At 41.8% G+C, this 144179-nt stretch overlaps 1 protein-coding gene across 2 annotated transcripts; it reads left to right on the top strand.

Moving 5' to 3' along the window:
• Positions 1-51256: 51256 nt before the first annotated feature.
• IBTK (inhibitor of Bruton tyrosine kinase) lies at positions 51257-140763 on the top strand. 2 transcript variants are annotated; one of them, XM_065401047.1, is made up of 30 exons: positions 51257-51580; positions 53630-53726; positions 55103-55227; positions 55766-55876; positions 57494-57664; positions 59667-59784; positions 62762-62942; positions 66235-66358; positions 72024-72201; positions 74197-74371; positions 75586-76191; positions 77599-77685; positions 81955-82037; positions 82139-82176; positions 83902-83998; positions 84660-84761; positions 85745-85862; positions 87445-87505; positions 89108-89235; positions 97816-97928; positions 98677-98780; positions 99601-99764; positions 107147-107239; positions 111145-111303; positions 117445-117597; positions 129954-129972; positions 133697-133706; positions 139113-139155; positions 139272-139404; positions 140638-140763. In XM_065401047.1, the coding sequence occupies exons 1-30, from the start codon at positions 51257-51259 to the stop codon at positions 140761-140763; spliced, it is 4041 nt and encodes a 1346-aa protein (XP_065257119.1). The 2 variants fall into 2 exon arrangements, with proteins under 2 accessions (XP_065257119.1, XP_065257118.1); XM_065401046.1 differs by having other exon boundaries at positions 98632-98780.
• The last annotated feature ends 3416 nt before the right edge of the window (positions 140764-144179 follow it).

The following is a 144179-nucleotide window of genomic DNA, read 5'->3' as shown; positions in this document are numbered from 1 at the left end:
ACCTCAAGTGCATACCACCTCACATAAGTTATGCATAGCACTGACCCTTAGTTTTCTATGCTTTAGTGGAAGGTCAACATAATGATATATTAGTATAAAATGTAGCTACACTAGTGGGAACATCATAAAGGCTCCTTTGTGCTGCTATGTAGCTGAGCCCAGAAGCAAGATAACACTAAGATGAGAATTCTGTAGTAAGGGAAATCAATAGAATGTAAAAATAGTTTTTCACAGGTCAGCTCATTAAGGATGCTACTTAGACAACATGGAACAACTGGCTCCCATTATTTTATTCACTTTAATTTTTTCAGAAGCTGCATCAAATTTGCTTAATTAGCATTGGCATGAAAAATGGTCTCGGACATACTTTGCTAATACGCTCTACAAAAATAGAGCCATGTGAGCAAAGAAACAACACCTGGCAAATATACCATTTTATCTCCTTCAGACTTCAACTCCCACTGACTTCACCTGGAATTGCTGGTGTTCAGCACCTCTGAAAATTGAGTCCGAGTTAAAAACTCAGCGAGGTCTCCATATTTGGCTCTGAGTTCAGATACAGACAGGGCTTAAATTTTCATACACTATTTCCCAGAGACCCTCATTTCTTGCGGGAAAATAAGTGAGAGGCTCTAGGAAATAGTGTATGAGAATTTTCAGCCCCACAGATTTGAAAATATTTACTGGAGCTGTGCTCTGGGCAGCTCCAGCAGAATTTAAGCCCTGGATATGGAACATTTTGTTGGCCTTGGGAGGAGTGCTATGATTGTGAGTCTGTCATTGCATCTGGTACTATAACTTATTTTGCCTTCTGCCCCACATGGCCTGCAGCCCATGTGATATGCTTGCTCACATGTAGCAACACTGAACTGCAGTGTGCATCCAGTAACCTTCTTTTAACCCCAGGTGGGTGTCTGCACATGTCTTTTTAACTGTATCTATTGTGAAATCTGACACACGGCATTTACAATATATTTCGTCTTTTGTTATCACTTTAATCTGTGAAATTTTTTTAACCTAACCTTCCTCTGTGCTCTTTTTGATGACAGGGAGAATAGAATCTTAATTCCCACCTTCCCCCCATGTTCACATTTTGATGATCAAAGCAGCTGGAGTTCAGTTAATATGGTGATCTGAGATGGAACTTTCTGACTGTACTAGTGATTTTTAAATACTTTACTAATTATATCTTTCTCTGGAAAACATTCCATGGCTCAGTTTAATATCCATTTGTGGTTAGAGCAGGATGATAATGGCTTTCCAGAGCTACTGCTAATAAGACTGGAGTCAAATTGTTGCTGTTGGTCATGTAATAGACTAAGACGACTGGTATTTCTAGTATCATCTACTCTTGTCCACAAGAATGAATGAATGAAGTGGGCAGATATTTGCTGACTTACTGAAAATCTGAACCTACCCTGGTTTTTGGTAGGAGATATTACCAATCTGACTGAAACAGCCCACTAGATAACTAGGTTTCAGAGTGGTAGCCGTGTTAGTCGGTATCAGCAAAAACAACGAGGAGCCCTTGTGGCACCTTAGAGACTAACAAATTTATTTGGGCAGTAGGATACCAAAGGAGGAAAAAATCACTTTTGTAGTGGTAATGAGAGTGGCCCATTTCAAGCAGTTGACAAGAAGGTGTGAGTAACAGTAGGGGGAAATTAGTGGGCCACTCTCATTACCACTACAAAAGTGATTTTTCCTCCCTTGGTATCCTACTGTTAATTGAATTGTCTCAGTAGACTGACCTCCCACTTGATATGGCAACTCCCATCTTTTCATGTGCTGTGTATTTATACCTGCTACTATATTTTTCACTCCGTGCATCTGATGAAGTGGGTTCTAGCCCACGAAAGCTTATGCCCAAATATATTTGTTAGTCTTTAAGGTGCTACAAGAATTCCTCGTTGTTTTTGTAGTAGAACAGTCACCTCCTCCAGACAATCTACTGTACTTAGTTCAACCCATCAAGACTCCTCCTCAGCAAATGTCCATGAAAAATATGGATTTTGTAATGTGTCTGGAAAGTCATAAATTGCAGCTCTAGTGGACCAAATTATCATCGTTGCGAATTCCAAAGAGACATCGTTTCCTTGGAAATAGAGCACAAAATGGAGCAAGTTCCGCAAGAAAAGACCTTTCATGGAGAACACTCTGATAGCTCCCTCTTAAACCTCCACTGAGGGTCTCCTCCATCTCAAAGATGACTGCTTCTTAGTGGTGGCTCAGGGATCTATATGTAAAATGAGTATGTTTGTAAAGCATTTGGGGCTCATTCTGAACTTAAAAGGCCTCAATAAAAGGAATTTATTATTACCACTATAGTGTACTGTGTGTTCACTTAAAAAAAAAAAAAAAAAGTGCAGAGATGTAACCACAAGTTCTACCATAAAGCACCGCAGCAGTAAAAGTTATTGATAATGTACATTTGGTAGGTGATTTTTAAGATTTTAAGGCCCTCATATTTCAAGAATAACACTTCCAAAGTGACACCAACAAGTATTTTGCTGGTGACATTTAATCTACTGAGTAGCCTTGGAGAAACTTTGGGACAGGAAAACAAGTGTCTCAACACTGTCATCTAGTGGCAAAAAAGATAAGCTGTACAAATGTATACAGCGGCCAGCAAGAGCCTTTCTAATATTTTGCAGGATCGCATTGCCAGCTGCCCAATGAATCCCTTTAACTGCTGATTATTGACTACTCCATGAATCCATTCTTTCTAGAAAGCTTCCCTGTTGATGCCATTTTGTGACTTGTAGAAAGATTCCACTGAGAACAGATTGGAAAGTGCTTAATTCTATTAACACTCTTCACAGAAAGCGGTGAGATCAGAGGCCGTGCTCACTGCTCTGAAAGAATCCGATGCCTTCCTTGGGCCAGCTGCTAAGAAGGCTCTGCTCTTTGCACTCACAAAGCAAGGTTTTATTAACCCTTGAGGATGATAGTTCCTGTGAAGTGCAGCTGTTGAGGGAGACTGTGGTCTCCAAGAGGGAATTGTGCACTTAGGTAGCCTGGACCAATGCCATGCAGGGCCTTAAAAATTAGCAAGAATATGAAGTTGACTTTGTGTTCTAGGGGAACCAGTATTGTGAAGGGAACACAAGGTAATGTACTTTCATTCAGCACCACGAATAGGAAAATGTCTATCAACGTAAAATTTCAATAAAGACAGGGAAAAATGGTTAAAGTTTTTTATTTCTCTTCCTTCCCCCTTCCCCCCACCCCGTGGTTTTCCAACTAGTTCTAGCTTTGCTGAGAGATGGGCTACTGTGTTCTGGATTAATGTTACCTCTTTTTAAGATCAAAGCACTCATTCCCAAATATAGTGGGTTACAATAATCTATTTCCAACTCATCATCTGACATTATGGGTTGCAGGCCAGCTGCAGATGGAAGAATGCATTTTAGAGAGCATATCTATTCCAGTGCCCAGTGCCCACTGCCCAGCTTGCAGTGAGGAGTCCAGAAGGAATCCGAGCCTCTTTGAGGGCAGGTGTTTAAGAGAGGGTGATGCAGTGGTGGTGGCTATAGCTCCATAATATTTTCTTATTTCCATAAACATTTTACTTGGGCTCATCTTAAGTATGCTGCCTTCCATGCTTCCAGGTGCTGCTCTCAGCCAAGAACTAGGACAACTTGATGATACTATTAGCGTGGAATAGAGAGCTAGGTGATTGCCTTATTGATAGCATTTGAGTCCATGATGCCCTATAGACATATACACCGGACTCTCGCTAGAATGCGGGATTTGGGATCCATGCGCGTTAACGCGGTGACCGTGTTAAAATGAATTGCAATTAAAGTAATTACATTTGGGATCCATGGCCGCGACCGCATTATATGCGAATTCACGCTATATAGAGGCGCGTTCTAGTGAGGGTCTGGTATACCATATACTAGTCTGCAGGTCCATTATAACTCCCTTCTTTATTTGTTTACAACTCTGCAAAATTCACCTTTTGGAGCTGAAACATTCCATGCTTGATGTCAGCTCAGAAGTGAATTGTTCTGAAAATGTGAAGATAGTCCATCCAGCTGCTTCTACATTATGGGAAAACCAATAGCTCAAAAATGGCAAAATAAAAACCTGCCAAGTTGACACGGGACTAGCTCTTCATTGTGAAGAGACTCTGCTACTTTGGAGAAAACATTTTAAAATAATATAAACCAGAAGTCTTTCAAAACTGCTAAGTAGGCATCTGCTAGGATTTTGGTGAAGTTTATTAAATCCCTGGTTCTGTTTGTTATTACATCATAAAAGGGATACAGACTATCTATTTTAGGGTATATTCCCTGCCTAGGCCTAGCTGGCAGGCAGAAGGGGCTAACTGTTCATCGGTGGCTGAGACAGTTTGCTTAAAGGAGATTACAGATGTAATCCTTTCCCCCCAAAGCACCTTTCAAATCAGCAAGAGCTGAAGAATGCTGGCAAACATTTTATTTTATTATTGATCTCATTAAACAATATAATGTTTTGGTATTTCAAATGTTAATGGTTTCCTTGATATGTAGTTAATACTTATGAATGTCTGAAGACACTATTGATTCATTTTGCTGTAGTTAGCAGTGTAGATAAATGTTAAAGGAAAGTATTGCATTTTAATAGGTACTGATCCTACAAATGCTGATTTATGTGAACTGAATAAGACTACTCAAATACATAATGTTTGTCAAGAGTATGTAGAATGAAGGGGCGGAGTTTGCATGTTTGAGTTTATTACTATTATGTTTGAAAATAAAATAGTTAAAAACAAAATTATATTGAGTAAACTACTCCATTCACACCTTGATCTTTTTCTGTTTCTCCAATGTTGCCCAGGATACTTCAGTCTTGCAAATTAACATGCACAAACTGTAACTCATGGACATTAACTGTGAGCTGTAGTTCCTCTGTACCAAGATTTTAATAGGAACAAATCTTGCATAAGAATTTAACAGATCACACCAAGCAGTGTTCTATCTTCATTATTTTATGAGTCTGGTGGTAATGGTCATTATTGTACCACAACATTATATAACAGACATCAGATTTGAAAGGAAATTATTTCAGATCATTTCAAGCAGAGGTCTTGCTGTTTTCACAAGAAGTAGGTAAGAAGAATCTTGTTTTGGGTGCAACCCTGGCTGATTATCAATATTTCTGATACATGTCATCCTAATGCAATTTTTTGGTGATAAAGTCTATCTAGAAGATTCTCATTTAGGGACTTAACTACAAAGTGATTAGTGTTTCAACAGAGTTCCCAAAAATGAGTGGTGTTAGCCAGTACCTATACATATAGAGAAGTCAAAAGCTCTAACCTACCAAAACATTCCTTCAAAACTGGGACTATTGTATCAAAAATTGGAAATCAGCTCAATCAATAAAAAATATGCATACTCTTAGTGGATCCAGAATAAACCAAACAATGATAATTCAACTGTGACTAGTAGTTAGTCAACCTAATTCAGTTTCAACATGCTTTCAATGTCAAAATAAAATGCAGTAGATATTTTAGTAGAGAAATTTGCAGAGCTCCTGACTATCTTTAAGAGCTGTGACCTTTTTAAGGTGACCTTCCTTCTGTGGTGATGAGTCATGGAAAAATGCACTCTGTATTTGCAAAGTAAAATGGCAATCCACAGCTACGCCTTCTGGATTTTAGTCTTCATTCCCCCTGAAAAATCAGACAAGTGATGAGAAAATTAGTATATGTGGATGGTTGTGCAGTCAAAATTAGAACAGATATGGAGGAAAAACAGCTGGTTTTGGAAACAGCTCTTGAAAATGGGACCACATCTATCTATAGCATTGCACCAAAGTTGCTACAGTTAAAGTTGAGAAGGGACTTCTATCAAATTTCCTTTTTTATTAACCAGACATATCTTTTTCAGCAAAAATATTTCAGCTGGAACATGCTATCTGTGGTATTAGTCTCAGGTGTGTGAGGTTTGTTTTGTTTGGGCATTGGTAGGTTTTTTTGTGTTTGGTTCCCCCTCCCCCCCCCCCCCCCCCCCCGCCTTTCTTGGGTTGGCTGGTTTTGAGTTACAGGAAAGGATAAAGGTACGGTTTTCAGTTTAATGAGTTTTCAACAATTTGGCAGGACTTTGTTTTTAAAACTTTAGGAAAAGCACTGCTAATACCATTTATTTTACGAGGCTGTGAAGTTAGAGCTGAAATTTTACCTAACAATATTTATTGTATTTATTTATGATAGTCTTTCATCCACAGGTCGCAAAGCACTTTAGAAAACAATCATCATCCCCATTTAGGAAATAGGGAAACTGAGGCACAGAGTGATTAAGCAACTTGCCAAAAGTCAGACAATGCATCAGTGGCAGGGCTGAGAATAGTACACAGCTCTCCTGAGTCATAGTCCCATGCTGAACACACTTGCCCATCAGCTGCCAACTTTACTGAAGCAAACTACAGTAACAGGGAAAAGCATGTATCAGGTCAGATATTGAAGAGAGAAACGGCAAGGTTTTTTCTGAAGAATCAGGCAGCTACGTCTGAGAACAGTTTATTTGGTGTAGTGTAGTGCTACAGCTTGAGTGTCAGAGGAGCTGTTCATAGATTTAGGACCATAAATGGCCCTTCAAGAAGGGTGTGTTTGCTTATTGCTGAGATTCTATTCTATTTAGGTTCTTATCCTACACTTATACAGATGGAATCTGAACTAACATAACTGAGCCCCAAGAAGGAAGCAAGGTGAGACCAGAAGGGGATCTGACCAGAGGTGAAGTGAGACTTTAGGATTAGGCCATATAGTGAGGCCCATTATGGTGGTGTTCCATATCAGCAAGAGGAGTGCTACATATTCTATGCCATTTTATGTAGGCAATAACCTAAGAGATCTTATATTAAAAGTTCCCTGTAAGAAATCCTGCAGTTTTCTGACACTGCACATCCAAAGTTTCCTGGCTGTCAACCTATTTTGACAGCATATCAATTAAAGAGCTTTTGGCTATAATTTCCATAATATTTGCCTAATCTGGGCCCAAAATGGTTCAAAATGATTGAAATATATTGAAATAGTTAGTGAAAACATTATACACTTATACATAATACATGGGTGAAAACATGTTTAAAAGGCTCTTTGAGTGTATATGAAATTGTTAGAAAGGCCAGAAGTCTGGTCCGTCTAGTCCATATTATATATCTAATTTTCCTCATTGGGCATGCAAACAGATAATGCGCAATAATCGACCATATCTCTATTTTGGTAAAATTACTGGGGCAAAACATTACCCCAGCCTCTAATTTATCTATCATCAGCAATACTCATGGTTCAGTATAGCTATTAATGTGCTCCATTTTGACTCCAGGCAAACTATTTGGATGATAAATGCATGGTATTTTAATTTAATTTCTTCCTAAATATTCATAGTTGCATGTGGTTTCATGGCAAACAGCCTATTTTCCTTAGTGGCAGCACTGTATAAAAAGTACATAAAATCTTTACATCTTAAAGGGAGGTTTTGATGTCTCGAAGGATGATACATTTAATTTCAAACAAAACAAGGACAGGGTCGTAACACAATAAAAGGTGCTTGTACTTGGCACCACCACATTTTCCTAGGAATAACAATTAATATTTATAGGATATTTCAAGCACAGCAATTAACATTGTCAACCATATAGATTTTCAAGAAGTAACTTCATTGGTTTCTCCTAGACCTTTTTACTTTTCAGCCTCCAGTGTGCAAATGGGAAACTTAACCCAGTACTGAGCCAGCCACTTGCAGCACATAAAAAGAGACGTTAGTAAAGTTTGGAGGCTTTGGATTTGACCAGTTAACACGTGTATTCATACAGAACCAATATGGCCATGCTCAGTGATGGTGACTAAGATCAGGAAATCAATCATCTAACAGTCGCAAGAATTCCACTTTTATAACTGGTTTACATTGTTACATGCATCTAGCCTCAATCAAGGAGTCCACTCAAACATTTACATGTCAGGTGGTTTAAATACCATGAATGTGCTCAAGCATGGTTGGATTTGCATGTTGATAATAGATACATTGCTGAATCATTTCAACAGCACCTGCCAGGAGAATTTGATGACGTCCCTAATGATGCAGGGTTCCACCGCAACTGCTGTAGGTGTTTTATAGACAAAAAGTGTAGAGACAGTACAAGAAAACGCTGTGCTCAGCAGTCAATATTACAGGGGAAACAGGATGATGGACAGTCTACCTCTTCCAGCACCAGTTCCACACCTTTGCCTAGCTCCAGGAAGACACTTCAATCAAAATATGGCCTCCATGTGTGTGCATCAGGGTCAGTCCTTCCTGTCATCTGCATCATATGCAAGAAAAGGAAGCTGTACATCACTGTGCCCCATAAACACAAGAAGGATCAATGAGTCCAGGCAGAAACCATAGATACAGGAAAGTTAAAGAGTTGCAGAGTTGAGAGGCTCAGAGCATGCTCATTCACATACAAGGTCAAGACCGTGTGGCAGTTGCAGTCCGTATCATAAAACGTGTTAGAGACTACACATGATTTTTGACATAGTCCGCAGATAAGGATAAGCCTACTTGTGCTGAGCAGCTGTACAGCAACGCCTACACAATTTTCTGCTATCATCCACCAGGTGCTCATTGTAGAGGTTTCAGATAAGAGGAATTACCCAGATTTTCATTGAGCTTCTAAACAAGCATGAAGTCTTGATGCTTCAAATTACAGGTAAGAGAGACATTGTATAGGCAGACTTTTTCATAATCATTTAGGAACAGTCATGGTAGAGACAACTGGAAATTTAAACATCACAGCATTTTCTAACCTTTAAGTTTGTAGTAAATTTTGAATACAATAGTAAAATATAAATTTAAAACACAGTAGCAAGACTCTTGCCTTACGACTATAATCAATGTCCCTGTGGAGAACCTATTTTTAGAAATCATGCATGGTTTTTATATTAGAGTTGACAGACTGAAATATCATCTGAAACGTGACTTTCCCTCAGCTCTCCTTTCATACCTCACTCTGCAAGAATGTTAGTGAGATGATGTATGTTGACAAACTGTCAACACGTATGCTTATTAATAGATTTCATTATCAATCAGAGCCAGGAACAGATACAGGCATAGGTGCTGGAACTAGGGGTGCAGGGGATGCTGCTGCACCCCATGGCTTGAAGTGGTTCCCATCATATACAGGGTTTACAGGTTGGTTCAATGGCTCTCAGCACCCCACTGTACAAATTGTTCCAGCACTCCTGGGTACAGGGACAGCTCTGAGCAAAGAGGAGCAAATTCATTCTCTGACACAAGCTGATCTGCCATCCGATAGATCAACAGTAAGTACACCAGCTCATGATGTGAAGTCAGTTAGCACTCTGTACAATGCCACACTGATCATCAAGAGCACATTGGATGACAGTCCTGGAATGAGTTGTTCCTGGCCACCAACATCAGTTGACTTAAATGTGGATACTGCAAAGTTTATTTTGCCAGTTGAACTTTACAAGTTGGTCTGGATTATTCGAGCATCAGAGGCAAGATGCTTCTGGTGAGCTATGTTGATCTTCCAGATGAGGTGGACTTTAAACTCATATAGCTTTGCTAAGACATTGTTTACCTTGTGTCCAGTGAAAACAGACACCCAAATCTCTTTGCCTTGGATTGACAGTTAGACACTTGACAGGATCTCAAGTGGTTTCCCTGCTAAATAAACTGGGACATTGTGTGTCTTGGAATGCAGTAATTAGCCATTGCACAAGCCTTACTCTGCTGAGGTTCCACTGGGCTTTGCAAAGAAGGCTCCAACAATTCTAGTCTGGGGACAATATTGATTTTTTGGAGAAGAGACTCTATCTGCGCATGGCACCATCTCCCATACAAATGGAATAATGCTGCAGAGACACATCACAGAATCAACCCCAAGATCAGGGAGAGTGCCACTGCCAAAAGGAATGTGTTCTCTTAAAGCACCCTTTAGTTTTGCGGTAGATCGGTACAATCAAAACAAGAGGCAAGGTCCACAAAACCTGAGTCATGATGCACATACCCCATTAGAGGCTGACAGGTATAGATCAAAGTTGGAACCAGCACTGAGAACTGAACTGGCACACATTTTTATGAAGGCTCTCAATGCTGACTCATGTACACTTCCTGGCTGGGACATATTTACATACTGCTCTTCAACGTGATTGTATTCTTGAAGTCATCTATCCAATACCTTACAGTCATTGAGATATCACCAACAGAGATGTCTACTGTCTACACTATTCTGAAACAAATTATTGATATAGCTGATGATGTTGAAATTAAGCATCTAGTCTTGGTCTTTTGACCGAGAAATATATGCTAAGGCACAACAAATCTGATGGAAGGATGATGACTACACAAAGTGTTTGATAGTACAGTTCGGTGAATTCCATACCTGCATGTCATTTCTTGGTGTCCTTGTCAAAAGACGTTGGATACAGGACTTTGCAGAAGTTGTTGCACAAGGATCAATAAATGATATTCTGAGTGATTACCATTATCATCACAGCATGAGAGCACACACACCTCTGTATGAAAGCATGCAGCATTTGTCATTCCAGACTTTCCTTAAATCATTGCTACTGGACAAAGCAGATGAGTACCTATCTACACCAACACAGCAAGTGTTCAAATTACCAGGCTACTATAATGAAGCACTCCCTTGTTAAAAGGATGAATGCTCCTTCCACTGTTGGCCATGGATGGCATTTAGAAAACAAGGATGACACGAAGTCCGGTACCGGATAGTATGTTGCAGGTAGTGCATTGTGCCAGCAAGCATCAAACAGGGAGGCGTTCCTGTCTTGCTGCTGGGCTTCCCTGTACAGACTTGTGTACGTGTCAGAAGTGCAAGAACCTAGACAAAATCACTGCTGAACCTGTCATTCACAATGATGTGTCTGACGAGAGTGACTGAGTAGGATGCTATGACTGTCAGACTGCGTAATAAAAGTGTATTCTACATAGGGAATAACCACTACGGTGCCAACAGCAATATACATAATTCAAAATGAACACTAGATTTGAATAAGAAAATAAAATTTTGATTTATATCAATAATTATACCAATTCATAACAATCTAGATAAACTGTCACTTATAAAGATTTGAGAAATAAATGTCAGATATAAAGGGATTCCAGTAAAAAGGTTTGTGTTACACTTTTTTCAGGGCTGTTGCTGAGGAAAATATACTGGTTGCCAAGGAAAATAATAAGTTAGGTATCTACATAGAAAAATGCATCATGCATTAAATATATCATGTGATGTAATTAGGCTGGTTTACAAACACTTCTTCTGAGGGTAAATAGTAACATGGTTCAGTCTACGGGGAAAGGCAAGAAAAACAAATTATGATGAGGGGGTAATACCGTCACCCATACTTACTACTAAAAAATAGACATAGTAATTTATTGCACATTAGCTGTCAGAGTGGTGATTGTAGAAAATATTGATGCATAAAACACTCCAGTAAGCAAGATTTTTTTTATTCTTTAACAAATTTTATCATCCATAAATCCATAATCCATAAATACTAAAAATTGTCACCCAGATTGGCTATTTTTTCTTGTGTATGACTAAGTTCCTCAATCCATTCAGTCTTGCCTTTAATATACTTCCATATACATTTCAATCATTTTCAGCCAATTTGGGCCATTACAAAGCAAATACTAATGAAGTTATGGACAAGAACCCTTTATCAGTATGGTGTCAAAGTTGGTAACTTTGGATGTGCTGTGACAGAAAACTGCAGTTTCTTGTGGAGAACTTTTACTACAAGGACTCTCAAGTTACTGGTTTACTCCAGGGGAATGATGCGCCACTGTGCATGTGCAGCATTCATGTTCCCCACAGATTCCTCCCTCCCCCACAAAAAATAGATTCTGCCAGGTAGGCACTGCAGTTACACTGTTCACCCACCAGTGACTGCTGTGGCACCACAAGAGAGGGCAGCTGGCTCTGGCTGGAGTAGCGCGCTGTGGAGAGAGAGAGGGCAGTGCCCTATCCGTGGGGCCAGGTGAGGAGGCATGGTATATGGGGGGGGGGACAGAGTGGGGCACATAGGGCTGCTGGGGGATCACAGACTGGGGTTCAGAAGGGCTAGTGGGGGGGACAGACTGGAGTGAGGTCACAGGAATTAGGGGGATGACATCATTGAGCCAAGGGCTGAATGGGGGTGCAGGGCCACAGGGAGGGGGGGGGTGGCTGAGTGGGGATTGCTGAGACACTTGGAGATGGGGGCAGATGTGCCTGACTGAATGGGAGAGGCTAGGGGTCAGCCAGAGTCTGCATGGGGGAGGCTGCCCAACTCCCTAACAACCCCTTCCCTCCAAAAAACTGTTCCATACTTCTCCCACTCACACCCAACAACCCTCCAGGTTCACTCCCAGACTCCTTCCCAGCAATTCTTTTCCTTTCCCTCAGGTCCTGCAGGAAATATGGTTCTGTATTGTAGTTTAAATGAATAATAACTCAAAATTCTGTATTAATATGTCTAGTAAGGAATCTGTTTGTCAAAAAACATTTCCTGAATCTTTTTTTGTTGCCTGTATTGTTAGAGACATACTTGCTGACAGGTATTTTGAAATAAATTACTAAAATAATTGAAACTGGTGTGATTATATTGTCTTATTTTGACAAATAAAATATGCAGAATTTTAAATTTTTTGGTGCAGAATTCCCCCAGGAGTACTGGTTATATAAATCTGCAGAGAGAAAGTAGTGCCCCTGTTGCTGGAACAAAACTCATTTTCTAAGCACAATAATGGGCTTTGTATATGGCCTATGTGAGAGTGAATTCTGTGAGCTGGCTCTGGGTTCCTTCGCTTCCCTCTTTCTGACAGGATGATGACCAATCACCGTCCAGGATTTTCCCACTCTCTAGGTCTTCCTTCTTTGCTTTTTTGGTTTGATTTCTGCCTCGTTCAGAGAGCAACACATAAGAGGGTGACCTCCATGGCCATTTTTGATACCATTTGTCTCTCAACCAGAGAAGGCTAAAGAAAAAGGGAGATGGGGGATGGGGAACCCCAAACAAACACAACTGTGCCTTTGGCAGTAGCATTTTCCTGCAGGGGCCTTAAGCATTATTTTTCTGTTCTCACAGGGGGCGGGGAGAGGTCCCAGACGATTGGAAAAAGGCAAATATAGTGCCCATCTTTAAAAAAGGGAAGAAGGAGAATCTGGGGAACTACAGGTCAGCCTCACCTCAGTCTCTGGAAAATTCATGGAGTAGGTCCTCAAGGAATCCATTTTGAAGCACTTGGAGGAGAGGAAGGTGATCAAGAACAGTCAACATGGATTCACCAAAGGCAAGTCATGCCTGACAAACCTGATTGCCTTCTATGATGAGATAACTGGCTCTGTGGTTATGGGGAAAGCGGTGGATGTGATATTTCTTGACTTTAGCAAAGCTTTTGATATGGTCTCCCACTGTATTCTTGCCAGCAAGTTAAAGAAGTATGGATTGGATGAATGAACTATAAGAAGGATAGAAAGCTGGCTAGATCGTCGGGCTCAATGGCTCGATGTCTAGTTGGCAGCCGGTATCAAGCAGAGTGCCTCAGGGGTTGGTCCTGGGGCCGATTTTGTTCAACATCTTCATTAATGATCTGGATGATGGTATGGATTGCACCCTCAGCAAGTTCGTGGATGACACTAAACTGGGAGGAGAGGTAGATACACTGGAGGTTATGGATAGGGTCCAGAGTAACCTAGACATATTGGAGGATTGGACCAAAAGAAATCTAATGAAGTTCAACAAGGACAAGTGCAGAATCCTCCACTTAGGACGGATGAATCCCATGCACTTCTACAGGCTTGGGACTGACTGGCTAAGCGGCAGTTCTGCAGAAAACGACCTGGGGATTACAGTGGAGGAAAAGCTGGATATGAGTCAACAGTGTGCCATTGTTGCCAAGAAGGCTAATAGCATATTGGGCTGCATTAGTAGGGAGCACTGCCAGGAGATCAAGAGAAGTGATTATTCCCCTCTATTCGGCACTGGTGAGGCCACATTTGGAGTATTGCATCCAGTTTTGGGCCCCTCGCTACAGAAAGGGTGTGGACAAATTGGAGAGAGTACAACAGAGGGCAACGTAAATGATTAGGGGGCTGGGGCACATGACTTACGAGGAGAGGCTGAGGGAATGGGGCTTATTTAATCTGCAGAAGAGAGGAGTGAGGGGGGATTTGATAGCAGCCTTCAACTACTTGAATGGGGGTTCCAAAGAGGATGGAGCTCGGCTGTTCTCAGTGGTGGCAGATGACAGAACAAGAAGCAGTGGTCTCAAGTTGCAGTGGGGGAGGTCTAGGTTGGATATTAGGAAAAACTATTTCACTAGGAGGATGGTGAAGCACTGGAATGGGTTACCTAAGGAGGTGGTGGAATCTCCATCCTTAGAGGTTTTTAAGGTCTGGCTTGGCAAAGCCCTGGCTGGGATGATTTAGTTGGGGTTGGTCCTGCTTTGAGAAGGGAGTTGGACTAGATGACCTCCTGAGGTCCCAACCCTAATCTTCTATGATTTTATGATTCTAAAGAACCTCCACTACCTCAGTGGAAAGAGGCACAGGCTGAAGCAATTTCTGGGACAGTCACAGACAAAACCAGCCTACTCATCTTCCCTAAAAGGTGTAGAGAAGCTCACCTAAAAGATCAGTGCTCTCCCTGAAGCAGCAGCAGAGCAAGGCAATGACTTTAGGTGGTCTCTAGGGCTGTGAAAGACTAAGTCAGCCCACCTGGCTTGTGTGAAGGGGAGATAAGATCATCCATGGGGAAACACTTTTTCCACCCTTCTCCTTACCACATGAAGTGCTTGAATGAATTAGTGAGTCATTACTAGCTGCTAAATCTTAACAGGAGGTTTTAATCTCTCCTCTGATGTTATCTAAAATCCTTTGTGGTTTACTCTCATGTTTTATCCACTGTTTTCAGCCACTTATTTGGTTGAATGCAGATCCTTTTTCGTAGTAAAAGGATCTCTCAATTGCTGGCACCACCCTTATGGTCTTGAATTTTCATGACAGCTCTGGTGGGCCAAGGATCAGAATAGGAAGAAGGATAGGATCCGTCCCCCCACCCCAACTCAGAATCTGAGGGTCAAACCCCACTATTAGAGCTGGTCAGAACATTTTAATCAAAGATTTATTTCAATAAAATATGCTGTTTTGACAAAACGTATCAATTTCCACAAAAAATATGTTGGAAAGGTGGGGAGTGGGGGCAGATCAGAGACCTCCTAGACTTCTCCTGATGCCAGTCATGTTTTGAGATATTATATTTTTTTAATAAATTTGCTTGGGGATTGAATATACTCCAAAATGACTTTGGGGAATAAGCAGTTCTCCTCACCTAGAGGGAGTCCACAGTTATGCCTTCCCTAGTGTGATGGGGCAAGGCCAGATAGATATAGGAAAGTAGTGAGGAAGAGGTATGTTAGTCCCAGGCTAAACAAATCCCTGGTACCATGGTAACCAAATGGCAGTTGTTCCAGGTTAATCAAGACACCTGGGGCCAATTAAGATCCTTCTAGAAAGCAGTGGAGATAGCTAGGTTGATTGGGACACCTGAAGCCAACCAAGGGCTGGCTGGAACTAATTAAAAGCCTCCCAGTTAGTCAGTGAGGCACGCGTGTCAGGAGCTGTAGGAAGAAGTTGTGCTGCTGGAGAAACTGGGCAGTACAAACCCTATCAGGCACAAGGAAGCAGGCCCTGAGGTAAGGGTGAAGTAGATATTGAGGAAGTGAGGGGCTGCTGTGCGGAAGTGGCCCAGGGAATTGTACTTGTCCTGTTTCAAAAGGTCAGCTACCAATAACTGCTACTGCTAGGGTCCCTGGACTGGAGCCTGGAGTAGAGGGTGGGTCTGGGCTCCCCCGCTTCCCTCCATGATTAATCACAGAGACTGTCAGACAACAGAGACTGTGTGATGGACGATTGCTTCTTCCCATCTCCCTTGCTGGCTTATGATGAAAATGGTTCAGTAGGCTGTGACCCTTGCCTCTAGAGAGAAGGGCTACATGGCGGGTCACAGTAAGCCTCTGAGGCTAGCGTAAATCTGCCTGGAAGTGCGGGACCCACTGAGACAAGGTTGGAGCTTTGTCACACTAGAAAGGACAGACATCCCTATAGAGTTCACAATCAGCTTAAAGGTTCCTCTCAGCAGGAAAACAGGATGCCATGCTGTTCTCAGCAGCTGTCTAACCATCTTATATGTACTGGTCAGCTATTTGCTGGCTGTCTAAGTTAAAATATAAGGTTTTCTTTTCCTTCCTAAACCTAATCCTAGCCAGAGTTCTTTTGATCAGTTGCCTGAGCAATATTTCCCAGGACTCCCACAGGCTTTCTGCTACCATCCTCAGCTCCTGTCTAGTGACTTGTTGAGCATTATGAATTTAGCCTGAAAGGGTAGGTGTCTTGTCCTAGTAATCTCTCTTCTCTTCATATGGGTGTGACAGTGCTGCCCGTGGGAGCCAGCTGAGGTCACTCAATTAGGGTGAACTGCAAACCAAACGGGGCAGACAAACCCCAAACGCTGGTGGATATTCCAATACTTAGATTTACCAAGCCAGCACAAAACAGCTTCTATAGTACCTCACTGGTCACTTAGAAGTCCAAACCACACAGTTCCCTTGAAGTACCCAGCCTCAAGCTTCCATCCAGACACACCTGTCAGATATGATGATGATTACTGAGAATCTTATCTCATCATATAAAAGAAAAGGTTCTTCCAATCCCAAAGGATCAGCCACATCCAATTATAACTTAGATCTTACCCAAAATACATGCTTACAGTCAATTCTTATTAATTAAGCTAAAATTTATTAAAAAAGAAAAGAGAGAGTGTTGGTTAAAAGATCAATATACATACAGATTTGAATTCAATTCTTGAGGTTCAGATACATATGAGAGATGAGTTTGTAGTTGACAAAAGTCCTTTTAGATATAGTCCATAGGTTATAGTCCAATGTCCATATTCAGGGTGACTCCAGTCAGTGACTGGGGATCTCAATCCTTGTGGCTTAAGGTTTCCCCCTCTTGAAACCCAAAGCAGATCTGAGATGAAGTAGGATTATGTCCCAGGATTCTTATACATTTCCAGCAGCCTTTCTGCCTGAGAAAACAATAGGCCTAACTCTCCTTCTTCCAAACATCTTGGCAATTAGCACAGTATAATTTATTCATTAAATAGTTCAGATACAGGTTACCACAACCTTCAAAGAGACATATAGACAATAATACTATTTCACTCACATATCATTATAAATGTTAATATTCCTTTTTGATCTTTGAATTAAAGTTATAGCAATAGACAAGACTTGTTTGCTTACATCACAAGACCTGAGCAAACATCTACCCTTGAGATCTCTAACAATGCAGACTTGCATTTCAAAGCTCTATTCATTTACCTATCTTCCTAGCCAGTCTCTAAAGTTCACCCATGGGTCAGGTCAGTCAGTGAGGTTAATTAACTCTTTCTGGCCCTGTCATCTTTCAATGAGTTTATAGCCTGGAGTAGAGGGTGGGCCTGGGTTTTCCCCCCTCCCCTAACCCCCCCCCCCCCGCTCCATGATTAATCAGATACTGTGAGACAACAGAGATTGTGTGATGGAGGGTTGCTTCTTCCCATCTCCCTTGCTGGTTTATGATGAAAATGGTTCAGTAGGCTGTGACCCTTGCCTCTAGAGAGAAGGGCTACATGGCGGGTCAAGTGAGCCTCTGAGGCTAGCGTAAATCTGCCTGGAAGTGCGGGACCCACTGAGACAAGGTTGGAGCTTTGTCACACTAGAAAGGACAGACATCCCTATAGAGTTCACAATCCGCTTAAAGGTTCCCCTCAGCAGGAAAACAGGATGCCATGCTGTTCTCCGCAGCTGTCTAGCCATCTTATATGTACTGGTCAGCTATTTGCTGTCTGTCTAAGTTAAAATATGAGGTTTCTGTTCCTTCCTAGACATTTTTTTTTAAACCTAATCCTAGCCAGAGTTCTTTTGATCAGTTGCCTGAGCGATATTTCCCAGGACTCCCACAGGCTTTCTGCTACCATCCTCAGCTCCTGTCTAGTGACTTGTTGAGCATTATGAATTTAGCCTGAAAGGGTAGGTGTTTTGTCCTAGTAATCTCTCTTCTCTTCATATGGAATAGGTCTTAGGGAAAAACCTTGGATTCAACCTTATATGACTTGCCTGGAAACAAATCTGTCTTCCTGTGTTGGCTTCCAAGAAAAGAGGGAACAGTTACTCCTTTGCAGTCAGGAGGTTCCTTCCCCAGTATCAGGGTTACTCCAGTTTTAGGGAATGTGTGTAACAGTAGCCATTGAAATCAGTGGATCCTGGCCCTTGTCATGTGACAGGAGTATTAACATCTTTACTCTTTTTATTTTGTATCCCAGGAGTAAGAAAAAGCCTTCCTTCTCAGCCCTGAAGTAGGGGACTATGCACCTTCCCCCCATTATGGACTTGCCTTGGGGAAGGAGGATTTATTTAACCCTAATGGGAAGCCATCGCCTTGGATTCCTGGATCCCTTCCCATGGTCTTTCAAGGGTATTCTCATTTGCTTCAGATCTTCTCTTCGCACATCAGAAAAGGCCTTTTTCTGCAAATTGTCTGACTCCTCTAGGAATTGAGGATCATGATCCTGGATCAAGGTGAACACCTTTTTTTTTTTTTTTTTTTTTTTTGAGGAGGGGGGGCTCCAGGTTCACTGTGGCCCCAAAGAAGGAGGCATGAGACCCTCTGATGTGCGAAGACACATTCTAGCTATATATATATATTAGGTACTTATACGGCCCCATTGCTGTAGTATCTGAGTGCTTCAAAATCTTTAAAATATTTATTCTGACAACACCCCTGTGAGGTAGGGAAGCACGGATTCCCATTTTACAGATGGAGAACAGTCGCTGTTCTGTGCCTCAGTGTGATTTGCCCATGGTCACACAAGAAGTTTATGGTGAAGCAGGAAATTGAACCTGGATCTCCAAAGTACCAGGCCAGTGCCCTAACCTCTCCTAAGGAAATCTCAGATTCAAAATGGAATCTCTGATCCATTGTGATAATTACTCCTGGGGGAATTCAGCACCACTACACATGTGCAGAATTCATGTACCCCACAGATTCTATCCCCCACCCCCTGCCTGCAGAAAGTTTTACATAAATTTCCTCAGTCTATGGGTTGTTGTGCTTTCTGAAGGCTAATCCATCCTCATACAATCAGGGGGGGAAAAGGCAGTGTCTATGTATCTAATACCTAAGGTGGATGGAAATCATATTTTTGTTTTTTTCAGTAACACTTCTCATTCTGGTTCAATTCAGCTGCACAGTGGACTGGCTGAGCTGATCCAAATTCTTCCAAGGAAGGGGCCCCTAAAGGAAAAAGTCTTTGAGCAGATCCCCAAAAACTGGGAATCCCTGTTGTAGAGCTGTTCACAACAAAATTCAGTGGCAGGTGCTCCATTTATTTATTTGGGGCATGTATTCGTACTTTGCTGTGTTGGCAGTTGCCACTCCATAGAACTTTCTGTTGGACTGTGCATTTCTTCCCCTCCCGTTAATAGGAGGGTCCTAAAGAACTCTGCTCTAATTGCCCCAGACAGGCTAAGTTGGCCAATGACTTGGAGTAAACATCCCCTTGCCATTGCAGCGAGACTTACTTTAGCAGGGTGCAGAAATGTTCCCAGACTCTCTAAGACTCTTAGTAGTTTATGATGGGAGTACTTCTGAAGCCCACACAGAAAAAAAGAATACTGCTTTTGCTTGCTCTTGGGAGTGGGGGTGCAATTTTTCCCCATATGATGTAGGGTGTGTGTTTAGTGTTTTTTCCTTCAGCTAGATGGGGCAGAATCCTAGCTACCACACCCTTCTCGTAAAATGTCTTTGACAAAGGCCTACCTCCCTTAGTCAGTGCACTAAGTGGTGTACTCTCAGACCAGGAACAGTTTTAAAACTGGAATGTTATTAAACTTGGTATAAATGTAACCCTTCTGCCTGTCAGAGTTAGCAGCAACAAGGGCCGGGTTCAGTATCTAGGGGTTCTGTTCCAATAACACTATGCAAAACTAGCTCGAGCCCTCACCCAGTGACCTGAGACAATTACATACCACCCCCCTGGGCACCTCTAAGAGGCAATACTTCCCCTCTCGCAAGCACAGAGCCTGGGTGTAGCAAAAGCCTTTTAATAAAGGAGGGAAACAATGCGACATTATGTTGGGGAAACACCACAAACAGGATTCATAACACAAGCCATGAGCAAAAGACCCACCCCCAAGTAAGTTTGGCAGTGTCCTTCCCCTCAGGGTCTTAAGTTCAGCAACCCAAAAGTCACCCCTCCCACAGTTTCTGCCCTTGGTCAGTGCAGCTCCCAGAGTTCAGAAGTTCATCTGCAGAGTTTACCTCCCAGCCTTAGTGGAAGTAGGGAGAGGTATGGGAGGCATCGTACATGCTCCGCTGCTCGAGTTGACGGCCGATTGCCACACCTCTCCATGGGATTCTGCTGCAGTCTTCACTGCCAGCTGCGCCTCTCCACCAGCCATCCTGCTGGCTGCTCTTCTCCGCTAGCTGTCCTGCTAGCTGCTCAACAACTTGTCTTCAGGCCACCCCTGCCACTTAACACAGCTGTGTCCCTTGCCTAGCGAGTGCAACTTAGTTGAGGGCGAGTCCTTCTGTCATAAAATGCCAAGTACAATTCTACGGTCCTTGATTCACATAACCAGGATAACAACACTTTATTACTCCTGCCCCAATAACAAAGAGACTGGGGATCCCACAGCAGCCAAAGTGACCATTTAGGCAAGCAGTCCATCATGCTAGGCAGGGTGGGTGTGCCCATGCAAACGAGATCAGCCCCGAAGTCCTTTTCCACAGCTCACAACCAGATGTCAGGGTAGAGCTCATTCTGACTCTTACATAAAGAACAAACAACTTACACAAGCACACTTGCTGCTCAGTGCTTTCAGAGCACATACAACTCTGCGGTTGCAACCAAGCCTATCCCTTCAGACCTTCAAGTCTTAAAGGGACAGGGGCAAAGGTAAATCTAACCCCAACATTTCCTTATGAGTGCTACAAAAGCACCTTCTGATAGAAGGGATGGAGGAGATTGCACTGTGTGGTGATTCCTTGTGTCACATTTCCCCAAGGGGGGAGGGATAGCTCAGTGGTTTGAGCATTGGCCTGCTAAACCCAGGATTGTGAGTTCAATCCTTGAGGGGACCACTTAGGGATCTGGGGCAAAAATCAGTACTTGGTCCTGCTAGTGAAGGCAGGGGGCTGGACTCAATGACTTTTCAAGGTCCCTTCCAGTTCTAGGAGATAGGATATCTCCATTATTTTAAGTATTTAAGACTTTTATCAGCCCTCCAATTAGTTCTCTAGTGGCACTGAGGAGACTGAACATGAGCCCCAGGTTGTATGACTATGCCTCTGAGCCCCTCTGCTTGTCAGAGTTGTGGATCCTCACCGTGCAGGTTAGTTTCTAGGTAATGTTGATGTTGGCTAGGAAAATGTGTGTGAGAGAGTGAGCTCTGTACACTGTCCTGTAATCTTCCATACTTGGTGTGTGGTGACATAGTGACAGGTGTGAAGGCCCAGCTTGCCCAGGACACATCCCTTCTGAGTTTCTGCCCCAAACCTTAACCAGAAAGGGAAGAACACACCTTGGACATCAGAAGGTCCCTCATGCTGTAATTAGACAAACTGGAAATCTTCAGGGAAACAGAATCTCTTCCTTTCTCTTCCTGGATAACCAGGAAAGGCCTCAGGAATCTAACATATCATGACTGTAGAAGGCTTATAAGTCCAGGGAGGTTCCCAGTCCTGTGGGACTGCTCTGTGAGGGACACAGATTGAGAACTAGAGCCAAGTAGCTCTCAAATACTACTAAATTACCTTTGCCCTCAGAGTTCCTGATCCAGTTGCAAATGTGAAAGAATAATCAGCTTTGTATGCTTTTTCTGTGTTTTATTACAAATTAATAAACACGCAAACTTAAAAATCAAACTTCTTACTAAGGCTAACATTTTTTTTATAAACTTTTACTAAATAATACAATTATCAAATGAAGATTACAACTGGAATTGAGTCAAACCAATGAATTAACAATTATATTGAATTAAATCACCAATGAATCATGTTATCAAAGTGCTACAGCCAATGATCAAATCAAGTCATAACATTAATTTAGCACAGGGTCAGTTCTTACAAATGCTAACCCTGGAAGTTTACGGCGGCATTATTTCCTTCTCAGCTATTAAGGTACTATCTAGACTCATACAAAGTTACTGTTCACTGAGTGACATACAGTTAGCTTTCTCCCCAATCTAATTCCTCTACCCTTGAAAGAGAGTGGTCAGCAACTCCTAATTTCCCCTTTTTAGGGCAAAGTAGTTATGGTAACACACTTTTAAAACCCAGGGTGACGCAATGTGATTTTTTTTAAGGTAAGATTTGCTTAGAATTTGGGTGGGGAAACCATTAATGGCACCATCCTAATGTGAATTTATACAACTGTGCTCTCTTAAACACTTATTCACACCTTAAAAGTTTTAGCGAAAAATAATAATAATAGAGGGTGTCCCCACCCAATAACAAAATAGGGAAAAGAGGAAATGTTGCTCTTTAAAAAGAAAGGCAAGATTCACTCTTTAGCATTAATGTTCTTTGGAATCACATGGCATCAGAGTCAGGACTGCAATCCAGGGAACCAGGCAATGTAGTCTCTGGTCGGTATCTCATGCTAGCTAGTGGATTTCTTCTGGCCACTTGACTGGTCAGGCTGGCATAGCTTGTAGTCTCCTATGATCAGGGCTCCTGGGAGCAAGATAATAACCTTTATGTGGTGCTTCTGTTAAGTGTTGGTGTTTTTTGTGCTCTGTGTTTTGTGCAAATCCACCAACATACTAATGTCGCTAATTGGCCACTGGTCGTTGTTTTACCGGCCTCCTAGTGAAAGTAGCAATGGTTATACTTCCTCAAACTGCCATTTCCAGGATCAAAAAACAGTTGGGCCAGTCCTCCGAATATACTAACTTAATGTAGAAGGGCTATCCAGGGAAAGAGTGGATTACCTCTCGAAGACCCTCAAGACCATCACATTGACATTGTGGCCCTCCAAGAAACACATGTGAAAGAAGAAGATAAAGCTGCCAGACATAAAATCTATGGCTATACCAAAATCGCTACTGTCAACCATCCAAAACATGGGCTAGCAGTGTACATGCAAAATGGATTAGAGGATGTGGAAGTTTTGGAGGAATCATCGACCAGTGGAAGAGAGATCAACATGGTTAGAATTAGGGACATCATTATAATAAACATACAAGCAACCTAACATCATGTGGCCTGATCCCATCTTCCCTTCCCTTCCTCATCCAGCCATCTACATAGGTGACTTTAACAGCCATCATGAAGACTGGAGATACTGCTCAAATGACAGTCGGGGAGCAGATCATGGAATGGACCTCCCTTGAAGATCTCCACCTGCTCTATGATCCGAAGTAATCTGGATCTTTTTGGTCTTCGAGGTGGATAACGGATCAAAACCCTGACCTGTGTTTTGTGACCCATAATAGTGCAGGTGTCCCACTGGCCACAACAAGAACCATCCTGAGTCACTTTCCACATAGCCAACATCGCCCAATCATCCTCCAGATTTGCCTGGACGTTCCTCTTCTGCAGTCTGTGCCAAAGCCGTGTTGGAATTTCCATAAGGCTGACTGGCCCGCCTACACTTCAGAAACAGAATCTCGGATCCCACAGTTCAAACTGATACCTGGAAACTTTGGTCATTTTACAAACATCGTAAAATAGATCGCTAAAAAGTACATCCCGTGTGGTCACCAGAAGGCTTTCACCCCCTGCTGGACAAAAGAATCAGAGTCTCTCCTGAGGGAATATGAAAAAAGCGTCAACCCAGATAAAGCCATTGCGCTGCTTGAGTCCTTGAATTTGGCATGCCTAGAAAGGTGGAAAGAGACCATTGAAAGCCTTGATTTCACCCATTTAAGCCTTTAGGCATGGGCTCTTTTGTGGCAACTTGGAGGATCCCAGCCAGTAACGCAATGCTCAGCAAAGGTGACAGCAAATACTGTTGCCTCTCATCTTCTTTCTAACAGCAAGACGCCAACAGACAAGATCACACATCAGGAGGTCCAGCGGGAACTCCGCAGAAACCTTCAACAAAGCCTGGAGGAATCCCCACTCTCTTCCCCATATTCTGTCGAAGATCAATATTGCGCTGTTGGAAACCGAAAGCTGCAGGGGTTGATGGCATTCCTCCAGAGTTTCTCAAGAATCTGGGGAGATGGGAATGGGAATGGCTGTCGGCATTTTTTACTGCCATGCATAGAACTGGAGAAGTGCCAGCAAGCTGGTGACAGGCAACAGTGGTTGCCCTACTGAAGCCTGGGAATCTCCCAGAGAACACACCCAGCTACCACCCCATCTCTCTCCTCTCAACCACCAGCAAGCTCATGGAACAGGTGCTGCTCCACCATCTGTCTGATATTATTGAAGACATCCTCCCAGGGAAGCAGGAAGGATTTCGCCAGAAGAGGAACTGCTGTGACCAAGTAGCTTCAATTACCAGTCACATTGAGGCAGGATTCCAACGTAAGTTGAAAACAGTAATCGTTCTTGTTGATCTCTCCTCAGCATACAACACTGGAGACAGGACCTCCTCCTCAAGGTTTCCCACGTCATTCACTGCCGGTGAATGATCTGCCTCTTGGTGGCAATGACTGGGGACCTCTGCTTTATGGTACACCGTAATGGCCAGATCAGTAGACCAAGAACTCTAACTCGGGCATCCCTCAGGGCTCTGTCCTGGCCCCAATACTTTTTTAATCTATACACCGCGGATATGCCAGCGATGGAGTCAAGGAAATTCATGTATGCAGATAATATTGCCCTAGCTGTTCTCCATACCATCAGCTGCACGCTAACACGAGATCTTAGCACAATGGCTGATTATTTCCAATGCTGGAAATTTAGGCCTAATCCAAAAGAACCCATGGTAACTGTTTTCCATCTGAACAATAAAATGGCTAATGCTAAACTTGATGTGCAGTTCTGCGGTGAGAGCGTCAGCCACAAAGCTAATCCAAAGTATCTTGGTATTACACTGGACCGGAGTTTGACTTTTCGACAACACCTCGAACACCCACAATAAGGTCAGGTCTCATGTCGTGCTTATTAGAAAATTGGCCGGAACATCATGGGGCTCCAGTCCAGGAACCTTATGAACCGCAACGATGGCTTTGGTATATTCTGCAGCTGAATATTGTGCACCAGTGTGGTCTCATAGCAGTCACAGTAAACTCCTTGACACTCAACTCAATAATGCTATGCGCATAGTGTTGGGGACGCTTAAATCTACTCCAGTTGACTGGTTCCCAGTCCTATCATACATCCAGCCTCCACAGATTAGAAGAGCTGCTCAGACATCTCACTTTCTTAATCATGTCAATGCAAATACGAGGATCCCACTGCACTATGACCTGCAGAATCCGCCAAAGACAAGATTAAAATCCCGCAACCCTCTATGGAACTGTATCTAGATCCTTAAACCCAATTTTGATGCTGAGGCTCAATGGAGAGTCACATGGAGCACTTCAACTACTCAAAACAAACAGCTGTTGATCCTATTGAGGAACCACCAGGTTTTGATTTATGTTGGAAAGACTGGTGCAGATTGAATCGCATCAAGACATCTCATAGGAGATCTGGACAAACCTTCTTTAAATGGAAAATGAGGCAAACACCTGCATGCGACTGTGGTCACCAGACACAAATGATAGAGCACATCATATCTGAATGTCCCCTTCGTTCTTTCACCAGGGGCCTGAAGGACATTCACCAGCTCACTGCTGCAGCAATGCACTGGCTATCAAACTTGGATATAAATTTGTAGCTGTTGCTACCTACCCAAGCCAGACAAAAGAAGAAAAATCAGGGCTCCTAAGTACTGTGATAATACAAGTAGTATGTTTTGTGAAGCTGTCACTAGATGTTCCCTGCACTTTCACTAAGTGCAAGGCTTCTGTGAGAAGCTGTCCTTTCAGAGGGGAGTGGTGTCAGTCAGAGATTCCTGTTGCCCTCCTTTTGCTCACCAGCTCTCTCTTTTTTTAGTTCAGCTTCACATCTCTTATTCTCAGTTTTTGTTTTCTCTATACACATGGGTGATGATGGCTTTGGCATTCGGGGAGGCTGGCCTGAGTGCCAGAAGCTCCATTGGTGCCTGGATCATGGCCCTGCCCTGTGCTCCGCCACCACTTGGCCTCCTTCCCCTGAGGCCTTGCCCATGCTCTGTCCCAGGCCTCGCTCACACTATGCCCCCTCCCCCAAGGCTCCCCCGCCTGCTGAGTATCTCCTCTCCTCCACCCCCACTTCCCCATGACCCCCTCACCCACCACTTGCTGAGTCCCTCCTCTCCTCCACCCTCTCTCCCCCAAGTCCATCAACCCCCCTCCCTTGACACTTGCTGAGTCCCTCCTCCACGCTCCTCCCCAGAGACTCACCATCCTCCCAAGTCCCTCACCACCCACCGGATCTTTCCACCCACCTCCCTCAAGACCCTGCTGCTTGCTAAGTCCCTCCTCTCCTCCACCCTGTCCCCTGAGTCCCTCCATCCTCCCCCCCCCCGGGGCAGGGGGCTCAAGGGGGGTGGAGGGACTCAGTGAGTGGTGGACATTGGGGACCTTGGGGGGTGGAATGGAGGAAAGGAGGGGGTCGGGACTCGTCAAGCAGGAAGGCCTGGGCAAGTAGGGGTAGAGGAGGGGAGGGAGTTGGGACTTGGCATGTGGCAGGGGCCCCGGTGAGGGGCGGAGCAAGGATGAGAAGAAGCAGAGCATGCGTGGGGCCATGGGAGAAAAGTGGGAGGGGGCTTCAGGGGCAGAGTGCAGGCAGGGCCACCACAGCCCACTCTCAAGACGGTGGGTCTGTGGCTATGCTGCAGGGTAGGCTTTGCTGCCCCTGGCCTATTATACCTGCCGCCTATGTCTATATGGAACTCAATAACCTGTTTCATTGGCTAAGAGGGGAGGTTTGTTAGAATAAAAGAGAGAGATTCTCTATAGAGGGGGGAGGCATTTTACTAATACAGGAAGATTTCTGTGGAACATGTGACCATCGTATAAGTAAACTGTAGATTTTATTTTATTAATACTTTTTTTTTGTGTGTTTGGGGTTTTTTGCATTGGCCAAGTACAAGTGTTGTTTTGCAGAGGATTGCTGGTGTTACAGCGATTCTTCCTCTATCTCTTTTGCAATGTGAGCTTCAAATTATTTCATCTGGCTCTTGCTCTTTTGAAGACCATAAAACAAAATGATCAGCTAGATTCATGAGCTATTTGTTTAGTTTTAGCAGAAGGCAAGGCTACAGTTGATTAACTTTGCTCTCAGCAGAGAATATTACTGCTGCCAATAAGAATTATTACTTAAGGCTCCTGAGAACACTGATAATAATTAGGCCAGCAAAAATGCATAAACAGAAATATGAGAGAAGAAATCAGACACCTATTGCAGCTAAAAGTAGGGTTGCCAACTTTCTAATTCCAGAAAACCAAACACCCTTGCCCTGCCTGCTGCCCTGCCCCTTCCCTAAGGCCCCACCCTGTCTCTTCCCGAGACCCCACCCTCTGCTCACTCCATCCCCCCTTCCTCTGTCACTTGCTCTCCCCCATCCTCGTTCACGTGCTCATTTTAACTGCAAGGCCCAAACAGTCATATTTATTGTTTTGACAGATGTATTATGCAAACTTCAGGCTTTATTTGTTACAGGACGCTAGAGCTGGCAGCAAAATAGTCAAAAAGGGTAATTTTAAAAAAAATGAAATTTCACAAAGGTTTTCATGATTCTTTCCCTCCCCCTTCCTATTTTTCATAACTCGTTCCATGTTTTTTGTTCACTAAATTTATTGTAATTTTATGTGTGGAATTAGGACCACATGTTATCACAGCTGCAATGGGTCCATTAAAGGCCCACTCCTGAAGCCTAAATACAAATCCATAGAGCACAACCACAGAAATGCACACCTGTCCAGACACCTATATAATTAAATCTGTAGAAACTGACTCCCACACCTACATGCAGATACACATGTATATTCATGTGTACACATCTAGCATGCACTAACACATATACTTCCACATTATTTATTATTACAATTTGTTGTTTAGTGCCTAAGATCAGGGCTCCAGGATAGTAGGTGCTGGACATACACATAAAAAGAGAGTCTGCAACAAAGAGTTTATAATGTAGCTAGACAAAGGTGGGGAGAAATGTATGATACATTGGCTCTTCTGCAATTACTAGTCAACAACATTCACTTTTAAAGAAATAATACATATCTTTTAGAGTTCCCTTCTCTTGTTATGAAATGAATACACACATGTTTTATGTCATCAATTTTTTTGTGCGCAAGCCAGTAAAAGGAATAAAGAGTTAGGTTTCAAATTTTATTCACACAGGTATACACACATGTGGCACCTCCCTCCAGAAAGATACACAGTCTCTTACACAAATACAATGCATGCATGCACACACTTGCCTACACAGAGACACTTTTTCATACACTTTTCCAGGGGCTGCCTAAATCACCCAGCCAGGAAGGGAGGCGGATGGGCTGGAGGGGAAAAGATGGGAGGTGGGGGTGGAGGAGAGAGGATGGGGAGGGAAAGAGACCAAGGACGAGGGCAGCGTGGGGCTGAGAGGGGAAGTGGAGAAGAGGGTGTGGGGGATGGTTGGGGATGAGGGGGTGGCAGAAGGCTACAGGTGTATGAGGATGTGGGGGGAACAGGAGTGTATAGGGACATAATGGGAGTGCAGCAGTGTATGGAGGTGAATGGGGTGTAGGGCTGTGCGGGGTGAGGGACATGGGGCTGGTGGCTCTGGGAGGTGGAGAGGATGGGTGTGAGAGTGCTGAAAGGGGTACAGGGCTGGGATGGGTAGGTGTGTGGGGCAGGATGGGATGGGGGAGGGATGCAATGAGGGGAATAGGGGTGAGGGGGGTTGGGATGGGGAGGGATGCAATGATGGGATGAGGTACAGGGGGTGGGACGGTGAGGAATGCAGTGAGGGGGATGGGAGTGCAGGGGGGTTGGATGCAGTAATGGGGGATGGGGATGCAGGGGGGTTGGGATGGGGAGGGATGCAATGGTTGGGGGATGGGCGTGCAGGCCCCATTTCCAGCACTCAGAGATGGGGATAAACATACCTCCAACTCCTGGGTGCCGGTGATGGGGCAACAAACTGAAGTTCGCCGCAGCTCTACCACAGCCACACAAGGAGCGTGAGGAGAAGAGGGCCGGGCAACAGCGGGAGAGGCGCGTGTCACACGACCCCTCAACAGCCGCCTGCTGAGCGCTTGAGTAGCGCTAATTCCTCCTTCCCTGCCCTGACCCAGCCAATGGGACCTGCGCCTGAGGGTGGGGGGGCGGGGCAGCACATGGACACACACACACACACACCGCGGCAGCCCCTAAGGCTAGGAGCCGGACATGCTGGCTGCTTCTTGACCCAGGATCCGCGTGGTCTGCAGCGTGGCGGCTAGCAGGGAGCCTGCCAGCCCTGCTGTGGTGCTGTGTGAACCGGACATTTAATGGCCTGGTCAGCAGTGCTGACCGGAGCCGCCAGGATCTCTTTTGGACCAGGTGTTCCAGTCCAAAACAGGACACCTGGTCACCCTAACTAAAAGGGAAAAAATTACTTTCACTTGTTTGAGATATAGACCAGGGCTGATGCTAAGAGTGGGTGAGCAGGGTGGTCACTTGGGTACCAAGTTCCAGGAGGTGCTGCCATTATGTTTTTTGGGGTTTTGTTGTTGTTGTTGCTGTGCTCTGATTGGGCAGAGGTACCCCAAATGGTAGGGCTGTTCCTGATGTTGACTGAACCTTTCAATTAGGAATTGATAAAGTAATTGTCATTACTTTTTCCTACATTCATTTCAGAAACTTGTTATGAGACTGTCCCAATAATGACAAAATTAAAGGACAATTTTTTTCTCACCTTAAGTCAGGTGGCTTAGCCCTCTTCTTTCATTTTTATCTCCTCCTCCTCCCTAAATTTGATCTAGCCTATAGGCTGCAGAACTATACCTCAGTGCTGTTCTAAACTATTGGTGGCTGTGGCCCTTGTGTACAGCTTTAGATAGCTAGAATGCTGCAACACTCGAGCCATGTCCTCAATCTGCTCCTCTTCCACACGCCTCGAGGGAGGATGGAAGAAGAGGCAGCCACACTGGCACTGTGCCATTTGGGAAGTCTTCATTTGACAGATGCACCAGATTTATGGCCCCTTTGTATTGGCAGATGGGTGCAAAGGGATTATGAACGTGAGAGAGAAATTGGCCCAATATTAGCGAGAGAAGCTGTTCAATATCTACCTTTCCTTCATGGGCAAGAATCTGTTAGATGTGACTGTTCAGAGACAGAGCAGTGTAAATGTGGAAATGTTTGAAAAGAAGCTGGTATATAGGGGATATTTTCACTCTCTGATATAAGCAGGTACACAGTAATACTAAATCACATGGCACTTGTAGTTTACTGGATAGATGATGTCTTTGACAGTATGCAATATATAAATAAAACATTTGTTTTAATTCTTTATGTGTTTTTAGTCATCTGATCAAATGCTCAGCTTTCATTCCAGTTTTTAATAAAAACAATCAGGGTGAAAAAAAATTCAAAGAGTCTAACACATCATCTCATTCTCTGTCAATTAAGGGTGGGTAAAGAGCAAGTTTTTAGTCTTTTGTGATGACACACAAAACTAATATCCTACTTGATGCTCCTATTGTAAAAAAAACCCAAGGATCATAAAGGAGCAGTAAAAATGTTTTTCTTCGGTTGTTTGGCTTTAAGTACTAAAAATTCCTTATGCATGGATATACACACAATAGTGGGTGAGAGTCTGGCTGTGCCTCTAAGGGTATGTCTACATTGTAATTAAAAACCCATGGCTACCCCAGGTCAGGTTCACAGGGCTTGAGCTAAGGGGCTGTTTAATTGTGGTGTAGATATTTTGGCTCAGGCCCGAGCCCTGGGATCCTATCAGGAGCGCGATCCTGAACGTCTATACCACAATTAAACAGCCCCTGAGCGCAAGTCAGCTGACCTGGGCCAGCCATGGGTGTCTAATTGCAGTGTAGATCTACACCAAGTATGGTATCACAGAACTCGCAGCTTGAGGGGAGAGTGGAGGCTATGGTAGCTTTAATTCATACTTGTGCCTTCCTGAGCCTTATTTTTTTCAGTAGTTGGAGATGTCCCCAGCATATTTAGACAGCCCCGGCGGACCACTCTAAGTTGTGGCAGCCTTCCCAGACTTCCCAATGGCCCACCAGTGCTGCCAGGAATCTCAATGGCACTGTGCTATGGCCACACCCTGTAGGCCAGGGCTTGTGATAGGATCCTCAGGAGGCAGATTTATAGCTACCTTCTACAGTGAGGCATAAAAGAGCCAAAGGGCAAATGAGGATCTCACCCAATAATTTTATAAGCATAACTCAAATGTGTTGGATCTTCAACCTCCCCTTACTAACTTGCAGACTCTATGTTGTGAGCTATTGTGCAGGTCCTCCAGCATTTGAAGATTTTTGCTGTCATGGAGATTTCAAAATATTATCTTGTGAGTGAAAGTCTTCTGCTAAAATGTTCCCTCTGCCTCCCTCCATCGCTTTCCAGATGTTATTTGCACCCTAAATCAATATTTTGACACTTATCCTCCCAGGTCATATGAAAAAGACCCAGACTCTACAGTCTTGTCATGGTCACCCCCATCTGTGCATGCACACACAAATAAACTTTGAAAGCTAATTAAACCTCTCTGAACTGAATTTTCTCCCCAGATGGATGATAAATACACTGGTTTCCTCAGCCTGAAGATTCTCTTTTTTCAGCTTTGTGGGGAAGGGAGTATCCTTAAGAGTTTAAATTACAGAATTGGTGCAGAAAGAAAAGATCATCAGGGGAGAGAATTTTTTTCCTATGAGATAATTTAAAAAACGTGGATTATAAAACTCAGAGTATTGAGAAGAAAGTGCCCCACATACGTATCAAACTGAAAAAAGCAGTTCATCTGCTCCAACCTAGCAGACTTATTACTAACGTCAAATACGAATCTGTACATAGAGTGCTGTTTGGAATGTCCAATTAAAGTGACAGTAGGGTGACTTATTGGCTTTTCCTCTCCATTGTTTATCATTCTTTCTCAAAGGCTTAAAAATAATCTTTTTTTTTCCATACCAATTATGTCCTTTTCCATTTGAAAAACAGTGATTTACACACACAGCTCAAATTAACCTGTTTCAGCCGTTTCTGTTTTGTAACAAGTACTGATGTATCACCTTATCACATCAAAATCTCTCTGAACCAAACTATATCATCCCAGTTTTGGAACAGTATTCATTAGTTAACTCTTTTGCAAAGAAAGCATAAAACATGGGGCTTTTGTGAGAAACCTATAAACTAGAGGCAATTAAAGTAAGTCTCTAACAATCACAGTAGTACCTTTTCATTAAAAGATTCTAACAATTGTAAATGAGATAAAACTTCTGCATGTAAACAAACTGCCACTAGCTTGTTTGCTGCCACGTCTAGATCCTGAGGCTCCTAAAACATATCCTAGCAAGGTCTGAGGTACTTCTTGGTCTAGCTTTTCATCTGGTCTGCTCAGTGCATGGTCTTTATATTCTTTTTCCTTTTTGTTATCCCTTACTACAGTGTAACATGCTGTATACTGGGCTGTGAGCAAGTACTGAGGATTCAGTCCAGCTCTTCAAAGAACTGACATGTTTTTTCCTTCTACGTATTACTATTATCCCAAGTCTTACTGTACTCATCCTTAGCTTAAATTGCTTGATCTTTTCACAGCACTACTTGCCTCTCCAAGTGATGACTATCTCAGCTAGTCACTTGAATTCCTCATCATACAAAAAAGAATTGCTTATGATTGAGTTCAGCTGCGCTTTGATCTCCTCATGATGGTCATCAGTGTTCACAGGCCAGCTGCCAACACACCCATAGGAAGGCCACCTCTGAGAAATGTTATTGACTGAAGCAAAAGAAGTTGATCACTGGGAAAACAGTATAAAAATGAACTCCACAGAGTGTGCATGATTTATACGGGTAAATGACTTCTGGCAAACTTGACCTTTGTGCAATGGAGTACAGAAGGCAGACCACATGGGCATAGGCGCCGACTCCGTGGGTGCTCCTGGGCTGGAGCACCCACGGGGAAAAATTAGTGGGTGCTCCGCACCCACTGGCAGCCAAGCTCCCCTCACCCCCTGCCCCACCTCCTCCTCCTCCTCCCCTGAGTGCGCGCGTCCCCGCTCCTTCGCCTACCTCCCAGCGCTTCCTGCCGTCACCAAACAGCTGTTTGGCAGTGTTAGCATGCTCCGGGAGGGAGGGGGAGGAGCGGGAACATGGCGCACTCAGGGGAGGAGGCGGGGAAGAGGAGGAGCCGGGTCAGGGATTTGGGGAAGGAGTTGGAATAGGGGCAGGGAGGAGGTGGGGACTTTGGGGAAGGGGTTGAATGGGGGTGGGGCAGGGGTCGGAAGGGGTGGAGCAGGGGCGGGGCCTCATGGAAGGGGTGGGGTAGGGGCTGGGCTGGGGGTAGAGGGGGGGGTCGAGCACCCATGGGAAAGTGGGGAAGTCGGCGCCTATGCACACAGGCCACGTTAGCAGGGTCAGATAACACAGTGGTAAAAATCCTTGTGCTCCACAACAGCTTCCACCACTGGTAGCGTTGGTAGAGTTGCAAGTGTCAGGTTACCTATACAAATAATATAACACCCCACCCTGGAGTTTATGTGTGAGCTATTGTTTAGGTGATTAACATCTTCAAAAGCAATTAGCAAGGTTAGATGACAACACAATTGTAAAAACACATGCACCCTGTTTGTTTACACTTTAGCTGCTACTGTTAGTAGCACTGGTGCAGAAAAATGCTTATAGGTTTTCCTAGTGTTCACAAAGATTTTAAAAGGAGCAATGCACATACAACATTGAAAATAAAAAGCTAAATATAGAGGAGACTGCAAAAGGAAAAGCTTAGTGCTTTAAAAAATGATAAAAGGCATATCAATCTGGGTGAAATTTAATGGCCTGTGATGTAGAGGAGGTCAGACTAGATAATCTAATGGTTAAGGCTAAGATTTAGTCATGGGTATTTTTAGTAAAAGTCATGGACAGGTCACGGGCAATAAAAAAAAATTCACAGCTCATGACCTGTCCATGACTTTTACTATATAAATACCCCTGACTAAAACTTAGCAGCTCCTGGCAGTGGATGGCTAGCCCCTGCACTGGCCGCAAGACTACCCAGCCATCCTCTGCTCCAAAGCCCTGGGGACTGCTGCTCAAGCAGCGGCTGGTGCGGCTGGCCCTGGGGACTGCTCCAGCAGTGGGCTGTGCAGCTGGCTAGGGGGTGCCCCAGCAGCTGACCCTGGGGCCAGCTGCTTTGGCGGCCCTGGGATTAGCCTCACCAGCCACTGCAGCTGCCAAAGTCACAGAATCCATGACTTCCGTGACAGAATTGCAGCCTTACTAATGGTCCCTTCTAGCCTTCAATTCTGTATCTATGAAATTCTATCAAATGAGGTCTGGGGCCACATACCTGCTTATGTGGCCTGCTTCTAAATACTCTGCATCAATAGACTGGACTGAAAAACATATGAGCCATTTTCAATTGTCCCTGTTACTCATGCAATCACACTGACATCCTTTCACAAATGTTGTTTGAGAGCAGCATTTGGTGCTGAGTCTTTAGGTCACAAAACTTAATAGTCAGGAGCAAGGTCACTCAAACTGTGCCTAGATGAGATGGTATGTTGGGTTCTGCAGTCTCCAGGGTCTTTGCACTTCTTTATTAAAGATAAGAGAGCCATAACTGTGTTCAATATATGACTACGAGTTATCCACAACACCCTTTCCATCTCCTGCCTCTTACAGTTTTACTGGGGGATTGTGGAGCACTTCTACATTATGATATGAATGCTAGTCTAAATTTGGACTATTTTTTGGTATAAGAACTTGAGGGACTGCAAGGGCTCTATTTTCCATTTCTTTAAGGGATGGAATTTTCTGCCGAACAAGTTAGAGGGACATGTGACCAGGGGTTGTTGCAGAAGTTTGGGGTCCTGGAAGTCCCCCCAAGTTTGTACAAGCTGGAGTATGGCAAATGTTTTGATAAAATGCTCCAGTTTAAAACTGGCCCCTGGTCTGAGAATGTAACATCGGCATGTCTGGCAAGAACATTCATGGACTATGAAACTCCATCCTATGGCACCTGGTACCAGTGTTGTATATCCCAGTGTATGCCATGGTGCCCGTGTTGTACAGACACTGGCATTGCCTTCAAACATCATCACAATACGTTGTGATTTGCTGTGTTGCCAACTCATGATTTTTTCCTGAGTGACAGGATTTTAGCGGGGGCTGGAGCAAGTCTCGCAATGAGAAGCTCCAGTTCTCTAGCAACTTTGACCCTGAGTGCCTGCCCCACTTGCCTGCCTCCTGAGCTGAACAACTGCTGGCACAGCTCTCTCTCCCCCTCCATTCACCAATGCAAAGCTATTGGGGGGGGGGGGGAAGGGGAGAGCTAAAGAGCCCAGGCAGTTCAGGGCCCCTACACCCTTCCAGTAAGCAACATGCACAGGATGGTACCTATGTGTCTTCCCCTGCGCAGCATCGAGGCTGGGAAGGGACAGAAGAGCCCCTGGAGCTCTTCCGCCCCCCCCCAATCTGGAATGGGGAGAAGGGACTTCACCGTAGCCCACCCCAGGCTCGGAAAAGGGGGGGATGAAGAGCCCCTGGAGGAGCAGAGGTGTGGGGGGCTGAACTGCTGTACAGAACAGATTTGGGGAGAGAATTAACTGCTGGGCAGGATGGGCAGATGTGGGAGTGAGTGCTCCTACATCAGGGACCAAGATCATCTTAGCACTAAATCTGGGACAGCGGGCAACACGAACTGCCCCACACCGACCCTGGGCATGCCGCCCACTTCCTGGATCCCAACAGGACCAACCCTGGGCATGGGCAGAGTGGGAGGTCAACAGTGGGAGCCAGAACAAAACTCCAATAGCTTCAAACAAACAAAACCCAACAAATCTCTTTTTCTGAGGTGTGGGGGGAAGGGCAATGCACTGCTTCTCCTCCCTTACATTAAAGCGGGCTCTCCCGGGAGCGGGGTGGCATCTCCCTGTCCCTAGAAAAGTCCTGCCCTGGCACCTGCAGCAATGAACCCTGTGTGTGCTACTTACGGTGTACTGAGTATGTTCAGTACATCTGAGCATGCTCAGTACATCTGCTGAAGCCACTGCCCTTCACCCTGCCCTTATACCCATAGGATTCTGCTGACTGCTTTTGACAGGGATTAAAAAGGGGCAAAGGGGGTGAATCGGAGCAGGGGGGTGGCCGGGGTCTGAGCAGGGGGTGGAAATTGACTGGTCGGGGGGGGGGTCAAGCAGCTGGAGGCAGCAAGCAGGATTAGGAGAGAGGCTAAAGGGCAAATTCAGGGCTGGGGGGGAGGAGCAGGAGTTAAGCTCGTGGTGAGGCACTGGCAGGCAGAGGGTGACAAGGGCAAAACCCCACACAGACAGCGGGTAACAGTTACCCCAGTGTGAATGAGAGACCAGTGCTTGCAAAAAGGGGGGGGGGCAGAGGGGCTTTTTTATTTCCCCTCTCACAGACAGCACCTCTCAGCATCGGCTTCCCAGGGCTGGGTTCTTAAAGGCACATGCATCCCAATACCTAGTCAATGCATCTCCTCTTTGTCTGATCTAACCTACTGAGGCTATGTCTACACTACAAAGTTCAAAGTGCTGTTGCGGGTGCCTGGTAATCCACCTTGACGAGGGGATTAGCTCCGAGCACTGGGAACCGAGCCTGTCCACACTAGCGCTTTAAAGCGCTCAAACTTGCTGCGCTAAGGGTGTGTGTGTGATTTTTCACACCCCTGAGCCAGCAAGTTAGAGCGCTTTAACTTGCCAGTGTAGATAATCCTTGAGACTTAATTCAGTGAAACATTTTACATATGGCCCCTCAGAAACAAAGAATCCCTTATCACTGTATCTGAATGCATAGAGTCTCTGAGCAGTTTCCCAAGTTGTCTTATCTGCTGCTGGGATTCCCTGAATTTTTAATTCTAATTTTTTCTTCTCATTTTTAGAGCAGATGTTTATTCTGTTGGATCATCTGACTTCCACTCTGACTGAATTTCTGGCCTATTGTCAAAACTTGGTTTTGAGTCAATCCACCAATGGTGTAAATATTGGTGGTCAGACCAATAGTCCACCTAATCTAGTATCCTGTCTTGTGACAGTGGCCAATGCCAGGTGCTTCTAAGGGAATGATCAGACCAGCCAATGACTCATTGAACCATCCCATTGTCCACTCCTAGCATCTGGCAGTCCAAGAATGTTTTAGGGACATGCAGAGCATGGGCCTGCATCCCTGATTATCTTGGCTAATAGCCAATCTACTTATCCTGAGGGACTGATCTAATTCTTTGTTCAACCCATTCATAGTTTTTCCTTTTAATATAATGAACACACATCTATAACCCCAAGATAATATGAAGATATACCTACCTCATAGAACTGGAAGGGACCCTGTAAGGTCATCAAGTCCAGCCCCCTGCCTTCACTAGCAGGACCAAGTACTAATTTTGCCCCAGATCCCTAAGTGGCCCCCTCAAGGATTGTGAATTTATAACCCTGTGTTTAGCAGGCCAATGCTCAAACCACTGAGCTATCCCTCCTCCAAAGCCTTTATAACCCCAAGAATTCTAAAATCATAAGTTATACACCCTTGAGTCAAGAAATTTTAATAAATAAATGATATTTGTTTTGTGCCTCTTTGTTCCTGAGCCTGTAGGGGACAGTAAGCCAGTTCCAATGCCTTGAGCCTAAACACCTGAATGCTGCTTGGGGCAGCCAAAACCCTGGAGCCGGCCCTGGTGGTTGTGTCAATGGGATCAAACTTCTTATAATGCATTGTTAACCATCCACTGAACTAAGTTAATGAGGTTACAGCAGGGTTTTGCAAAATGGAGTAAGCATTTTAAAATGGGGCTTTAGTTACAATATGGAATCTTATTAAAACAAGTGTAATCAACAATTTAAAATGTTGGGTGGCAAACTGGAGTTACAATGTTAGAACAGTGAAGTTTGGTTTGTTCATTTGATACAAAATAAAGTCATATTAATAATAGTAATTAAAGAAAATAAACAATTTCATTCTTCAGCTCTACATTGACCTGCAAATGACCCTTCAATCCAGAGGTATTGAATGGGTCACACTTTATGTAATTGTCTCAAGGCTATATAATTTTTTTGAAACAATCTGAGCTGGTGGTTTCAGCATCCAATAGAACATACCACACATTACAATTAACATTAAACTTATCAGAATAATGAAAAGAATAATTGGGGGCCCATCCTTTAAGAATATCATACCAATGATGCGTTATAATTTGTTCTGCTTGTGCAGATACTCTTTATATTTCAGATCCCTGATGTAAAATAGCCAAACTGCGTGTCTGAACCTGGGCCTGTGTGATTTCAGTCAGTTGGATAATTTGGTTATTTTTCTTCATTAGTTTGTACAGACTTGTCCAATTGACCCACAAAGAAATGTTAAAGTTTAGAATATTACTGGTATCCAGTGCGTTAGTTCTTTTATCCTCATGAATTGGGAAGTAATAGGTTAAAGTGGGAGTTTTTAACATAGTTTATATTACACATACATTGCTCTACTGGTGGTTCTTGCCACAAAAGCTCCTCTAATCCAATGGCACTGTAGCGAGGTCGAGACTCACCAGCGCAGCGCCTCCTGCTGGTCGTCTCGGGAATTAGCTCTCCAGTGTACAGAGCGCCTCCTACTGGCCAGTGTCTCGCCTGCCACTGGCACCCGTGTCCCTGCCGGACCCCGTGCCCTTTACCTTGGGGTGCTGCCCCCGCAGTAACCCCTTATTCTGGGTTTCCCCTCCCAGGGGAACTCCCAACCCTCTAAACCCACCTTGCCTCAGTGGCTACTGCCAGTCATCATCTAGCCCCCGCTCACTGGGGCAGACTGCAGTGTAATGGTCACTCATCATTGGCAAGGGGTTAGGACCTGCTGCCATTGTAGCTGATTCCTACAGATAGCAGTCTAACATACCGATGGTGTGAGAAACTGCGGCCTGTAGGAATTAGCTTCATCACATTGCAGTGTTACAGGCAGCACATCCCTAGTATAGTTAGCAATTTCATACACGTGTGTGTGAAAATGCTATCTGTAGGACAGTGCTACCCACAACAGCGAAAGGTCCAACTTTGCTAAAAAAAAGCCCATCTGATGTAGCTGATTCCTACAGATAGCAGTCTCACATATCAGTGGTGTGAGAAACTGCTGCCTGTAGGAATTAACTTCTTCACATTGCAGTGTTACCGGCAGCACATCCCTATAGTTTGCAGTTTCATACACAAGTAAATGTGTGTATGAAACTGCAATCTGTAGGACCGTGCTACTCGCAGCAGCGACAGGTCCAACTTTGCTAAAAAAGGTATTTCAAGCAGTCTCACATGTAAAACACAACCCGATAGTGTTCTTTAACAGTCTAACAAGCCTACAAGCAGTAGATGTGCTATATCTTGCCTTTAGTAAGGCTTTTGATACTGTCTCCCATGACCTTCTCATAAACAAATTATGGAAATGAAACCTAGAGGACATAACGATAAATAAGATGGGCATAACAAGTGGGGTTCTCCAGGGATCAGTTCTGGATATGTTTCTATTCAAAAGCTTAATGATTGAGATAATGGCATTGGATTGAGATAATGGCATAGAAATAAGATAACAGTTTTCAAGCAAGCATGTACAAATAAAGTAGGAACTATTCAAAAATCTTAATGATTGAGATCATGGCATATAAATATAACAGTTTTCAAGCATGTACAAATAAAGTAGCATCTTTTTACACAAGCTGTTTCTTACAATCTATAGGTATCACTAACTGCTACAGATAGCAAATTTCTGCACGTAGCAATTTCACATATATTATAGTGCAAGAAACTGCTACCTGTAGGCATTTGCTACATCAGGTAGCAGTTGAATACACTAGCAGCTTCTAACAATCTATGAGTACCGGAAAGTGCTACCGGTAGCACATTCCTACGAGGAGCACAGCAAGGGAGGGCAAAGCGCGCTGCCCAGTATTCCGGGCTCTGCACCGCCGCGCCCAACCCAGCCCTGTACAGCCACGCGCACCCAGCCCTGTCCGCGGTGCCCGCCCCCTAACCCCGCGTGCCAGTCACTCCTGGCTCCCGGCTCGAAGGCGCTGGCCAGAGCGGTGGCTACCGTCAGCCAATCGGCGTGCGGGATACACAGCGCTCCCGCCAATCCCGTGCGCTCTTGTTCCGGTGTGAGCACTCAGCAGCCGTTCCCTGTCCTGCCCCCGGCCCTGGGTTGTAGCCGTGGCCGCCGCCGTCGCTCCGCACGGGCGGACTGAGCCACCTGGCAGCCTGGCCCTGAGTGGGAGTCACTGAGGATGAGTCTCCGCGCCTCGCAGCGCGCGTCCCGCCGACCCTGTCCGAGCCCTTTCATCTAGCGACTGGTGAGGAGGAGCAGAGTCCTGCCGATGTGTCGGGCGGGTGGGCGGCGGGGACCGGTTCCCGGGGCGGGGGGACAGAGAACAAGGCGAGAGACAGACAGACAGAGCGGGAGAGACAGCCAGTGGGCGGAGCTGGCCGGGAGGCGGAGAGGGGCCCGAGGGGAAAGGGACGCGAACTCTCCCAGGAGACAGAGTCATAGGCGGGTGTGAGGGGACGAGACTCGGGGATAGAGTCACGGAGGAGGAGGGGAGGACGGACAGACAGGCGGGGGCGCCGCACAGCTGCGAAGGAGAGCAGGGCGAGCTCTCCCCTGTCAAACCCCCTCGCCACAGGAGCCTGAGTGAGGACGTGTATGCACCGTGTCCCAGACACGTACCCCTGCCTGCCACTGACGCTTTGAAACCCCTTAAAGCGACCACAGGAGGGATCTGGGCAGCTGTCCTTATCCCGACAGACAGACAGCCTTGAAAGTCCTCTTTCTTTCATGGGCTCTCGCGTTATTTATTCTAGACCTTTTGGCAGTGGCCTCCAGTGATGTTGGCTTCAAACGGTGTACAGAAATATTCTTGGCGAAGTACCAAAGTGATGAAACTTTTAATAGAGTTCAAAGAACCGGTGACCTTTCTGGGTTGTCCTGGTGCTCTACCACCTTTTCTTTAGTTTGGTCTCACTCCTCTTTCCACTGAGGAGATTGGCATAGCTGCCAGTCTTGATACAAATCACCCACCTTTTAAATAATAAATAATGCATTTCAGATAAAAGTTTCCTAATAACAGATATTTGGCAGCGCGTGTACTGAATTTAATAGATTCATAGATTCTAGGACTGGAAGGGACCTCGAGAGGTCATCGAGTCCAGTCCCCTGCCCGCATGGCAGGACCAAATATTGTCTAGACCATCCCTGATAGACATTTATCTAACCTACTCTTAAATATCTCCAGAGATGGAGATTCCACAACCTCCCTAGGCAATTTATTTTTGAAATGCACACTTTAAGTGGTAAATCCACCAAATAATTTTAAATTCAATGAAATGTTGAAAAAAGTATTGTTGGTTCACCAGAATATATTATAAAGTGTGAACATTGTTTGACACACAGAGCTAAATCAAGGATCCAGCACATGGTTCCAGTAAATGAGGGGAGAGGGGGAAGTTGTAGTGCGTGTATGTGTTTGAATACACAATATTAAGTCTGAATAATTTTGACCATTTCCAAATGCACCACGTGCAACATTCCTTTTTATATTTAAAAGGCTTCAGCATCTGTATTTTATTAGTTCTGACAAATGGATTCAATTTGTGTAAAATGGAGTCATTTCAAGATACTTTGGTAAAGTCAATTAAATAATTGTGCTCCATTTTGATGTTTTATTTTGTTATGAATTAAGTACAGACCTTTCTCTTTACGGTATTCATTAACAGTGATGAGATTAACAGCGTGACTAATGAACATTGAACAAGTGGGCTAGAGCTGCTGGATTTCCTTCCCTCCTCCTCCCTCCCTTCTGCAGCAGTAAAGATAGAGGAAGGAGAAGTTATGTCAAATGAGTTGCATGGTGCCAAAAACTAATTGCAGCATGTTATCCTGGTGTTTGTGTTTGGGTTATGATTTATTTATATGTGATAGCTTTGAGTTAGAACAGCTCTATATCATGATAAAAATGTTCCAATGTAATGTCAGGACACGCACTGTGATTTTTTTTTTTTATTATTTTTTTGTGTGCCTGTTTGCAACTCTGTTCACTTACAAATGGGCTCTCTAATTTTTTCCCAGATTTGGTGTCATTTTTTGAGGAAGTTTCAATAGCTACATGTGTAATGTTCATGTTACTTGACGTTTGAACAACCACTTATACCACCCTAAAGAGACCCGGCAGGACAACGCTTCTGTGTAATGAAGCAGTTTTGATGGCAATCATACTACTATAATATGGAAGACAATTTTAAAGATTATGCAAACATTTTTTAATATTAAAAATTGGCTAAACATTAAGACCTTTTCTTTGGACCAGAGAGTATCAAGATATGTATTGTGTTCATTCTGAAATAATTTTATTTGAGCTTGAATTATTCACTGGAATAATTATTACTTTGGAAAGAGTTTACAATTATAGTGAAATACTAGAAAATGTTTTGAGAACTAAAACCTAGCTAAATTAAATAATAATAATAATTAGAATTTTAGAAGTCTAAGACACTTAAATAAAAAAGCAAATTTATGGGAGTCTGGACTCATGAAGAATGAGATTTAGGTCTGGGTCTTGATCCCTTGTTCCTTAGGTTGGTAGGGATTTGGAACATTGCAGAGGCTATCAAGGAGAAAAGCAACATGCTGCTGTTCCTTTCCTTGGGGCTAGATGTTTTGCCTCTACAGCACGCCCAGTGTTTGCCAAAATAAGAGATAAAAATTAAACTACAGAATAATTAGATGCCAAAGTGAATGAATGTAATACGTTTCATTAGTGTCTAGCCCAAAGTGTAATGATCTTAATCTTTAGTATATTGAAATGTTTCTGTAAAAAGCAACAGAGGGTCCTGTGGTACCTTTAAGACTAACAGAGGTATTGGAGCATAAGCTTTTGTGGGTGAATGCCCACTTCATCAGACGCAAGTAATGGAAATGTCCAGAGGCAGGTATAAATCAGTATGGAGATAACGAGGTTAGTTCAATTAGGGAGGGTGAGGTGCTCTGCTAGCAGTTGAGGTGTGAACACCAAGGGAGGAGAAACTGCTTCTGTAGTTGGATAGCCATTCACAATCTTGGTTTAATCCTGATCTGATGGTGTCAAATTTGCAAATGAACTGGAGCTCAGCAGTTTCTCTGTGGAGTCTGGTCCTGAAGTTTTTTTGCTGTAAGATGGCTACCTTAACATCTGCTATTGTGTGGCCAGGGAGGTTGAAGTGTTCTCCTACAGGTTTTTGTGTATTGCCATTCTTGATATCTGACTTGTGTCCATTTATCCTCTTGCGTAGTGACTGTCCTGTTTGGCCAATGTACATAGCAGAGGGGCATTGCTGGCACATGATGGCATATATAACATTGGTGGACGTGCAGGTGAATGAGCTTGTGATGTTGTAGCTGATCTGGTTAGGTCCTGTGATGGTGTTGCTGGTGTAGATATGTGGGCAGAGTTGGCATCGAGGTTTGTTGCATGGGTTGGTTCCTGAGTTAGAGTTGTTATGGTGCGGTGCGTGGTTGCTGGTGAGAATATGCTTAAGGTTGGCGGGTTGTCTGTGGGCGAGGACTGGCCTGCCTCCCAAGGTCTGTGAAAGTGAGGGATCATTGTCCAGGATGGGTTGTAGATCACTGATGATGCGTTGGAGAGGTTTAAGCTGAGGACTGTAGGTGATGGCCAGTGGAGTTCTGTTGGTTTCTTTTTTGGGCCTGTCTTGTAGCAGGAGGCTTCTGGGTACACGTCTGGCTCTGTTGATTTGTTTCTTTATTTCCTTGTGTGGGTATCGTAGTTTTGAGAATGCTTGGTGAAGATCTTGTAGGTGTTGGTCTCTGTCTGAGGGGTTGGAGCAGATGCGGTTGTACCTCAGTGCTTGGCTGTAGACGATGGATCGTGTGGTCTGTCCGGGGTGGAAGCTGGAGGCATGAAGGTAGGCGTAGCGGTTGGTGGGTTTTCGGTATAGGGTGGTGTTAACATGGCCATCGCTTATTTGTACTGTGGTGTCTAGGAAGTGGACCTCCCGTGTAGATTGGTCCAGGCTGAGGTTGATGATGGGGTGGAAGCTGTTGAAATCATGGTGGAATTCTTCCAGGGTCTCCTTCCCATGGGTCCAGATGATGATGATGTCATCAATGTAGCGTAGGTAGAGGAGGGGCGTGAGTAGACGAGAGCTGAGGAAGCGTTGTTCCAGGTCAGCCATAAAAATGTTGGCATATTGTGGGGCCATGCGGGTGCCCATGGCGGTGCCACTGGTCTGGAAGTATATATACACAAGTCAGATATCAGGAATGGCAATACACAAAAACCTGTAGGAGAACACTTCAACCTCCCTGGCCACACAATAGCAGATGTTAAGGTAGCCATCTTACAGCAAAAAAACTTCAGGACCAGACTCCAAAGAGAAACTGCTGAGCTCCAGTTCATTTGCAAATTTGACACCATCAGATCAGGATTAAACAAAGACTGTGAATGGCTATCCAACTACAGAAGCAGTTTCTCCTCCCTTGGTGTTCACACCTCAACTGCTAGCAGAGCACCTCACCCTCCCTGATTGAACTAACCTCGTTATCTCCATACTGATTTATACTTGCCTCTGGACATTTCCATTACTTGCGTCTGATGAAGTGGGCATTCACCCATGAAAGCTTATGCTCCAATACCTCTGTTAGTCTTAAAGGTGCCACAGGACCCTCCCTTGCTTTTTACAGATTCAGACTAACACGGCTACCCCTCTGATACTTGAAATGTTTCTGCCATCTTCCAAATTATAACAGGTATGCTTTCTATCCAAATTGCTTCAACTTTTTCTTCCTTCTCTAATGTTAAATTATAAATGACTTTCAACACTTTGCATGAACAGAAAGAATTTGAAGAGATACTGTTTATCTATATGTAAGTTATTCATATTTTCTTTAATCATGACAACTCTTAGGTTAGTTCTGAAAGTCATCTTGAATGTCAGACCTGAAGAAGAGCGCTCTGAAAGCTTGTCTATTTCACCAACAGAAGTTGGTCCAATAAAAGCTATTACCTCACCCACCTTGTCTCTGTAATATTCTGGGACTAACAGAGCTACAACAATACTGCAAACAGAGCTTCAAACCTCATTTTCTGTTCAAGAATTTTAGTGCATTCGTTGAAATATTGTTTTAAATGTTTCATCTATGTACTGTGTGTCTTGTTAGATGCCCTGCAGATCATAAATGATACTGTAACTTGTGCCTAACATAAAACAGGACTTGAAATATTTACCTGACACTGCTACCCCAAGAACTAAATTGTCTAGCTAATCTCTCTCTCACTCTCTCTTGTTTTTTTTAAACATATAGTGCTCATTGCTGTGTTATTTAAGCACTTATTAGCTAGGGTGAAAAATAATTGTGCCACAGTGCTCCCAAAACTATCTCCCTGCAATTCAAGAGAACAAAAGTTTGGTGATATTTGTAATATTGTCAATCACTTTTCTGATTAATACACTCTCATGGTTTTATGCTTTCTTGCTTCACTTCACATGGTCCTTTCTTTTCTTGCGTGATTTCCGGTATTTGTTTTAACCTACTTACCTCTCTCCTTCGTACTCTGCATTGTGTTCTCTACGTTCTCCCTAACTTTCTGTCTTTCTCTTCCTAATCTCCCCTCAAATCTTTCTCTCTTAATATCATATTCTGTTTAATTTATCCCATCAGTCCCTACCCCTCTCTCTCCTGCACATGCAGCCACCCCTTTTCCTTGTCACAGATTCTTTACACGCTGCATATTAATATAGATTAATTTTGTGAATACCTTTGGGGTTAAATTGCTTAAAGGCTGCTTTAAATTTACATTAAATTGTTACACAAGATTTAATTTATTGATTATATTTAGATAATATTTGACCTTTGATTAGAGCTCTTTGTGGTGAAAAATTGCCTTTAATATGTAAAGATAGTGAAGAGAGAGAACAGGAAAAAATTCTGAGTAATGATAACCATGGCCTTGATCTTGCAAACACATACATAACTTTGCTCACTTGAGCAGTCTCACTGTTACCTACTTTGAAAAGTGACAAGCAAAAATGGACCAGACTTTCTATGTGCGATGCTAATAAAGAACTGAGTCAATTGTTGGCTGCAACTCCAGCAATTTTAGTCATCTTTTCCTCTACCCAAAAAGTTCTGATGACATACAGAAGTCTGCATTTCAGGAGAAGGAATTGAGGTTGGGAGAATGCGCACCCTTTAGTGTGTCTGATGAAAGATGGTGAATGACCGTGCTTGTGTGCTGCCTGATTCACAAGGCTTTGAAGTAGTCCCACATACATGTTGCCATTAGGCAACTCCTGAGGGGCAATAGTTGTAAGATCTCTCTTCTTCACATGGGCTGCTGCGGAGTCTAGTGAGAGGATCTGTGCTCCTGGGAAAAGCCAGTGATATTTAAGGCCAGGTCTACACTACCAACCTATGTCGCTCAGGGGTGTGAACAGTCCACACCCCTGAGTGACATAGTTATACTGAAACACCTCTTTCTCCCCCCCCCCCCCCCCCCATGTAGACAGCGCAATGTTGATAGAAGAATTTCTCCCACTGACATAGCTACCGCCTCCCGGGGAGATGGATTAACTACACTGATGGGAGAAGTTCTATTAGAAGTGTAGGAGCATCTTCACTAAAGTGCCACAGCAGTGCAGCTGCACTGCAGTAGCGCTGTATGTGAAGACAAGTCCTCAGAATCTTTGCTGTGGGTGAGAATTTAGAAACAATCCTGCAATATAAACTATAAAACACCTTCATGATACTCTTGCTCCTCGTTCTTTTTAATTCCTCCTCTCTTTGCTGCAAACTATTTTCTGTAATGAAAGAGTATGTTAAAATTGGATGTTGTTCTTCAAAAAGAGTTAACACTGACATTCCAGGCCTTTTGTAACAACAAAATATTTTTTTTTTTAAAAGGCATGGGGTTTTAGTTTTTATTGAAAGAATAAAAAGCTCAAAAATTGCAGGTTTAAAAAAGAAAAAAGGCTAGTGTTATAACACAAAATAAGGGTTAATAATGATCAAAAGAGAAATATAGTCAGAGGTCATAGGACAGAAAGAGAAATAGACCACGGCTTATGCACCATACAAAAACAGAATTACAAAACAACACCACACACTTGTGCTACTTCCCTGCCCTCTCTGTCCATTTCCAATATGTTCTCTGCTTAGATTCTGATCCTCTGACTGGGAATCTATGTGGGTAGACTCCCGCATCTGTGCAGAGCCCCATTGCAGTCAATAGCGTTTCACATAGGCATGAGGATCAGTTGCTGTATTGGGGCCTTAATTTATAAACTCTTTGGCTTGGGGACCTGTTATGTTTAAAAAAAAATTCTATAGAATTCCTAACCTGTTTTTGAGCACTATAATAATATAACCATTTGCTTTTATTGATCTATTAATATTTGCCTTGGAGAGATATACGATCTTGTGCCTCATAAAACATCCAAGAGGTGTATTAATGCGCTAATAGTGCATGCAACCCTGTTTGTAATGCTGTAATAAAGGAGGGCTGAACTGACTTACATGAAAATAATTCTGTAGTGTCAAAATTCTGCACTTTTGCAGCAAATGTAATCAGAATAGAATTAGTTTAATGGTTTCAGAGTAGCAGCCGTGTTAGTCTCTTTAATGTAACTCACTGCTTGTTTCTTGTTATGCAATATTGTACGTGGCTTCCTAGCAATGTAGTTTTGCTTTCCTTTTTTAATACCTGGTCTGTTTGTCCACAGTAAGTCTGTGTCTGTCTCTGATTTTCTGCCCCCTTCTCCCCCCCTCCCTTTTTAAAAAATAAAAATTCTGCATCTTTTCCTGTTTTTCCTTACCCTATGTGCTTTCTTATCTCTGGAGTATCTCCAACAAAAGTCTTTGCAATTGGTGCTATTTGAGATGTGCTTGGCCATAGAACTTTCCATGTGTGGGCTGTAATATAAAAGCTGGCAATGACATTATAGTTTGTCAATTTTGTATTGATGCCATCATATGGAATGCAATACTGTGTACAGTCATAGCACTAATTATAAACTTTGAAGAATTCTTTGGAGCATAGTGAAGGAGAGGGAAAATGCAGGGTTCTCATAGACATGTCAAAGCTAAAGCTTTTTATATGTATATTTTTTCCCTTTATCATTTTTGAACCAAGGTCCAATATTAAAGTATGACATTAGATTAATTATAATACTTAGCTTTTCTATAATGCATTTCATCTGTAGATCTCAAAATGCTTTATAAAGAAAAGTAAGTATTCATAAAAGAGCACTTATCTCTGTATCTGTGCAGGGTGTAGTTTCATATTTCTAGTATATCATTTTTGGCAGCTGTCCTGGTTCTCAAATACCTCTTCCACTTCCTTGGAATAAGGAGGTAGGCTGGTGCCCATTGAATGAAGACTTCCTTATCAATATATAATACTGGGTCAGTTCTCTTATGCATATCATTCTAGAAGGGATGACTGTAGAACACTCCCACATCAAGGATAAGGGGTGACTTGATCACACCCTATAAGTACCTATATGAGGAACAAATATTTGATAATGGGCAATTCAGTCTAGCAGATAGAGGTATAACATGATCCAGTGGCTGAAAGTTGAAGCTAGACAAACTCAGACTGGAAATAAAGTCTACATATTTTAACAGTGAAGATAACTAACCATTGGAGCAATTTACCCAGGGCTGTGGTGGATTCTCCATTACTGGCAATTTTAAAATCAAGATTGTGTGTTTTTCTGAAAGATGTGCTGTAGTTCAAATAGCCTGTGTTATACAGGTGTTCAGACTAGATGATCACAATGGTTTGGCTGGGATGATTTAGTTGGGAATTGGTCCTGCTTTGAGCAGGGGGTTGGACTAGATGACCTCCTGAGGTCCCTTCCAACCCTGATATTTTATGATTCTATGATTCCTTCTGGGCTTGGAATCTATGAATATCCAATGCAGAACTGAATTTGTCTGCACCTCGGGTCTAGCACCGGGTCTGTTGGTAGAATGTCCAGATAGCGTGTCATATAGAACAAATGTAAATTGGATTGCTGCAATTTCTTTTGATTTATGAAATATTTCTGAATGTTACTGTTAAATAGAGCAGAGTGAATAATTCATAGCGAATAACTTACTAAAAATGTACTCTGTTCTTGAATTTTCCACAAGCAGTTTATTTTTCTTAAAATTACTTGCTATTAGAAATTATTTAGCAAATACGCTCTGCACAGGTTTGGTCAGTAGATTAGTTTATTCCCAATAAATTTGTTGTATTTAATATTTGAGGGATTATTTAATTTTGGGCACATTTCACATGAGATCGTTTGGATTAATACTGTTTATTTAGAATCATGTTTCTGCTGCAAGTCACATTTGAGCTCAGAATTCATTTTTTTTGCAAATGTTCTATAACAATTGCTTTCAGTGAGTATTTCTGCCAGTAAGATGATGGAGAGGGATAAGGACAAGGATTGGGAATTGGGATATCTGTGTTCTGTTCCTGGTTCTTCCACAGTCTTCCTGTGTTGACGTTGGGCAAAAGATTTAACCTGTTTTCCTGTCTGTAAAGTGGTGATATTACTTCCCTACCTCACAAAGTGATGGGCAGCTAAGTTCATTAATGTTCTGGGATATGCAGAGCTGTGATGAATGCTATAGCTCAGGGCTTCTCAAAGTTGGGCCGCCGCTTGTTCAGGGAAAGCCCCTGGCGGTCCGGGCCGGTTTGTTTACCTGCCGTGTCTGCAGGTTTGGCTGACCGCGGCTCCCGCTGGCCGCGGTTTGCTGCTCCAGGCCAATGGGGGCTGCGGGAAGTGGCGCGGGCCGAGGGATATGCTGGCTAAGAATGTGACGTTTGTGCTGGAGAAGGTTGATGTTTTAAAGTTTGTGTGTTGTGGGGTTTTTTTGTTTAGCTTGAATAGGAGTTCAAATTCAGATTGAACAGCAGTTTTAATTTTCCTGAGTGGTGTATGTAGGTCACTGACTATTCTAATTGATTATGTACTTATCTGAATGTTTGGGATGGTTTTTTGGTTTTGAATGCTGGTTGTTTGTACTCATTTCAAAAACAAACAAAACACAATGCTATAGTGTCTGGCAGCCATGGATATTTCCCATAATTAAGAATCCTTCTTAGTCTCACTGGTCAGATGCTTGAAAATTAATCATTTGAATCTTGAAATTGAAATTTTTTCCTTACCCACATTTATTTTTTCCTCGGTGAGAATAATTTTTTGAGTCCTTTGCTAAAAAAAACTAAACAGCAATCTTCCCCCCTTCCCCAAACACGTTTAAAGAATGACATGTATTTTGTGTGTGGATGTAGATTATGGCCCAGTTTACCTTTAAAGTTTTACTGTCCTTTTAATCCATAAATTATTTAAATCATTTGGATAATCAAGGGGGCTGTTGAGTGATTCAGCCAACTGGGGTAACTGTGGGGCATGATTGAGAAGTTTCATATTTTTACAGGAATCAAGTTGGGCTTTTATGATATATGGAGACATCAATGTAATAAATAACAAAAATTGGGCCTACCAAAATTCAATGTTTCTCATATCTATTTAAAAAACAAACAAACCCAAACCCACACCCACAAACAAGTACGGTCTCGGTATAAAAGTCGATTGAATGTTGCATAATCCTTATTTGTCTCTTTCTTCTTTTATCCCTTTTCTTGCAGGTCTCCCTTGCAATTATGGAGATTTAGAAGAATTAGACAGTGTGGAGGGGGAGCCCTCCTCCCCACTCCTTTGATTCTTGGAATTTTCTATGGACAATAACAAGATTTTTGTTGTATAAAATGGAGAAATAAGACTTTAAAATATAAATTTATATTTATAAATATTTATATTTTTTGATTAAGTGCCAAGCATAACTGCATGAAGATTCTCATAGCTGCTGTATAAAACTGAATTTAAGTACTAGGAGTCATGAATTTCCTGCAGCACTGTATTGTGTCATAAAAAGGGAGTGCCTTAGCATTCATACTGACTGCTCCTCTTAATGAGGGAGCAGTTTCAGAAAGGTGAGAATGAATTCTATCCTGCCTGACTGCACTCTGAAGTGTCATTCCCTGCAGCATGCTTTAGATATTATTTCTGTAGTTACCAGAGGAAGTGAAGGCCAGATCAAGGCCTTTCTCTCTTCTTACTGCTACAATTCAGCAACCCTAAAGGATACCTTTGGCAGGAATGTCCTCCATCTTGCTTCATCCTGTGGTAAGAAAGGTGTGCTAGATTGGCTGGCAGACACCAAAGGAGTGGATTTATTGGCAAAAGACAAGGAGTCTGGATGGACAGCTTTGCACAGAGGCATCTTTTATGGACACATCGACTGTGTTTGGTCATTGCTGAAGGTCAGTATCTGACTTTATGTATTGCACACTAATTTTTTTAATATGTTTGGGATGTGTGATGCATGAACTTGTATCAAAATGCCTTTTCCTGTTTCAAAATTTCACTCAAGGTGTGACTTTTAAACTGATGGAGCTAAACTAGTACAAAACTCTTTGTGGACACCGCTTAATTCAATTTAAACCTGAACTGCATTGATTTTAGTTTAACTTGATTCCTTATTTTTAATAACAATTAAGCCAATTTGAAGTTAAACCTGTGCAACTTGGAATATAGACGGGATCTCAAGTGTTGTTCTTGTAAGTGACTCCACAGGAGCTGACCCCTGAGCCTGTGAGGAATCCTGTTGAAGTCAATGGGCTACATGTGTTTCCATTTACTTGGAAACTCTTGCAGGGTAGAGATCTTAACAAAACAGTCTGGGTTTAGATTTGGCACCAAATTTTGAATTTCTGTAAAAATAAGCGTTTACCAAATATCTAACGGAAATGTTTCCATGACACTCTAAAAGTAGTTAAATGGAAACAGTACTTACAAATTTTTGAGCTACAGATACCTGATTTGTTAACATTTTATTAGTAGTACATGAAAGTGAAATTAATTAGAAGCTGATTGTAATGTTGGGCTTTAGCTCTGTCCCACTTATCTCTTTAGCCAATCACTGATCAGATAGACGCCAGGGATCTCTGCCCTTCTTACTTAAGGTATTACACTGGCTGATCATTGCTAGCCTTATCTGTTCTCAACTGGCAGACTAACAAAAATGGTTGTGGCTCCAACATTTTTAATTTTAGAAGTTTTGGTGTTTCTAAAATGCTTGTTTCATGTGCCACTTTACTTTCATCTTGAGCATTCTTTCCTTGGAACATTTTCAAGTAGTATGTTTCTCAACACTTTCTAATGACCTCTCGTTAACTTTTTAGAGTGTCTGAGATTCATTACTGGAGAATTTTAAAACTTTTTCAGTATAGGTGGTGTCCCATCAAGCTGCTGTTTTTTGTTGTTTTTGTGTGTGTGTGTGGTGACTTGCTTCTCTTTGCCCCTAGAAACTGTATAGCAATAGCTGCACTAAAATATATATATACTTCTTCCTTTGACATCTTCGGAACTGCTTCCAGGGCTAACATGAACTCTTTTGGGGAGCTAATCATGTTAGATCAGTCCAGCAAATACTTGAATAATTCATCCAAAGATGAAATCTGTTAGTGATCCAGTGTTAGAGACTGCAGCCTCTGCAGGAATGAACAAAAGACCCCAAAAGACAGTTTGAAGTGCAGACTGACCTCTGAAGAATTCTTTTAGTTCAGAGTCCAGATTGCTACGTGTTTGAATATGCACAGCAATCATGCACCCACCCCCTCAAAAAGTTACACAGCCCCCATCTTATTAGTGAAAATGACTTGATCAGCTATCCTTTAAATAAAAAATAATAACCAACAGTGTGTGTGTTAGCTTCTGTGTTAGTGGGGTGGTGTATCTTCAGCCATTGTTTTCTTTCCTGTTTGTTTTTTTCCTCACACACCTTCCTATTAGTAAACCAACGTTCATAGAGAAAATATTCCAATTAACAAGTAAACATAGAGTATTTGTAAATTATTAAAGAGCAGCTCCACTTCAATGACAAACACTTGCTACCATTGGTGAAGGTGCCCAACAGTAATAATAATGCCTAGCTCTTGCATAGTGCTTTTTCATCAGTAGATCTAAAAGCACAATAGGGAGACCTGTTTGCCTATTTTCAACTGTGGGAGTCAGTGCCAGTTACGTGTTTTTCACTGTATGCAGAACAGTAGTTATTGTTGAAGCTTGTCCAGTTGAGCCTTTTTGTAGACTTATTTTGGTATCATAAGTCCATTTCACTTGTCCCTGATTATTATTTATTGAGATTAAATCCATCTTTAGACTGTCCTGGAATGTAAAGGATTTATTAGCTTCTCAAATGTAAAATTACACTGAGGTCACCTAAGAATATTTATCATATTCATTTCTTTACTAGCTGTGAAATGAGGAGTGATAGTAATATTCATACCAGGTGTTTTTTCCTCTTTCAGCGTGGGGTTAGTTTATACATACAAGATAAAGAAGGCTTATCTGCCTTGGACCTTGTGATGAAGGACAGACCAGCCTATGTAGTATTCAAGAAAACGGGTAGGGCATCAAATGAATACAGATATTCCTATAGGATGTGTACTGCTATCAACATATAAATGTGTGTGCATGTGTAGACAGTACTATCTGTTTCTAATTATGACTGAATTACATCCTTCATGGTTTTCACCAGGGTTAATAGATTAAATGAATTCCCTGTATCTCCTAGCAGCCAGTTTTATAATTTTGTATCTGTTTTTTTTTTTTATCTTCAAAACACTTTAGTGCAACTTTTATATAATTTTAAAAAAGTAAACTAATTCTAGTCACTGGCAAGTTATTGTTATAGCTAAGTAATGTGATCTGCTAGTTTGAGTACACCAGAACTTTCTTAAGACACTGTTAAGTTTAAAATCTTCTTTGAATATACTTCCCCATCTATGTTACTAATATCCCTTTGAATTATTCTAATTGAATTTTAAAAATCTAACCTGCTTTTTCCTATTGACGCTCCACTTGTGCTTTTTTCCCCATTTCAGTCAGCTTTTGGGCAATGAAAATAGTTTTGTCAGTTTCCTTTGCTAGTCAATTAAATTTTTGATTGCTGTAATATTTCATTGCACAAATATAACTTACTTTTTTTGGTAGAAGAAATGTATGCAACCTAAATTCTGGGCTGACATTACCTTATGTTCTATTTATTAAACACGATTTCATCATTATGTTTTCATATTTAGTTGATTTTAAAATATTAGTGATTACTTTTACAATCATGCTTTGTATCTTTAGATAAAATATAAACGTAGTGTTGGATCAGAACTGATTTGACTTTATCTGTTTGTCAGAGGGAAATAAGTTAAAGTTCACATTCTAGTATCATGGTAATTACAGCTGAGAGGGTACTGTATTTCCACAGCTCTAAACTATATAAATTTAGAAAAAAAAGTGTCTTTTGAGTTCTTGTTGTTGGTCTAGAATATAAATTAACTGGGAAGATTTGAAGAAAATCTATTTAGCAGTTAGAGTTCAAGCATCATTTTTTTTATATATGTGGAAGACAAAACTTGCATACCAATTAAGGTAGTTTGTGCAGTTTTCTATTGCAGACTTGACATGTAAATAGTTCTTACTGATGAATGTGTGCTCTGTGAAGTTGGACAAATATTGTGAGAAATATATGAACAAGAGACATAATGTACAGGACATGCAATATGATAAAATATTTAATGGTTAATCATTCTAAAGTCTCAAAATAATCTTTTTTTAAAATATACCTTTAAAATAGAATTTACCTAGTTTCTTCAAATTTTATTTTTAAGTGGAGTAACATGTATACTGTTCTAGTTCACATTTATATCGGAGGTGGAGTTAAATTAATGCAACTCACACACAGATGTAGTAGATATTGCAGATGGAATTTGTCCTTTGAATTTTAGATCCCACAGATGTCTACACTTGGGGAAACAACATAAATTTTACCTTGGGTCATGGTGGTCAACAGAGCAAACATCATCCTGAATTGGTGGATCTGTTTCCTAGAAATGGAGTCTATATCAAACAGGTATTCTGAAAAAAACAGATTAACCCATATACCATCATGAGTAAGATTCTTTTTCCACAGAGAAATAATCTAAATATTGGAGCTGATCTTGCCGCCCTTTCTCATATAACAGTACTATTTTAGTCATTGAAACTGCTCCTGGGATTAAGTGCTCCTGGATTATTTTCTCTTCAGTACACAGATCAATGGCTCCCAACTCTTTTTGGATGTATAGATACCATGGCGATGATGTAAAATGTTGGATTGACTTCTGATTTGAAAGCCATAATAAATTCCTAGCTTTGTAAATGGAAACTGTTTTCAACAACAGATTATAATATTAAATAATTCCATGCAGGAGCATGGTGCTTTTGTAGTTTCCAGTGCCATATAGACAATGAATTGAAGATGGACAGTGTACTAGTTTGATATACATTGTGTTGTGTCTTGTGTGGATAGACTGTATTTCCTCAGTGAAGGCAGCATATTTGCAAAGTAATTTACAAAAAGAATGCTAAAATGCTACCCCTCAAACTTTAACTGTATATATTTTTTTCAGGTGGTGCTTTGTAAATTTCATTCGGTGTTCCTTTCCCAGAAAGGACAGATTTACACTTGTGGACATGGTCAAGGAGGACGCTTGGGTCATGGTGACGAACAAACATACCTGGTATCTTTTAAATATAGTCTAGCACAAAAAAATCTTGTTTCAGATATGCAGTCTCAGACTTCATTAAACATCTTCCCAAGTGCACCATCAAAGTTCTAATATTTTGTTCAGTTGTAGGTTATTTTTAACAATGACAGTCTTTGTTCAGAAATTATTTAGAGGAATAATTTATATTTAGGATTTTTATTGAAACTGATCAGTACATATTTTTTCATTTGAGTAGTACGTAGTTGCATTATGCAAATCAACGAATAAAAACTTTAGAATTCAGTTTGGTGCTGTGTGTGTCAGTCTTCATGAAAACTTCAGGGCTATGTACTGACCACCAGCAGTATGTACTTATTTTACATGAAATGACATCATTTTAAAATTTTCTGAGAAACCTGAGAGTGGAACAATTTATGAGAGAAATTGCAAGTGTATGTATATGTGTGTACATATGTATATATTATAAAGTTGTGTGTTGTAAAGACATTATTGGCTAGAATTTGGAATAACCACATGAATTATGAATGGCAAAGCCATAAATGACTGATTTAGGTCTCAAACAAGTACCAATGCCATCATTTGACCACTTCACCTATATTCTGTAAATGTCACACATTTAAAAAAGAAATAGTTGAGTTTTTTTAATCTCTCCATTTACAACGCCAAGCTTCTTTAGTATCATAGAATATCAGGGTTGGAAGGGACCTCAGGAGGTCCTCTAGTCCAACCCCCTGCTCAAAGCAGGACCAATTCCCAACTAAATCATCCCAGCCAGGGCTTTGTCAAGCCTGACCTTAAAAACCTCTAAGGAAGGAGAGTCCACCACCTCCCTAGGTAACCCATTCCAGTGCTTCACCACCCTCCTAGTGAAAAAGTTTTTCCTAATATCCAACCTAAACCTCCCCCACTGCAACTTGAGACCATTACTCCTTGTTCTGTTAGTACTATGAATCCAATTTACAGACATCTGATGGAAAGCCCTGAAGGCTTTGATATTTTGGAGATTGATACTACTATCGAGAAACCTTATATATGTAATTGATCTTAAACAAAAAACCGTTAGAGTGAGTGTGTGTGTGTTTTCCGCCGCCACCCCCCATTTGAACATTGGCCGAAACAGCATTTCTAATCAGGGCTAGAAGCAAGTGGCTTTTGGAAAGCTGTGATTCTCCTCTTTTCTGTGGGATTGAGAGATATTGGACCTCAAACTCTTACGGCACCACTGTAATTTTGGAGGAAAAATACGTATTTAGGAGAAAGAAGGAAGCCTTTTTCTATCAGGGTAACTTCAAAAAAGAAACACACACGCACCACTAATTGTGACTATTGAAAACTGCTCAGATGTTTTGAAACTTTAGGTTTAATTCCTGAGTAGATTGCAGGTGATCTGTTCTAAAGGTACATGCTAAAAGTATTTTGTCATATTAATCTTCTTTCCATGTGATATGCAATGTGTAATATATCAAACAATAATTACACAATTCTATACCTTTTTAAATGAGTTTTCTTTTGCATTTCTATTTTTGGTGTGATTTGGTGATGGGGTGTGTGCATGGTTTTTTAAAAAATTACCTCTCGGTACAGAAATGAGTGTTTTAATGTCTTCAACACTTGGTCAATCTGTACTAGGTTCCAAGACTTGTGGAAGGTCTAATTGGCCATCAGTGTTCCCAGGTAGCAGCAGCTAAGGATCATACTGTTGTTTTAACAGAAGATGGATGTGTTTACACCTTTGGCCTAAATACTTACCATCAACTGGGTATTCTTCCTCCTCCTCCTAACTGCAGTGTTCCCAGACAGGTAATAATAACTGCTTAGCTAGTACTTGGACCTTTTCCTCACTGAGAGTGAAATGTTAAGATCATATTGATGTCTATATGTAAACTTTGTAGGGATAATTCAGTGGAACATGGGGTCAAATAAAACCATCTTCTCCAATTCATTAGCACATAATCTCAATGTTAAATAATTGTGTTATGTAATCAGATGGTTTGCCTGTCTGTGCTCTGCTTGGATTCTAAGCTTATAGAACAGGGTCGGCAACCTTCGGCACGCAGCCCATCAGGGCAGTCCGCTGGCGGGCCGCAGACATTTTGTTTACGTTGACCGTCTGGAGGCACGACCCCCGTAGATCCCAGTGGCCGTGGTTCGCCGTTCCCGGCCAATGGGAGCTGCGGGAAGTGGCGCGGGCCACAGGGATGTGTTGGCAGCCGATTCCCGCAGCTCCCATTGGCTGGGAACGGTGGCCACTGGGAGCTGCGGGAGGCCGTGCTTCCGGATGGTCAATGTAAACAAAATGTCTCGCGGCCCACCAGCGGATTACCCTGATGGGCCATGTGCCGAAGGTTGCTGACCACTGTTATAGAAGTACTAAATCCTGTATTTGATGACTGGGCACATTTAGTACTTTTCTTGCAAAGTATATTACTCTAAAGTACTCTAAAGTACTTATTTTAGTTAAATGTTTCTATTTTAAATGGAGTGAAAATAAAAATACGTATTTACTAAGTGGTATCCTTTTTCATGGATTGTTTTAGGCCACTGGATTGTGTCTTTGTAAGGTTAGGCATGCCCATTGGGTCATTGGCTTCCCCCTCACTCCTCAATGCACCCATTCCCTTTTAATGTCAGAGGTTGATAGTGCTTTGGGAAAAATAGTAATAGGGATAGTAGAGTGGGAAGAGAAAAAGAAAATTTTCTGCAATGACAGTTCCTGATAGTTGTAGACAAGAAGCACAGGTTTCAAGGAGGAGAACTTGCCCAAGGTGATACCTCAGAATAAGTTATTTACTATCTGAAAGCAACTATGCATGCAAGAATTGCTTTACCTGTTACTGAAAGGAAGTGTCATCTGGAGTGAAATACAACTAGCAGCGTTCAGCAGCACAGCATTACACAGCAGCTAGCGAGAGGAAGTGAAGAGTAACAGGTCTAATTGAACTGGTTGAAGAATGTTGGGAGGCAGTCAGTCAAAGTTTCTCCAGGGAATGGGATTACATCTTCAATGACAACAAGTGGTCATTATCTTAATTTCACTTTCCATCTGATGGATGAAATCTAGCATCAAAATGCTCTCTTACAGCATGCTAGGACACTGGTACATAAACAGAGTGAAGCATTCCAATAACCACTTTTTTACAGAACTTGTATTTTTCTTTGGCTGTCTTACCTAAGTACTGAACTTAACCCTGCTTATTTCTGAAATCTGTTGATAGCCCAAGGTGGCATGGCTCTAGGTCTAGCAAAGTGGTGGTGGGCCTGGGGGAGAAATAGGCTAACCCTTACTGGGTTTTTCTTGTTCCTCTTTGTCACTGGTGGAACAGTGTCTCAGGGTATGTCTACACCTAGCCGCTAGTTCGGCGGTTGGGAATCGAAGTTCTGGGTTCGACTTATCGCGTCTTGTCTGGACGCGATAAGTCGAACCAGGAAGTGCTCGCCGTCGACTGCGGTACTCCAGCTGGACGAGAGGAGTACCGCGGAGTCGACGGGGGAGCCTGCCTGCCGGCCGCGTGTGGACCGAGGTAAGTTCGAACTAAGGTACTTCGAACTTCAGCTACGTTATTCACGTAGCTGAAGTTGCGTACCTTAGTTCGATTTGGGGGTTTAGTGTAGACCAAGCCTCAGTTAACTAACTTTTGAAATGAACCCTGCTTTTTTTAATACCAAATCTTCACTGAAACTGATACATTCATTAAGAGTTTAATTAGTATGGACTTCAGTTGATACGAAGTTGATTTATGCACATCAAATTTATTTGCTTGGGATTTGACACTTATATGAAAATCTTTGTTTTTATATGTAGGTTCAGGCAAAAAATCTGAAAGGTAGAATGGTTATTGGAGTGGCTGCAGGCAGATTCCATACAGTGCTATGGACTAGAGAAGCTGTATATACCATGGGACTGAATGGTGGCCAGCTAGGTAAGAATCAAATAAAAATTGTCCTTCTAAAAATGTTACTCAAAGTAAAAGCTGTCATCTGTATGAGAAAAGAAGCTTAATTAATGTTGGGTTATACTTATCATCCCCTTGCTCCAGAACACACACTTTTTACTGCTGTCAATGATTATTTTTATGCTTGAGGATAAGCGTGGGGCCAGTCAAATGTAGCTTTACTGTTCAAATTTATTTGGCCAACTTTCTCTTCTGTGAATCTTGTGTGGCCTATCACTGACGACTTTCAGGATACAGAAATGTCATTGTTTAAATTTAGAGAGACAAGATGGGTGAGGTAATATCTTTTATTGGACCAACTTCTGTTGGTGAAAGACACAAGCTGCTGAGCTACAAAGAGCTGCTCTTGCTTCTTTCAGCCACAGAAGTTGGTCCAATAAAAGATTTTACTACATTTACCTGGTCTCTCTAATATTCTGAGACCAGCACAGCTTTAACAACACTGCAAACTACATTGTTTAAATTTGTAATTTCCCAAGACGAGTGCTTGTGTTGTGCACAGCACTGGGCACACTGTTGGCACTTTTTTATGTTCTATATCCAGCTTTCCCCGATCTGTAAATATACTATTGGGAATTACCTGAATTTTTCATCCTTACTAACTTTTTAAAAGCAAGATACATATCTGAATATGCATTGTGGCGTGTTTTGTTTGCTGTTTTTGCTAAGCCATTACTAGAATTGTCTTTTATTCTTGCTTCCAGAATAAATCTTGATTTGATGAGTTAAGACGATAGCTTATTAAACATACCATATAGCAGTGAACTTCATTTATAGTTAGGGTCTGTGTGAAATGAAATATTTTTGACATTTTAACACTTTAGAACCTCAGACAGATATTGGTGTTTAGACTGAGTTTCTCTTTCTCCAGGTTTACATCTGTGCAGATTGAAAAGTTTTGTTAGCTAATCCGGGTGCTTTGTGTTTACATGCAGTAGTATGCTGACACCATGAAGCTTAGGCACTTCTCTGGAAACTGCTTTTATTCTCTCTTATGTAGGAGCAAGGCAACAGTGGTTAAAATTTGTATATTACTGTTGAGGAATAAAAAAAACCTTTATTGATAAGTAAATTGTCATTAATCGGAAATATTTTGAAAATATTTCCTGTTCTGTTCTTAAATTTAAGTTCATAGTGTTTCCATGCTATTTCATGGCCCTCTTATTATACCCTAATACAATTTCTGCTGCTCCAATAAGTGGGATATGCAGTAGGATTCTTGCTTTTGCTAGACCAGGAATTCTCAAACAGGGGGTTGGGAGGTTATTACGTGGGGGATCGTGAGCTGTCAACCTCCACTCCAAACCCCACTTTGCCTCCAGCATTTATAATGGCGTTAAATATATTAAAAAGTGTTTTTAATTTATAAGGGGGAGTCGCACTCAGAGGCTTCTATGTGAAAGAGGTCACCAGTAAAAAAGTTTGAGAACCACTGTGCTAGACCAATGTGGCTCAATCCTTTCTGTCACTCCTCCTGCTACAGCAGAGCCTGATGTCATAAGCCACATTGTCAGTACAGGGAAGGGGGAGAAGGTATGGTGGTTAAATTACAACAGTGTTGTTGAAGTGAAGCTTTGTATAAATTCTCACTCTTTCAATAACTCTGTCTTCTAACCCCCGCCAGTACTGTAAAAACAATAAGACCGAAACAGTTATTTATTTTGGGGGTATATTTAACTTTGCCAGTATTTATATTAATGTCTGACTTGCACAGGTTTTTATCATTTAGACAATTTTTAGCATTTTTAATAGATTTAAATTTATTTTAATAGTTATTATCAATGTTTACTTAAGGGACTGTATCTGTGTCTCTCTATATATAATACTACCAAAGTCTTGATCAATTGAATTTGGAGCCTCTTAAGGGTTCTCCAGAAGGGGCTTTGTGGCTCTGAAATTTTCTCCACACAGTATGGTTGCCAAAGCCTGTATTTGTCTACCTGCTGGACTTGCTCACAAAATCCATTTCTTTTCTTGAGTATTTGGGGAAGAGGTGGGATGAAGGATTAGTGAATATGGTAGCACAAGGAATATTGTGATGGCTATTACTAATATAAGGACAGTCAAATTAGCAATAATGTGGAAGACCTTTTTTTTGCTTGCTATAAAATATTGTTTGAAAATAAGCACATAGAGTTCTGGATATATTCTGGAAAAAGGCAAACAAAATAAAATAAATTTATTTATAATCTCTGACTATCTTCATCAAGGTGACTGGCATCAATAATATGCTTAGAGATATCGTTTGTAATTAATAGCTGACTTTTAGTAGCGTCTAAAAATAGTTTTCTTCTTAAAAAGTAGGAAACAGGAGTGGGATTGAGTGTCTGAATCCTTCCCTTTCACTCCCACCCCCCATTTAGGAAAAACAAACAAACAAACCCACCTTGCAACTAGGTACAAGAGCCTTTTCACAGAGGCTTGTTCAATTTCTGAACAGAGTCAGTTCATGCAGCAGGAGCTGGTTTGGCACTGCCAATAACTAGTTATGGATACATGGAGGTTGTGTTGATGTGATGTGTCAACTAATAGCACGGTCTTGCCATAATCAAATAAAATTGAGTTTATACAGTATAATCTGTCCTGCTAATGAACTTTCAGTTTAGTGTGGTAAGCAAGATAAATGCAGCTGTTGTTGTTGTGTGATTGTAATGGCTAAACATATTTAATTATCTTTCTATGGTCTGTGATTGTGTAGACCAGAAATCCATTATCTTTTTTTCAAAACTTCATTTTTGTGATACTGTGACTATAAATGACAAGAACCTTTTGATTAGTTTCTGCCTAATAATAGTGAAGATGAGTTGGTAACGTAGAAAAATTAAATTTCAATTGGCTTTTCAGGAATATTTATAGGAGAGGATGGGGAAGTGTTCTCAAAATCAAATGACAAATAATTATGAATCTCAAATAACATATATAGGGGGTTTGTATTTTGTTGTAGGATATTTGCTGGATCCTAATGGAGAGAAGTGTGTAACTGCTCCTCGCCAAGTCTCTGCTTTGCATCATAAGGACATCACCGTGTCCTTAGTCGCTGCAAGTGATGGTGCTACAGTATGTGTTACTGAAAGAGGGGATATTTACTTGCTCACAGACTATCAGTGCAAGAAGATGGCTTCCAAGTATGTATTTTTTCCTTTAAGGGGAAGTACAATACTAAGTTAGTTTCACTGTGTTTTTTCTTTTTTCAAACTATTTCGGAAGAGATTTGGAGGAGGGATGTTCGTGTTCAAGAAGTGATATATACCTGGTCACCTTTAAAGTTTCTTCCTTGACTTCTTGAGCTTGGCTTGATATAATTGTTTGTTTAGTGGAGGCATTGAAGGTTGGCTTTGTTTCTTTAATAAATAGATTTATTTTGTATTTGGAGGTGTGTAAAATAGCCATATGCTAATAGCTGAGTTAAAATACAACTGTTAAAAAGGCTTCGAGAAATTACAGAGTATGTATAATTGGATACTTTCAATTACTGAATATTTAAACGAAACAAATCTGTGAAGGTTGCAGATGCAGGAAAATCAGATGAGGGGGAAAACATTAAGAGAAGCTTCCTTTTGTTCTAGCCAAAAGGTTTACTCTTATTTTTTTTTCTTCCAGCAGCTGTCATTCTGAATCCTCAGTCTTATTTCTCAATTTGATGATGGTGGAGAAACTTCCATACTTATATGTAAACCCTTTTAAAATCCCTTCTAGTTTAGGACAGGGAGAAGAAATTAATCTCAAAATTTGTCAGGGTTTATTTACTTTAAATCAAAGTGACTTAAATCACTGATTTTTAGTTATTTTCCTAAAGAGAGGTTAATTCTCATTGGTTGGTATAACCATTAAAAATGTAGATTTGCAACCAAATGTAGCCTTTAAATTATAGATTGGGTATCTGTGCTAACCAGGAGGTTTTCACTATATCTATACGTATTTATTTAAGCAATTATATAGCTTAACGTATATTTATTCAGATTGTTAATTTTACACTTTTTTATGTTAGACACGTTTCTTTACTAGATCTTTTTTAACTTGGATTTGTGCCAATCTAAATGTAGATGGACATTGGAATTCAAATAATATGCACAAAAACAATATTTTAAGAGTTTTATTTGACCTTTAATGTGCCAGGTAGATAGGAAAGTAAGTTTATAAAAATCTGTTGCATTTAAAACTGATTTAATAAACAAAGGGGATATTAACTGTAGTTACTGAATTGATAGATTTTTTTTTTTTTTCTGGTCACCATGGACCAGATTTGTGAAGGTTCTTTGGTGTCTTAAAATGCACCTAAATCAATGGGAGTTAGGTGCTGCTGAAAATCCCAGTGGTCTCTAAGCAGGTTAGGCACCTCCGAACCTTCAAAACCTGACCCATGGTGACCAGAAATAAAGAGTTAGGAGCCGAACTGGTTTAGGTGTATTTGAAAATCCTGTATCTTAAGGTGCCTCAAAACCTTTGAAAATCTGGATGGTATTGTTCAAGTTCTTAGAATTAGTGAATCTGATCCTCCACCACATGGCTTTTATTAATAGAATGGAAGAACAAAACAAGCTTTCCTGCTTTTTAAACTCTCAATTGGTTTCTCAACTTTAACTATATTCAAAATGAAGAAAATAGGATCTCTGCACCTGCTAGCTGAACTGAAACCAAAAGTAATTAAGGAAAAAGCTTTTCTGCCCAACAAAATGAAAGACATTTGAAGAAATACATACTAGCATTCAGTATGTGGTAAAAACTGAAAATAATATAGATACATAATGCAGCACATGATATAAAGTTAAGCTCAAAAGTTAAAGATGTTTTACCCTGATTTTTGTATATAAGTAAAGCAACACCCTTTGACTCGTTTAAAACTTGAGGAGGGCTTATTAATGCATATTTTTATTTACTTAAATGATTTTAATAATTGTCATAATTTTAAAATTTTATTTTAAAACAGGTTTATTTTTTAAAAGAAAAGTATTTAAATTTAAAAGAATCTGATTTTTGTTTTTTTTAAATCAATTTTATCCACCCAGAAACTTGATGAATTCTGTAAGGATGAAGTATAGATTTTTAAGTAATTAAGTTTTAATTAATGGGTGATGGGTATAAACTATTGAAGCTAGAGGAAGATGGATCGTTCAGTATGTTGCATTCTAATGTTTTCAGGAGTCTGTGTCAAAACTATAAGTAAGGCTACCTTTTAGTCACAGGTATTTTTAGTAAAAGCCATGGACAGGTCACAAGTAGTAAATAAAAATTCACGGCCCATGACCTGTCCAGGACTTTTACTATATACCCCTAACTAAAACTTGGGCCGGGGTGCTCTGGTGCACGGCCCGGGACTCGTGCTGGGGGGGGTGGGGGTGGGGCCGGAGAAGGAGCAGTGGCACGTGGCCCGGGACCTCCGCTGATGGGGGGCAGGTGGGCGGCAGTGTGTGGGCTGGGACCCCCGCTGGTGCTGGGGAAGGGGGGGAGGGTTGGCGGGGCTGGCAGGCTCCCAACCCAGCTCCAAATGGCATGTCCCTGCATCTCCTAGGGGAAGTGGCGGCCAGGGGGGCTCCACGTGATACTCCAGCCACATGCGCCAGCTCCCACTGGCCAGGAACCGCAGCCAATGGGAGCTGCGGGGGCGGTGTGTGTGGGTGCGGGCAGAGCACGGAGCCCCCTGACCCCTCCACCTAGGAGCTGCAGGGACATGCCAGTTGGAGCTGGGGAGGCCTCCCCTCCCTCTGAGACAAGCGCCGTGCCCCCCCACCCCCTTCTCACCTCCCCACTGCAACCCCTGCCCTAGCCCTGAGCCTCCTCACTCACATCCAAACTGCTGCTGCTGGCCCAGTTTAGTCATCATGTAGAATCTTTGGGTGCCAGTCTGCCTACTGGGAAAGGCTAAGGGGAGTCTTTTTTACTTCTTTCTATCTGGGTGAGGTTGGTCATATGGATCAGAACAAAAAGGAAAGATGAATTGGTAACTAATTTTGTTGTTCTCATACTGTGCTGTGTGATGATTTTTTTTTATTTTTTTTTTTTCCCAACAGAAGAAACTTAAAAAAAGTCTAATGTGCCTAGCTGTACAAGACAGTGTAATTCTATCCTGGGGTCTTGAGCCTGAGGTTTATTTCCATATTTTTTGACTTGTCCATCAGTTCTTTACAATAGGGAGGGTATTCTCCCTGTGGAGATGAAGTTAACCTATTTTGAAGAATGGATGGACATGAGACAACTACTGTCTGTCTCAAGCCACGAGAATATTCTGTTTTTGAGGACTGGTAAATGTACCACAAGGGAAAATTAATCACAATAACAATAAACTATGTATGTTACCTTAGCTGCTTTTTAAAGTGATTCTCTAAATGTAAAATCTCAATTTTTGTGACACTTATATATACATGTTAATGGATTTGTAGGAGAAATATTAATGTTATCGTTCCTTTTGTGTTCATTCAGACAGCTGAACCTAAAAAAGGTTCTTGTTAATGGGGGATATTTGGAATACAAGATGGATCCTCAGCATCTCAAAGAAAATGGGGGTCAAAAGACTTGCATTCTTGCCCTGGATGAAGCTGGACGAGTAAGTTGTCTGCCTAATGTATTAATTCTTTTGAAACAAGAGGTATATTGAAGGGCTAGGTAAATTGAGAACAGAACTACTGGGGCTCCCCAGTGTATTTTAACTTTTCTGCGTAGAATTCTCTTTTTGGTATGGGAGAAGGATGGCATCTGAATTCTGAGTGGATGTCATCTTCTGAAAAATTCATCAAAGATAACCCAAAGAACAGTTATCTAAGAACTCCTCTGCCCTGGCTTGTACTTTCTTTGAAATCTGTCTTCTCCACTCCTGCCATCCCTTCTATTTCATCACAGAACTGGCTGCTTGTTCCACATCACTTTCAGTCTGTTGACAGCAATGTGAGCGAGTCACTGGAAAAAGAACCTGATGGCCTGGGTATGATATTGAGGGAATTAATAGTTACTTAACTGTGGGGCCACTGGTTTTTAGGTCCTTATTTTTTTTGTTCTGTGTTCATTGTTTGCCTCAAGTGCGTGATGTTACACTTAATATTTGTCAAATGTTGGTCTAAATTGCCATGTTAAGAGAGGCCAATATCATTATCTGAAAATGTCCATCCCTCTTGTACGCAGCTGCCAGTGTTCCTCTAAGATGCAGTCGATACTCTCGCACGAACCAGTACAACAGTGTACAACAGGCTAGAATCTCTGTTTGTGTCTCTTCTGTTTCCGAGTGTGACTACAACCCACCTTAAAACCATTACCTTAGATACAATGTAAAGTATGTCTGACCACACTTAAAAATTTACATGCCATACCCAATGAATGGCTTAGTATATATGTTTAATTGCAGACAATTGTATGTTCTCGTTAGTGTGAAAATGCAGAAGAATTTCCATATTATAGCAACTCTTCCTAGAAACCCTCAAAACTCAAAGCATCCTGGAATTAGTTCATTGCAAGTTCTAAACTTGTGGCACCATCTAGTGGTGTTTGTAAAGTTTTTGTTTAATGAAAATGCTGCATGGAAGAGAAATCTAAAATTGTGTTAGCACATGAAAATAAAGAGGACAGAACTGAACTGGTGTTCCTCTCTGCATTTTTCGGTCTTCATTTTTGCAACGTGACTGAGCTCTTTTTATAGGGTAAAGCAGATTTTTGATAGGTGCATCTAGTCTTTCAAATTAGATGGTAATATTTTGTCAAATGGAGTTTATTTTGTCAAGACGTTCATGTGTGTGCACATGCATGCTGTAAGCCATGTGACTCGTAAAGTTACTCGGCCTGTGGGATCACCTGTGTGGCTGCAATATCTTCTAATTCCTAGAGACGCTGGGCCAATACGAACCAGCATAGCTCTGTTTACTTCAGTGGTGTTATGCCAGTTTATGCCAGATAGTGTGCAAGTAAAATGGAAACTGGTAGTTTTGTGAGTATCAAGGTTGTCTTAGGCACAAACATTGCAAATGACTGCTTGGAAGGGAGGGGGACCCTCTCATGCTTTTCAGCACTGAATCAATAGTTGGTCGTCTGGCCTTATCTCCCCTCTCCTCATGCAGTACTTAAGGAAAAGAAAACTTGCTGCACAGCTTCTTCCCATAGAATCATAGAATATCAGGGTTGGAAAGGACCTCATGAGGTCATCTAGTCCAACCCCCCTGCTCAAAGCAGGACCAATCCCCAGTTAGATTTTTGCCCCAGATCCCTAAGTGGCCCCCTCAAGGATTGAACTCACAACCCTGGGTTTAGCAGGACAATGCTCAAACCACTGAGCTCTCCCCCCCTCGGTGTCATTACCCGGGGTACAATCTGGACTGATGAACAGCTGTATCCCCTCAGTTCTCCAAGGCTTGGGTGCATTTTACACTGCTTTGCTGTGAGAGCTACCACTTCTGTCTGGTTGCACACAGTCTCCAGCATGTAATTTACTCCCAGTTAACTTGGTCTATGCAAGGCTGTGATCAAGTGTCTTGATGTTTTTGGTCTTTTGGCCTCGAGATGAAAACCTTGTCTTTGTTTCTGGGACCTTGAAGTGAAAAAATTCTCTGTTCTTATCAGTTTAATATCAGTGCTATTACCAGTCACTTTTGAATTACACTGTAGAGGAACACCAGCAAATTCCCAGTCCCAGACTTGCCCCAGAAATGTACGTCTTGTACTGCCCAGCTCTGCTGGACAATACAAGCTCATATAAAGTCTGTCATTTTATTAACAGAAAATGATATGCACAAATCCTGTTATCTCAAATGGAGTTTCCCAAACACTTCAATCCAATCATACTGCTTCAGATAAAACAATAAAACAAATTTATTAACTATAGAAAGCTAGATTTTAAGTGATTACTAGTAATGAGGCATAAAAGTCATTATTGGTTACAAGAAAATAAGTTAAGCATTAGTTGCATATTACTTTTAACAAGCTAAGTGAATTCAAAGCATAGGTTTCTTTCAACACATGTTTCAGCAAGTTTACTGATTGAATTTCTTGCAGTCGGGATCCCTCCCCCAATCTAATGTCACTTCATTTTTCTTCAGGTGTTATTGATGCCATAGGTAGCGAGAAAAGGAGAGGATTTAGGGCATCTAATCTCCCTTCTCATAGTTCTTTCTCTTCTTTGAGAAACATTTCCACCTGAGGTTCAGGTGGTAAAAAGTCTGTGTAGACGGGAAACCCAAGCAGCTTTTTTGTCAAGATGTAGATTCCCCCCCCCCCCCCCCACACACCATCTTTCCTGCTAAAGAATGGCCACTTAACCATGCGATGGTTCATTTGATTTTTTTGACACCTGGCCGAGGTTTTGGTGAGTCTTTTGTCTCTGGGATTTGTGACTGCTCCCCAGACTTGTAACATGTCTTAGTAATGCCGTACAGAGGACTCTTATAACTTTACATACGATGGTGCCACACATATTTTACCAGGACAATAATGATCAGCAAATTGAGTTTTTGAATGATACCTCACAAGCCATACTTTGTACAGAATTTATCATAGTCTTGTAAAAGAGGTGAACCATAGGGGTACAGAGTGTCACACCCGCCCCTTTCCCCCCACCTGCAGTTCTGTAAATCTGTCCTACCTTAAATATGTTCCGGGATAATCTTTGATCATAACCAAATCTCTGATTCTGCTTTGTAATCTTGGCCTGTATAAAACAAAGCGTTTGTGGGGCCACTGAACGATCAAAGTGCTGAAGGAGCACTCAAGGAAGAGAAGGTTGTGGAGAAGTGAAACGAATTCTTTGCATTGATCTTCACTGCACTGAATGTGAGGGAGATTCCTACAGCTGAGCCATTTTTTTGAGTTGACAGATCTGAGGAACTGTATCAGATTGAGGCGTCAACAGAGGAGGTTTGGGAACAAATGGATAAATGTAACAGTAATAAGGACCAGATGGTATTCACCCAAGCGTTCTGAAGTAACTCAAATATGAAATAGCAAAACTATTAACTGCAGTATGAAACCTGTCACTTAAATCAGCGTCTGTACCAGTGACTGGATGTGAATGCTGACTTTTATAAAAGGTTCCAGAGGCAATTCTGGCAATTACAGGTCAATACCCTAACTTCAGTACCAGGCACATTGGTTACAACTGTAGTAAAGAACAGAATTATCAGACACATAGATGAACACAATATGATCAGGAAGAGTCAACATGGCTTTTGTAAACGGAAATCATGCCTCACCAGTCTATTAGAATTCTTTGAGGCAGTCTACAAGCATGTGGACAAGAATGATCCAGCTGATATAGTGTACTTGGACTTTCAAAAAGCTTTTGACAAGGTCACATGCCAAAGGCTCTTAAGCAAAGTAAGCAGTCATAGAATAAGAGGGAAGGTCCTCTCATGAATCAGTAACTGGTTAAAAGGGTCATTTTTTCACAAAGGAGAGCGAGAAATAGTGGGGTTCCCCCAAGGTTCTGTACTGATACCTGTGCTGTTCACTGTTCACCCCTTTTTCGAAATAATTTATGAATATGCTGAAGTGGCAAAATTTGCAGATGATACAAAATTGCTCAAAATAGATAAGTCCAAAGCCGACTGTGTACAGTTACAAAGGGATCTCACAAACGTGGGTGATTGGGCAACAAAATAGCAGATGAATTTCATGTTGATAAATGCAAAGTAATGTATATTGGAAAACATAATCCTAACTTTACATACAAAATGTTGGGTAGCTGTTCCCACTTAAGAAAGAGATTTTGGAGTCATTGTGGATAGTTCTCTGAAAACATCCGCTCGATGTGCAGTGGCAGTCAAGAAAGCTAGCAGAATGTTAGGAACAATTAGGAAGGGGATAGATAAGACAGAAAATAGCATAATGCCACTGTATAAATCCATGGGACACCCATACCTTTAATACAGCTTGCTGTTCTACTTGCCCTATGTCAAAAAAGATATATTAGAGTTGGAAAATGTGCAGAGAAGGGCAACAAAAATGATTGGATATATGGAACAGCTTCCATATAAGGAGAGATTTAAAAATTGGGACTGGTCAGTTTTGAAAAGAGGCGACCAAGGGTAGATATGATAGAGATCTATAAAATCATGAATGGTGTGGAGAAGGTGATAAAGAAGTGTTATTTATTCCTTCACATAACATAGGAACTAGAGGTCACCCAGTGAAATTAATGGGCAGAAAGTTTAACAAAAACGTAAGTAAGTACTTCTTCACACAATGCACAATCAACCTGTGGAACTCATTGCTAGGGGATATTGTGAAGGCGAAAACTATAACAGAGTTCAAAAAAGAATTAGATAAGTTCATGGAGGATAGGTCCATCAGTGCTATTAGCCAAGACATTATCCCATGCTCTGGGTGTCTGTAAGCCTCTGACTGCCAGAAGCTGGGATTAGATGACGGGATGGATTGCTCAATAATTGCCCTGTTCTGTTCATTCCCTCTGGCGCAGCTGGCACTGGCTACTGTCCGAAGACAGAATATTGGCCTAGTAGGCCGTTGACTGTACTGGGTCATACCATTCTTATGTTTTTATCTTCTTAAAGTTTAAAACAGCATTGAGGTTTTTTTGGTGTTATTAGTCTGATAGTTAAAAACAGGCATATTGTGTTTGTTAGACTATCTTTGTTCTTATAATAGATATCTTTTGAATGTTGTCTGGTGTTAGAAGCAAAGGAACTAGGAGACAAATGTATCTAAATAACTGAGAGGTGGACTCTACTTGTCATTTGATAGGAATTGCCCTCATTAAAGACTGGTATATTTCTGGTTCTCCTTGAACAAGATATTTCATTTGGGTTCTATTGAAGTGCAAGAAGAAAGAGGGAAAGTACAGCTGGAATCCTAATTGCTTCATAATTTAGCTACTTCATAGTAATTACTTCAGTTTTCTGCTGCTTTATTCTAAAAATGCAGATAGCGACAGTAGACTCCTACCTTTTTAGAATGGTACTTGAAACTAAAAATTGTAGGTAAGAACATCAAAACAAGGTAAGTTATCCAGTAGAGAAGTATTTAAAAAGAAGCCTTAATGGGCAGGTAACTTTTGATATCCAAGCATCTTCCTTTACTGCTCACAGTGAAATAAATCATTCATTCCAAATAAACTTGCATTGTTAAAAATTCATAATCTCCCCTCTGTTCTTCAATAATTTTGAGATGACATGTGCTTCTGGTTTAATAATGCTGTAGTGCACATCACTGTGAGTTGCTTTTTTTCTGTAGATTTCTAAATTCTCTAAACACTCCTCCCCCCATTCATATTTTAGGTGTTTTGCTGGAAGTCATCCAACAGTCCTATGAAGCAGTGTCGATGGGTCTATGGCCGCCAAGTCTTCATGTCTGATGTTGCTTTAAATAGGAATGAAATAATGTTTGTCACACAGGATGGTGACGCCTTTACAGGAAAGTGGGTAGAAGGAGAGAAAAAAACTTCTGAAAAGAAAGGTTAGTTACATTTTATGACCTATTTCTAATTCAATAAATATCTTTACATTCCCTATCTCTCCTCTCCTCTCACCCAATGCACCTCTACCCCGATATAACGCGACCCGATATAACACGAATTCGGATATAACGCGGTAAAGCAGCGCTCCGGTGGGGCAGGGCTGCGCACTCCGGTGGATCGAAGTAAGCGCGATATAACGCGGTTTCACCTATAACGCGGTAAGATTTTTTTGGCTCCTGAGGACAGCGTTATATCGAGGTAGAGGTGCATTTGTAATTTTTTTCAGGTTTTGTAATGGGAGAGGGAATTTTCCCTTAGTCAATCTGCCTGATCTATTAGTAGTATGTGATGGGCTATCTCTACTTCCTTCATGACTGACAGATAGATAAAAGAAATAGGAGAGACTTGGCACTGTTCAGCTAGTTTAGTTTTTTGCTATTGTTTTTTGTTTTCCCCGCCATGTTCAGTTTAACTTGTCTCTCTGTTGTCCGTGACCTTCTGGTGCACAAGCTGTTTCCTGAATAACTCGTGGTGAACAGGGTCATAGGTGTCCAACATTTATGTGAATGTTAGTGATCCTGAAATGTACTGGATGTACAGCATTGGGAAAGTAGGTCCTCCTGTCAGTAAAGAATTGATTCAAGTGAAAAGAGTATGTGCTTCCTCACATTGCCCTGCTAGGGTAACTTAATCTTGTTTCATAGAGACTGCTAATATAGATCAGCAGGTAGTTCAGTTTCCAAAACAATTCAGTCCTTGTATTCTTAGCTGAATCTGCTGACTAAGGGGCTCAGTATTAGGAAGTTGTTTTTTGTAATTGGAAACACCTGTTCCATAGGAATTGATTGAAAAAATCAGCTCTGTTCACATGGACCAACTGAAAGTGCACAGATGGTAACTGCTTTGTCCCTGCCAAGCTGGGTGGGTTTGGATTTTTATGGCCTACAGATGAATGGCCACATCACATTTCCAGGACCTTAATTTCCAATTTATAATTTCAGTTTTAAGCCTCCAATCTTGCATTCCTTCATTGCAAGGTCTTCCCTTCCCTTCTCAAAACTCTGAGTTAGCCCATCAGTTTTCCTTTTTTGCTTCGCTACTTTCCAAGAAAGTCACATGTCATGGTAATTCTTCCTCCTCATCTCTGTTCTCCTAGCCCTGTAAAGTGTCAGAACAAGGGAATCTGTTTAATTTGGACCTTCCACATAGCAGCGTATGGTGCACTGGTCTTACTGCTGGGCTGGTCTTACAATTCCATAATGCACTAAAATATCTTTATTCTTGATAGATGTTGAACCAAAGGCCTTTGTAGTCTTGGGTTCACTCTCCCTGTCCTTGTGCTGGACTAGTGACCTTATAAAGGTAGAAAGATTTTCATTTTGTTTATTGCTTATTAATAGTGTTCTCTGCATTCTACCTAAGACTACAATTTAAGAAGCACATAATTTTAATATCTTTTTAAGCAGAAATGGAAAGAAATATCTTAACAATATTTTCCAATATTCATTATTCAGAATTCACCTGCCATAAATTTATAATGAATAAAATAATTTTTGTTTTGAAGTTTTCCAAAGTGAAGATATACCATGAAAATACGAAAGGGACATTTTGTGTACTATATCTTACTAGTGTTGTAACTGAAGTACAATAGAAAAAGCAGAGTATGCTTCATTTAATCCATAGCCATGCCATCTTGCATGTGATATCGCCAGATCTCACAAAATGAGGAGGTTTGGGTTGGATGAGTACTCATTGGGTGGGAGATCTCCCAAGTCCAGGGATCAGAATCTAGGTAGGCTTATCTCTTTAGGCGTGCCATTTCTGATTGAAGTCAATGCTGTTTGGGCCAAAGTCTTCAGTCTGATCTCAGTTGTAACTCTGTTGACCCCAACTCAATGGACTCACACCAGTAATTAATTTTGTCCTTTGTTTTATCAGTTAAATCTTAATTAGTTTGACCCTTCCATGTTTTTCCAACATCTCTTTTTTAACAGAGGTTGTATCAAGTCTTCAGAATTCCTCATATGATGTGTCTTGTCACTATGATACAAACAGTGTATATGAAAGAATTCGACTTGAGAAGCTTGCTTTTGTCCACAGAGGTGTTAGTGTTACCACAGATCCTAATGGATGTAACTTTGCTGTTTTACAGTCAGATCCTAAAACAAGGTATATTTCAGATATCTATGGCTGTAACTTCAATTGCTGAAAGTACTGAGGGGGATGTGGGTGTAAAGCATTTTTCTGTTCCATTAACAGACTTGTTGTGTCTTCAGTTTCAATCAAAATTTCTGCTTTACAGAGAACCATCTTTGGCTACTGAAGAGATCATAGTAAATATGGTCATCTTGGCTTAGCATTTATTTGTAGACTACTATGTAGAGGTTGTTTAGGCAAAAAGCCATTAATTAGGGAATGTCTACACTAGAAACTTTGCAGCGTAGACGCATACTACAGTGACAGAGGGTTCTTTTGTTGCTGTAGTGAATCCATCTCTCTGAGATGGCAGTAACTAGGTTGACAAAATAATTCTTCCATTGGTCTAGCCACAGTGTCCACAGTGCTTAGATCAGTTTAACTATGTTTTAGAGGTGTGATTTCCCCCCCCCCCCGAACGACGTAGGTAGACCTAGCTAAGTTTTGGGTGTAGGCCAGCCCTTAGTTTATCCAAAGGCAAAATGTTCAAGCCAAACACTTATAATCAAGTCCCCTTTAAAACCTACCTTCTAATGTACTTTAACTCTCCATTCCATAAAGTGTCATGGAAATCCTTCTTAACATATAGATTCCTTACTTCTCAGAGATGCCCTGTAATACAAGAAACTGAAAGGCAGAAGTAATCTATTTTTTAAATTAAACAAAAACTTAAATCTTTGAAATAAAGTTGGAGTAAATGAAACATTAAAAGATGCACTGCTCCTTGCACTCTCATGTTAGATTTTAGAATATCTAGCATATTGTGTAACATGAATTTTTGTTTTGGACTTCAGTATGCAGCATGTCAAAGATTCTTACATTTCTGAGTTACTTTAAGCACTTCCTTTTAGGAAAAAATGACATGGGTAGCATGCAAAGTACTAACACTGCTGATAACTTCATACAAAAATGTCTGGCTTAATATTTATAAAGAGAAAAATGTGATATTTGGTGCTTTAGAAAAATGTCACAGGAGATATATGTATATGTAATATTGCGTAATAATATCTAGCTTTTATATAGCACTTTTCATCAGTTTAGGAATTTTCTTTGTATTAAAGAATACAGTATGAAACTTTGAATAGTAATGTAGAATAGCCAAAAATTTAGGTTCTTCATTTTAAAAAAGCCCGTCATGATAGAATTTAAAATTCAACCAAATAAAAAATAACTATTTGTCTTTATAGCCTATATGAAATTCCAAGTGTGTCGTCATCAAGTTTCGTTGAGGATTTTGGCAAATTGTTAGGGGAAACAGATGAAATGGACAACATCCATGATGTGACTTTTCAGATCGGCACTAGGATGATCCCTGCGCACAAATACATCTTGGCCATGCGTTCTGACTTCTTCAGAAAGCTGTTCATTTCAGATGACAATCGACTAGACTCTCCAGATGTCTATCGTAAAGATGAAGATGCTGTAGGATGTGATCTCTTTATGATAGAGAAGGTTCATCAAGATTTGTTTACATACCTTCTGCAGTTCATATACATGGACACTTGTGATCTTTTGACTCATGGTTACAAACCAAGAATGTTGTATAAGGAAAAAACAGAAGACTATCAAGATACCCTAATTTCTAACCTTAATAAAATGAGTTTCAGTGGAGATGTTAATGGAAAGTCTGCATTTGAGGTTTACAGAAGTAATCAAGTGCATGTAGTAAATCAAAGAGAGAAGAACAAACCCAAGTCTTCTAAAAAAGGCAAAGTTGTTGGTGAAGAAGTAAACCCCATAAAAATGTTGCAAGGTGCTGCAAAGAAATTTTGTCTCAGCAATTTAAGTGTAAGGTGTGTTACAATTTTTTCTTTGTCAGTATCCACTTTAGTTGGTGCTTGCTTTTTCTCCCTTTTTGACCATATATAAGCTTGTCTAGAAAATGGAAGGGTTTTAACTACCAATGTAGTTTGGGCTGACATGACTCCCAGTTTGTTTCTATTTGCCACTTCCCCACATTTCACAGACCCACAGCACGTCTTAAAAGGAGCTTATGAGGTCAGCTTATTCTGACACTTCTCTAGGAGAAAGTGTGAGCAACTCTTAAGTAATGCAACTGAGGGTTCTATGAAAAAAGAGAATTGTGAGATTGCTCTTCAACTAAAGCAATGTGTTACCAACTGAGCCACTAGGCCTTCTCTGGTGCAGGAAGTGCTGTACGTCAGCACTAGTCTCATCTTAATCCTATCCTGGGAAACTTGTACAAGATATATACATTCTACTCTGTTTTGAGATGGGGACTTCCTGTGTTTGAGTTTAGATGCAAATAATGTAGCTTTCCAGATAACTCCTTGTCTCAGACTGAGCCATATGTTTCGTCCTTTGTGTGATGCATATAAAATCATGGCTCTCATCTGTGGTTGATGCTGATCTTTGCATGGGTGATGCTGCAGACTTTGCATTAAACAATATGAAGCAAAGAACTGGAACCCTGTTAACTGATGCCTTGTATTTCTGATAATATTACAAGATGAAACCAGTGGAGTTGAGATTGAACATCTCTGCTATTGTACAAATTTCTGCATAATACTATTTTTCTGTCTTGTGTCTCTCTGTACCATCATCAAAAGGATTGAGGACAGTAAACCCTTGTAAACCAATTTCCCCCACTCTGTATTTTTAACGTATTTCTTTGTTTAACTTTCTCAGCCATTCTGTGGTGGTCATAAAAAGGAAGCAGTTACCACAGCTGGGTGCACATAAAAGAACAGCCAGGGCAGAGCCCAGACATTTTAAAAGCAAAAATGTCCCTCAGCCTTCTAATAAAGCTACCATTTGTGTTCACCCAATTCACAAATTAACCCTCATAGCATATCTCTAACACTATACATCTCTCGCCACTCAAGGTAATCAATACCTCCTCAAAGTATGGCCCAGAAGGAGCAAACACCATGTAGATGGCTGAGCCTACTCCGGTATAGCCCACCTGTCACTTGGACCAGGATAAATAAATAGGAGTAGTTAAGTAGTAGAGAGATGCCTCGCAATCCCTTTTCATATATCTTTCATATCTATGCTGAAGGATCGATCAGTTTCTTAATAGACTTCCTAGGTTTCTGTGAAGTGCATTTGTTGTCCTTTCATTTATGGTCACAATGTTATACTAAGTGGTACTAAATTTCAAACCTATTTTTCCTTATCAATATAGCGATTATCAGTAACATATAATAGTTGACGTTTGTAATATTTATGCCTTACAGATTGGATGGAGTTAAACTAGAAAATGGAAAAATTAATGTTGTCAACAGGAAAAATGGAAACAAACCAAAGTTAAACCCCAAAAAATGGTAAGTTTTTAAATCTAGCTATGTCAAGTCTCTGTGTGTATCTGTCTTTATTTTTTAGTACCTATCACTTCATTTTGAAATAAGTAGACACTAAGTAGATGCAGCCAAAATTTTGTAAACTGAAATTTTCTGCAACCTGTTATTACTTGTGAGGCGCATGTGTGTATATTTCACAGTTAACGGTCGTTGGAGAGCGATGCTTTGTATTTACCTGTACACCCTTTTGTAATCTGAGATACTGGATTAGTACTCTGAACCAGAGCTCAATGATTGTGTTTGTCTGTTGTGCAGTCACATTTTCCATGGCTTCATTTATATTATAGAATAGTAATGTCAGAAAAAAACTTGTGACATTTCCAGTCTGACATGCTCTGTCTGTTGCAGGACTACACATTGTTACTCCTACTAAAGCCATGTAGATTTTGACTTCTGCAATTAGAAATTTACAAGGTTGCTTAATGAGAAGAATCTCTGAAATATTTTCCCATGAGGGGAAATTACCTGAATTTTTACCCTACTGCTATTTATATCTGAATTATTTGGTCCTGTTTTGATATTACAATAGTACTAAAGCTTAATTCTTTAACTTATGTAGGAATAGGCTATATTTAGGGCCCAACAAATTTAACGGCAGTGAAAAATGTGTCATGGACCATGAAATAAACCCTTCCCCGTGAAATCTGATCTCTCCCATGCTGCTGGGAGTGCCCCAGCCCGGGGTCTCCTAGCTGCAAGTCCTGGACTTGTCCTTCCTCTGCATGGCTTCTCTTGGGTGGGGAGGAGAGGATAAGACCTGCCTCTGAGTGCCTCCCCCTGCTGCAGGAAGCTCTGGGGCTGGACAGCAGCCTTGGAGGTTCCTGCAGCTGGAGGAGACTTGGTGAGGTGGGTTTGCTCTCCCCCATGCTGCTGGGAATGCCCCAACCAGGGGCTCCTAGCTGAGAATCCTGGCTGGGCTGAGAGGGCCAGGACTTGTCCTTTCCCTGCACGGCTGTTCTTGGGGAGGACATCAGACCCACCTCTGGGTACCTTTCCCTGCTGCAGGAAGCTTGGGGACTGGGCAGGAGCTCCAGCGATTCCTGCAGCCGGAGGAGGCGGGTTCAATCTCCCCTGTGTTGTGGGTGCCCCAGCAAGGGGCTGCTGGTCCCAGCCAGCTGGGGCGGGACAGGACTTCCTCTTTCTCTGCAGGCCTGCTTTTGGGTATCTCTCCCAGGTGCAGGTAGTTCTGCCCCCCTTTAACCACCCCCACTTGCTTCCTGTCTCTGTCGTTTTGCAGCTGCGGGTGGAGGGGTCCTTGTACAGAGAACTGCCCCCCCTTCCAGATGCAATTATTAGCATGTTTCAATAAAAATAAAAAGAAAGATGAAGAACTTGAGAGAATTTTTTTGATTGACACTTTACAGCAGTGAATCACACTCAGGGCTCAACTCACTGATTGGTAGATATGAACAGTGGGGTGGTTTTGTAGAATAGTGATCTCAATTGGCATCCTACCGGAAGACAGGTGAAATTACAAGTTTAAAATGAGTGTCCAAAGTAAATCAAAAACCTCTAAAATCATTACTGCAGCGGATCATGTGAAAGAATTTGGAAGCCAAATTCTACATGCTGATGGTGACAAACTATTTTGTACAGGCTGCAATGTTTTGTTAGATCACACACGTCAGGCAATGGTTCAGCGCCACTTAGACTTGGAAACCCATCAAGGCAGAAAGAGGGCTTCGGATCGTGCATTGCTGGTAAACGAAAAGTTAAAAAAACAATTTAATCTCTTTTTAAGAAGATGACAGAGAGCTCTGAGACCCATCATTTTGCTAGAATGGAACTTGTGAATGCGTTTGCAAATGCTAATATCCTGTTGGAAAAACTTGATCCCCTAAAATGCCATTTGCTTACTAACTGCGAATAAGTTACGACAGGACTACCTTCCAAAGGTTTTTGCTACACATTTTGAGGTGAAGTATCAAATTAACTCATGTGAGTCTTTTGCAGTTATTTCGGATGAGTCCACAGTTGAGCAAGACAACTATGTACTGCATGTTCTGTTTGATTTTATTTCTGACAAGGCCAAAGATATACAGACAGAAAAGCTAACAGTGCTTGCCAACTGCATTTACTTGAATGCTGTTAACTACGCTAGAGTTTCTCAAGCGATAATTAAAACCATTTCAAAATATGGTGTGAACTTTGTCAAAGTATCTGTTTCATAAGCGAAAATGCAACTTACATGATGAAATCTTTCAAATCTAATTCACCAAAGTCTAATGCCAAATGCTGTCCATATTACATGTAATGGACATGTAATTTGTCTTGTCAGAGAGCTGTGGAGATGTGTTAGGTAAAGTTGATAAACTGGTCAGCTACATTAAAATATCTTTAAACGCTGCCCTGGCCGCAAACTCTGATACAGGCAGCACATTGCGCCAATGACTGAAATCGGCGAACAAAAAATTGAACTTCCCCCAGAGCTGGTACTTACTTGTTGAAATTCCTGATTTGAGGCTGTACAATACCATGCAGCTCACCTGATGTACTACTCTGAGTTCATCTCAGAAGAGCTCAGACTGACACCGAAAATGCAGGTTTTAACAGAACTTTCAACCCTTCTAAACAATGCTCAGCTGAATGAGGAAGTTCAGTTCATTGCCAAGAATGCTACAGGACTGATGGATTTAATCACTTGGTTGGAATCTTGACCTGTCACAATCCTCCAAGCGTACAACAAAGTAATGGATGTACTGTTCTGGGCTGAAGCACAATCAAATGAAAATCATTCTGACAATGCAGAGTTAAATGCCAGTGCTCAGCAGGTGTTTTCTTGCATGGCAAAGAAGCTCAGACAATACTACTGCTATCGGGAAGAGTCAAGCAATGTAGCAAAAACTGCTCAAAAGTTTCAACAACATTCAGCAGGGTTCTTAAAAGTTGTGTGTATATTTGACCTTGCACAAATGCACCTGTTGATGGTGGATTTATTTCGCCTAATGCAATTTCTGGCTTTGACAAGAATTGTAGGCTGGAGATTCCTGCTTACAAAAATATTACAAAAGAAGCGGACTGCAGTTTGCCTTTGCTACAGTTTTGAAACTCAGTGGAAAGCAGAATCCCCCACCTCGCAATGCTAGCTCGGCACTGTCTGACAATTCCAACGAACTCCGTGGATGTAGAGAGAGCTGTGTCTAAACACGAACCAGGTGTTTTCAGCGTAGAGACGGAACGAGGAAAGACGCAGTTGCTGGATGCTCCATGTTGATGTTCAATTAATGACATTAGGAACCAGAACTTTTTTTTTACTTGCTTTTGTTAACTTAAGGCTGTGGTTCTCAAGTATGAGGCTACCAATGGAGATCACTACCCTACAAAACCATATCAGATGCCCATATCTACTAAGCAGGGAGTTGAGCTCTGAGTGTTATTTGCTGCTGTAAAGTGTCCATCAATAAATTCTGTCAAGTTCACAGACCTTTATTTTATTGAAACAAGCTAATAATTTCATCTGGAAGTGGGGTGGGGGTGGGGGGCTCACCCTGTAAAGTGACTCCTCCACCTGCAGTTGCAGAGTGATGGGGGAAGGGAGTGAGTGCGTGTGGAGGGGGGGTGCAGAGCTTTCTGCATCTGGGAGAGGTATTCAAGAGCAGCCGTGCAGAGGAAGAGGAAATCCTGTCCCTCCCCAGCCTGACCGGGACAAGCAGCTAGGTCCTTGTAGGAAGTTCCAGAGCTCCTGCCCAGCCCAAAGCTTCCTGCAGCAGGGAGAGATCCCTGGAGATGGGTCTGGCCTCCTCTTGAGAGGGGCCATGTAGGGGAAGAGGAAGTCCTGTCCCTCCCCAGCCTGGTGAGGACTGGCAGCTAGGAGCCCCTTGCTCGGCCGCTCCTGGCAGCACAGGGGAGATCATACCCACCTCCTGCCTCTGCAGGAAGCTTGGCGGCTGCTGCTGCCTTCAGACCACTATCTTGAGAAGCAATATTTGGAAGATAGAATTGGTTTTGGAGGAAATCCTCTTCACTAGTTAGCTTGCCTTTGACTAGCTTGGCTTTTTTTTTTTTTTTAAATCCTGTAAAGACTGCTGAGAAGTCTTGTTTCTTACCTTTACCATCATAAAGGTAAGTGTATTGTGTTTCTAGTAAATATTTGTACTTTCCCTCCCATCTTTGAGAGGACAAGAAGCCTAATCCCGTCAAAGCTGGTTTCAAGCACAAAAGAGAAATGAACTGTTTATAGAGTTTATATTTGCTAATAATTTCAGGATTATAACTGTTCTAAATATCTTGTAGTTCATACCTCTGTGATGTGACCATGAAATCTATAGATGGAAAGGAATTCCCTTGTCACAAATGTGTACTCTGTGCAAGACTTGGTATGTATGTAATATCTGTAGATTCTTTTGTTCACAGTAACTTGCCTCTCTTATGATGTCTCAAAATGAGCTTTTTTTTTTTTCTTTTTTTTTCTTTATAGACTACTTTCATAGGATGTTAAGCAGTTCTTGGATTGAGGTAAGGTTGCCAGTTGAAAATATGTGTGCCGCATTAGTTGTTTTTCATTAATGTAAGTAAATGAAGATTTTCCTCTCTCTCTCAAATGAGATTTTTGCCATTACCTGGAATGTAAATTAAATACAGTTTGTGTAAAAATTGTAAGAAAATGGGAAATTTTAGCAGAAACACTAATTTTGAACCATTCAGAAACTGTATTAAATAAAAAAAATTAAGCATAAATATTATGAGCTATGGTAATTTTATGTAAAAGTATACTTTGAGTTAGTAAGTATATTGCTATCTTAGAAATTTCTACTGCAACTAATCTGTAGTATTATAAAACCCCCTCAGTGAGTTTATGAGCTGCTAATATCCTTGGAGGTGTATTAAACTTCCTTCCTGTAGTAGGTCTTAATAAATGACATGTAGATAATATTAGTCTTCAAATAGTGTCTGTATGAATGCTCCACTTCAGGTGCGCTCACACCCCATGTGCCTTTAATCAGAGATTTTTGATAGTAGTACCTGTTTGGGCTGCACTTCCTTGTGCCCTGCTCTGAGGTTACATATGACTATGCGAGCGAACCGCCCTCAGTTCCTTCTCACCTCCCTTGGCCTGAGACGGAGGGTTAGTGTGCCTTACTTTCAAAATCTCTTAGCCTAGTTTCCCTTCTTTATTTTATTGTTTTTCTTTAGTTATTTTATTTACTTCTGTATTTGGGGATTTAGGGGGATTTTCTCTCTCTCCCTTTCCTCTTTGGGCAAGGGGTGCCTTCCCCTGCTAGATACCATTGCCCCAGGGTATGCCAGGCTCACTTCAAGCAGTGCGTCTCTTGCTGGGAGTCCTTCCCGGTCAGTGACTGGCATTCCCATTTTATCCACTACTTGGGAGAGTCTCATATCCTGCAGAAGTGCTCCATCTGCTCTACTTTTTTAAGGACAGAGCAAGAAAAAATTGGGAGCTAAAACTGAGGCTCTTAATGATGGAGCGTTCCTTGCAACTGGCCTCGGGTCCAGGCCAGGAGACACCTCTCTCATCCCTCCTGCCCCCAAACTGAAACATCGGTAACTGAGTGAACACAGTGCCCTGTCAATTTCAGCACATTCACCTGTGTTTACCCAAGGTAAATTCATGAAGAAAACCCATAGAAAATTGAGTCATTTTCTCCAGAAAGAGTCCATCTCAAAAAGACCTCAGTCCCTGTGGAGACTGCTGTGGAGACCTTGTGTCCCACCCTGGGTATGGCTGAGGCTCCAGACATTCTTAGTACCAATCCTGTGCCTGGGGCTCCGGGCTCAGCAGAGAAAAAGGACAACAAGCATGCTTTGTATTGAGACCTTCGGTGCCGCACAAGCAGGACACTGCATCATGAGAGCATTCCACCACTAAGAGAACTATACTCACAACTCCTGTATGGTATACATCTAAGTTGACCACTAAGATGGCCTTGGTACCCGGAAGATGCCATGTCTCCGATATGGTCTCAGCGCCCCCCAAGTCATCCTCATGAGCACCGACTACTTTGATCAGAACAGACTTGACAAAGCAGCATATAGCGTCGGTATTGACAACTGAATAGGGTCCCATCCTTCAAACCTATCCAGTACTGCAGGAGTTCAGATTCTCCAGAAATCTACTTGTTTTGGAGGAACCGGAGTTTTCCTTGTAATTTCTTGTAATCACCTTTGATTTTAAATGGGCAGTTTTTGAAATTGTACTCTTCTTATCCCTTTTTCCTTTAGGCATCCTGTTGTGCAGCTCTGGAAATGCCAATCCATTCTGACATACTGCAGGTTATCCTGGATTACATCTATACAGATGAAGCTCCTGCAATAAAAGGTGCTGACAATATATTTGTTTCTGGAAATTGTAGAGTTGGGGGCATGAACAATTGACAGCGAGTTTTTAAAAGCAATACATTTCAGCTTGATCTCTTTCAAATAATTCTGCTATTTTTGTTTTAATAAACAAGGAAAAGACACCTGAAGGAAGCAGAAAGTTTGGATATTATGCACTACAGTGTGAACTCTTTCAAATTAGAGACATTTGTGTGATATGGGGGAAGTGGTACAGTAAGTACCACAATTAGATGACATTTTTTACTAAAAAGATACTTTATTGCCTTTTGAATCATATGTATTATTTGGTAAACCCCTAACAATATGATATCATTTTATACTTTGGAGTTAGTTGTGGTTTTACCACGTGTTGTCTTCCCCTCCGCCTTTGTTTTGCTGAAGACACCATGATCTGCTGCTTTTCCCACAAGCCCCTCAGTATTTCTTCTATGTTGCCCTTTTATACATAAGAAAAACTCCTTCTCTACAAGATTTGCAAAGCCACTGCCACCTTGTCCTATTTTAAATCCCACTTCACAAACTACCTCTGCCATGATGCCTACAAATAACAGTGGAGCAAACTGGCCTTTGTTGGAACTTTTCTGAAGCATTTTTCTACTTAACCAGTCATCTTTCTCATGCAACGTTTCTTTATTTTCCAGACTCTCAAAATGTGGAATTTATTTGTAATGTTCTGGTGGTAGCAGACCAACTCCTTGTATCTCGATTGAAAGAAATGTGTGAAGTAGCCATTACTGAAAAACGTGAGTGTTTTACTATGTTTCTTAATGAAGTGGCTGCATTTTTTTCGTTTTGTTAAAATAAACCTAGTTGTTTAGAAGGTAAGCTTTTTTTGTGAGTTGCAGTATGACGCTTCTTAACTCTAGCTGTGGCTATGGAAAGGAAGGAGTGAATCTCCAGTTCATGTCATTGTTCTCTCTTGCCTGGACATCTGTAGCCACACCCGCTTCAGACTGCCCAACATTCTAGAGCTAAAATAATCTTCTTGGCGTGCAACTTCAGTCATGTCACTTCACTTCAAGTATCTTTACTTCTGGGTCTCTTACGTCATCAAATTCAAACTCCTTGTCCTCGCTTTTTTAAGGCCCTACACAATTTGTTTCATGTTTCTACCTAATTCCCATCTCATGTCCTGCCCTAACCCTTTTGTTGCTCTTTTTGTGCTTTCATACTTCTCTTGACAATGTCTTTTTGGGTGGAAATGCCTCCCTCTTCTAGCACACCAACCATCCTCACTCTCCTTCATCTCTCTTCTCAGAATCTACTTGTTTTGCTTGGCTTTCCTTGGTGACTTCCATTCCTGCCTTCTCTCACTACATCTTTCTCAGCTATAGGAAAATATTGGAGCTTAAGCTTTGTTCACAATATAAATTTATTCATGTTACTGTTGTTTTAACCTATGTTTCTCACTCCCTTTGTCTGTTTGCTCCATTTCCAAAGCTGATCTGTGTTTAGATTGTAGGCCTTTCATAGCTGGGACTATCTTTTCGATTTCTGTAAAGCATCAGTCAAATTCATGCTACATAAGTATTTAATAGTGTTGCCTTGGGTGGAGTCAGGGCCACTTAGTGCTTCTGTCTAATGAACCAGGAAAAGGGTTTATTTTTATTCTTTTTCATAACCTGATTTTCCCCCATTCATACTGTATATCTTGAAGTAATAAGTGATTACAAAACAAAATTGCAGTATGTTGTCTAGTTAAGTCTGTGATGTTTCTTCTTTCCAGTTACTTTAAAGAATGCTGCTGAGCTGCTGGAGTTTTCAGCAACATACAGTGCTGAACAGTTAAAACTATCCTGCTTGCAGTTTATAGGACTAAATATGGCAGCCTTGCTTGAAGCGAGGTAAGCGTGGATGTAGGTGTTACAGTATGCAATACTGCAAAAGTGGAACTGTTGGAAGAATTATCAGGAAATGTTACGAGTCATAGTTGAGAATATAACCCAAAATCCTCAGCTGCAATGGTATTCATTTGTGCTGAAACTACTGTGCCTATCTTGCAAGTTATGTACCTGTTTCACCTCTACTCCGACACATAATAAAGTGTTACTTCTGTAATCCTGAGGCAGAAAGAGCCTGTTCCAAAGCCCATTGAGATAAGTCAGTAGGAGTCTTTCCACTGATGTGGGCTTTGAATCAGGCCTAAGATTGGAGACCTGCAAGGTAGTTCTGGAAGACATTTCAAAATGGTTATAAGTAGGGCTAGGTGAAATTTTTGAGACAAATAGTTTATTCGCTGAGCAACCCCAAATTTATCACTGTTTTTGCCTGAGATTTTTGGATGTAAAAAGATTTTTTTTCAGGATCAGCTTCAGAAAACTGTTTGTCCTTCCATCGCCCTCTATAACTTTAGCCGAGGAGCCAGGGCACTTGCCAGGGATGTGGGAAACGCAGGTTTGAATCCCTACTCTGGAGCAGGGACTTGAATCCCTCCTCTGAATCAAGCAGAGAAGATTTGAATCCATACCTGCTACCTCGCAGGGGAGTGCCTTAATCACCAGGCTATTGAATCGTTCTCACTCTGTCCCTCTATTTGGCCCAATTAATATTTGAGTATTTATTCAATGTGGAACAGCTTCAAGAGCAGAGATTGAGAGTAACCTACCCTGGAATAGCCTAGCACCTGGCAGGGAGAGATGTGAGTTCAAGTCCCTGTTTCAGAGTAGGGATTCAAACCTGAGTTGCCCACATCCCAGGTGAGTGCCCTGAGCTTTGGGATACGTATTAAAGGGGGGAGGGGAGAAGAGGGTGGGGGGGAACGCGTGGTTTCTTGAAGCTGGACCGAAACAAACGTTTCCAATTTGCTGACACATGCCAAACATTTTTGGAACAGACTATTTTCTGTGATTCTTTTCAATTTGCTGGTCGAACCAAGAACCCAGTTTACTCAGCTCTAGTCATGAGCATCATTTTTTACATACATGATAGTTGTTGCAGTTTCAGTGTAAACAATTTCTCTTCAAAAATAATTGCTTTATTCACACATAGTAGGTTTATAATATGTTACAAGCAAGTAAATGAGATTAAAGCAAAGACCTCAATTTTTATTACCTGCAACAATAATTTTACTTAAAGGGTTAATCTGCACCATATCCCAAACAAACTCTGTGTAGCAAATTGATTTAAAAAAAAAAAAAAAAACTTGCTTGTTAGAAGCTACTCAATGGCTTGGATTGTTAGAATATATCGCAAAGGAGCCAAACAAGTAGGCAAAAGGTAGATGAGAAAGTACTTTAACATTTGATGATATAGCTAAAGTAGGATGTTAGTGCCCATGACCATAATATCTAATGCTATCACCTCTACATATGTGTACCCTGAACTGTGATTATTTGAATCTTATTGAACAAATATCTTGCAGTTTGAATCAAATGACTTAAAGTATGGTAAATGAGACCGAGGCTATAACTATGTATCTTATTTTAGGACTCTGGACGTCTTAAGTGATGACGTTTTGAAGGACCTTTCTGTGTCTTACAGAAAAATGGTAAGCTATACCTAGTTCAGTGAAAAGTGACTACTTTTAAAATGAACATTGAGTTAAGCCGATAAATATGTGCCAAATGTTCATGTGGGTGGTGGGACATTAATCCAGAAATAAATTTAATCTGTATTTTCCTAATTCTTCTTTACTTCTGAAATTTTCTGATAGTTACACATTTATTGCCACTGCAACATGCATAATTCTGAGTTCCATTAATACTATCAGTCATATGCATTTAATGGTATTAATGGCACCACAAAACATATATTCTAAATTGGCTTTAGTGAACAAACAAGTGTCAGGTAATTCTATGCAGAGGAAGAATTTGTGGTGAGTGGGGAAGAGGTAACACTTTAATTTTTAGCAGAATTGGTAGCTTCCAAGAGCATCTAATTCTGCTTTCCTGTTCTAATATTAGTAGGGCATTGTAGGAAGAATTAATATTAAGTGAAATAAAAGAAATGAGTGAAACTTTGCCAGTAAGCAAGGGAGAGTCAGCATACAGTATAAACTATTTTTCCTCTTTCATACTTTAATGGTAAGAGATTGTGATGTGTGCATAAATCTGTGCCATTCTTCTATGAAGTATCCTAGTCAGTTTAAATTAAGTGAGTTCTGAACCTCTGTGTTTTCTTTAAAAGAATTCGAGAATGTGTGGTGTGTGGATGTGGGAGTGTTTGTGTGTATGTGGGTTTTTTTTTTTTTTTTTTTTTAATTATAAATTTCCTTGGGTTTGTAGGCTGTAATGCATAATGGTGATATTACCCGGATTCTAAAATTATGTATTTGAGTGATTATAATCTGGTACAGAGGTTCTCAAACTGTGGTCTGTGGACCACCAGTGGTCTGCGGATAGTTCCCTCTAAGGTGTGCATCTGGGTGGCCGCACACGAGAGAATGGAGGGCTACCCACCTAATTAGTGTAGCCACACAGGCGTGGCTCCACTAATTAGTTGCCTGGACTCTGGGGAAGATGCACATGTAAGGTGAGCTAGTGGCTTTGGGGGGAATAGGGGGTAGTGGGGTGAGAAGAGGGAGTGGGGGGAATTTGGGACATGCAGGGCTGTGGTGGCCAGAGAAAGAGGCGACTTTCCCTAGTTCCGGGGCTGCGGCTTCTGGGGAGAGATGGCCCTCTGTGGCTGCTGTGGCGGGGGAGAGACCCCCCTCCTTCCCAGCCCCAGCTCGGGGGCTGCCATGGTTGGGGGGAGAGGGAGAGACCCCCCTTCTTCCCAGCCCCAGCTTGAGGGCTGCTGCGGTAGGGGAGAGAGGGCATATTCATCACATTAGAAAGGTAAGACTACTGATATTAAAATATGAGTTCTGTGCTTATATTTCTAGAACAAACAAAGTTAATTATTAAGTGGGTTTTTTTTTTTTATATATATAGTGCTTTTATCCAAAGTGCATTACAATAGTTAGCTAACGGTACAAACAACATTTGGAAAGATCATTAAGTGGTCTGCCGAGACCCTCAGCAATTTTCAAGTGGTCCCGCGAAAAAAAGAAGTTTGAGAACCACTGATCTGGTACTTCTTCAAGAAATAGTATGCTTTCTAGTACACAGCTTAAGAGGAGCAGTGTAACATTTAACTTTTGATATTGCAGATTCCAGCTATGGTCAGGAGAGTGATTACTCCATATCAAGATGGACCTGACATCAGCTCTTTGGAGCCTGATGACAGAGAAAACTTTGTCTTTTTGAAAGAAGAAATGAATACAGAACTAACATCTCAGTAAGTCTTATATTTTCTTCCTTTGATTGCTGAAAAGTTGGCCTCTGTAGTTCTTGGCATTCATCACTCCAACAAGTGAACTACACATAGCAGTATCTTTTTTGTAGGATACTGATTAGCTCTTTTCACAGCTAAAAGTCAAGAGCATTGGTGGCACCAAACTAATGGATAGAGTTAAAATACAAAAATAGAAGAAATGTGGAAGAAATGCAGGTTCCAGAATCGGTTTTCAAAGTCTTTTCAGTAATGAAGTACTCTCCTTCCATCTTTCTCAGTTAAAATGGGGTGAGCAAGGGTGGCAAAAGGAGCAGTTCGGAATGATGTTTAAGGCTGAGCGGAGGTGAGGGTAGTTATGTAGGCAGCAGCTGAATTATGGAGCTCCTTCAAACTAAAGATAAGCATAAACTGTAAATGGAGTGGGGATAATCCAGTGAAGTGATTCAGGGAGGAAGAGGAGATGATGTCAAAAGGAGAACTCCTTTGATTGGGAGTGGGGTGGCAGTGTTTTGAGTGGACTGTTGTTGGAATAGAAAGATGAGAGTATAGGTGGCTGGAGAGGAGAGTGTTAAAGTAAGCAAAGCATGAGAAATAGGGAGTCAGAGAGGAATTAACAAATTTTAGAGACTAGAGGAAGAAGTGGCAAGATCCGGTGAATCTGGGTCTTGAGAATGGAGAAGATTTGAAAATGATTCCATGTTGTGAGATTGTGTAGCAAGATGTATGGTGGTGCAATTAACAAAAAGGGGTTCAAGAGCAGAAGGCTTTGAAGGAGACATGATAAACCCAGTTTTAGACTTGCTGAGTCCAGGAAGAGGTGTCAGAGGCAGGCACAGATCTGTGACTAGATAGAGCATGAGAGATCATGGGTAGAAGAGGATGCATATGGCAGTAATCCGTGTTCAAGTGGTAGCAGAAGCCATGGGGACAAATAAGATCACCAAAGAGAGAGGGGGAGAGGAGAGGACATCTATTTAATATTCTATGGAAAATCCGCATTTAGAAACAATGTTTAAGAAACCAAAATTAATGATAGTTGAGGGCTGGAGAAGTCTACATCTGCTGTACTGTATTAAAGCTCAATGTAAGAGAAATTTTGTCTGTAAATGAGCCTCATACTACAAGCTTTAAAAAAAATTGTGGCTTTTTTCCACCTAAAATGTAAATAAGCTTTTTCCTTCTGATGTCTGACCAGACTGACCTTAGGTTTTTCAGAGCTCTCTGTGCAGTGAAATTTGGTAGACTCCTGCTAGTTCCTTTTCTCCTCCCACTCATTCTAACTGGTGGCACTATTAGTAGAATTATAGTAGGTAAAGTCAGGAGTATGCACAGAGTGCACCTAGATGTATTGAGTTCTGTGCACCCACTACAGAGGAGTTGGGCTCTTGTTGTCCTATTGTAGCTTATGTATCATGGAGGAGAATGCCTGGTTACACAGGTGGTGTAGGAGAGAGGGCTTTGGATTCTTCGACCATGGGATGTTGTTCTGGGAAGGATTGCTAGGAAGAGATGGCATCCACCTAACGAAGAGAGGGAAGAGCATCTTCGCAGGCAGGCTTGCTAACCTAATGAGGAGGGCTTTAAACTAGGTTCACCGGGGGATGGTGATGGAGTGGGATACCGGGAGGAAATGCAAGGAGGAGGATACAAGACAGGAAGCCTCCTGATGCATCCTGAGAAAGTAGGGCAATCAGCTAGTTATCTTAGGTGCATGTACACGAACGCAAGAAGCCTGGGAAACAAGCAGGAAGAATTGGAAGTCCTGGCACAATCAAGGAACTATGATGTGATTGGCATAACAGAAACTTGGTGGGGCAGTTCACATGACTGGAGCACTGTCATAGATGGGTATATACTGTTCAGGAAGGACAGGTATGGGAGAAAAAGTGGAGGAGTTGCATTGTATGTAAGAGAGTGGTATGATTGCTCAGAGCTCTAGTTTGAAACTGGAGAAAAGCCTGTTGAGAGTCTTTGGGTTAAGTTTAGAGGCGAGAGCAACAAGGGTGATGTTGTGGTGGGCGTGTCCTATAGACCACCGGATCAGAAGGATGAGGTAGACGAGGCTTTCTTCAGACAACTAACTGAAGTTTCCAGATCACAGGCCCTGGTTCTAATGGGGGACTTCAATCACCCTGACATCTGCTGGGAGAGCAATACAGCAATGCACAGACAATCCAGGAAGTTTTTGTAGAGTGTTGGGGACGACTGCCTGGTACAAGTGCTGGAGGAACGGACTAGGGGCCATGCTCCTCTTGATCTGCTGCTTGCAAACAGGGAAGAATTGGTAGGGGAAGTAGAAGTGGGTGGCAAGCTAGGCAGCAGTGACCATGAGATGGTTGAGTTCAGGTTCCTGACAAACGGAAGAAAGGAGAGTAGCAAAATATCAACCCTGGACTTCAGAAAAGCAGACTTAGACTCCCTTAGGGAACTGATGGGCAGGATCCCCTGGGAGGCTAATATGAGGAGGCAAGGAGTCCAGGAGAGCTGGCTGTATTTTAAAGAAGCCTTATTGAGGGCGCAGGAACAGACCATCCTGATGTGCAGAAAGAATAGCAAATATGGCAGGCGACCAGCTTGGCTTAACAGAGAAATCTTCGGTGAGCTTAAACACAAAAAGGAAGCTTATAAGAAGTGGAAACTTGGACAGATGACTAGGGAGGAGTATAAAAATATTGCTCGAGCACACAGAGGTGTAATCAGGAAGGCACTGCACAATTGGAGTTGTAGCTAGCAAGGGATGTGAATGGTAACAAAAAGGGTTTCTACAGGTATGTTAGCAACAAGAATAAGGTCAGGGAAAGTGTGGGAGCCTTACTGAGGGTATGTCTACACTACCCACCGGATCGGCGGGTAGCGATCGATCCATCGGGGATCGATTTATCGCGTGTAGTGTAGATGCGATAGATCGATCCCCGATCGCTCTCCCGTCGACTGCTGAACTCCAGCTTGGCGAGAGGCGGAAGCAAAATCGACGGGAGAGCCGCGGCTGTCGATCCCGCGCCATGAGGACGCGAAGTAAGTAATTCTAAGTCAATCTAAGATGCGTCGACTTCAGCTACACTATTCTCGTAGCTGAAGTTGCGTATCTTAGATTGAATCTCCCTCCTCCCCTCCCCCCAGTGTAGACCAGGCCTGAATGGGGGAGGCAACCTAGTGACAGATGATGTGGAAAAAGCTGAAGTACTCAATGCTTTTTTTGCCTCGGTCTTCGCAGACAAGGTCAGCTCCCAGACTGCTGCACTGGGCAGCACAGTATCCTAGAATATCAGGGTTGGAAGGGACCTCAGGAGGTCATCTAGTCCAACCCCCTGCTAATCCCTAACTAAATCATCCCAGCCAGGGAAGCTGAGTGCCTGGACAGGGGCTTGAACCCTGGACCCTCAGATTAAAAGCCTGATGCTCTGCTGGACATGCACAAGTCCATGGGTCCAGATCTAATGCATCCAAGGGTGCTGAGGGAGTTGGCTGATGTGATTGCAGAGCCATTGGCCATTATCTTTGAAAATTCGTGGCGATCGGGGGAGGTCCCGAACGATTGGAAAAAGGCAAATATTTAAAAAAGAGAAGAAAGAGAACCCGGGGAACTACAGACTGGTCAGCCTCACTTCAGAACCCAACAAAATCGTGGAGCAGGTCCTCAAGGAATCCATTTTGAAGCACCTGGAGGAGAGGAAGATGATCAGGAACAGTCAACATGGATTCACCAAGGACCAGTCATGCCTGGTCAACCTGATTGCCTTCTATGATGAGATAACTGGCTCTGTGGATATGGGGAAAGCAGTGGATGTGATATATCTCGACTTTAGCAAAGCCTTTGCTATGGTCTCCCACCGTATTCTTGCCAGCAAGTTAAAAAAGTATAGATTGGATGAATGGACTAAAGATGGATAGAAAGCTGGCTAGATTGTTGGGCTCAACGGGTAGTGATCAACGGCTCGATGTTTAGTTGTCAGCCGGTATCAAGCAGAGTGCCCTAGGGGTCGGTCCTGGAGCCGGTTTTGTTTGACATCTTTATTAATAATCTGGATGATGGGATTAATTGCACCCTCAGCAAGTTTGCAGATGACACTAAGATGGGGGGAGAGGTAGATATGCTGGAGGGTAGGGATAGGGTCCAGAGTGACCTAGACAAATTGGAGGATTGGGCCAAAAGAAATCTGATGAGGTTCAACAAGGACAAGTGCAGAGTCCTGCACTTAGGAAGGAAGAATCCCATGCACCGCTACAGGCTGGGGACCGACTGGCTAAGCAGCAGTACTGCAGAAAAGGACCTGGGGATTACAGTGGACGAGAAGCTGGCTATGAGTCAGCAGTGTGCCCTTGTTGCCAAGAAGGCCAACGGCATATTGGGCTGTATTAGTAGGAGCATTACCAGCAGATGGAGGGAAGTAATTTATTCCCCTCTCTTTGGCACTGGTGAAGCCACACCTGGAGTTTTGGTCCCTCCACTACAGAAGGGATGTGGACAAATTGGAGAGAGTTCAGCTGAGGGCAACGAAAATGATTAGGGGGCTGGGGCACATGACTTACGAGGAGCAGCTGAGGGAATTGGGGTTATTTTAGTTTGCAGAAGAGAAGAGTGTGGGGGGATTTGATAGCAGCCTTCAGCTACTTGAGGGGGGTTTCCAAAGAGGATGGAGCTCGGCTGTTCTCAGTGGTGGCAGATGATGAACAAGAAGCAATGTCTCAAGTTGCAGTGGGGGAGGATATTAGGCTGGATAGTAGGAAACACTATTTCACTAGGAGGGTGATGAAGCACTGGAATGCGTTACCTAAGGAGGTAGTGGACTCTCCATCCTTAGAGGTTTTTAAGGCCTGTCTTGACAAAGCCCTGGCTGGGATGATTTAGTTGGTGTTGGTCCTGCTTTGAGCAGGGAATTGGACTAGATGACCTTCTGAGGTCTCTTCCAACCCTAATATTCTATGATTCTATGATTATGTAGCTTTCAGGTGCTTCAGTTAACTCCAGTATTTTTGCAAGCAGCAAACAGGAATCATGGGAAGAAGTGACTTGAGGCTGACTGAACAGAATATGTGAATAATAACCAAAAAAAAAACAAAAAAAACCCCACTTTTCAGCAGTTGATTTTGAAGTGCTTTACAAAGGAAGTTGGCATCATTACTATATTTTACAAAAAATGGGGAAACTGAGGAACAGAGGTGAAATGAGTTGCTCAAGGTCACCTAGTAGGTTATTAATAGAGCTTGGAACAGAATTAGTGTCTCCTGAAAGTCTGGTGCGCTATCCACTAGGCAACACTACCTCCTACTGCATAACACCATTTACGTATTTTCCAGCAGAGTATACCTGTGAAGAAGAGTAGTAGTGACATTTTATGATAAGTGTAAGAACTGAAAATTCAAGAATTGTTCAATAATACTAAGCATTTCTATGACACCTTCTGTCAGACGGTTTCAAACCACTTACAAACAGAAATGAATTTAAATGCCACAACTTTGAGATAAATATGCATGTTCCCCATTTTCAGTATCTGGAAACTCAATCATGATTAAGTGATTTGTGGAGCTAATTAAAATTTTTCAAAAATCAAAAATTTTTGATGCATTTCTGTGGGAAAATTTGTCTTGGTCAGCTATAGTTCCTTGTATGCAAAGGAAACTAGGAATAGAACAGTTCTTGGCTCCTAGTACTATTTTTTAATCACAAAACCATTTTTCCTCCTTTGTCCCTCCTGTGTCGTTGTACTCTTCTCTGCATATGATCTTTGACCGAAGAGTATGTTTGCATAACATCACTTGCATGTCTTCCTCCACTCTTCGATAACTTTTTCTAGATTCCCTCGTGCTGCTTGCAGTATTCCACAGAAGCACTGGTAATAGCATACACAGTGGTGTCAACTAATACTTGATGAGGACTTGCGTAGAGTTCTCCACAAAGTATCAGACATTTGGAAGACCCACTGAATCCTGCAGTACTTCATAGGGTTCCATGAACCAAGCTGTAGGAAACAAATTTTTTTTTACTGGCTGCATTATGTATATATATTTTTTAAAAGCTGATGATCTAGAACCTTGGCAAACCTGTGTTCAAATAATTTATTAAACACCTGTTTGAATATTCTAAAGTTTTTCTCTTTGGAAAATACTTATAGAAGAAGTAAGCACCACTTATGCAAATAATGCTGCCGCATACCACATTTAGCACAGAAGAGGAACGTAACAAACCTTCCAAGTTTTGACGCATCAGAATTGGGTAGTTATTTCTTTTAAAATTCATATTACGCAGTTAATCAATAGTCATGTTCCTGATTATCTTCCACTTGAGGCTCCAGAAATGGTTTGTTTAAACCCTTATTCATACCACTTAGTGGATGTTTCAGGAGCAATGAAGAAGACTAAAATTATGAATTTATAAAGTTGACTTTAAAAATCTGTTTTACATGTCACTATTGTGTAGGAGCCTGGATAAAATAGGCAATATAGGAAGAAGAATGATTGGCTAAGATTAAAACTGTATAATCCAGTGTAACAATGAAGGTATATTACATTTGATAATTATTGCAATACTGCAAAAAGTTTGGGCTCTTTTTGGGAGGCTTGACTTTCTGTCTTAAAGTCTCTCAAAGTACCTAAGCCTTATCAGGAGTCCAGTACAACTGTTTCATTGTGTCCTTCACTTTATTTCATTCTTGGACCTTTACACATAACAATTGTAATAATGTACTTTAAAAGGGCAAGAAGTTCTATGAAATAGGAATATTGTAGTCAGTTATGGGTCATGTAACTCTCTTAAAGCTTTAATTTTGGTACAGTAAATAAAAGCAGTTCGGATTTTTTTCCCCACTTTTTCCAGTTGTTTGACTAAGGATAAGCATCCTGTCTACATGACTGTTCACAAGCTAAACTACCAGTGTAATAACGTCGTTATTTTGGAGTCCATGTTTGTACTGTAGAGCAACACCCTACCAGTCATGCTACTGTTTAACAGAGTTAAGAGTAGTCTTATTAAGACACCAAAGGTTACCATTTGGTTCAGTGAGCTCATTATAGTACCATTTCAGTAGATCATACAGATCTTGTTCAATGCTACCCTGAATATCTGCGTAGGTTGCATATGCTTACTCAGTGTGGCTCTCTGTCTCTCAGTAGTGATTGGGCCACATATAGAGGTTTGAATCTACTAATGGCTTTAAGCTCACAGACTTAGGTGTTTTAGCTTAGGCAGTCAAGACACATAGTTTTAGATCTAGAAAGTTGAGCAGGGTAGATAAAAATCAGTGATTTCTTTTTTTTAAAAAATGGATTTTTTAAAATCAGATTTTTTTTTAAATGTTTAAATTATGATGTTTCTTTTAAAAAAATCGGTTTAAAATGAAATGTGAATTGAATACAAAATGTAAGGTTCCAAATTTATTATAGTCTCTCAAAACATTTTAAATAAAAAAATAAATATGCTAAATCCATGAGTCTCCATCAAAAACTTTGAGTTTAAAGGCTGCTTTTCTGTATAAAGAGCGAATCGGGGGGAAAAGTCTAACTTGTGAGGTCAAGCTTTATAATTATGGTACAGTGTAGGGGTCAGCCTAAGTAACGTAGGAGACAGTCTCTTGGAAATGAGACATAGAGAGTAGAAACCTATGCTCCATTCACTTTCACTTAAATATATTTGAAATTTTCCCCAGGCTGACCTGAAATAATCAGTTTAACTAACTGACTACAGTTAATCTCTGTTTAGCAAATTATTTAGTTATAAATGTGAAACATGTTTGATGAGAGAAGTTTATGTATCCGAAATATTTATGGTGGTTTTGTTTAATAAAAATAATTTGTTTGTGTAAATTCCAGTTACCATTAGAATGCCGCTTGACACAAATCATGAGCAAAAACTTAATTATCTAGTTAATAAGCGACATCTTTCACCATTTTCTAACCTATTAAAATGTACAGTTAATAAGAATCTGAAAATATTAAGCTATATAATTACTTAAATAAATGTATATTGTTACATTATACCATCCTAGGTAGCAAAAGGATGTACCAAATCTAGTGTAAAGACTCTATTTAGTTGTAAATAAACATGTTTTAAAGGTGTTATCAACCAATGAAAAAGCACCTTTCTTTAGAAAATAACTGAAGAACAAATGGAAAAGTTGACTAATATCACCTATTTAAATTGAAGCTTTCTACTTGGTGATTTAAATCAGTCAACTATGTATCTGAGGTTCAATCTCCATTGCTGTGACCCACCCATGGGCATCTTTTTGACTCCAGTCAAGTGCCTTTTCTTACAATTATTCTTTCACCATCTCCATTTACTCACATCTTACGTGTAAGGAGAGCTAAAATCACATGCTAGTTCAAAAGTCCATATCTGGTTTAATGAACGTGTAAATGTCAAGACTGTATGAGAAGAAACGCTAAATATTAATCTTGATACATCTTCTTCACCAGTAGTTTAGTTTGACTTGTCATGCTCATGCACACACACTGGATGCACTATATATAATCATAACTGCAGCTAACAACCCAGTCTATAAATAAGCTTTCATATTATCTGAGTGATTAAAAATATTTACTTTGTTATTTCTAAAGATACATCAAATATAAAAATTTTTTGCATAGGGAAGCTCTTCTCAAAAAGGCAAAAACGAAGGCTAAAAAGAAGCCACGAAGACGATCGGACAGCTCTGGAGGATATAATCTTTCAGATATTATTCAGAGTCCACCCTCTACAGGTTAGTGGCAAATGAACTTTTCTTTCAGGCATCACAAAGTCTAGCATCAACTTCAATATGAAATACTATACTTCTGCTATCTGTTCATCTTTAGAAGAATTTCTTACTTAACACACAACTTTTTTTGTAAATATCCAGTATGGATTATAATGGTTTGTTTAATGAATTATAGAATTAAGTGATACTGTTTTGCCTTTTATAAACTAAGACTAAAGGACAGTTTTCCATGGTGGTGGTTTTTTTTTTTTTTTTTTTTGTAACTTAAATATCCCCCTGTAACGTTGGCAGCCCAAACATTGAATCACTACTTGAGACTCTGAAAGAAAATGACTGGATGGAAACTGATTAGCCTGTTTTTCATTGTCCAATTGGTGAGAAATAGAAAAAGTAAATACATACATTCCTTTTTCAAGAAAATAGTTTATGTGAATCAAATTAGAGAAAGGAAGAGAGGGGGAAGCTATTTTATTCTGCACAATGATGCTTGAAAATTGATGGTTACCTGCAACTGTATAGGATTATATAATGAGCTACCCTTTTAAGTTTTTTATTTATAGTTTTATATTTTTAGTTTTATAATTGTATAATGTTCAAAATATGATGCAGGCTTCCAGCTCTGTATGTTTTCTTATATAACCATTGTATAATAATCCTGCTTTTCATGATATAGTTCTATGTTATATTCTTATCCAATACATTTTAGGTTTAATAAAATTGGATAAGGTTAACTCTGTGGAGTCACTTCCAGAATTGCTGACATCTGATTCCGAAGGTAGTTATGCAGGAGTGAGTAGTCCCAGAGACTTACAATCCCCTGACTTCACAACAGGATTTCAAGCAGATAAGACTGAGGTATTTTGGTTCCTAAAAATCTACTTTTTTTTTTTATTATTAACCTTTTTGTGTGTATTTTAAAAAAAAAAATGCAAACCTTGATTTTTGTGTGTGTGCCTTTAGAAAGACAATTTAGTCACATTCTCATCCTGAAATAGTTTTAAAGTGCTTGTTTGTTTGTTAAAATAAACAAAAATCCTCTGTGGTTTTAATAGGTAGTGCTGATATTTTGTTTGTGTATGGTATCAGGAGTTTTTAAACACCATGTTTCATTATACCCCTTTTGTTTTTTGAAAATTTCAACTCTCTGATGTCTTACATTTATATTGTTTAAAATCCCTACCTCATTTTTATCTCAAAGTATAAAGGAACCTCTGATTTAGCAAAATAAAGCTAATTTTCTTAGCCTGATGTATTTGGTAAAATTATCCTCGCCTGTAATCTTTTTAAGACAGTAATTAAAGAGATGATTTATAAAGAGAAATGAAGTTGACAAGAATTGAGACTAATGCAAATCTGTGTGCGTGTTAGTCTCAGGTATCAAAATTGTTATTTTAGACCTGTAACAAATCTTTAGGAATAGTATTACACTAGTTAATCTAGTAATGTATTTGAACATAGTTCTGAGGTCATGTTTTTTGATGGATGTTGTCAATTAAAAATAATATAAATAATGCAGATTGAGCTGGGATTAATTAAAATACATCTGCTGCTTCTGATATTTCCTGTAGATCCTCTTCATGTATACTTTAATATTTATGACTTATGTCACTTCTAACATCACCCTTTTCTAAATGGTCAAAAAACCCTGTTTCAGTTGAATTCTTTTATGTTTCAGATGAAAGACAAAATGTATGTTCAGAGTATAAATGCCCCACATTCTAATAAAGAGATGAAATTATGTGAGGGATCATCAGCACTGAAACAGTCTGTTCCACAGTCCATTCCCAGTATTAAAAACAACTCTGCAAGCTCTCCAAGTTGGGTTGCTACCTCTTTCAGGTACAGTAAAATGTATTGTAAGTAATTAGCTTGCAAGTAACGTGCTTTCCATTCGGTAAAAGATAGTGAACAATAGTAGTTTAATATTCTTGCTTCTTTTCAAAGTGAAAAGTTAACTGCATTTAAATTGATCATATGATACCAGCAACACTTGAAATGTTGGCTAAGGATGCTGGCTTTCCTTTTGCAAATTGATATGCTTGCTTTCTCTTGAAGAACCATTAGATACATCTTAAAAGGGACACTGTCTCGAAGGGCTTTTAAATTTTAAAGTAGCTCTTTCTATTAATTGGATCCTTTACTCCTCCATCCTTCAATTAAAAAATAGTACTACAGTATTGTGCAGTAACCGTTCATTTTACAATAGTGTTACTGCAGCAATTGGGGTTGTCACTGTAGTGTACCCTTTTTTTGAGGGGGATGTTTGACAAACAGTTTTGAACATTATTGCATTTATAGGCAGTTTAAGGTCAAATTTGTTAGCTTCAGCCTCCTACAGTAATCAAAATTGATTCCTAATGTAGTTCTTCTAGTATTTTATCTACAATGATCTCACTGTAGGTGTGTGTCCCCCATGTGCATGAGCTTGGATTCTTTTGTTCAGCAGCGTCTGTTGGGTCTCTGCCTGTGCCCCCCTCCTCCCACTTCCAAGGAGGGCATAAGGGGAAAAGCAGCCCCATACACCACTCGTTTCCTTACCACTCATGGCAGTGAGATGGTGTGTGGTATCTGACTGCTTTCTGTAGCTTTCTTAGAATGGGTTTAGTAGTTAGTTTCATTCCCAAAGATGGGGTTTTTGTTTTGAAGTCTCACATTGGCACCAATGTGGTGGTCTGTTGGCTTAAGTTAGGTCTCCAGGTTTTAAAATCTACCCTGCCTGTGAGGCAGCTATGCCTTTAAATGATGAACATACTAAATGCCTCTCTTGTGTAAGGGAGGGTCATAAATGTTCAATTTGTAGATATTTTTCTTGTGCAAAAAGCATCTTGTGATGCTTGACTGAAATTATTTTTTATGGAGAACTCCATGAGGAGTGATTCTGACTGAAGTCCTGCCTCGAAAGCAGTCTGCTGCTGTTCTGAAGTCAATTTCAAATTAGTGCCCCGGCTACAAGAGATGCTATCTTAGGTTCTTCTGGCACCAGGAGGTCTTGTCTTCAGTGAAGCATTCTGGTCCTTCACTGTAGTCCTCCTTCGGGTCTGTCAGTGACTTCTGCTGCCCAGGATAAGGAGGAGTAGAGAACTTCAGCTGGTGCTCGGCAACAGTCACTGTCCCTAGTACTGGCCAAGAAGAGGCCATTCTTCTGACTTGTCCAAGTCTGATCCTGGTAAGCCTGACAAGCACTGTAAAACTTCAGTGACTTGACTTGCGGTCCTCTGCACAGTCAGGTCTTAATAACTGAAGCTCCTATCTCAATACCAATGACATTTGGTATTGTCTGACTTAAAATCTTCCATCTGCTGATGCATAGTACTGGTTTGCATAGTACCATCTTTGTCAATACCTCCCTCCTTAGTGCAGGGCTCTTTAACTCCGGCTGCCTTTACAACATCTGCACATAAATCTTAATGGTTTCTCCAGAGCCAGAATCTCCATTCTTAGATGTTTCCCCATTCTCTGTGGTGTCCAAGTTGCTTCCAGTACCAGAACACCAGATACTGATAACGAAAATATCCTTTTGTCCTCTGTTGCACCAATTTCTATCAATGGTGCCTGGATCTCTTCAGCCTGTTTCAGCTCCTCCTCCTGTTTGTCCTTTACAGGAATTCTGTTCATCTGCATTTTCCTCCTCTGGTGACAACAGAAATTCTTTCCCTAGGACATTGTTTTGTTTTCCTAGATCTTTTCCTTAGAGTGACATATCTGCCAGGTTACAAGCTCCTTGGATCCCCCCAACATGGCATCATATGCCTTTTCTTTATCGGATGCAATTCTGCCCTTGCTGCCCTACTTGGAATCATCAGCCTCATTTTTTCTGTTCCTTACTCAAGACCCAGATCTAGGAATAAGTCACCTCCCTCACGACTGAGTAAGTATCTTCACAATGAGGAGGAGGATCTTGGCTATTTCTCCTTTGTTCTCAAAACACTACATGTGCCTTCTACAATTGATGACTTCAAGGTTTTTCAGAATCTTCTTGAAAGAATGGCTGGTACTTTGGAGATTAATTGAGAAATTATCCAAGGAAAGTCCCACAAGTTATTTGATATAGTGCATCCAGTCTTTCAAGGTTGCTTAACTATAAATGAGGGTATTCTTGAGTCAGCCAATGACCTTTGGCACACCCCAGCCTCCATCTGAGCCTCTTCTAAGACAACAGACTGGAGGTATCAGGTTCTCCCAAAGGGGTTTACATATTTTTTTTCCCCAACCAGTCTGTCCCTGGATTCTTAGTGGTAGTTCATGGAAAAATCTAAGCAGTCTGATCCTGTCAAGTCTACTTCCAGGGATGAAGAGCCCAAGAAGACTGGCCTTTTTGGGAGGAAAGTATATTCCTCATTTAGTCTTCAGATCTATATAGCCAATTAATTTGGCTTTGTTGTCTAAATATGACTTCTTCCAGTGGGATAAAATACTGAAATTAAGTGACAAACGGCCTCAGGACTCCAGAGATGAGTTGAAGCTGCAGTAAAAGGACAGTTGGCGGTGAAGACAGTGCTACAAGCCTCTTTGAATGCTTCTGACACTGCTGCAACATCTACAGCCAGTGGTGGTTACTATGTACAGAGTATCATTAGGGAGGAGGGATAGCTCAGTGGTTTGAGTATTGGCCTGCTAAACCCAGGGTTGTGAGTTCAATCCTTGAGGGGGCCACTTAGGGATCTGGGGCAAAATCAGTACTTGGTCCTGCTAGTGAAGATAGGTATATCTCATATATTATCATGGCTGCAGCTGTTCAGCATTCCACAAGAGGTCCAGTCAACAATTGAGGACCTATCTTTTGAGGGCTATGACCTTTTGAATTCAGAAACCGATGAGATGCTTCACTATTTAAAAGACTCCAGGGTGATAATTCAGTTTCTGGGTCTCTACATTCTGGTTCAGAGGCGGAAGCAAGGAGAACCTCAGCCTTTGTTGAGACAGAGACCTCTTTTGTCTTATTCCTGTCACCAGAGGGCTCTAGACTCAAGTGAATATGAGCTCCCAGGGCCAAAGACTTGAAGATGATCACAATGGTCCCTTCTGGTCTTAGAATCTGTTAATACATGCTATACAGTAACTGTGCCCTTCGTCAAAGGTACAGATTTTCCTAAAATTGAAGGTGACAGAAAAAAAAAAATACCTTGCAGGTACTTCAGAGCCTGCTAGTGAACACACATTCGGTCTTTGAGTGTGTGCGTGCCTGATGACTCATCTCTGTAGTTATGCACACTTTTTATGAAACTGATTAATGGTGACTTCAAGATGGTAGCGTTTATTTTAATTTCAGTGGAGAAGTGATACATCTGAGTGAGGGGAAAGCCTATCAGGGTCCAGACGGAATTATATTCTTTTTCCATATTTTGCAGACCTTTTTAAGGTCACTTAGAATCTAGATCACCCCAATGGCTAAGGTTGACCATGTCTCTTCTAAGAGAATAATGTAATACACCTCTACCTCGATATAACGCTGTCCTCGGGAGCCAAAAAATCTTACCGCGTTATAGGTGAAACCGCGTTATATCGAACTTGCTTTGATCCACCGGAGTGCGCAGCCCCCCCCCGCCCCCCCCCCCCCCGGAGCACTGCTTTACCGCATTATATCCGAATTCATATTATATCGGGGTAGAGGTGTACTTCTAATATAAATAAGTTATACATATTGGTGTACAATTCAAAAGGAAATTGTTTATCTGTAATTGTGTTCAAATTCACTTGGTGGTTGATTCCCAGACTGTCTAATTTCCAGATTCCTGTGGCTTTCTGAAGAATTTGTCTGAGCATTACTGGTTTGCTTGACGCTGCCCAAAACATAGTGCCCCATTTCAGTGGCTCTTACTATCTAAAATACAGATACTGATAAGGCAGGAAGTACTAGGAGATCTTGAGGAAAGTGTTTAGAAAAATGTTTTCCTCTCCTCTCCTTTCATACAGTGTTGGAGTGGAGAAGAGATTTGACTGATGTGGGTTTGCAGGCCCTGTAGTAGGACTGAGTCTCTTAGAGGGATTTGAATGAGGCAAGTGTGGGATCCTAGCACATTGGGATTGGGAATACAATTCATGTTCATCTGACAGCATGGAAAGAAAGAAGGCACAAACATAGGAGTAGAAGAAAACAGTGTCAGTTTCATTGCCATTTCCTTCAGAATGAAGGGATAGAGGGAGTCCAAAAGAAATAAGGTGAGTTGTAAATAACGGTATAATTCTGCAGGGCTTTGAAGGGGCAGTACATTTTGAAATTGATCTGGCAGACAAGGTGGATCTAGTGTAGGGATTCTAAGAGGGAAATGATGTGGTGTGTTGGGAAAAGAACAAAATTCTAGTTGCAGTTTGGAGGGAAGGGGTTTGATATGGGTAACGCAAGTAAAAATCTTTGTTGCTGTATTCTGATAGAAAATATTTATGGTATAATAAATGATTCCATGTATAATATGGTAGAAGCACTCTAACACACAACTTTTTCTATATAATTCAGAATGAATTGGATTTAATAACTGCAATGGAGGCAATTGTTTGGAGTTTAAGGTGGGAAACTGAGTCACAAGTCCATTCAATTTAGGCTTAATCACTTGTTGCCTCTGTACAATTTCAGACAGAATTATTGTCACTTATGATGTGTGAACATATATTTATGCCAGATAATAGACAAAATGGTAGGAGGCCCAAACTACCACATTCTCGGGTACCGGGAAGTTCTCCTATACTTCCTGATGGCTGCCTCTGACTTCTGATCTAATTCTTCAGTCCTTTTCCTTCAGTTTTTGGTCAAATATTCCTCCAATTTGGTCCTTTGTTCACTTGAGTCATTTTTATACATTTATTTCTTCATTACATGTTTTTTACCCTTTCCCCGATCAGCGTTAAGCATTTGTTTTAGGTAACCCATACAATACATATGTGCAAGCTTAAATTTACACAACTTTTGCTGCTTATACAATTTCTTTGTCATTCTGTTTCTGTGTCACCCTGCCTCTGGGTTTTCCCAATAAAAGGGTTACAGGTTTCTGTACTTCTACCTAAAATCTTCCAGCACAACATGTTACCTTTGGCCTGTCAGCAATAACATAATTTTAAGCAAAACTACAGGAGAGGAGAAGAATTGGCAAAACCACACTCATGCCAGCTAGGCCTTGGCCTAAGTATTAGCTCATTCATTATCCATAATTATAAATTATTAAGGTATAACTAACAAAGCTCTTAATCTTATCATGTAGCTGTTCTTCATTTTTATATTTCAGTATCATAATTCAGTATGTGTATTATCATACACACATCGAAGTGTAGGGTCATGGGTTTAAAAGTGCCATGACCTCAAAGTGTCAGTATTTTATCTTCTTTAAATATGGGGTTTCGGAGACTTTTTCACTCAAAGTCCAACCTTGTGTTTGTGAATCATTACATAAAGCTTCATTAGTAATTTTCCTTATGTTGTGTTTTGAGGGGTGTCTTAATTTTAGGCCTTAATAATTACTGTTTCCCAACAACATGCTCATTAGCACTGCTTACATTAACAATGTACATGTGGGACATAAAATATAAATAACTTACCATGTATAAGGATTTTACATAGAGGGTTGGCCTGTCGCTATCGAAATACTGAAAGCTTAATTCCTAACCATATACAAATACAAGATCAGATTTCAGATCCACAATTTCCAGGCAAGCATGGTCTCTTGCTGCAGGTTTGCAATGAGATGGACTGCTTCATGTCTCTGTGTGGCAGCATTGTATGATGGAAGCCTAATGCTGAAGAGAGCCTACTTCCTCATTCAGTGGGATAGACAGTATCCCTGTAATGTACTTTTGTTCTTAAGTTAGTTGAGACATACTCCCAACTGTAGCTGCATTTCAACATAGTTTTTGTCTGGGAATTACCTTGGGTTTTAAAAATTATCAAATTCTGTACACAAACTCTAAATGAGAAACTGAAAGAGTGCTACCAAGTGATAGTACATATCTTCAAGTCACTAAAAATATCAAGCTTAAATCACTTTTTAGTTTTTTACCTTTTAAGGGCAGAGTCACTGAGACACCAAAGCAGCCTACACAAGCCATTAAGCTGGATTAAGCTGCTTTGCCTTGCCAGAGGAGCACAAATCAGCAAATTAAGGGTCGCACTGACTTGCAATTGGTTTGAAGGCTTGTATTAGACTATGCTGTCTGAAGGGAGGGCAAGGAGAACTCTGTAGAGGGTCCCTGTGTTCCTCTGATTTTAAAGGCTTCCCGCATGCTCCTGTCTCATTTCCCCTGGCAGTGATAGAGCACAGTGGAACCAAGTCAGCAGTGCCATGGGGAGCCTTTCAAGCAGTAATGCCCTACGTTATCCTGTGGCTGTGGAACTTTTAAGGAGCTTTGACAATTGGGCCAAGTAATCCTATCAATGGGAATTTTTCACACAGGTGTCCAATTTCTTTCATACCACTGACTCATTAAAACAATTAGCATTGTTACATACAAATCAGCTGTAAAGGGATGGTGGTGGCTGAATTACCCCATCACAGTGGCCCCACTTAAGAGTTACTGAGCCTGTTAGTTTAAATTAATTGCTACAATTTACAATCATACCATAGCTAATTTCTTCAAATGTAGCATATAACAAGGTTTCAGTTTTAACTATAAGGAAAGTTTGAAGTGTCTGCATTGTTCTGCTAAGATCATTTGGAGAAAAATGATAGATACTAAATTTCTTAAATGACCTTGTTTTAAATTAATTTTATCTCATAAATTTAAGGATTTACTTCTAAATTCTTAGAACATTCACACTGTACTCAGTCAGAGTAAGTGCTGTAATTTGGGAAGGGGGAGGGATAACAAATATTTTCCATACAAAACAATAAGGTTTAATTGTTTCTTTAAGTGCAAAGTGGAATTCTGCCTTAACTGTGGAGTTGTGACCAGTGTCTCTATAATATTTAAGTTACTAGCCGACTACTAAACAAGTATCCTAGTTTTAAATATCTTATTTACAATGACTTTTAAAAAGTAATCACACTTTGCCTCTTGTTTCACATTGTAATGAATCTTGGAAGTATTTTTGTGTATTCTGTATATACATATATATAAAAAGTTTTTTTTGTCAGAAACGTTCTATTTGAGGTTTGCCATAATTGAGGAAATAGACATACGATGGTACCCGGATGTATAATTTAAGTATGACTTAGAAGATTTCAGTGAAGTTTGGAAACTGTGGAATGTAAGTAAAAATGAATGCCTTGAAAGGTAACTTTTTATTTTTCATTCAGCCCTGCCAGCCCTCCTGCTGTGGATCTAAGAACCATCATGGAACTTGAAGAAAATATGCAGAAGCGTGGAACTATGCCAAAGACAAATGCGGGGTTGGTAAAAAACCAATATCTATAAAAAAGGAGAGATGTTGAAGAATAGGCCATTATGGATTTACTTAGTGGTTCAGATGGTTTAAGATTTAAAAGAAGAAAAAAATCTTCTTGTCCTTTTTGTTTGTTCATTTTGTTATGGCATTTCTGTGCATGCATTTAAAATTTACATCTCTGTCTGCAATGGCCTGATTCATCTAGTTAGTGCAGAACTTTCTGTTGTACTCTGGAGACGTAAATGGAAAGATTAATAAAATAACAGATCATATGTGGGATCAGTGGCCTAGCTGGCCAACCTTTCTGCTCTCTGTCCATCCCCACCCAAAAATAATCTAAATTTCCATCTGGTTGCTCTCCAGGTACCATTTGTTTCACACCATCTCCTTCAGCCTCCCCAGGTGCATGGTATTTTCCCAAAGAGTACCACTGGTGTGGATGGGGGAGATGATTTCAGTGCAGACTGTTCATTTTGCAGGACTCTTTTTGCGCACATACTAGACTGAATGACACCCATCTGTGGATTTTAGGGAGCAAACACAAGATAGAATGAAATAAGAAGTGCATTTTGGAAACAAAACTCATGGTAAAGCAAAACTTCAGACCAGAAACACTCAACAAAACTGCACATACACAAACAAAAATTCAATTAGTGTTTTTTGAAGCATCATTGCTCACATGTGGCAGTGCTCAATGATTCTGCCTTAGTCAGAGAAAGAGGAACATCCTGGGCAGCCATCCACCATCTCGCTATGAGGAGCAATGTGACAGTGTAATGTCTGGAAGAAGCTCTCATTCCTTGTATGCCCAAGCAAGCAACTGACTTCCCTTCCACCCTAAAAAAACAAAAAACACCCAACATACAGACTTCTAGTGTTTCAAGTGTCCTCTGCAAATTCCACTTTGTGCTATTCTATTGGCACGTCTGGTGTCAAGATGTAGAATATTCTGAAGAGCAGTGGCCCTTGGGATGCATCCCACTTTCCCATCGTGGTGGACTCTGAAAGTACAAAAGGGGAGAAGGGCCCAGTTACTCTTCAGTTTCTTCTTAACAGCTGAAGTGTTGAGAGTTTAGGATTGCAGTGTCCTCATTGGATGGAGATATATACATAAAATTTGCCTCTGCCGTTTCAGGACTATTTTTTGTTAAATTATCAGTCAGGTGTCCTCGTTTTAAAAAAAGAAAAGGTGCCTGATTGACACTGGTATCTGGACCCACGCAAAGTGAGAGAGCTGCCTCTGACATCTCTGCTGATGAGGGGAGGCTCCATAGGGCCAGTTGACTAAGTTTGGCATTAAGTCCAGCATTGACTTAAGAGAACTGCTCACCCAAGTGGCTCTTTATCTGCCTTGAAGCAGTGTCCAAGTCCCTGGCTGACTAAGTTCAGTGATATTCTAGCATACTCAATGAGCAACAGAAGTCCTTGAATTAGTCTGGTTCAAGCTAATTTGGTGCTGAAGATTTTGCAGTTCACTCTAAACCATATGCTAGAAGTACTCTGGTGCCAGCATTGGCAGTGCTAGGTCCTCGGATCCATCCATGTCAAAAGTCCGGTGCTGATAATCCAGCACCTTTGAATAATCGTGAACTACTCGTTTTGAAGTTTTGCCTGATACCAATAGCACTAATGTCCTTAGTTTCACCAATGACTTTGGTGAACCATTAGTTGAAGTGGCTCTCTACCCAGCTCTAGTGAAAATAGAATTCCCTGATCCATCTGAGTTAATGTAGTTTGGTGTCAACGATGCTAGATATTTGGCAGTCTGTTTCGCTGTCACCTGCCAATGATGGATCATTGAATCTGCATGCTTCTCCTATTTATGCATGATCAACTGCATATTGACAGGAGCCTCTCAGTTTCCAGAGCAGCTTGTGTGTGTTTGGGGAGTGGACGCAACTCCTGACACCTCTGCAATGAAAGTCTCCATTCCAGTCATATTGGGCTTCCTGGTGCTGCATCTTTGGCCCTTTAGCCTCAAACCTATTCTGCTATAGTGCTAAAAAGACCTCTATGGGCTTTCATCCTTCCTTGGACTTGGTCATCTGTACTAGGTACCTCAAAAGTGTTCTCATATTTTTTTGTAAACTTACCTGACCTGCACTCAGGTAGTCACAATGGCCAATGGAAAAATACTTAACTTTGTAAGTTTCAGATTCTCAGCTGAGGATATATCCCAGCTGAGGTACTCCCCTTTCTTACTGGAATCTGGAATTCTTCTGCCTTCCCTCTGATTCCATTGATTCAGGAGGTCTGTCTGGAGGTCAGTCACAATGGATCCAAAAAGTTGTCAGTAGCCTTAATTGGTCTTGGCTGTTTCATCTTCGGACATTTTAGGTCAGATGTTTTTTAGTACCACAAATCCTGTTTTCCATTCTCCTTGTTCTTTGTCTTAGAGTTGAGGTAAAAGTATCCATCTGAGTCTGAATCTTCTCAGGTTGACAGCCTGACTTCTGGATTACTTAGATGCTTTATGGGGAGGTTTATTCTGAAGTCTAGTAGATCCTGTTGAAAAACAAAGCAGACAAAAACCTGCTGCAATAAATATCGAAGTTTCCCCATCTCAGTAGCTGAAGAGAGTGAATCTGAGATGCTCTTCTCTTGCTTTTGATATATTACACTTTGAACATTTGAAGAACTGTTTTGAGTTCTACCAGACTGAATTGGTTGTGATGTCAGCAACTACTGTCACATGCATGGGAGAATGGTACAATCCTCTAGTTTATGGAAGACTTACTCCATGTACTAGTAATGCTACTTGGAACATTTGCTTAGTTGTGATATCTGAGACAAAGTAAATTTGACTTCCCTTTTCAGAAATACTGCAGTGGATGGATTTATTTGAGCTGTCCTTGGGTTATTCCCTCTGGTGCATGACTCTCCTTTGCCATGAGATTGAAATCTTTCCTTCACAAAACTCTTAGGATCTTTGCTCTGATTCACATGTGCGTGTCATCTATGCCATGTGCTATGGAAAAGGACATTCCTCATAGCTTTAAGTATGGCCAGGTTGTTGGTGAGATGCAGTCCAGAAGGCTAAGTTTGCATAAGCTCAGTTCCATATGGAAAATGTGGTCCTGTGCATATCTTCACCACAATTTCCAGTTTAAAAAAATATCATCCCTGATTTAATCTTTCAGGCCACTAGGCTGTCTGTAGTCCCACAAGCATCTTTCTCATGCCTTTTATGACTTGCTAGGTATTTGGTCACCTGAGAAATCAAGGTGTACTTAACTAAATGAGAGTGGTAAAGCATCAGATGGATGCTGATTGTTTTCATCCTCTTTTTGCAAAGATGCTACATGGGCATCTATATGTGGTTTAAGCAATCTCTCTCTCTCTCTCTCTCTGTCAGACTTAATTCAGGAGAGGAAATTTCAGTCACTAACACTCTTGACCTGTTATTCAGACCTGATGTTCATTTTGTTAGTTCTGCAGACAGCGTTCACTAGGCTCTCAGCCCACCTTCCTTAGAATTGTACTGCTTTTGAGTCTTCCGCAAGTGGGACTATACAGAGGCTGCTCGAAGGAGGGAGAGAGATTACTACCAGCAGCTGTTACTCTTAGATTGCAACTGCATATTGACACTTCCTGCCTCCCTTCCCCTTTTCTTTGGAGTCTTGGGAAAGAATTTCCTGAACTAGGGAAGGAACTGAAGAATGTCTGGGCCAATCCTTACTTTTTATGCTCTAGGGATCCTTGCAAGGGGCACGGAGGGAAGGGAGAGTATCCTCAAAGGGCATTGCTCTTCAGAAGATTCTGCAACTTGACACTAGAGGCACCAGTGCTTCAAGTGTGAATATGTAGAGGCTACACTCGAATAACGGTTGCTAGTAAATAACCTGTCTTTTGAGGTTAATATTTTAAATTGTCAGTTTTCTCTTTTCCAATTGTCATTTTAATTCATAGTAAACCTGCTTCTCATGGAATCAAGCTTTCTCAGAAGCAAAGAAAAATGATTGCCATGGCGGCTAAAGATAATGGTTCAGTTACGAACAGCCTGGATACTACTTCAATTACAGCCACGCCACCCACAGCTACGAAAGTTACAAAACCAGGGAGTGCATGGTATGTCATCTTAGTTAACTCCGTTTATTTGTCTTTGTGTTGATGGTTCCCTTTGGGCAGTATTTTTTTTTTTTTTTTTTAAGATGACATAACTTCTATTTAGTTACAAGAAAACAGTGTTGTTTCTACTTTTGTACATTTAGTGTTCTTGAAAATTTTAAACAGGAGTTGTGGTTAGTGGTGGTGATTGTGGCTCAACATTCATATACCCTAAAGGCCAGAACCAAGCTGGGCCCTGTCATGCATATTGTGAGTATAGTCAACAGTATCAAAGATATGATAGACATAAGAACAGCCATACAGGATCAGACCAAAGGTCCATCTAGCCTAGTATCCTGTCATCTGACAGTGGCCAATGCCCGGTGCCCCAGAGGGAATAAACAGAATGAATCATCAAGTGATCCATCCATGAACTTATCTAGTTCTTTTTTGAGCCCTGTTATAGTCTTGGCCTTCACAACATCCTCTGGCAAGGAGCTCCACAGCTTGACTGTTGCCCATTAATTTCATTTGGTGACCCCCTAGTTCTTGCGTTATGAGAAGGAGTAAATAACACTTCCTTATTTACTTTCTCTACACCAGTTATGATTTTATAGACCTCTATCATATCCCCCCTTAGTTGTCTCTTTTTCAGGGAGCACTATAGCAATTTAATATCACAGTCATTAGTTACTATAATTGCAACCTTTTTTCAAGTGTCGCCTATGCACAGTATTTTAACTAATGTCAACTGTATGGAAAGTCTGAAGAATTTGTGGTGTTCCATTATTAATAATCATTCTGGACAAAGAAAAGACTTGACACATTATATTTCTTAACATTAATTTGAAAATCTGTCTTATCACAGAAATGTACTGTTTATTTGCATTTTATCAAATAATTCTGGGTTCAGAGTAAGTGCTGTAATTTTGGGGCAGATGCAGTTTATTTTTCATACATAACAAAGTTTGAGTTCTTGCTTCAAGTGCAAAGCAGAACTCAGTCTGAACCCTGGAGTTGTGACTGATGCTTCCATAATAGAAGAGGCAGTGTTTCCAAACTGCAGGATTTGGAGTTTATTGAACTTTATATAATGGTTTGATGGATACATGGGATTACCAAATTAGACATAAAAATCCTTAAACTGACTATTTAAACATGTTGCAGTGAATACAGTACCTACGTTAGTGAGATTTAATCTGGTACATCATGTACATTGTCAAACTGAGTTTTTTTCAAAACTTACTTTCCTCGTGGTCCAACAAAGGATGAATTAAGCTTTGTAGGATGTTCAAGGCATCTAGAAAGCTGGCTAGATCGTCGGGCTCAACGGGTAGTGATCAATGGCTCCATGTCTAGTTGGCAGCCAGTTTCAAGTGGAGTGCCCCAAGGGTCGGTCCTGGGGCCGGTTTTGTTTAATATCTTTATTAATGATCTGGAGGATGGTGTGGACTGCACTCTCAGCAAGTTTGCCGATGACACTAAACTAGGAGGCGTGGTAGATACACTAGAGGGTAGGGATCGGATACAGAGGGACCTAGACAAATTAGAGGATTGGGCCAAAAGAAACCTGATGAGGTTCAACAAGGACAAGTGCAGAGTCCTGCACTTAGGACGGAAGAATGCCATGCACAGCTACAGACTAGGGACCGAATGGCTAGGTAGCAGTTCTGCAGAAAAGGACCTAGGGGTCACAGTGGACGAGAAGCTGGATATGAGTCAACAGTGTGCTCTTGTTGCCAAGAAGGCTAACGGCATTTTGGGCTGTATAAGTAGGGGCATTGCCAGCAGATCGAGGGACGTGATCGTTCCCCTTTATTCGACATTGGTGAGGCCTCATCTGGAGTACTGTGTCCAGTTTTGGGCCCCACACTACAAGAAGGATGTGGAAAAATTGGAAAGAGTCCAGCGGAGGGCAACAAAAATGATTAGGGATCTGGAGCGCATGACTTATGAGGAGAGGCTGAGGGAACTGGGATTGTTTAGTCTCCAGAAGAGAAGAATGAGGGGGGATTTGATAGCAGCCTTCAACTACCTGAAGGGGGGTTCCAAAGAGGATGGAACTCGGCTGTTCTCAATGGTGGCAGATGACAGAACAAGGAGCAGTGGTCTCAAGTTGCAGTGGGGGAGGTCTAGGTTGGATATTAGGAAACACTATTTCACTAGGAGGGTGGTGAAGCACTGGAATGCGTTACCTAGGGAGGTGGTGGAGTCTCCTTCCTTGGAGGTTTTTAAGGCCCGGCTTGACAAAGCCCTGGCTGGGATGATTTAGTTGGGAATTGGTCCTGCTTTGAGCAGGGGGTTGGACTAGATGACCTCCTGAGGTCCCTTCCAACCCTGATATTCTATGATTCTATGATTCTATTCATCCAATTTTCCCCAGAAGTTGGTTTTAGTGGCTGAAGTTAAATTTACTGGCTAGCGGGAGCTGACTTTTAGTCAATTATTTTGGTTAATTGGTGTCTTTTATATTAAATGTATAAGCACCCAGAGATTGTTGGGCACATTTTTAATAAATCTATCTTTTGAAATATTTTGTATAGTGTGATATGCAGGCCCAGGTATCTTAAGTGAAAAGGCCAATGCATCTTCTACTGAAGGATAACTTTCTGGTTTAATTTTCCTGTGGCCACATATGCCTATAAATGTTCATCTACAATATTCCTCTGTCTGTGCCTGTTCAGATGGAAAATGACGATAAACCGAGTTAAAGCAGAGAATCAGTGAGAAATCTATAAATGTTTCAAATAATCGCCTAGCTGCTGGAAAGGGGAATTAACTTGGTTAAGTAAAGTTTAAACTTCAACACGCAAACTGTAGATTACTACTGGTTGCTTTGCTAGTTTTTTTTTTTTTTTTTAAATGTATTAACCATTATCATCCACGTTGTCTATTTTTCTATAAAAGTATAGAACAGTAAGGTTGGGTGCATCACTTACCCATGTGGAATTATGGATCTTTTGATCCAAAATGTAGAGTACATCTGGTGGCAAACTCAGCTTTCCATGCGTGCAGTACATTGAGAGCTATAGAGCTTTTGTGTTCCAGTGAAAGGAGATACTTGTCTTGGAAATTCAGCAGTTTTACTGGCAAGAACATTTGCCAGAAGGGTGTGGGACCTTCTGGCACTTTCTTTGGTTGATTAAAAGACACAGTATAACATATACCATTCTTTTCTTTTATGCCAAAAGAAACCTCCAATTTCACAGTTTGGGGGATTGAAGCTAAAATCAAGTGCTTTGAAGACTGGTAGAGAATAATAAACTTTGTAAGGAACACTTTTATTTTGAAAGACTCCCATGTCCCACAAGAAATTAAACAAAATATTAGCCTTATTTCGGTTTTATGTATCATATAGTTCAGATACGTGTGTGTGTGTGTGTGTGTGTGTGTGTGAGAGAGAGAGTATATATGTGTATAGAGAGAGAGATGTATATGGTTCAGATACCTAGAGTCCATCTCGAATGAGGCTTACAACAATTAAAACTCGATATTTTAGTTGCAAAAATATGCTTTGTGCATCATAATGTATTTTAGTACTTTGAAGTCCATACTGGTGCGCCATCTGTCAAAAGTGCCTTCTGAAACACAACAAAATGTCAATAGCTCTTCTATAAAGAAACTTCACACTTGTTTGTGTACAGCCAAAATTCTAGGAATAAGATTTTTTAAGTTTCTTCCATGCAATTAAAACATCTTTTCTTTTAAAGACAATCTGGTCAAATTAAATTAGTGTGTTACAAATTAGGTGGAAAGGACAGTGCACAAAGCAAGATGAGTTTAGTAAAGATATTGCATTTAAGCCATTAGTTTTTTGTTGGCCATAACTCTTTCATAAGCTTCATTTTGTTTTTACCTAAAATGACAAAAAATAGTAATGCAGGTGCCCAGTTGCCATTGGATGTAGCTGTGGCAAGGAGGTGACATGGAGCTAGTTAGTTAGGTTCTCTAATTCTCTAGCGGGTTTTGCACTGGTCCCAGAAGAGGCTTCTGTAACCTCTGCCAGCTAAGAATGGACCACAAGGGACTGTCTGGGGTTAGCCAGCATGTTCCGATCATATCTCCCTAACTCTCATATGCCAAGACTGCAGTGGGAGTGGAATAGGTGCACACTGACTCTTCACACACTATGTCAGGGGAATTCCAAGCTGGAGACTTGCTTTGCTCCCTTTGCACTGCTTGAATCACGCAAAGGAAGAAGAGTGCATCAGAGAATATGTGAGTAATAGCTTAAAGCACTTGCAGAGTAAAATTGAATTTGGCTGAATTTTGGCTGAATCCTGAGGTTAAGCGTACATCAGGTTGATGAAGGCCTTGGTGAGGCCTCATCTGGAGTACTGTGTCCAGTTTTGGGCCCCACACTAAAAGAAGGATGTGGAAAAATTGGAAAGAGTCCAGCAGAGGGCAACAAAAATGATTAGGGGTCTGGAGCGCATGATTTATGAGGAGAGGCTGAGGGAACTGGGATTGTTTAGTCTGCAGAAGAGAAGAATGAGGGGGGATTTGATAGCTGCTTTCAACTACCTGAAGGGGGATTCCAAAGAGGATGGAGCTCGGCTGTTCTCAGTGGTGGCAGATGACAGAACAAGGAGCAATGGTCTCAAGTTGCAATGGGGGAGGTCTAGGTTGGATATTAGGAAATACTATTTCACTAGGAGGGTGGTGAAGCACTGGAATGCGTTACCTAGGGAGGTGGTGGAATCTCCTTCCTTGGAGGTTTTTAAGGCCCAGCTTGACAAAGCCCTGGCTGGGATGATTTAGTTGGGAATTGGTCCTGTTTTGAGCAGGGGGTTGGACTAGATGACCTCCTGAGGTCCCTTCCAACCCTGATATTCTATGATTCTATTAAACTGTTCAGTTCCTGACGTGTTTGAGATTTCCCTGAACAGTGCTTGCTATTTGGTTTTCTAGATGTTTAATTTTTCTTGCTTTGGTTATGCTATAGGTTTATATTTCACCCAGCATTGCCTTGGTGTAGATAGTATTCTGCATTAAAGAAATAATCTTTAAAAAGTAAAAAATTAGGGCTTTTTTTTTTTTTTTTATTCACATGCTTAACACGACTACCATGAGTAGTCCCATTCATTTTAAATGGGACTACTCATGGTAGTCGTGTTAAGCATGTGTTTAAATGCATGCAAGATTGATGTCTGAGATCCTGACAGGAGGGAATCATATAGTAAAGTTGTGATAACTCTCTTTTCTCCTGTAAATAGAAATAGCTTTTGAGTAGCATGTTAGTCATTCTTCTCCCTTCCCCTAACTCAAGGATAGTCAGTAGGTGGACCACAGGCCAAATCTGGACTGCCAGACACTTTTGAACAGACCCTGAAATCTTTGTATTTACTTATTATTTTTTATTTTCTCTGGAGTCTGGACCTTGACTGTATCTTGGACCAAGAAATTTGGACCTCAACAAAAAACATACGATCTCTGCCCTAACTTATCTAGAAGGTTGATTCTTTATCCTGCATTAGTTCTGGAGATCCGTAATGAAGGGGCAATGGACACATTGGGGTGAGCAGAGGGAAAATGGGTGGTAGGATTCATGGTAGGAATTACTTTTCCTCATCTCAGTTACTTTCCCATACTACACATATATTCTTTTTTCCTCAACAAAATATTTATTTTAGGGAGAGTACCCAGCGTAGCACGTATAATGTAATGTAATAGAGTAAGGATTCTACTGAAACTTGTGGACTAGGGTTTGCCCATATTTGCTATTGGGGTTTTGCAAAATGAAGCCTTCTATCTTCATAGGAGCCTGCCATCTGTGGTCTAGTAAAATTGACACTACAGGCATATAGCCACACTTGACATTTTAGTCTTGTTTTAACAACTGTTAACAATCATGTTAGTGAACACATGTTAATTATTTCTATTATAGACAGAATACAAATGTTTGTTAGTTGTATTTAACCCTAGATTTTAGCAATTAAAAATTACTAAATATTCATGTGTAGATATACCACAAGTGAATTCCTTGAGCCATATTCACAGCAAAAGACCTGACAGATATGTTGATGTGCAAAATTATGATATTTGGTGACATAAAATCATGTAGATCTCTAGCTCATATTTAACATGACTCACAAATATAGTCTTGAAAAATGTAAGTCTAAAATGTTGAGGCTTTTGTTGTTGTTGTTGTTGTTTTTAAAGGGCATCTTCATTACATTCAGCTTTGCCAAAGTCGTTCCGTGATCTTGTACTGGAAGAAGAAAAATCTGTCAGTGCAGGTCATTCTCCGGGCATCATTGTCAAAAAAGTTTGTTTTAAAGGAATTGAGGATCCACAAGCTCAGAAGGCCGTAAGGTAAGTGATATTTCTGTTGCACAGCTTCTCTCCTCAGTCATTACTCATGGGCTAATGCCCCCACCTGTGGAATTTGGAGGCAGTTCAGTGGTGATGCTGAAGGCTCCAGGACTAGGCTCCACTCTTCAGCTCAGGCCATCAGATTTTCTGCCTCCTGCTGTGGAACAAATTGGCGGTTCAGTTTCTCCTGACCATTTTCTTTTTAAAACCTTTGTTTTTATTCATTTTCGTGCAGTTGCAACTTTATTCTCCTCCTCCTCCTCCCATCCCCTGGTAAATAGCAGCATGTTGGTTTCACCACATGGATCTGCCGCTGCAGCTCCTTCCTGACAGACTTCTGTGCACCACTCAGGCCTTACATGAGCTGTGCTGCAGACACCCGGCTTATGAAGCCTTTGTGAAGCAGCACTTACAAGCTCTGCAGAGGGTGAATTATGCCTCGCCTGTTGCCAGTCACCCGACCCTCGCACTGCCAGGGTATGGGACTCAGAGTCAGACCGGCATGTTAGGTCCCCATTCTGCCCTGGGAAACCGCGACTCTAATGCAGAAAAGACCAATCCAGCGCTAATGAGCTTTCAGTGAGAGAGTCTAAGGATGAGGAAGAAGCTCTCAAGCCAGCTCAAGGGGTAAATCCCACAACAGACCTGGGCTGGAGGGAGAAAACCCCCTGAAAGGATCGACAGTTGTCCTCCCTCCCCCCCCCCCCCCCCCCCACCGTCCGCAGAAACTAAAGGGCCCTCAGGTCCCAGGGGAGAGCAGAGCTCCAACACAGCTTCCCTTCTTCCCACTGGGAGTCAAGGAATTCTCATGATACTCAGGGGTAAGTCCTGCAAACCCCCGAGAGTCCCTAAAAGGCAAAAGAAAATGTGTTCTTCTCATAGTAGTAATTAATATTATTAATTAGCAATTGGGATGAAAATTGTAGTTAAACCCTTCTTTTGCTTTCTCACCCTGTGGTAGTGTTTGCTGGCGCTTTTCTCCTACATAGTCTTTCTCACAGTGCTTTGTACCATGCTCACCGCCCTCTCCCACTCTGCAGCATGTCTGGGCCTGCAGAGAAGGCTGTTCTTCCTTTGCAGCCCTGCCTTGGGCTGTAGTCTAATGGAAATGGTATCAGTCTGGCTTTAAGCTTTAAGACCCTTGCTCTGCCAGGGAAAGGGATTCAGAGTTCAGGAATAGCAGAGTGGGAATTGTGCCTTCTGATCATCAGCCCTAAACCCCTGCTTTGCCAGGGAAATGGCCTCAGACTCTGAAAGGCTCTCTCCCCCACTCACCAGGCTGGCTCCACATTAAAGACTTAGGAGCACCTCAGGCAGTCTGTGACAGAACAGAGGCACGTGATCCAATCCCCAGGAAGCTGCACCTTCATGGGATTATAGAGGGGCAAATAAGAAATCCCTTCCCTTCCCTTCCCTTCATAATGATCCTGATTTACTGATTAAATCCCAGAGTGGTACTAGGCTGCTCCTATGGTACTTACTTCAGTGCTGCCAGGGAGCCAGCAGGCAGGTTTGCAGATTCCCAGGCATATCTAGCAAGCTATTTCCACAGTTGGGTCTGTGTACCAGTACCGCTCCTCTGTTGTGTGGTTGCTGTGCCAGAATGAATAGTGTATTACCTAGACAGCCAGGGGAAGAAGTACCACACATGCTTCAGGGGAAAAAAAAAAATCAGTAGCTTGCAAGGAACTGATTAATATTAATAAAATATCTTCCCTTTCAGGTGTTCTTACGTATATTTTCCCATTAATGCTTCCTGTGAGTGTATCATAAGATCCAAATGAGGACATCTGATTAAACCAAATGTTCAGCTAAAGTGTTTGTACAAAAATAAAGACTTTTCTTACATTTTGGGAGCCTAATGTTGGTGTAGCAGTAGCTCCACCAGGGAAAGACAAGTCACACCTTCAGAAGGGGACTGCCTTCCAAAATCTGCCTTAGACACTGCACTGCAATTTCAAAGCCTCACTATACCCTTTCAGACGGTAGGTTTTCCATGTATTTAGTAAGGAAAGCCTACTTTGTGGCAAACAAGTGGCTCATTGTCTAGAGGTATAGTTTTTGATTGGACTGAGATGTCTTGGGTTTTGTTCTGGTCAAACCCTTGATGTGATTTGTGATGAGAACTTGGTGGCTACACGGAAGCCGTGTTATACCCAGGAATAGCTATCACTCATTCAAAACTGATATCTTGCGCATGCAAACTTGTGAGTAGCTATTGGAGGACACATTAGGGAAATTAGTAACTGACATTGCAGAGAGGCATCAACCCTCACTATCAAAACCAGCATAGAAGTCGATTAGTTACTACCAACACCAAGTGTATCCAAGAAGGGGCCATTACCCTGGCAGAGGGAAAAATCTGGAGTAGAAGCGTGCAAGGAAACTTAGATAAATTTTCCTCCAAATCAACAAAATCCTCATAATGATGAAGACAAAAAAAGGATTTGTGTATGAGCCACAGTGCTTGTACAAGAGTCTTCCTTTTGATCTACCCTCTGTATCTAGAGTCTTAAGGGGCTGGTGGTAATCACAGCAAGGCACAGGTCACACCCAACTTTCACTCTAGACCAGGGATACTCAGACTGAGGCTCGCGAGCTGCAAGTGGCTCTTTAATGTGTCTGCTGTGGCTCTTTGCAGCACATGATATTAAAAAACTGTGTGCTTGAATTATTAACCAATCAGGATGCTTTTACTATGTTATTAACCAGTTACGTTATTAACTTGCACTATGTAATTAACCTGTCATACTGTTTAAATATGAATCTATAGTACAATAGTGAATGAAACAATGAATTCACATTACTGTGGCTCTTTTGGGTAATGTTGATCACTAATTTAGCTCCTGAACCACTGAGGTCTGAGTATCACTGCTCTACACCCTTGAATATTCACTATGGAAGCAAACATACTTGGAAGATAAATTTCCAAAAATCTCATCTCATATATAGTTTTTAGTTAATATTGACACCTCTTATCACGGTGTGTGTCTTTATTTTATTTTATTTTATTTTATTTAAAATAAATTTATTAAAAATAAAAAGAAGCAAACCCCACAAACATGGTCATAGAGGATTGGACCTTTCAAGTCTAGTATAGTGTCTGACAATGACCAGAACCAGCTGTTTCAGTAGAAGGTGCAAGAAACCTTAGGCAATTACGGTAATTGCAGAGAAAGCCTCCACTTACTTCCCATTAGGGTTGGCCTGTGATTGAGACATGAGTGTTGACATCTCTTCCAACCAGGGAGTAACTAGAGGTCAAAGCTTCTCTGTGGTAATGGAAATAATGTCCTGATTAGAGAAGAATCTGCTACCTTTCAAGACAGTTCACATAAAGAATACAGGAAAGAAGAAAAAGGAGAGTTGTTGTGTCCTTGTCCTCCACTGGCCCAGAAGGCACTTTGAACTTGCTAGGTAGCCAATAATGCCACATTGTAAACAGACCTCTTGAAGCAGAGACTCTTTCATTCAAACCGGGAACAGTTAACAACTTGGGCATCAGAAGTGAAGTGTAATTCAGCATGGATTCTCTATTAAACTCGGATATAGTTTGGTATCCACACAACACACGGGATTCATTTTTCTGATCAAATTTACATTTCCAATGTGAGGGGAAACAGAAAGCCCAACATAATGGGATCCTGACCTCTAGATAGCATTGTAATACAATTATAATAATAATCACAAAGTTCTAGTGATCCCAGCTACACTAAAGTTTCCCTGGGAAGCTTGGTTGCTGTCCTACAAGAAAGCACCTTAGAAAGATGGGTACCAGCTATAGTGGCATTTTGAAAATAGGCACTTTGAATCCTCCACTTAAGTATCAGGTGCCAAATTTAATTACAGTGACAAATTAGACAAGCCTGTGGCAGACCTTTCCAGCCGCCATTACCTTGGAAAGGCAAGTTTTAGAATTAGTTCTCATATCCATACAAGAACCACGCTGCCTTTGTCACAGGGAAAAGGTTATTCTTATAGCTCCAGAACATTTCTGTCCAAAGTAAGTTCCTCTTTCCACAATTCCTGGAAAATAATTATCCCGTGGTTTTGTTCTAATCCTTAGAAGGTTGTGATATAAATAAGCATTCTTAGAGCTATAAAGATACATACCCCATATGCTTGAGATGTATGCTCGTTGTACCCTGTTCATCCCATTCTGTCCAAAATGCTCAAGGTTGCTGCAGGCAAGATGTAAAAATCCTACCAGTTGGCATACTAGGCATCTGGGAAACTATTCACAGAAGTCTCTAGAGGCATTGAGGGGAAAGTGTTTGAGCCTCATCCGAGGAAGATCTTCAAGTAAATTTCCTTTCCTCTAAAAAAGCATCCTTTGGTAGAGGGCACTACTGGATTACTTCTCACACATAACTCCATAGTTTATAAAGCTCTTGCTTTATATGGGGGGAACTCCCGTTCTTGCCTATTATTCTACTATAATAATTAAACTCTGCTTATCCTTTCCTTTCCTTCCCTACTTCTGGAATTCACTGCTCCATACTTCCTATGAATAATGAATTAGGAGAGAAGCTGTGCAACAGAATGTGACAGTTCTTACCGGATAATTTTCTTTCTCTTAGCAGTTTCTCTCTGAATTCAACCCACCAGGGTAATCATATAAATGACCAGAATATAAATTTGAAAATTTTCACCAAAAGAAGTTCTAGACATATATTATCTTAAAGTATATTATCTTAAAGTTAATTTAGTGTGATAATTATGTCAGGTTACCTTAATGGTACTAATTGGTTGCAAGAGCATTTCTACAACTGTGGAAGAACTCTTCTGGTGGCCTGAGCTGAAAGACGGAGCTTAGTCCTGGAGCCTCCAGCAGCAACTCTGGGCCAACTCTGAATTCCACAAGTTGTGCATTCCATAGTTGTTCTTCGAGTGATTGCTCAGGTGTATTCCACTATAGGTGTGCGTGCTTGCCACGTGCACCAGTGCCGGAAGTTTTTCCCTTAGCAGTATCCGTAGTGGGGGAGCACCGCTGTGACCCCTGGAGTGGCGCCGGTATATCGCGCCTTAAAGGGAGCTGCGTGCTCCCCCCCACCCTCAGTTCCTTCTTGCCGCCAGCGAAGTTAGTCGGAACTTGCTCCAGCTTAGTGTAGCTGCAGCGTATCTAGCTTAGTGGTATCTGGTTCACTAATCTCTCTCCGTTATTGAACTTTCTTTCGTGAGTGCCTGGCTCGGGGCATGCCCCGTGGCCCAGGCTTCAAGTCCTGCGACTCCTGTCGCAACTCTATGCCCAGAAGCGATCCCCACAATCAGTATCTTCGCTGTCTGGGCGAGTCTCACGTTAGTGAAAAGTGCAAGATCTGCCGCTCCTTCAAGCCACCGACGAAGAAGGAGCATGAGATCCGACTCTGGGCTCTTTTAATGGAGTCAGCATTGGCCCCTGCACCGGCGCGACGAGCTGACACCGCGCCGGGCTCTGCGTCGTCGGCACGTGATGAAGCGCCTCCGGTGCGCCGTTCCGAATCGGCACCCGGCACCGCGTCCTCGGTGCTCAGCGAAGCACCGTCGACGTCCCGGCACCGCTCCCCAGCTAAGAAGCCAGGGAAGTCTCAGCGGCGCCGGGAGAAGACCAGGAGTGAGGCCAGACCAGAGTTGGGCAGCCCGTGATCCCCACCGGGACAGAGACCTCCGACTCGCGCTGAGCAGAGTAGTCCAGTCCCGTTCGCGCGAGCCTCACCAGAGGTACACATGCCTTCAACGCTGGAGGCAGCTCAGGCCGCGCGTGATATACCGACACTTCCGGTGCCGGGAGCGCCGCCGCAGTCGGGCCCCCGGTCCCGTGGGAAGCCGCCTTTGGGCGCCCATCAGCCCTCCCCGGAGGTGTGGGAGTCCGAGGCACCTTCCCGGGTCGAGGTGCCTATTAGAGCCCTGCGACGCGCGTCGACTCCGCGTCCGGACTCTTCTAGGAGCGGATCCCACCCCTCCGGCCTTGAGCGCCGTCGAGGAGGCGGCAAGAGACAGCACCGTTCCTCTTCCAGCGAGTCCGAGAGGGACAGGTCGCGACGCCGTTGGCACCGACGCTCCTATTTGGGCGCCCGCCGTCACAGACGCCATGGTCACGGCGCGTCCCGAGAGTCCCTGGCACCGAGGCACCGTGGCCACAGGCGCCACAATGAATCCAGGGACAGCTCCTCGGACATACATGTCTCGACCTCCTCTAGGTCGAAGTCTCGGGGCAGGAGCCATCACGATCGGGACCGCTCCAGCCGTTCTTACGACACCGTGCGCTCCTCCCGGACCTCGGCGTCAGTGCGTAGCCGTCTCTCCCAGGGCCGCACCGCAGGACCAGCCTGCCCTGCTGGCGCCCGATGCGCCTCTGCTCCAGGCCATGCCCTGGCAGGGACAGTGGTGCCAGTGGGCACCGTGGCCTCAGACACCTGCGCAGCCAGGCCCTCGCTCCGTGGCTGGAGCTTCTCAGTGCCGACCCACGTCACCTTCATGGCACCGAGATCAACTTGTGGGTGCCGAACCCCCGGCACCGACTCCGGCACCGAACCCGGACGTGGAGCCCTCGGTGCCGTTGGCCGCTGAAGGCGCCACGCCGTCCACCTCTTCGGCGCAGGGAGATTCGGTTGCGGTACCGCCTCCTTCTTCTTCCCAGGAGGACTTTAAAGCCCACCAAGAGCTGCTTCGGAGGGTGGCAGCCAACCTCGAGCTCCGGGCCGAGGAGATGGAGGAACCCTCCGACACCCTCTTCAATGTCCTCGCCTCCTCGGTACCAGGGCGTGTGGCGCTCCCTTTCCATCAGGGAGTTGCCAACATCACCACTGGCCTTTGGCAGACCCCAGCCTCTCTTGGGCCTATTTCTAAGAAGGCCGAGAGGAAGTACTTTGTCCCCGCGAGGGGTCTCGAGTACCTTTATACCCACCCAGCTCCAAACTCCCTAGTGGTTGAATCGGTCCACCACCGTGAACGGAATGGCCAGCCCACGCCAAAGGACAAGGATGCTCGTAGACTTGATGCCTTTGGTAAAAAGGTTTATTCGTCAACGAGTTTCCAGCTCAGAGTGGCCAACCATCAGGCGCTTCTGAGCCGCTACGAGTTTAACCTGTGGGGATCCCTCCCCAAATTTGAGCCCCTCATTCCTGACAAGGAGGTGAAGGAGTTCAGGGCGTCGGTTGAGGAGGGTGCGACCGCCGCCAAAGCGGCTCTCCAGGCGGCATCGGACGCTGCAGACACAGCCACTTGTTCGATGGCTACCGCCGTCTCCATGAGACGGGCGGCGTGGCTCTCGCTTTCGGGGCTGTCGTCAGAATCCCAGTCCATAATGCAGGACCTGCCGTTTGATGGCAAGGCCCTTTTCGCGGACCAGACAGACACCCGTCTGCACGGGATAAAGGACTCCTGTGCCACCCTGCAGACGCTAGACCTCTACGTCCCGCCTACTAAGGACAAACCCAGGCCTCAACCCTCTGCTCTGCAAGCTAGGGGCAGATATGAACCCCCGCCTAAGTGGCAGAGGGATCAAAGACGTCGGTCCCAATGCCAATCCTGCTCGGCCCCACGGCCTGGAGCCTCGAAGGCCAAACGGCAGGGAAAACAGCGTTTTTGACACGTTGAGGGGGGGTCACCGGGCCTATTGCCAGTGTACCCCCCACCCAGTTAATAAAGTTACCTTTTCTAAACCGTTTATCGGACTTCCGACTGCGGTGCTCCCATATAACGTCGGACCAATGGGTCCTCAGTACCATCTCCTAAGGGTATAAGCTGCAGTTTGTTTCAGCCCCTCCCACTTGTCCCCCGTCCGGGCGGCCGGACGGGTCCCCGGAGCATGCCCTACTCGTCTACCGGGAAGCAGAGTGCCTCCCCTCTCTGGGAGCGGTGGAACGGGTACCTCGGGAATACCAGGGCAAAGGTTTTTACTCCAGGTACTTTCTCATCCCCAAGGCGAAGGGCGGGCTTTGGCCCATCCTCGACCTGCGGAACCTCAACCAGTTTCTGGTGCGTTGCAAATTCCGCATGGTGTCCCTGGCCTCTATTATTCCATCCCTAGACCAGGGGGATTGGTTTACTGCACTGGACCTCCAGGATGCGTACTTTCACATCCACATTTTCGAGGGTCACAGGCGCTACCTCCGTTTCCTGGTGGGTCAGGACCACTTCCAATTTACAGTCCTCCCCTTTGGCCTTTCTACTGCCCCCAGGGTATTTACAAAGTGTATGGCGGTGGTGGCGGCCCACCTCAGGAGGCAAGGGCTGCAGATCTTCCCCTACCTCGACGACTGGCTGCTCAAGGGCCGGTCTCGCGCTCTGGTGCAGCAGCAGATGAAGTTCCTGCTAGACACCTGCGCGGCTCTAGGCCTACTGGTAAACGAGGAGAAATACACGCTACTTCCAGTTCAGCGCATAGAATTCATGGGGGCGCTGCTAGATTCCCGAGTAGCCACGGCCTCCCTTCCACGGGACAGGTTCGAGATGCTCAAGGCTCTCATCGCCTCCGTCACGGCTTTTCCGATAACCACGGCTCGCGTGTGCCTTCAAATACTAGGCTACATGGCAGCATGCACCTACGTGGTGCGCCATGCCCGGCTTCGGATGAGGCCCCTCCAGCTTTGGCTGGCCTCCCGGTACTCCCAGGCCAGGGACGGCCTGGACAAGGTTGTCACAGTGCCACCCAGGGTGGTGGCAGACCTCCAATGGTGGTCCCTCCCGAGAGCCCCGTCCCTCACTAGATCTAGTGTCGGACGCCTCAGACCTGGGCTGGGGAGCCCACATGGGGGATTTCAGGACCCAGGGTATGTGGTCACCACAGGAGCTAACCCTGCACATAAATGTCAGGGAGCTCAGAGCTGTACGCCTGGCGTGCGTGGCTTTTCGCTAGCACATACAAGGGAAGGTAGTCAGAGTCCTCACGGACAACATGACCGCCATGTACTACATCAACAAACGGGGGCATGCGCTCCCGGGCCTTATGCCAGGAAGCCCAGCTCCTGTGGGAGTTTTGTATAGCCCACAGTATACTCCTTTGGGCCTTTTACCTGCCCGGCAAGAGCAACACGCTTGCGGACCGCCTGAGCAGGGTATTCTCCCAGCAACACGAGTGGTCCCTGCACAAGGAGGTGACCAGGTGGATCTTCCTACAGTGGGGTGCTCCCCAGGAAGACCTGTTCGCCACCGCCCAGAATCGACAGTGTCCTCGATTCTGCTCCAGAGCGGGAGAGGACGAAGGGGCCATATCGGATGCGTTCCTGCTCCCATGGTCGGGGCCCTTCTTGTATGCCTTCCCGCCCTTCCCCTTAATAGACAGGGTCCTACAAAAGGTGAAGTCAGACGGTGCTTGGATGATCCTCATAGCCCCGGATTGGGCCCGTCAGCATTGGTACGGGTCCCTGCTGCAACTGTTAGCGGCCCCTCCTTGCAGGCTGCCGCTACGGCCGGACCTCCTCTCCCAGGAGGAAGGTCGCCTCCTCCATCCCAACCTAGCTGCGCTCCATCTGACAGCTGCTTCGTGGTTGAATGAGGAGGAGGGGAGGTGTTCTGAGGATGTGAGAAGGGTCCTGCTGGAAAGTAGGAAACCCTCCATGCGGCGAACCTCCCTGGCTAAGTGGTATAGGTTCTCTATGTGGGCGAGGGATAGAGGTTTCTCTCCCTCTTCCGCCCCTATCCAGCTTGTCCTCGATTACCTCCTGTCCCTTCGGACCGAAGGCCTGGCGCCCTCCTCCATCAGAGTGCACCTAGCGGCCATTTCAGCCTTCCATCCCCCGGTGCAGGGCCTGTCAGTGTTCTCCCATCACATGACAGCCCGGTTTCTGAAAGGGTTAGATCGGGCAGACCCCTAGTCCCGCTCTGGGATCTAAACCTGGTACTGTCCCGCCTCACAGGGCCTCCTTTTGAGCTGTTAGCCACGTGTTCGTGGTCCCACCTGTTGTGGAAGGTGGCGTTCTTAATGGTTATCACCTCAGCCCGCTGGGTCTCCGAGCTCAGGGCCCTGATCTCTGAACCGCCCTATATGGTCTTTCATAAAGACAAGGTTCAGCTCTGCCCTCACCCTGCCTTTTTGCCGAAGGTGGTCTCGGCATTCCATATGGATCAGGATATTTTCCTCCCGATCCTCTGTCCTAAGCCCCATTCCTCCAATGAGGAACGCCGCCTGCACATGTTAGACGTGTGCAGAGCGCTGGCCTTTTACCCGGACAGAACCAGGCCATTTAGAAGGTCCCCCCAGCTTTTCATTGCTTCGGCCGAGCGCATGAAGGGGCGACTGGTCTCCACCTAGCGGATCTCCCGCTGGATCACTTCGTGCACTCGCAACTGTTATGACCTGGCAGGGGTTCCCGCGCCTCCTATAGTGAAGGCTCATTCGTCGAGAGCCCAGGCCTCGTCTGCGGCCTATGTGGCTCATGTCCCTATTCAGGACATCTGTAGGGCTGCTACATGGTCCTATGTCCACACTTTTTCATCGCACTATGCGATCGTCTCCCAAACGCGGGATGACACCGGGTTTGGTAGGGCGGTGCTCCGCCCGGGCAACCCTTAAACTTTACACTTAAACTCCTACCCGCCTCCATCAGGGATAGCTTGGAGTCACCTACTGTGGAATATACATGAGCAATCACTCGAAGAAAGGAGAGTTACCTGTTCCGTAACTGGCGTTCTTCGAGATGTGTTGCTCAGGTGTATTCCACGTCCCACCCTCCTTCCCCTCTGTCGGAGTTGTCTGGCAAGAAGGAAATGAGGGTGGGGGGAGCACGCAGCCCCCTTTATGGCGCGATATACCGGCGTCACTCCAGGGGTCGCAGCGGTGCTCCCCCACTACGGATACTGCTAAGGGAAAAGCTTCCGGCACTGGTGCACGTGGCGAGCATACACACCTATAGTGGAATACACCTGAGCAACACATCTCGAAGAACGCCAGTTATGGAACAGGTAACTGTCCTTTAGCCCATGAGTAATGAATTCAGAGAGAAGCTGCTGATTGAAAATTATCAGGTAAGAAATTTGTCAATTTCTAATTTTAAATGTATAGCATAAGATTTTTGCTTTCCTAGTGATTAGGTAGTCATCCTAGAATAGTACAAAGCAACAGAGAGTCCTGTGGCACCTTTAAGACTAACAGATGTATTGGAGCATAAGCTTTCGTGGGTGAATACCCACTTCGTCAGACGCATGCGTCGGTATTCACCCACGAAAGCTTATGCTCCAGTACTTCTGTTAGTCTTAAAGGGGCCACAGGAATCTGTTGCTTTTTACAGATCCAGACTAACACGGCTACCCCTCTGATACTAGAATAGTACATTAACATTGATCTTCATTTTTTAAAATCACTGCATCCATTTTTTTAGAAAAAGCTGCTAGCAGTTATTAGTTATGAATAGAAACCAAATATTCTTTTTATTTATATGCATCAGATTTTCTTACCTGCCATGCAAGCATATGAACAGCACATGTAGTATTTATATTAAAATTAAAGCAGTTCAAATATTTACTATCATGTGGGCAAGACCATCTGCTAATACTTGTATTCAAACCAGAGATGAATTACAATATATATGGAGAAAGGGGGGAGGTGCTGGTTTTGATAGCTCCAGTTTTTATTAATCACTATCCCCATTTTGAAACTGTCTTGTGGATTTTCTTGCTTGATTTCACTTATGGGTTGGAACCAGTTTTCTTGGTGACTCACTGGAAGTATGGTGGTGGTTTTTGTGATTATGATTAGGGCTCTGTGTCTGTCATGGAGGTGGCAGAAGTCACGGATTCCGTGACTTTCCATGATCTCTGTGACTTCTGCAGCAGCCAGTGTGCTTGACCCCCGGGCCACCCAAGCAGCTGGCCCTAGGACCATCTGAGCAGCGGCCTGTGTGGCTGGCCCCCGGGACAGCCATAGCAGCTGCTGCTCAGCGGCCCCCGGCAGCTGGTGCCTCTTTCCATGCCCCCTCCCCCTTCCCCCAGAGCAGCGGCCCCCCAGCTAAGATTTAGTTAGGGGTATTTATAGTACAAGTCATGGACACGTCACCCATCATTAATTTTTGTTTATGGCCTGTGACCTGTCCATGACTTTTTTTACTACAAATACCTGTGACTAAATCATAGCCTTAATTATGAGGTTTGTGAGTTAGCAACCGGACTGAGATGACCAAACTCTCTCTTGTTCACTGCCTCTGAAGTACAGTATCTGTATACAGTCATCTAGCTCAAATCCCTAGTGTGAACTGGTGAATGACAAGTTAAAGAATCTGTATGCCTAATTAAATGGCCCAATAAATCTCTATTGACAGCAATGGCAAAGTTCTTTGTCTGGGCCTAAAGTTAGTAATGCATAATATAATTCAGGATTAAATTCCTACATCATCCATACAAGGAGCATAAGTAGTAATGATTAAAGCTGATTGTGCCAGATGTAATTTTCATGGCACTGTGACTTTTTTTTTCATAGTCTGTTTCTGTTTTTTCTTAACATAAAGATGTTTTTAGAATTATAGTGCTATGAAAGTAGTGTGACTTAAGTATAAAATGTTTTATCAAAATAAGACCTACTTTAGTGACCTTAAATTTTTTTAAAATGTTATAGCTGTTTTGCCATCTTTAATTGCTTTTAAACTATTGACATCTATTTGACATAACTTTCCTTTTTTAAACTAAATTTTAACTTTCATCATTCAGAAGTGAATCCTACCAATTTGTGGTTAGGAAAATGATCAAATTTTAAGAGATTAGCTTTAAAAACAAAAATAAAAGCAATCAGTGAAACACTGCAAAGGTGAGATATTGCAAAGCTTAGAAATAATACATATTTAAGTGGGCTTTTTTTTTAATGACTGCATAACTGCACATCTTGTTAACTGTGAAATTCAAGTGATCTGAGTTGATTCTGTTCTTTCTAAACAGAGACAGTATTTAATGAATCTGGAATTTTATATACAGTGTCAATATAACTGCTTTGAAGCACCACTTGGTATACTAAGACTTCTGTATCTTATATCAATCAATACCTTTGTAGTATTTGTACTACATAGAGGGTCAATATTTTCAGTAAGACAGAGTGAAGGAACATAAATCCACACCGTGTAGAGGTCAAGCATAGGCGTTTATTACGCACAGCGCTGGTGGAGTGTCACCTTGCTTATTAGGCTCAGAGACACTGTCAGTCAATTGATTACAATAGAATATATGGATTTCCCATGGGCGGGGGAAAGTGATGGGGTAGGCAGTTCCACACCCCGGGATAGGTTTTGGAGCAAGACAAGATAGCACATTAGCCAATGGTTAACAGGTTACATAATGTCTCCGCCCATGGTTTCAAGTTAACATTTAATTAATACGTTGATAAAATGTATTAGCATTAAATATAGATGTTGAATTCTGATTTGGGGTCCATAGGAATGAAGCAACTCCTTTGATTGTCCAACAGGTACATTCCTAGGGGATAAAGCAAAGAAACAGTGAAAGTATATGACAATAAAGATTGTCTCCTTTGTGTTTTAAGGCAGGCATTGGTCCCTGGGAAAGGGAGGTGGGAGGAGGCCATATCTTATACTGACATGTTCCAACCCTTCATGAACTCAAGGTTGGATTGTGGGAAGAACATCTCCCTACAGAAGAAAATAACACAACAGAAACAGGGCTGCTTTGTTCTATTTGCGACTTTGCATAAGACACAATATTCAGTTATTGCTCCAACATCTGGCAATTTTGCTGACCAGGCCTATCTTATCAAGCAAGGTTATCTTCGTTTATTCTGCTTCTTTTAGCTAATCACTGTTTGGTAGGCCTCTGGTCTCTTGACCAAACTCTGGACTTTGGGCCTGTAAAAGAGCTAACACAATCCATATACCAGGTTGTTATATAAAATGCACATGGATTTTAACCCTTCACATAGAAGCGTATTTCTGTATCCGTAATATATAATCGGAAAGGGATTTGCATGACTTAGGCCTGTATGTGGATGTAGACAAGTAGTGTTTGGGCACATAAATTAGATTAATTCAAATCTATGTACCTGTAACTTTAAAAATCTGGTCCATGATATATTTTAACCAGAGCACTATTATTCTTGTGTGCTAAAAGTGTTAGGTGCTCCACAAAACCTGTATGACCCTGTTTTCAACGGTACGAAATGCACACTGGACAAGGCAGGGGCTTGCTTAACACTCCCCCTATTCATGTCTATATATGTAGAATCATAGAAATGTCGGGTTGGAAGGGACCTTGAGAGGTCATCTATTCCATTCCCCCTGCGCTGGGGCAGGTCCAAGTATACCTAGACAATCCCTGACAGGTGTTTGTCTAACCCAGGGGTCGGCAACCTTTCAGAAGTGGTGTTCTGAGTATTCATTTATTTACTCTAATTTAAGGTTTCGCGTGCCAGTAATACATTATAATGTTTTTAGAAGGTCTTTCTATAAGTCTATAATATATAACTAAACTATTGTTGTATGTAAAGTAAATAAGGTTTTTAAAATATTTAAGAAGCTTCATTTAAAATTAAATTAAAATGCAGAGCCCCCCAGACTGGTGGCCAGGACCCAGGCAGTGTGAGTGCCACTGAAAATCAACTTGCGTGCCGCCTTTGGCACGCGTGCCATAGGTTGCCTACCCCTGGTCTAACCCGTTCTTAAAAACCTCCAGTGATGGGGATTCAACAACCTCCCTTGGTAACTTGTTCTATGCTTAACTACACTTATGGAAAGTTTTTCCTAATATCTAACTTAAATCTCCTTTGATGCAGATTAGGCCACTTTACTTCTTGTCCTACTTGCAGTGGATATGGAGGACAATTGATCACCGTCCTCTTTATAACAACCATTTACATATTTGAAGACTGTTGTTAGGTTCCCCTGCCCCAGTCTTCTTTTCTCAAGACTAAGCAAGCCCAGTTTTTGTTTTTGTTTTTAAAAAAACCTTTCCTCATAGTTCAGGTTTTTGACATCTTTTGTAATTTTTTTTTTGCTCTCCTCTGGACTCTCCAGTTTATCCATATCTTTCTTAGACTAGGCATCTGGAACTGGACACAGTACTCAAGGTGAGGCCTCACCAGTGCTGAGTAGAACGGGACAGTTATCTCCCATGTCTTACATATGACATTCTTGTTAATATACCCCACAATGATATTGGCCTTTTTCTCAACTGCATCACATTGTTGACTTATATGCAATTTGTGATCCACTATACCATCCAGATCCTTTTAAGCAGTACCACTGCCTAGCCAGTTAATCCCTGTTTTATGGTTGTGCATTTGATTTTTCCTTCCTAAGTGTAGTGCTTTGCATTTGTCTTTGTTGCATTGTATTGTGTTGATTTCATATTCCTGAGGGAATTCTGCATCCAAAAAGGAAAATTTCTGCACCAAAAAAAAAAAAAATCTGCAGACGCTATTTTAAAATCCTGCCAAGTTCTGCATATTTTATCTTTCAATAAATAAATGTGGAGGCTCCAGCATGACAGTGGGGAGCACAGGCCAGTGGCTGCATGGAGGTAGGAGATCACCCTGCAGACCTCCACCCCCAGAGACACGGACTCAGCGGTGAGGCTACACCTGACACAGTGCAAGGGCCAGACCTACCCCAGAAACAGCCCAGGGCCCAGCCCCTCCATGCCAGGTGCAGCCGCCGGGGAAGATTTATGGGGGTGGGTCTGATTGGCGTTCCTTGCAGGGGAAGAGGAATTCCTGTCCTCTCCCATCGCCAGCCCAGCTGAGATTAGCAGCTGAGCCTGGTGCACGGTAGGAGCCACTGGCGGGCTGTCCCCAGTGATTTACCTCTCCTCTGGCTGCTCCAGACGCACCCACACTGCTGGGAAGGGGCACATGACTGCTCTTGTGGCTTCCCTTTGCTTCCCCATCAGAAAGTCATTTTTCTGTGGGGAAGCAAGAAATCTGTGGGGGTACAAATTCTGCACACAAAGGGTACGTCTACACTTACCTCCGGGTCCGACGGCAGGCAATCGATGTTCTGGGATCGATCCCGGAAGTGCTCGCCGTCGACGCCGGTACTCCAGCTCAGCGAGAGGAGTATGCGGCATCGACGGGGGAGCCTGCCTGCAGCGTCTGGACCCGCGGTAAGTTCGGACTAAGGTACTTCGAATTCAGCTACGTTATTAACGTAGCTGAATTTGCGTACCTTAGTCCGAAGTGGGGGGGTAGTGTGGACCAGGCCACACAGTGCCACAGAATTCCCTCAGGAGTAATTTCAGACCAGTTCTCCAATTTGTCAAGGTCATTTTGAATTCTAATTCTCTCCTACAAAGAACTTGCAAACCCTCCCATCTTGGTGTCATCCACAAATTTTATACGTGTACTCTCCACTCCATATTCCAAGTCATTATTGAAAATATTGACTAGAGCTGGACTCAGAACAGACCCCTATGCGACCCCACTAGATATGCTCCCCCTCCCCTGCATTTTGACAGTGAAACATTGATAACTACCCTTTGAGTTCAGTGTTTCAACCAGTTTTGCACCCATCTTGTTGTAAATTTCATCTAGACCACATTTCCCTAGTTTGCGTATGAGACTGTCGTGGAAAAAAATCAAGATATGTTGTTCCACAGCTCCCCTCTCCCCTGCAATCCGGTAGGCCAGGAACCCTGTCACAGAAGGAAATTAGTTTGGTGTTGTGTCCTTATAACCCGGTTATCCTCTAGGTGCTTACAAATTGTTTAATAATTTGTTCCAGTATCTCTCAGGTATCAAAGTAAGGCTTGATTGGTCTATAATTCGCTGGGTCTCCTTTGTATCATATGCTCTTTGTTCCCCTTTTTCAGGAGAAGGGCAAACTTTAAAAAGAGGAACAAGAGTATATGATCACATACTATTATATAAGTAATAAAATATCATACCATTTTTTTACTACAACTGTCTGAGGTGCATTTTGAAAGTTTGGCCCCATTGGAGCCAAGCCTGATTCACTGTGCTGCTTGTATACAAATGACTTCTTATTCTGTCTGGCTTGCGTCATAGTATATAGCATTGAAATATGCTGCACATGAATCTAAGCTTGTAGAAAAGTATCTGTTGCGAATGATCATGCACAAAGGAGTAGAGTTGAGTTTTCACCTATAACTTCAATATTGTCATTTATTGACTTAAGTGTTTAAATGTGCCATCAGACTTGTCTCTAAATAAGACTTTTATGGAATTTTCTTTAAATTTAAGCTGCCAAGAGTGTTTAGTTCAAATATTGATGCATTGGTTGAACTTTCCCTATTTTAACTGTTCAAATGTTTTTAGTCACAAGGAGGAAGGGTGCAATCAAAAGTTAGTCAATTTATTTTGCAAGGAAGGGGTTTTACCAATCTGAACTAAACATACAGGCGAGTCTCATCTTATGCCGGGGTTCCGTTCCGCGGTTAGCGCATAAAGCGAAAACCGCGTATAGTCAAAATTACATTGAGTTGAATGGTGGGCAAAATCGTGCACACTATAGGTACAGTATTAAAATTGTTGTTTTTCTCTTTTTTTAGTTTTTGTTTTTGCTGACCGCGTAAAGCTGAAATCGTGCATGTTAAATGCGCATAAGATGCGACAGACCTGTAGCTAGTTTTTCATTAAGTATTCTTTTTAAAATAAATGCTCTATAAAAAGTAAGATTACATTTACGTTTAAACCTGATAAGCAAGTTTCAATACGTATTTTGTAAAATGAAGGGTTTTATATGAGAGAGAGTGTGGTTCAGTCTATAGGACACTGAGCTGGAAGTTAAAAGATCTCAGTTCTAGTCTTGGCTGCTTTGTGTCCTTAGTCAAGTCACACTCTTTGTTTGCTTCCTTTCACACCCTTGGCCTGGGCAAATTGCAAGCTCTTTGGGATAGGATTTGTCTCTTAATGTGTCTTTACAGTTCCTAGTACAATGGGGCTTTGATCCTGGTTGGGGTCTGCAGACTCGGTTATAATACCAATTAATTTGTAGACCCTTCAAAAATGAATTTGTAATTGAATCTCTCCAAATTTAATATTGTTGAAAGTTGCTATTTTAAACCATATATTAAATACTAACAAAGGTAAAATGATCCATGAATGGGAACTATTTGGTTCAGAGGAAGGTATCCTTTCAGTTACAGTTCCTAGTCCTATATCCTGTCTAGGTTAGTTTTGAACAAAAGTCATTACGGTCTGGTCTGATGCCTTTTGAGTTGTCCTTATTAAATGAGTTGATCATAGTCTTATCCAGTTTTAATGGACAGGTAGTCACATCACCAGTATCACAACTAGCACTTCTGTTACCTGATTCAGCAGAGATGGCTTTTTTTTAAAAGGAGGTATTGACTGGATTTGAAGAGTGAGCTACCCTCTTGTCTTTCAAGGTCAGTCACACTGATGGGACAGCGTAAGGAAGTTTGCATTGCTGCTACTCTGACTGTTCCCCTTCTTTGAATACACTGAGACGATCCATCTTGAGGACTATAAATCAGCACCTTCTAAAAATCCTAAAACACATTTCAGACAACAGTTGGCCTGGAACTTATCTAGAAACCTTCCCACACAAAAATCCTTCTAAAACATGTAGATTTGACACATCCATACACTCCTTTTTCACTATCCTCTAACCTGTTGGTTCTCAAGCTATTTACCATTGTGGGCTGCACATGTGGCCCACAATGTGTTATGTGGGCTGCATCCAATTCTACCTGTATAGCCCTGAGGATGTCACATGGGCCGCAGCTGGGTGCAGATTGGGCCACAAGTGGCCCATGGGCTGCAGGTTGAGAACCACTGCTTCTAACCCCTTGTTATTTGATTCCACTTAAGATGCAGTATTAGCATGTTAAACCATTATATGCACAGTTAATCTATTGTATGCACTTATTTAATTTCAGATTTCTTATCCTTAAAACAACCTAGATCCAAAATGCTTAAAATGTGGAATCTCTGACCACCTCATTAATTACTTGTAAGGATCACAGTAGCAGTGGAATAGATGATCGTTGTGCATTAAATACCTGTGTAATTATCCTCTGCTTATCTTTTAATTGATCACTAGAGTGTACTGTGACATTACAACTGCTAATTGTGATAAAATAGTCTTGCTCTGGAAAGAACTTTGTTATCTAGACTGAGTCATACTTGCTATGACCAAGTTGATTTTGCTTCACTACTTTATAGTGGTGCTGTGAATACTTTGGGCAGGGGTAGGAGGGTGCATGCATCTGACTTACATTCAAAGTGTAAAATTGCTACATGTTTGACAGAAGGTTTTGTCTTCTGAGAGGGCTAGGGGGTTTCTGTTTACGTAGGTGTATAGAAGATAATTTTAAAAAATGAGCCTCTGAGAATTGGAAATACTTGAACATCTCCCTAGCTTGGCAAAGATGATGCTGACAAAAAGCCTACTTCTGCATTGTCAGTCAGGAATTTTTACTTAAAGGAAGTTACCACATGCTCTTGTGTGGTTCTCAAAAACGCTAATGATTTTACAGTTCTCAAGTACCTGAATCGAAGACACCATTGTTTCAGTTCAGAAGATTGGACAGGATTTGCTGTGGAGAGCATCAGTGTTCTACCTTAGTAGAATGAAGGCATTGTTGAGCAACACAAGGCTCTCCTTTTCCATCCTACAGCTAGAGCATGTATCTTCTATTCCTACTTCCAGCTCCTGACTGATCAGAGTGAGAGAGACCCAAAGTGAGAGCAAACAAGTCTGACACACAGGAATGTAGAATGCTACAGCTGAGCCACTGAATCAGAAATAGCAAGGTTTTTATGAATGTTGAGTTGAAGGAATCATCCCCAATGGTGTCACCACAAGCTTTAACTTGGCGTCCATTGTGAGACTGTAGGGTTTTAACTGACTACGAAGTGTGCACTCCTTCAGCTCATAAGCCTAACTGTGGTTCAAGTTGGCCCATTTTTGTTGCTTCTTCACCTTACTCAGTGATTCACCTAAGTTCAGATGAATGTTGCAGTTGAGATTTCATGATCAATAAATTCTGGTGTCTGAGTGGGAAAGATCTACAGTTTTTGGATCACTAGGCAATTTGTTTCTCTTATAATGTATTTTTATTCTTTGGGGGAAATGATTCAGATCTTAGTGGGCAATTTTGAAACAATATCTTATGTCAAAAAGCAGGGCATAGTTAATTTGGATGTAGCCTTTGATGATATTTATTTATCTGCTTATTTATACTTCTCAAAAAAAAAAAAAATTCCCTTCTCCTCCCAGAAATAGGAGTTATGCTGCTTGTTGTCCATGAAATTGTGTTCTGTGGAAGAAATCCCAGACAGAGAACTTAGAACTCACCAGTCACTGGAGTTCTCCTATTAGGAATTTTTCTATGAATTTACTCTGACAATTTGTGGCTATTTAATTACAGTATGTTATGTAGAAATGAAAACAATTGAGAGTTGACTATACCAACACATTAAAGCACATAGGGGTACTGTAGAATAACTGAAAAATAAATGTTGAACTTTATTTTAAAAAAAATCTTGCTATAATACTTCTCCCATGCTTTTAAACTGCATGTTGTCAGAGGTTCATATAATTTAGAGAGGGCTTAGATTTCCCATTTTAGGTCTCTTCCATTCCCCTGTTAGTTGAGAATTATTTTGGTCAGCACATATTAGTGTGTTTCTGTCTGGTGTAGACTTAAATGTGCCACATGGTGAGTTCTCTTGACAGATTATACAGGGTAACACATCTTACTGTCAGAATTTATTTTTTCTTGATATTAAGCATGTTTTTTTTCCTGTTTAGTTTCATTCCATGAATCCTATTTTTACACCCTTTTTATATATATATATTCATCAGAATCCAGATCATATATTTGTGAGGGAAGATACTTGTGTATGTGTGCTGAAGGTTCACCATCTCTGGCATTGAATAATCAATACTAAGAGAGAAATAATACACTAGTGCTATTGCAGTTGACTTAATGCTACAGCCACCTCTTTCAAGACAACAATTTTAGGATTGGAGATCATATCATTCCCAGATTTATTGTGAACAGGCTTATATACTGTGTTTATATTGTAGTTACATTGCTCAAATCTTTAAATACAAAACATTACATGAACATATTATTTAGGTTGCAAAGTCAGGCACTCAGAAATTAGGAAATGCCATAATTAAGGTTGCCTGTGCTGTAAGTCCATTACAGTTCTAGTAATCAAGAAGCTAACTTGGGAGCCTGTACTCTACCACTACATCACACTCAAAAACCTTCTGCCTAGAAGTCTTGGATTTAATATTGGATTTGCTGCTATATTACAATACAGTAAATGTGCAAAGAGAACTTTTGTCTGAATTCATTTTCTGCTGGGGCACCCATGTGCTTCTTATTGAAGTAGTTATTTGAATAGGAACAATATAGGAATACATTTTAGTAACTGTGCTCACTGTGGGCTGTCACACTGGAATTTGCGAAGGACACTTATTTCACTGATTTTTTTTTTTCCCCAATGGCTTGAGATTCCCCTCTCCAAGTTGTTCCTCTCCCCACAGTAATCCACATGTTTAGTGCAGTAGAATAAGTCTGAGGGTTGCCAATAATCCTGTTACATTCCAAGAGATATTGAATCAGCAACTTTCATGTTTTTTTTCCTCCCAGATGCACAATCAAAGAAGATGATCATGTTTCTGATTTACTACAACTGGAGAGTCAGAAGTAAGTTTGATTTCTGACATTGAAAGATTTTGGAGCATGTTTTCTGTTAGTTCTTATACTGCTTTTGTTTCAGAATGTCAGTGGTATACTTCACTCTGTAATGTATTACCTTGCAGTCCGTGGTTAGTGACATCCTTAACTAGCTCTACTGCGATAGCACCTATCACATTTGCAGCTATTGTAGAGGAAGAGCTCCAGCAAGAAGCTGCTCTTATCAGGAGCAGAGAGAAACCTTTGGCTTTGATCCAGGTAAAAGAAGCTGTATTTTTTTCACTACCTCTTTTAGAGATGACATTTTAGAATCAGTTATTCATATGCTGCGTAGTGTCTACCAGCTGTTAAAGCATAACTTCAGGCTCATTTTGGGGAGGGTACGGCTAGCCTGGGGTGGGCAAACTTTTTGGCCTGAGGACCACATCCGGGTATGGAAATTGTATGGCGGGCCATGAATGCTCATGAAATTGGGGTTGGGGTGCGAGCTCCGGCTGGGGCTGTGGGCTCTGGGATGGGGTTGGGGATGGAGGGGGCTGCAGTATAGGAGGGTGCTCTGGGCTGGGACCGAAGGGAGGAGGGGGATGAGGGCTGGGGCAGGGTGTTGGGGTGCGGGGAAGTGGCTCAGGGTTTCAGGCTCCGGGCAGCGCTTACCTCAAGCGGCTCCTGGAAGCAGCAGCATGTCCCCCCTCTGGCTCCTACGCAGCGGCGTGGCCAGGTGGCTCTGCTGCATGCTGCCCCGTCCGCAGGTGCGGTTCCCGGCCAATGGGAGCTCCGGGGGCGGCGCTTAGGGTGGGAGCAGCATGCGGAGCGGAGCCCCTTGGCTGCTCCTACGCGTCGGAGCTGGAGGGAGGACATGCTGCTGCTTCCAGGAGCTGCGTGGAGTGGCCCCTGACCATGCTCCCTGGCTGGAGTGCCAGAGCAAGGCAAGCCCCAGACCCTGCTTCCCAGCGGGAGCTTGAGGGCTGGATTAAAATGGCTGGTGGGACGGATTCGGCCCGCGGGCCATTGTTTGCCCACTCCTGGGCTAGCCTGGCAATATTTGGGGCCCTTAGCTGCTGGGGCTAGGTTCCATGTTCCCCAATTTTCTTTGCTTGCCCTCATGGTTTGGAGTGTCTTGCCTTCTCCCATTCTGCTAGAGGATGACATCCAGCCAGTCCATGAGCATTTTAGAATCTGTTAGGCAGGTCCTGGGGCTATTTGTCCTATTTAAGGCCTGCCCAGCTAGCAGGTTTTTTAAAAGACCTAGCATGTAAAAACTTATCTGTATTTGAAAGAAATGAAGAATATTCATTGATTTCTGACGTGCAGGATGTATAATTATTCAGGGCTATTAAACCTTATTGGTAACGGTAATTTGTTTTAAAAAGTAACATTGTTATACAGTGAACAGTTTCCATCCCCCATGAGATGATTTCTTCTAGACCTGATTATAAAATGCTGACTTCCCCTTTCCCCTCTCTTCCCCCCCCCCTTTCTTTCGTCCTTCAGATTGAGGAACGTGCTATTCAGGATTTGCTAATCCACTACGAAGCTTTTGACAACCCTGATGAATTTGTTGTCATTGAAAGGGCTCCACAGGGACCTATTGCAACACCTTTGTGGAACAAGCACTGAAGTTAATCCATCATGAATTTCATGAAGATATGTCTACTTCAGAGTTTTTGACTTTTATTACAGGTAGAATTGGAGTGGGGGGAGCAGTCTTGTAAATTTAGTATCAGTGTTAAAATGCTGCACATAATCTGCATGCATCTGATTATACTAGAGAGAGAATGCAGACTATAATTTGTTAGTGTCCATTATTCACACCATAAAATGTATGTATGTTTTGACAACAAACTTTTTACCATACCCTGTGTTAATAACATTCTATATAAAATTGTAGATTGAAAATACATTTGCTTATATTAAGGTTTAGTCCATATTAGTACAATAAAGTTTTTGTTAAATTCACAGGTGGTGGAAAAAAGTAGGCGCTAATTTTGTGATTATTGTAAAACTGACCATTTAAAATTATGCATCTTTTAAATGTGAGCATTTAATCAGGATTGACATGACAGATTAGAAATATCCCAAATGTATCTTAAATTTCATCTAAAAATACAATTTGGCAATGCAGTTTTTCCTAACCTCTGATATGTATGTATGAGTACTGGTTCTCTCAGCTATTGTGACTAATACTTTTGACTGTTACTTTTCATGGTGAGCCTCTGTGCTGGACTTAATGTGCTCTGCTACTACCTGCTTCCAGTTCAGTTATGTGTGTTTTTACACTGTTGGTAGGTTGGCCTTTTGAGCAGCCCAAGCTCTGTTATGGTTTAAAACAAACACAGTTCAGTGGGATGTGATATCACTAGTTGGATTATCCATGATGTATTTTGGTAAATTGGTACAATTTTAGAACCACCGTGTTAAAGTACAATATATTTAAAGTGCTGAGGAGATGCAAAACCTGTATGTTAAATATTAGAGCTACAAGGATGAATGCTTAACTGTGGATTTTGAGAATACCTAATTTGCAAAGATTTCATGGCTGGCTTTTCAGTATTGTGTGTTCAAAAAGTTCTTTGTGCCTGGTTTCTCTGAACAGATTTATAAAAATTGTTTAATAGCCTTATGTACAATATGCTGTCTTGTTGGTTTGTGTTTGGGTAGTTAAATGTGGACTTACCAGTTTCAGTAATCTCAGCGTTTACAGATCCTGGGCAAACTGGAGAGGATCAAACTTAGAGAAGGTATTACCCAGATGGATGTACAAAGCAATCACTGTGTGATAAATTATTTGAGTCTTGGAAAACAATGTAGCTGCATCTAATGGCTTCAGGTGGGCTACATAAAAAAAAAAAAACACATGTAAACAAATGCAATAAACATTAAAATCTTGATTCAGACAAATGTGTGTACTTAGTTTTTGTGTACCATTGTATAAAAATTTACTTTTGTGGCAATTAGAGTATTTCTAAAAGCATTTTCATTTCATATGGACCATGAACAGTGTGCTTAATACAAGATAAAATTTCAAGTAAACGCCTATAAGGGGGAAGGGGATTGCTGTGGAAGATATCAATGTATTTAAATACTAATGCTGAATATTTGAAGATTTTCTATTGCTTCAATTCCTCTTGCTGTTTAAAGTTTTGTAAAACAACTGTATAATTTTTTTTAAAAAGCAATTACTATGTACAGCAGGGGTCGGCAACGTTCGGCACGCGGCTCGCCAGGGTAAGCACCCTGGCGGGCTGGGCCAGTTTATTTACCTGCTGACGCGGCAGGTTCGGCCGATCGCGGCCCCCACTGGCCGCGGTTCGCCGTCCCGGGCCAATGGGGGCGGTGAGAAGCCGCAGCCAGCACATCGCTCGCCCGCGCCGCTTCTCGACGCCCCCATTGGCCCGATAATAAGTGATAATACTTAATTTTGCACTCATGTGGTAGGTGTATACGCTTTCGTGAAATTGAAAAAACATCTTTGGAACAATTGCATTAACGTAGTTTAAATTTTACAGCCAAAATCTGAGGCAAAAAGCTTTGAATGAGTGTCTACTTGGACAATATGTGTGTCTTAGATTTAAAAGTACAATAAATAAAATTAAAAGTTAGCAGATGGCTTGAAACATTTTGAAATGTCATTGATGTCAGCATTTCAAAGTATAGTGGGTAAGATCAAGTCATTCATATTTGATACATTCTGGAGGTAATTTACTGTACTTACACTCTCTATGAAATTTTAAATGAAATTTTAAAAGCATAAACTGAAGACAGAAATTCTTCAAAAACATGTGAAATCCTTTATTTATAGATATGTGATTAAAGAGTTGTGACTGATAGGATAGACAAGTGACAAAAGCTAAAATGCCAAATTGTCCTGATACAAGTATAATGCCAGTAGTCTGCAATATATTAATTCTCATGTGCTAATATAGGACTTTATTCTGTTTTCCTGATTGAGGTTCATGTCACCAAAAGTTTGTATTTAAATATTTAAGAAAGGTATTTTAAAAGGCCAGTCCTATTTTATCAATTTTATATATGAATGTTTTAATTTCTTGAACTAAACAATACATCAGTATCAACCCAGTGAAATAAATTTGAGATTATCAATTCAATCCTTTTTAAAAAGCATCTCCTAGGAAATGCATGCACTAGTTTCCTCTTAAGGGAATTTTACCTAAATAATCTTAAAAATTAGCACCTTCTCTTTAACAATACTTTCTTTGGTTGTAATGAATAATATATTACCGACCAAAGAAGTACTAAGAAATAGTTATATTAATGACAAATAAATTGGTAGCATACATGTATAAAACTTATTTAGAATGACAAATCCCAAGCCATATTATGGTAACTAAATATATATACATATTTTCATTCTTCCAGAAATAATTAGGAAACAATTAGTTTCCCCATGAGGTAGTTTATGTGGATGTTATGAACTTGTTAACTGATAGTTACCAAAACTGATAGTAATTACCAGTTGCTATTAAAATTGGAGTTACTCTAAGATGGGAGAACACAATTTGAGAATATAATTAACATATTACATACAAAAACCTTCATGAAAAGGACATTATTTAGGTTGCAAAGTTAAGCACTTGAAAGTTAGGAAATGTCAGAATTACAATTGCCTGTGTAACCTGAATTTGGCCCCTTTGTGCATCCAACCTCTGAATTTAATGAGGCCAGAGTCTTCTGGAAAAAATAGCATGTGATCGTGTAATTAAAGATCATAATGCACAGGCACAACGGGGCTAAATGATGGTTGCACAAGCAACTGTAACTCTGGCATTTCCTAACTTTCAGATGCCTCATATTGCAAGAGAAGTTGTGACATGCAGAAGATCAAAAATCGAGTTGGGTGTAGAACCCAGACTTATTGATTCCTAGTTATGACCATTCTCCGTTCTGCAAATTATTTAAAAACACAATTAAACAACAAAACCCCCAACCAGAGCATTCTTTGAATACATGGCATCTATTCAAAACAATCAAAAATTTCAAGGCAAGAGTTTTAATTTTAGCACTCTGTCAGATTC

This window comes from Emys orbicularis, chromosome 3 (assembly GCF_028017835.1).
Source record: "Emys orbicularis isolate rEmyOrb1 chromosome 3, rEmyOrb1.hap1, whole genome shotgun sequence".
In the NCBI taxonomy this organism is placed as follows: Eukaryota; Metazoa; Chordata; order Testudines; family Emydidae; genus Emys; species Emys orbicularis.
Note: the sequence above shows the minus strand (reverse complement) of the source record. Positions and strands in the feature narration are given on the sequence as shown.

Bases quoted from the DNA above. Each gene is read 5' to 3' on its own strand.
- IBTK (XM_065401046.1), top strand. From the start codon at position 51,257: ATGAATTCTATCCTGCCTGACTGCACTCTGAAGTGTCATTCCCTGCAG. The intron at 72,202-74,196 runs GTTAGTTACATT...CTTTTTTAACAG, and splicing joins AAAAACTTCTGAAAAGAAAG to AGGTTGTATCAAGTCTTCAG. The intron at 139,405-140,637 runs GTAAAAGAAGCT...TTCGTCCTTCAG, and splicing joins AACCTTTGGCTTTGATCCAG to ATTGAGGAACGTGCTATTCA.